The sequence below is a fragment of the Silene latifolia genome, chromosome 1 (assembly GCF_048544455.1).
Source record: "Silene latifolia isolate original U9 population chromosome 1, ASM4854445v1, whole genome shotgun sequence".
NCBI classification, from domain to species: Eukaryota; Viridiplantae; Streptophyta; class Magnoliopsida; order Caryophyllales; family Caryophyllaceae; genus Silene; species Silene latifolia.
The window spans coordinates 191,356,746-191,500,924 of NC_133526.1; the positions used below are offsets into that span (position 1 = coordinate 191,356,746).

General features: G+C 39.2%; 7 protein-coding genes and 1 long non-coding RNA gene across 12 annotated transcripts; 6 read left to right on the forward strand and 2 right to left on the reverse strand.

Annotated features, from left to right (window-relative positions):
- Positions 1 to 18,912: 18,912 nt before the first annotated feature.
- LOC141614241 (S-adenosylmethionine carrier 1, chloroplastic/mitochondrial-like) lies at positions 18,913 to 23,711 on the forward strand. Of its 5 annotated transcripts, none has more exons than XR_012529318.1 (8): positions 18,913 to 19,135; positions 19,737 to 19,802; positions 20,015 to 21,112; positions 21,417 to 21,535; positions 21,742 to 22,229; positions 22,357 to 22,416; positions 22,542 to 22,640; positions 23,476 to 23,711. XR_012529318.1 is itself a non-coding variant. In XM_074433007.1 (8 exons), the coding sequence occupies exons 2-5, from the start codon at positions 20,758 to 20,760 to the stop codon at positions 22,181 to 22,183; spliced, it is 579 nt and encodes a 192-aa protein (XP_074289108.1). In that variant the 5' UTR covers positions 18,913 to 19,135; positions 20,015 to 20,757; the 3' UTR covers positions 22,184 to 22,229; positions 22,357 to 22,416; positions 22,542 to 22,640; positions 23,476 to 23,710. The 5 variants fall into 5 exon arrangements, 4 of the variants coding, with proteins under 4 accessions (XP_074289108.1, XP_074289103.1, XP_074289115.1 ...); XM_074433007.1 differs by lacking the exon at positions 19,737 to 19,802 and having other exon boundaries at positions 21,742 to 21,840; positions 22,178 to 22,229; positions 23,476 to 23,710; XM_074433002.1 differs by lacking the exon at positions 19,737 to 19,802.
- Positions 23,712 to 39,832: 16,121 nt separating this feature from the next.
- Positions 39,833 to 54,496, forward strand: LOC141614296 (ABC transporter I family member 11, chloroplastic-like). The gene is made up of 11 exons (XM_074433058.1): positions 39,833 to 39,970; positions 40,982 to 41,042; positions 42,265 to 42,344; positions 42,857 to 42,908; positions 43,014 to 43,147; positions 43,974 to 44,088; positions 44,264 to 44,350; positions 44,440 to 44,488; positions 45,311 to 45,395; positions 45,478 to 45,602; positions 53,926 to 54,496. Exons 1-10 carry the CDS (start codon positions 39,879 to 39,881, stop codon positions 45,554 to 45,556), a joined length of 834 nt encoding a protein of 277 aa, XP_074289159.1. The 5' UTR covers positions 39,833 to 39,878; the 3' UTR covers positions 45,557 to 45,602; positions 53,926 to 54,496.
- A 214-nt stretch (positions 54,497 to 54,710) lies between these two features.
- Positions 54,711 to 55,008, forward strand: LOC141614310 (uncharacterized). Its single transcript, XR_012529321.1, has 2 exons — positions 54,711 to 54,801; positions 54,919 to 55,008. It is a non-coding gene; the product is annotated as an uncharacterized LOC141614310 (long non-coding RNA).
- A 590-nt stretch (positions 55,009 to 55,598) lies between these two features.
- Positions 55,599 to 57,898, reverse strand: LOC141614302 (uncharacterized). The gene is made up of 4 exons (XM_074433064.1): positions 57,559 to 57,898; positions 57,336 to 57,446; positions 56,549 to 56,629; positions 55,599 to 55,834 (listed from the first exon to the last, which is right to left on the reverse strand). The coding sequence occupies exons 1-4, from the start codon at positions 57,805 to 57,807 to the stop codon at positions 55,760 to 55,762; spliced, it is 516 nt and encodes a 171-aa protein (XP_074289165.1). The 5' UTR covers positions 57,808 to 57,898; the 3' UTR covers positions 55,599 to 55,759.
- Positions 57,899 to 61,343: 3,445 nt separating this feature from the next.
- LOC141614267 (histone deacetylase 9-like) lies at positions 61,344 to 66,816 on the forward strand. Its single transcript, XM_074433027.1, has 14 exons — positions 61,344 to 61,531; positions 61,629 to 61,741; positions 61,830 to 61,947; positions 63,049 to 63,123; positions 63,215 to 63,434; positions 64,207 to 64,270; positions 64,505 to 64,597; positions 64,687 to 64,795; positions 64,928 to 64,977; positions 65,068 to 65,158; positions 65,555 to 65,625; positions 65,817 to 65,915; positions 66,333 to 66,399; positions 66,495 to 66,816. The coding sequence occupies exons 1-14, from the start codon at positions 61,495 to 61,497 to the stop codon at positions 66,575 to 66,577; spliced, it is 1,290 nt and encodes a 429-aa protein (XP_074289128.1). The 5' UTR covers positions 61,344 to 61,494; the 3' UTR covers positions 66,578 to 66,816.
- A 1,153-nt stretch (positions 66,817 to 67,969) lies between these two features.
- On the forward strand, positions 67,970 to 73,428 carry LOC141614260 (neutral/alkaline invertase 3, chloroplastic). The gene is made up of 7 exons (XM_074433023.1): positions 67,970 to 68,278; positions 68,800 to 69,498; positions 70,603 to 70,768; positions 70,853 to 71,064; positions 71,476 to 71,969; positions 72,491 to 72,539; positions 72,630 to 73,428. The coding sequence occupies exons 2-7, from the start codon at positions 68,884 to 68,886 to the stop codon at positions 72,954 to 72,956; spliced, it is 1,863 nt and encodes a 620-aa protein (XP_074289124.1). The 5' UTR covers positions 67,970 to 68,278; positions 68,800 to 68,883; the 3' UTR covers positions 72,957 to 73,428.
- Positions 73,429 to 78,294: 4,866 nt separating this feature from the next.
- Positions 78,295 to 84,057, forward strand: LOC141614272 (protein kinase G11A). Its single transcript, XM_074433032.1, has 2 exons — positions 78,295 to 78,927; positions 83,123 to 84,057. The coding sequence occupies exons 1-2, from the start codon at positions 78,374 to 78,376 to the stop codon at positions 83,961 to 83,963; spliced, it is 1,395 nt and encodes a 464-aa protein (XP_074289133.1). The 5' UTR covers positions 78,295 to 78,373; the 3' UTR covers positions 83,964 to 84,057.
- A 41,234-nt stretch (positions 84,058 to 125,291) lies between these two features.
- Positions 125,292 to 126,692, reverse strand: LOC141590013 (uncharacterized). Its single transcript, XM_074410631.1, has one exon. It carries the CDS (start codon positions 126,690 to 126,692, stop codon positions 125,292 to 125,294), a length of 1,401 nt encoding a protein of 466 aa, XP_074266732.1.
- Between the last annotated feature and the right edge of the window lie 17,487 nt (positions 126,693 to 144,179).

The window sequence follows — 144,179 nt, forward strand, 5'->3', positions numbered from 1 at the left end:
AAATATCCATTTAAGAAAGCGGTTTTGACATCCATTTGGAAAAGTTTAATGCCTTTATGAGCCGCAAAAGCTATAAGTAATCGTATGGCCTCAAGTCTAGCTACCGGTGCATAGGTTTCATCGTAATCAATACCCTCTTGTTGGTTATAACCTTGCACCACTAGCCTAGCCTTGTTCCTTAAAATTTCTCCTGAGTCATCAAGCTTATTGCGAAAGACCCACCTAGTACCAATGACGGTACGATTAGGCGGTCTAGGGACTAAGTGTCATACCTTGTTTCTTTCGAATTGATTGAGTTCTTCTTGCATGGCAAGTAACCAGTCTGCATCAGTCAAGGCGACTGTTACATTTGAAGGTTCAATTTGAGAGAGGAAGGCATTGTGGGCACAATACTCATTGAGATGAGCGAGATTGTTGAGGGATGATCTTGTTTAAATTCCCGAGTTGAGATCACTTGTGAGATTAGTGAGTGGATGAGAGCTTTGATGTTTCCACTTCTTTGGAACAATGGTTTCTTGTTCTCCCTCAGCAGCATCAGTCACAGTGACTGTTTCTTTTGGCCTGGAGTGATCTTCATCATCACTGTTTTGAGTTACTTGATTACGGAGGTGGAGGCAACGATCGTTGGGTCTGTTGCTTCAGAGAAGAAAACGAGTAGCAGATGTGCTACGTGTTCCCCCCGAGTTCTTGATCTCCTTTGAAGGTGACAGTCTCGTGTCTGTTGCAAGTCGTCTTTGGGAGCTTCTTCATCCTCGAACACAAAGTCCTTTCGAACAAGACCAATCTCAAACTCATCGTCATCACTATCATCATCATCATTCACGTTTTGTACCTGTCCAAGCACACTAGATTCATCAAAAATGACATGAATGCTTTATTCAATTAACAAGGTTCGTTTATTGTAGACTTTATAGGCCTTGCTATGGTCGGAGTACCCAATAAATACACCTTCATCACTACGTGGATCGAACTTACCCAAGTTGTTTTTACCATTGTTATGAACAAAACATTTGCTTCCAAAACATCTAAAATATGAAATGTTGGGTTTTCTTCCACGTAGCGATTCATAGGGAGTTTTATTCAATATACTCCTTATCATGACACGATTATGAATGTAGCAAGCGGTATTTACCGCTTCGGCCCAAAAGTTCTTAGGCAACTTACTAGATAATAACATTGTTCTAGCCATTCCTTCAAGGGTTCTATTCATCCTTTCAACCACACCATTTTGTTGTGGGGTTCTAGGAGCCGAGAAGTTATGGTCTACACCATTGTCATCACAATAAGCACCAAATGATGAGTTTTCGAATTCGGTTCCGTGATCGGTTCTCATTGAAACAAGTTTTAAACCAAGTTTATTTTGAATCTTTCTTAACCAAATTAGAAACTCATCAAATGTCTCATCCTTAGAGCTTAGGAAGAGTGCCCAAACGAACCTAGAGTAATCATCAACAATGACACACACATAACGACTACCACCTCTACTTCTAGTTCTCATTGGTCCACACAAGTCGATATGTAAAAGTTGCAAAGGTTGAGATGTACTCATAATTCTTTTGGATTTAAAGGAACTTCTAACATGTTTGCCTCTAGCACATTCATCACATACTTTATCAAAATCAAACTTTATGTTGGGAATACCTTCAACTAAGTCAAGTCTTTTAAGAGTATTAAGAGTTTTTGTACTAACATGACCCAACCTTTTATGCCATAACCAATGATCATTGTTCATTACACTCATGCAAGACATGGTGTGACCGGATAGAGTGTTCAAATTAGTTAAGTATACGTCTTTGACACGTCTTCCTTCGAGTATTAGTTCATTAGTAGTGGCATCAAATATCCGACACATATTAGCACTAAATTCTACAATATTATCCTTATCACAAAGTTGAGAGATACTAAGGAGATTATGCTTCAAACCTTTGACAAGCCGCACGTTGTCGACACAAATTAATGATGACTTACCAACCTTTCCAATGCCAATTACTTCACCTTTCTTGTTGTCACCAAACCTTACCGTGCCACCATCATATGCTTTAAGTGAGAGGAATTGGCTTCTATCACCCGTCATGTGACGAGAGCATCCACTGTCCAAGTACCAATTGCGGCCGCCTCTCACCAAGCCCTACACAAGATTAGACTTTGAGTTTAGGAACCCAAACGAACTTGGGTCCCCTTTTGTGATCAACATATCTTATGGTGTCTTTCCTAATCCACATTTGCTTAATTATTTTGATGTTCTTGTTAATGTCATGAAATCTTTTTTCACAAGTGTTGAGGACATGACCATTCTTACCACAATAATTACAAATAATGTATTCGGGAAGACCAACATACTTTCTCCTTCTAAAATCAGTTTTGGGCTTCTGGATGTAACAGTCAGTCTGACTGTTCCATTTGAACCCCAAACCAGCAGTTTTGTTACATCTCTCGGTTTGATTCGTGAGGAAGTTTAAAACGGTTTGACTTCCTTCCCATTTTTCAGTGATGTTCTTAGCATTAACAAGTTCATTGGTCAAGTCATTGACACGTGAGAGGAGATGCAAATTCTTTTCTTTTTCTCTCTTGAGTTCATCATTGTTAACACTTTCAATAGACAATCTTTTCTCAACTATGAAGTCATGGGTGTGGTTGTTGAGTTTAGACACAAGATACATGATTCGTTCTTTAGACTCTTCATATTTAGATGTCATCTCATCAAGACGTTTGTTTAGATCAACGAATTCTTCGGATCTATGATGAGGAGAAGACCTAGAAGTGCTACATTCGGGCATACCTTTTTGAAAGAAACTAAGCCTATCATGAAGAGCTTCTATTTCATTCTTGAGACAAACAACCTCACCTTTTAGACACTTGTTTTCATTTTCCAAACGTTCAATCTTTTCTTTGGACTTGTCTAAATCTTTGTCAGAAGCAACAGTCTTAGACACTGTTTCTCTTAGGTCTACAACTTCAACTACAAAGTCATAGATCTCATTCTCAAGATCATCTTTGTCCTTCAAAAGATCATCACGTTCCTTGGTTAGTGAGGAAACTTGCATTACCAAGGTAGTGTTGACATTTTCAAGGTCAGAGACGTCCGTGGGGGTCAACCTAAGACGTTCTAGTTCTTTAGTCAAATGTTTATTTAACTTGTTGACTCTTTTAACCTCATCATAAGCCTCAGATGTGACAGTGACGCTGTCTGTTGCTTTTAGTTCATTTTTCAGATTAAAGTTCTCTTGAGCAATTTCCTCAATCTCATTTTGCATTACCTCAAGCTTATCATTTTGAAACCGACACTTATCAAAAAGTTGGTCAAGAAGCTTACATACTTTCTCTTTGGAGTAAGTTCTAGCCTTGGCCTTTAGATGATTTACCTCGTTGTCGGAATCGGAGTCGGAATCGTCGGGATTAGCCATGAGGCATCTTAAGTGTTCAAGTTTTGAGGTTTTTGAGACTTTTTCTTTACCATGATTAGTAAGACACATTTTAGCCTCTAGTTCCTCCTCGATGAGTTCCTCATCTTCCTCGGAGTCGGACATTCCCCAAATAGCACTCATGACTCTATGTTTATAGTCCTTTTTAACCTTTTCTCTTCTTTCCTTTGATTTGATTTCATCCCACTTGGGACATTCTTTAATTTGGTGAGTTTTATCACCACATTTAAAGCATCCCACGGTGGAGTTAGGTCGTTTCTTAGGAAAGCGTTTTTTCGAGTAATTATTAGTGAACCTTTTGTTTCCTTGGCCATTGACCAACCCGGCTAGATTCCTTGTGAACATAGCAAACTCGTCTTCCTCCTCATCTTCTCCATCACTTGGAGAGGATGTGAGGGCGAGACTCTTTCCCTTTGAAGACTCACTAGAATGCTTATCGAGATTAAACTCGTGAGCCATTAGTGATCCCATTAGTTCATGAAGAGATAGGGTTGACAAGTCTTTAGTTTCCTCTATGGCGGTGACTTTAGGTTTGTTGGGAAATGTGTCCTCAACAATAGTGCGATCATATGATTTAAATATCATTATTAAATCTCATTTTAAAAAATACAATTGGGAAGTATTTTTACTGTCAACTGGTCAACATATATCGGTAATGATTGGCTGACTATAGTTTGACATTCGTAGATGTGTGACGGTGGTGATCGATTGACCCCTAGATCATACCTATAGGGCAACACTCTTAATTGATCATTTAATTAATCGTATAATGTTACGAGTTAATTAAATTACTTGAAAATTGACGGACGATTTTGGAAGTAAAATTTACGTATCACATTGTAATGTGATTAAATGAGATACTGATGCGAGTAATCGAATTATATCATTGCTCGGATGAAATTATTGTTTAAGGAAACGATTAAATTTGAATGAATTATTATTAAATACGATTTATAAATTGGTAAAATATTTTGGCACAAGTAATTATGAATTACTAAGTCGATTTTTGTATATGACGTATTTTATTAATACGTTGATTTTTAATATGTTAAAAATACATAACAAATTTATGTTACATATGACATGTGACATATTGACAATTGACAAAAATAATATGGAACCCATGTTATCCATATGTCTTAGAAATAAGGAGGGAATTAGGCTAAATATTATGGTTGAATAAGTTAGTGGAAAACACCATCATTTGCATATAGCCTAGCCATGCAACCCTAGTTTGCATTGTGAAGGCAAACAAGGGCATGCATTGGGTCTTTTTTTCCCCCCCCTACCCGGTTTGACCATAGAGAAAGGCAAAAGAGTTTTTGTCTCATAATTTTTACATACTACATGCATGAGTGTGTAAATTAATTCATTCATTCTAACTTCTCAAATATTAAGATTTTAGAAAGAGAAAAATCCTCCATAATCCCTCTCTCCCAACCGGTTTTTGGGTGAGATACCAAATAATTTTTGGGTCATTTTTCTTATAAAATTAATATCATCTAGTATACATTATATTAATTTTATTAAGAGTAAGCCTTGGGTATAATTCCTTGGGAGAGATCCTACACTTGGATCTTTGTTCATCCAAAAGGAAAGCTCAAGAACAAAAGAAAAGGAGATTTCTTTTGTGCCCATTTGAACCGAAAATACAATGTAAGAATAATGTTTCTTCCTTATTTTGTTTTAATGTTTGCATGCATAAGACCTTTATTAATTTTATGACAAATTAATTTATAACATATATATGAATATGTTAGTATATAGATCTACTTTTCTTTCAATCGGTATCAAGAGCCATGGTTGTTTGCATGCAAATCGGTTAAAAGTTTTTCTGAGTTATAAGAATAACATATAAAACTTGTAAAATTTGTGTTATTATGATATATCACGAAATTAATTCATGCATGTTAATATTTCTGGTCCTAAAATGTTTTAGGATATTTTGATTATATTTACGGATTTTTATTGTTCATATTATACAATAATGACATTTAAATATGATTTTATGAGTAAAAATGTCATTTTCGGTCTAAAATTAGCTATACTTTGAATTTTCCAGTGATTTTTGGATATGTTGTCACATATATTATTTTGAGATAACCTGTAAATTTTCATAATTTTTGGACTTGTTATGCTCGAAAAATGGATTTTTCATTATTAAATTCGGATTTAGGTGAAAAAATAGGTTAATATGAGTTAAATTTCGAATCTAGTCATAGAAATTTAATATGTTGTCACATGAAATTTTACAAGATGTGTGTAAAATAATGGGCTATAGTGAAGTCTTTTTGCATAATTTATGGATTTTTGAAGAAAAATTGCATGAATAGTGACTTTATTAGTGAAATATTGATAAAACATACTCTATGACTTAGGAAAAACATCAAATGTTGCATTTTATTATCTTTTTCAGATCTAAAATTGAAAAGTTGATGAGAATAATTTTTCACATGTTTTTATGATTATTTTGTTAAAAACCGATAAACCGCAACATTGTTTTTCCGGAAAAATTTCGAAATTTTTGACCTAAAGTTTTGAACATTATGAGTGTCATGGTATTTTTCCAGAATGTTCATGAGTTTAAATTTCAAATTTTGAATTTATTTGAAATTTTGTGATTTATTTGAAGTTTATAGCTTATTTTTGTAATTTTTAGTCCATTAATGAACAATTTTATAAATATGAGTTAATTATGGTCAAATTATTAGTGAAGACTAAATTTTGAGTCCTAAGAGGTTAGGGTAATTAACTTATGCATAAATATGAATTTATGTAATTTTGTGATTGTAAAATGTTGAAATCACGCAAATCCGTAAAAACCGAGTAATATACGATATTGGCTAATTAAAGGCGATTTAGCATAAAATTGGACATGTTCATACATATTATAATGCTGCATTTTCTTTATGATTGTCATAATTTTAATTTATGTAATTTTTGAATTATGTAATTTTACTTAGTATGGCCTTAGATTTTAATTGGTATTTCCCGAAATGTATTGGAATATCGATTCGATTGTAATTTTATTGTGATCTCGTATCACCGTTTTGTAATTTAATAGATTTATTTTATTTTAGTTACAAATGTATAATAGGAAATTATGTAATTTATTATGAAATTTCATTCATTCCGGAGTTTCCAAAGACGGATTTCTTCAAGAATGGCGATACATAAAGACGGTGTTACCTCGAGATGCGTGCCACAACCGAAGTTCAAGGGACCAATGGAGTTGGTTTCCGAATATGTAATAGTTAAATAGTTTTTCTATTTTAGGAAAGGCCATACTAGGATTTATTTGTTTTTATGCTTGCATTTTATTTTATGTCGCATGCATCGCTAAATCGCCATAACTAAAACATGCATCATCTTCTTTTATCGAGTTTATCGACCGTGTCAATTAGAATTATCGTAGTTCACCGCTTTAGTTCACTTAAAACGTGATAGATAATAAATTGACATGACCTCTCGCTAAAACAATCAATTGAGACATAGCCTTACCAAATAGTAGAAACCATGAAAACCTATTTCGCGAGGGAGTACACTCGGCCCTACCGGGGTACAAAACTTGTTATGTAGGGGAAGTGGGTGATAAATGTCTATCCACCGAATTCATGTTGATAAGGGATGAATTGGCCCTACCGTGCCCAAGTTGATGTGGATTTGGATCATGGACACATTTATTCGAAATTTGGATTGAACTCAACAAAAGTTTCTGATAAGGGATGTATCGGCCGTACCGTGCCCTTGTCGGATGTGTTTTGGGCTATAGATAATTATTAGAGTAATTTTATCGACCAAGAGTTCTAAAAGTAGAATCGATTAAACGTTAATCCACCGAGTTATATTGATAAAGGATGTATCGGCCCTACCGTGCCTAAGTCGATATGAATTTGGGTCTTGGAATCATTTATTATAGTTGGGTAGAGGTCACTATATAAATGTTCATATCTTGTTAATTTGCAAGTATGATTTAAAAAGACAAATGTTAATATTTCCTTTTCCTCCATATTTGTAGTTCATTACAATGAATCCATCAAATGCTACCACACCGATAACCATTGAGTCTTACCACAATGTTTTTGACGACGTATGCTCCAACAATGATTTCGACACTACTAGAGAACTTCATTTTGGGATAGGTTCGGATGGAAACCTTAACTTCATCACCTCTTCTAAACCGCCCACTACTACTAGACCTCGTATGAGTCCGTCTCAGGAAGACTACCTCATGCAATCTATACGGTCTTTGTCTCTGGAAGATAAAGATGCCAAAGCTAGTGGGAGCTCAAGCAATCAAGTTCTTGCTTCAAATGGCAAGAGGTTCAAGAAGAAGGGAAAGAAAATCAAAAACTTCAAGCAAGTTAATGATGAGTGCCATTATTGCTATGACATGGGACATTGGCTTAGGAATTGTCCCGTATATTTGCGAAATATAAGGGAAGGAATCATTACTCCGAAAGGTAAAATTCCTAAGGAAATTTATGTTATTGATATAAATTATACTTCCACTACGACATGGGTACTAGATACCGGTTGTGGTTCTCACCTTTGTAACCATTTACAGGGTTTAAGAGATGTGGAGAGGCTTAGCAAGGGAGATGTGGATCTACGCCTTGGAAATGGAGCTCGAGTAGCGGCCGAATCAAAAGGAACTTATGTTCTAGCTTTGCCTAATGGATTTGAGTTGTATTTACATAATTGTTTTTATGTGCCTACACTCTCTAAAAACATTATTTCAATCGTCATGCTAGACATGGACGGTTTTTGTTTTGTCATTAAGAACAATCGTTGTACTATTTCTAGGAATGATTTGGTTATTGGCCAAGCTTCTTCCATTAATGGCATTTACATTTTAGAGACCTCAAATCCGACTAATGATATTTATAACATTCAATCAAAGAAACTCAAAACAAGTGACCCAAGTAAAGCGTTCATTTGGCATTGTCGATTAGGTCACATAAACGAGAATCGCATCAAAAGATTAATTTCGACTAATGTGATTACACCATTTGATTATCAATCATATGGTACATGTGAATATTGCCTACTTGGCAAGATGACTCGTAATCCTTTTAGTGGTAAAGGGACACGAGCTAGTGAACTATTGGGACTCATACACACCGATGTATGTGGACCAATGAGTATCACCGCTCGTGGAAATTATGACTACTTTATAACTTTCACCAACGACTTGAGTAGACATGGGTATGTCTATTTAATGAAGCATAAGAGTGAAGCGTTTGGGAAATTCAAAGAATTTCAAAACGAAGTAGAGAACCAATTGAACAAAAGGATTAAGGCACTACGATCCGATCGTGGTGGTGAATACCTTAGCCTTGAATTTGATTCACACTTGAAAGGTTGTGGTATTATATCACAACTTACTCCACCCGGAACACCACAACTCAATGGTGTTGCCGAAAGGAGGAATCGAACCCTACTTGATATGGTTCGATCCATGATGAGTCAAACCGAATTACCGAACTCGTTTTGGGGATTTGCGATACAAACCGCAATTCGATCTTTGAACAATAGTGTAACACCCCCATACTCCAAGTGCCTTACTAGGACCACTCAGGTATAGGGATGCCACCATCTCGGTTACCCGAGGCATGATAATCATAAGACAATGAAGAAACATACTTTATTAAATAAGTTTAAGTGATTACATTACAAAACCAACTGTAAGCAAAATACAACTGTTCTCAAACTATAAACCAACTGAAAGGAACTGTCCTAACAAACACAGCGGAAGACTAAAGACTCTGATATGTGATGACTCCATCCCCAGCTAGATCCCACGCGTATCCAAGATATACCTGTCAAGAAACTGCTCACCACCCCCGAATGGATCACCACAGTTTTTAAAACATTTAAACGGGGTCAGTACTAATCACACAATTTATATAATCCAACAACACAACAAACAACACAGCTCAAACGGTCACACAAACACAATCACACCCACTCCAATCAATCTCCGTCACCGACCGTCCCTTTGGACTGGACCACCGCCGATGGGGGACCGCAGCCGTTCCCACCTAAGCCCCGCTCATCATACCGAGCGATAACCCTGTCCCATTAATGTGCACATCCCCTTCCGTGGCGGGTTCCACGAAGGGCGAAACTATGGCGTGAAGCCACTCCCGCAAGTGACTCCACTCAGCCGAGAATGCATCTCGAGAACCATAGGCAACCAATCACAATCACAATATCAACAATCGTCTGAATCTATCAACGAGTGTACAATCACAATCACGGTAGTCACAATACAATTACTATATCAAACAATCAATCTTAACACATCAACAATCATCCCATTATGGGACTAATACCGAGTAGAAATCCTACCGGAAAGCAACACAATCATCGGACGATCTAGCAATTTGTCTCAAAACCTCTCCTTTACAAATCCTTCTCCTATCACATAATCACATAATCACAATCTAACCATAACAAATCATAAAAACCCCCAATCCCAAAATTAGGGTTTAACCAAATCAAAGGAAAGACAATAAAAAGGGTACATAGATCTTACCCTCGACGCAAGGAACTCAACGGTATAAACAACGACAAGAACTGACCGTCCGAACTCCGGGAATTGCTAAGAATGCGATTAAGAAGATGAACTGGTTGCTTTCTCTCTTAAACAGGGTTTTAGGTTTTGTAAAAGTGATTTAAAACAATGACGACTATGTTTAAATACCTTAATCGCATAATTAACAAAACCCGAGAAAACTCCCCGTAAAACCGGACACTCGATCGAGTACCCAAGGTACTCGATCGAGTACCCCCTTACTCGATCGAGTACCCCAGCTACTCGATCGAGTACCCAACAGGTCAGAAACTATTTTATTTCGCAACTTACCCTTACTCGACAGAGTAAGGGCTACACGATAGAGTACCCCAAGACTTACAAATACGGAGTATTACAGTCTTCCCTCCTTAAAAAGAACTTCGTCCCCGAAGTTCAACCCATACATGAAAACAAACATACTAACTCGATCAAGACACAACAACGTGACTAAGAACTCAAAACAAAACTCCAACCCAAACATGAACTCGTAACACCAACTCCACTAACTATTCCTACCTCCACAACATGGCTCACGATATCGTATCCACTCCATTATATCTCTCTCAACACTAACTCCATACACTACCAAAATACTCATAACATCAAACGGAATGTTACATTCTACCACCCTTAAAAGGAACTTCGTCCTCGAAGTTTACTCGGACTCATAACACCATCCTCCAATCGTCAACACTATATAAAATATTCCCACACTTCAAGCATCACACTACTACAAGTACGGCCATGGCCTTTTATAAGTATCATCCACAAAACAAATCCCTCCTTTACGCTACGCTAACACTCTACTTCCAATTATATTACAACGTGCACCACCATGAAACTCTCTTTTATCGCATCCTACTCCTCTTAAGACAAATGTTACGTCCTCGTAACTCACTAATACTAAATCCTAGCTATATCGTGTCATTATCCTCATCACCACCGCATGTCAAAGATAACCACTTATAATCTAAACACTCGCCATGCATATATCCAAGGCTCTCTTACTTAAACATTCCTCATACCTCAACTCATTCGTCACACCACCTAACCTATACCTCAAAATCTTTATCTTAACCCAAAACTTCAACTTTTCCACATTACCGCAACATGACATACCTCTCTATATAAAGCACCTATCTCCCAAACGCATAACTCACGATCCACACTCGTTACGTACACTCACACTAGATCCTCCAGTTCTTTCCTTCATTACCGCAAGACTCATACATAACCTAATATGACACTAATTCCCCCAACACCCTACACTCACTGTCCCAACAAAAGATTATGAACCACCTGCAGCTTTCAGATCATTACCACACATGTTCTACGGACCACTTGTCATTACCATGTCTACTAAAGCCTTATCTAGAACAAGATCAAAATTACTGTAACAACCTCTCACAACCGTGTCCCATCAATAGAACATCACTATACCATGACAACAACGAAAACATATACGACTCTATTTCATATCATATTATACCCTAATTCCCAACTTAACCTGGTAAAGAAAACATCAATAAACAAGACAACTGTCTATCTGCAGAAACTGAAACTCGCAGGGAGCAACATCAAACAAAACAACAAACTATGAATAACTGGTATGCACTTTCGAAACTCGAATCATAATCATCCCGCCTACTCCACCACAACCGGTGACGGCATCACAACACCGCCACCAACAGCCACACCGTAGTGCGAAAATACCCGCATCACAACATTATGTATCGTGCCCGGATCACCACCCGAGGCACCACAACCACACCGATAGACATCACAACTGCATACGATTCTCATAAACACCGATCGAGCATAACTTCTCGACAAGAAAACTTACTCAAATCCACTTTATTAAATCACCACGCGACATATTATATGGATAAACAGATAAGCATCTCATGAACATCATCTCTACCATTTCACGGAATACACATGTGTTATTAATACACATAAAATTATAACTAGCCATGTCAAATTAATCAAGTTATTACCTTTTTGGATATTATTCAATTAAATTACCGTGTCCAACCTATATATTACAGAACATTCATAAAACAACTTTATAATTATCACACCATACCACTTCTTGTGAGGTCAGAACCTCACACAAACATTTACACATATCATAGACCCGTAATCACAACCAACTAGTCAATCCCGACCACGTAAGTTACCACTCAACATAGGTTACTAGTCGCCCGAGCTTAACTCGTATACACCTCATAACATATTCTCCCTTTCGCATATCCATCACCCTCCGCCAAATGTAGCCACACCATTAATACTCAACTACTAACAACCGCCTCATATAACCACATCTTATACTCTTTCATAATCGTACTTATCAACTGGTCTCTGCAAAATCAACCTCTTTAGAATTGTTACCTTTCTAATATACCATTACCCTTAACCACTAGTCACAAACCATAACACTACCGCTGTCCGGGCATCAAACCTCTTACACTCATCTCTAAACATCACGATTTGTTTCCTATCTTTGGTTGACATCCCAAATAACGAACATCCAATCCATTAACAAAATTACCTCAACATTCTTCCCAATACTATCCTTAATTATATCATCATCTAACTCTCCACCAAAAATCTCGTATCGTGCAAATACTCCACCAACTTCATACTCCCTTAATTCCTCGAAACTCATGATTAATCATGTTGTCCCGAAACTTCTGTATAACTATTAACTTACTTACCCTTGATAGTATCATACATCTCGACGATTCCTTACTTTATGTCACATAACTCCGGTGAACTTTTTCTCAACTTACTTTTATCCTTCTTTTCTCGTTATACTCAAAAATACCATTAATAGCTCAGCTCTTTATTACTTCTATCTAACTCTTTAGTGCTCCGATTATCTTTTCATTGCTCCAAAACTCAAATCCCATTATTTCATATCGATATCATCTCACTCTTTCTTACCATAAATATTATCTTATTATGCCATTAATCACTCTTGCCTCTAGTTTATCCATAAAATCAACGTTCACTGTTCTAACAATTGCATCTCCTTTGTACCTCTCTAGAAATCAGAATTCCTTTTGTACCATTAATTGCCCAAGGAAATCACACAGTAGTTTCATCTCTTAATAAACCAAATCTCCCAAATCCACCTCGCGACATGTCTCCACAAAGTTCACTATATACTACTCTTCTCAACTCCTTTAAAACGCACTTTCACTACATATATCCTTACTCAACTCTATTTCTAACCATCTCCCTCCATAATTCTTTACACATCTCAAGCTGCCACTATCCGCATCCTTACTTTTCAATCTTTTTATTCTCACGTTCATTATACTCACATCATCCCTTGCCCATATTCTCTTACTTTTACATTACTCAACACACAATCATATCACTCATCCCGTCTCGCAAAACGTGCTCTATGCCTCAATAAACTATACCAATCTTCCTTTTCTTTTTTCCACCATCTATCATAATCACATATATCTCATGTCCTCCCCACCGAACTCACATTCATCATAAGTGTCACTCTTTACATCATAAGATTGGGTAACTTACGCTTCAGGACCAACACATACGTAAAACAATGCATAAAGAAGTAATACAACACCTTTGGATTACACGTAATATGCAACGAATGTCAAAAAAATAAACATATGACCCGAAACACGCATATGACTGCAGACCCCACTCGATCGAGTACGAGAACCTACTCGATCGAGTTGAGGCTACTCGATCGAGTGCCCAATCATGCTCGATCGAGTGCCCGACCTTAACCCAAACAGACTTCACGATCTCGACTTACTCGACCGAGTAGCCAGGCTACTCGATCGAGTGACCCCATACTCGATCGAGTGCCCGAGGTACTCGATCGAGTGCCCAAAAACACGATTCTGGTCAAAATAACGACAAATACCCACTCGATCGAATCATGTAGACTCGTGAATACTACCCGCATGTTATCTCACATACCTCCAACGTACTATGCATTCATTATTATTTCAACATTATGATTACAACTATGCATTCAAATCTGCGCGACTCCTCATACAATCAACATAATAATCTACTTCGTGTTATCAAGTGCCACGTTATAAATAACCATCATGCTTTTCATCCAATTTGTTATACAAAACACATATCATTGAACCTCTATTCTTCATGTTACTACTTACCAAAAGCCAAACATTACCATCTATCATGCTCATATAACATTCAACTTTCAATCATGTATTACCCGCATGTTTTTAATTTTCATAACTTTTCATGACACAAACCACACCCTTACACTACAAATCCTATTTCCATGTTGCTAATACAACATTACAAATCCACTTCATCACATAAACACTTCCATAATCAAGAAATTCATATCCTTACGAAATTGCCACTTCATCTTTTCCAATCAATTCATCTAGTTCAATCACATACTTGACTAACAAGCGCATATGATACGATAGTAGACAATTATACGAACTTAATATATAGCTTTACGCAAACAAAACTATGAAAACAAATCTTATCACACCCCCTATCCACATGTTATTAGGATTGCCTCATTATAAATCATTCATCCTACACATCATTATTCATCACATATAAACTATTTCCTTTTTCCACCACATCATTCGTCATTCTCACATACTTTTCCAACTATTCCAATCAACATGGTAAACCAAGTATCATCCAACATGCTTTCAACCAACAAAATACAAAATCACCCTTATACATGCCACACATCACCATATTGTTACACAATTCACAAAATAAACACATAGCGATCCCGACTCATATCCCATGGTGACCGGTTCAAAATCGTAGGGCGAGTTCGCGACTTTAGGACGTCTCCCAAGCCTTTGCATTAGCTCCTACAACCTTTACCCCGGGTTCATTTTAATTGACTCCCTAGATTCATTAGATTCATTGGTTACGGGTTTCAGGATCGTCGCTCTGATACCATTTGTAACACCCCATACTCCAAGTGCCTTACCAGGACCACTCGGGTATAGGGATGCCACCATCTCGGTTACATCCGAGGCATGATAATCATAAGACAATGAAGAAACATACTTTATTAAATAAGTTTAAGTGATTACATTACAAAACCAACTGTAAGCAAAATACAACTGTTCTCAAACTATAAACCAACTGAAAGGAACTGTCCTAACAAACACAGCGGAAGACTAAAGACTCTGATATGTGATGACTCCATCCCCAGCTAGATCCCACGCGTATCCAAGATATACCTGTCAAGAAACTGCTCACCACCCCCGAATGGATCACCACAGTTTTTAAAACATTTAAACGGGGTCAGTACTAATCACACAATTTATATAATCCAACAACACAACAAACAACACGGCTCAAACGGTCACACACACACAATCACACCACTCCCATCAATCTCCGTCACCGATCGTCCACTGGACAGCCGCCGATGGGGGACCGCAGCCGTTCCCACCTAAGCCCCGCTCATCATACCGAGCGATAACCTTGTCCCATTAATGTGCACATCCCCTTCCGTGGCGGGTTCCACGAAGGGCGAAACTAGGGCGTGAAGCCACTCCCGCAAGTGACTCCACTCAGCCGAGAACGCATCTCGAGAACCATAGGCAACCAATCACAATCACAATATCAACAATCGTCTGAATCTATCAACAATGTACAATCACAATCACGGCCGGTAGTCACAATACAATTACTATATCAAACAATCAATCTTAACACATCAACAATCATCCCATTATGGGACTAATACCGAGTAGAAATCCTACCCGGAAAGCAACACAATCATCGACGATCTAGCAAATTGTCTCAAAACCTCTCCTTTACAAATCCTTCTCCTATCACATAATCACATAATCACAATCTAACCATAACAAATCATAAAAACCCCAAATCCCAAAATTAGGGTTTAACCAAATCAAAGGAAAGACAATAAAAGGGTACATAGATCTTACCCTCGACGCAAGGAACTCAACGGTATAAACAACGACAAGAACTGACCGTCCGAACTCCGGGAATTGCTAAGAATGCGATTAAGAAGATGAACTGGTTGCTTTCTCTCTTAAACAGGGTTTTAGGTTTTGTAAAAGTGATTTAAAACAATGACGACTATGTTTAAATACCTTAATCGCATAATTAACAAAACCCGAGAAAACTCCCCGTAAAACCGGACACTCGATCGAGTACCCAAGGTACTCGATCGAGTACCCCCTTACTCGATCGAGTACCCCAGCTACTCGATCGAGTACCCAACAGGTCAGAAACTATTTTATTTCGCAACTTACCCTTACTCGACAGAGTAAGGGCTACACGATAGAGTACCCCAAGACTTATAAATACGGAGTATTACAGTCTTCCCTCCTTAAAAAGAACTTTGTCCCCGAAGTTCAACCCATACATGAAAACAAACATACTAACTCGATCAAGACACAACAACGTGACTAAGAACTCAAAACAAAACTCCAACCCAAACATGAACTCGTAACACCAACTCCACTAACTATTCCTACCTCCACAACATGGCTCACGATATCGTATCCACTCCATTATATCTCTCTCAACACTAACTCCATACACTACCAAAATACTCATAACATCAAACGGAATGTTACAAATAGTCCCACAAAGTCCACGAGAAGACTCCATGTGAGATGTGGACGGGAAAGATCCCAAATATATCCTATATGAAGATTTGGGGATGTGATGCTTACGTCAAAACTAAGAACGACAACAAGCTTGCCCCAAGATCCGAAAAATGCATCTTTGTAGGTTACCCCTCGACCTCTCGAGGATACTACTTCTACAAACCTCAAGATAACAAAGTGTTTGTGTCTTTGAGGTGTCTTCTTAGAAAGAGAATTTATTTCTAAGAGACAGAGTGGGAGAAATTTTGAACTTGATGAAGTTCAAGAGCCACAAACCGAGGTAGAGACGCAAGAAGAAGTTCCTTCGTCGTCTAACGTGGTTGTACCTCCTCCACTAAGAAGGACGGGTCGAGTAATTCGCCATCCCGATCGATATGTGGGACTTATCGAGGAAGATGGACCACTCTATGTGTTGCTCATGGAAAGTGACGAGCCCGCCACCTACAAGGCCGCAATCTCTAGTCCTAATTCTTCCTTATGGCTTGAAGCCATGAAATCCGAAATGGATTCTATGCTTGAAAACCAAGTTTGGGACTTGGTAGATTTGCCTAAAGGGGCAAGACCTCTTCAATGCAAATGGATATTCAAAGTCAAAAATGGCATAGAAGGACATGATGATGTCTACAAAGCTAGGCTAGTGGCAAAGGGTTTTACCCAAGTCCAAGGTCTCCATTATGATGAGACCTTCGCCTCCGTAGCCATGCTAAGATCCATACGGATTTTGTTAGCGATTGCCGCATTTCATGATTGATGCGTGTCTTTTATATGATGTTTTACATCCCATTTTGCACGCATTTCAGAGCTCATTCATGTAGTTTATGCTGCATTTCTCCCTATTTCCGTCCACTTTCATATTTTTGTACATTATTGCAGAAATGTGAAGAATCCAGCGGAAATCGAGCTAAATCCGTCCCCGAGTATCCTGCATTGCATGTGACGAGAAGTATTTGCTTAAGGAACAAGCTTGGTGCGTATTTCAAGACCCAAAAGACAAGTCCACGAGTTTATAGAAGTGAAGTAGCAGCTCAAGCAGTCGATCGACCACCTCCTTTAGTCGATCGACCAACTATCGGGTTACAGAAGCCACTGTTCACTGCCAAGCAGTCGATCGACCCCGCACATCAGTCGATCGACCACACTGCTATTCCAGACGTGAATTAAAAGACCGAGGAAGTTGAAGCCCATTAAGTTTAGGTTTTGGAATAATTGTTACGTATACTTTCTATATAACGTAACTGAGAATGCCTAGTTTAGAATCAAGTTTTATTATCAGAAATTTACATTGAGTTTTTAGAATATCACAGTTAGGGTTTGGGATTGTCGTGAGCATTGGATTTTCGGTTCTTAATAACTAATCTTTCCTCTGCAACTCGGAATTCCTCCTGTTTATTTTTAGTTCATCTTTATTTCATCAATAGTTCAGAATTGCTAGATAGATTCCCGAACCCATCCTTATTGTTGCATGTTAATTGTTTATTTTACCGCTTTAATTATGAATTCAACGCTTATACGCCCTAGTATTATTGTCGTTTTTATCAGTAGCATGAGTAGCTAAATAGTTTGTGCTAGGATGTAGGCGAATTTTAGCGTAGGCGGCAAAGTATTGAACATGGACTGATTCGCGTGTCAGTCGATCGACTGACATTATTGGTCGATCGACTGACCTCGTGAGGTTATCCTTCGTTTTAATTGATTTTAATGTTGTATTTAATGAATCGAATGCATGCGACCAATTAGATACCTAATTTGTGACTGGCCCATTAGATCGAAAGATAGGGGAAGTTGTTAGACCATCAATTAAATCGACTAAACTGTGCTGAGATCGAAAGATAGGTATAGTTTAGACCGTTAGTCACTTTTCAGGACGAGAGTCAGTATTAGTGATATTAGGGACCTATAGCGAGATCGAAAGATGTTATCTGTTAAGAGTGGACCGAGAGGACCTCTTATTTTCCGCCTCACTTGTGTTCGATTTAGACCTGTTTAATATGCTGCCGCCGAAGCTTTAATGAACCGATCATCCTAGTACCCCACTACTACAATTTTACTCAAAGAGGACGCCCCTTAGAGTACGGTTGGACACGGAACCGTCTTATATCAGTCAAAAATTTTGGCGCCATTAGTGAATACATACTTAGGACGGTTAAATAAGAACCAACCGTCGCCGTTGTAAAAATAATGAGGACGGTTGGTTAATTAAACCGTCTTCTTATTAAAATACAAGACGGTTATATTACTCGACCGTCTTCTTGTATTTTAATACTGATGATCGAAATTCCCAATCCTATAACCCCTGCTTATTCAAACAATACGATATACACAAAACCCTTGCTGTTTATACCCTAAAGAACATAAACCACCTCATCGCCTGTCGTTCAACTCTGACGCAACCACCAGCGCCTCGCAAACCACCGCCTCAACATTCTTCTTCATCATCGCCCTAAAGCAACAGCGTAGCACGATCACCGTCAGTCGTTCATCGCCTTATCGAGGTGTGTGTCAATCGTCATATTCTTCATTATATATCTGATATATCGTTTAGTTAGTACAAATAGATTTCGTGACTATCATAATTGAACAATGAAATCAATTCTATATATCATATTCTGCATTTAATTTCTGACAATTCGTTAATTCCTTGTGCTATATTGCTCCAATTTTTCGTTAATTTGCTTGTGCTTATCCCCAATTCCCTTACTCTGCTTGTGCTTATATGCTTAATTGTTGATTTTGCTGTATTTATCAATCTTTCTTACTGCAAGCTCTTTCGTATAAGACAGTTTTATAGTTAGATTATCATGAGACCGACCCTTATAATGAGAAATTGATTATCATTTGCCATAAAATTGGTGAATTATGGTAAACGATACACAGGCAACAATAGTTTTAGATTTTTCAATAAAGTTTAGTTCCTATTCTTCAACTATTAGTTTAGTTCCTATTCTTCAACTATTAGTTTACCTCTCCTTTCTCATTTCTCATCCATAATCCATTACTCTTTTACTTTAATTTGTCAATAAACTATTGTTTTCGTCCATTCAGTTTCATTGCTCTTAAATAATTGTATTCCTAAATATTTACTCCTTTTAACAGCCTCCTCCATCTCTTGAAAACTATGTTTGCCTTGAAACAAATCCAAATGCAGCAGCTAGGTATTAGGTACTCATACTTTTTTATTCTCAATTGGTGTTAATAAGCAGACATTGTTGCACAAGGGACGTGTGTCAGCTTATTCTAATACGGATTTCGTATACTTTTGGAATCATACACTACTGGGGATCACTAGATACGTGGGAGTTTTATTGGAGCAGGGGTAACTGTGGCGGTGTTGATGAAATACTGTTTACTATTTACTTGTGTTTTTTCCGCAGAGTTCTTCTCCAGCATAGTGGGATACCAAAACAATGGTGAAGCATAATCATTCCCCCATTCCCCATCAGCAATCTGGAAAATTCAAGGCCAAGCCATTGAAGGGACCTTGTTTTGAGCTTGCTGATTTAGGGAATGAAACTGACATACAAGTTTCATATACTGAAGAGAAACACACGAGGGACAAGTCCAATGCCCAATCTTCAGAAATTATGACCACAGCTCAGCTAATTTCAGCTGTGGGACAGGTATGGGATTGTGCTACTCGTTCCCTTGCGCATTTCCAACCCAGATCAGGTTCTAAATACTCGGACACCGTCCATCAAAAGGGTAATGATTTTTGTGTTTTGATTGAGAATGATACCATAGTTGCACGTGACGTATTCGACAGTGAATGCCTCCATGTCCATTTAAATTCCACCAGATACTTCCCTAGCATTGTGCAACAAAGTTTGGAATTCACGAGAATGACTCAGAAACTCCGTTATACGCCTTGCGAGGACACTTATGTTCAAGATATTTTTTCGGGAAATTGTGGTGATAGTTCTGGCATGAATAGTACATGGTCGAGGGAAAAGAGCCTTGCAGATGAAGGAATCAGATGTGGTCTCTTAGACAAGAATAGATGGCATCACATGTCCACATCTTTCGAGACAAAAAATCTCTGCCCATGCATTTATACATCCAACTTGAGCGATCAACTATCAAATGGAGGATCTGCAAACTTCAAAACTAGGAATTTGCCATGTCTCCATTGTATTCAAATTATTTACTTCAGGTTTTTCAGAATACACATCTTACAACTGGCATTGCAGCTAACCATCATCAAGGTCAGGCTGATGACTTGGTTAAACATGGAATGCCTCAATTTGAAGAATCAAATATCCAGGGTGAAGTACATAGCAAGAGCTCCTCAACTCTAATGAACAGGCCTCGTCCCTTACTAGCCGAACATGAGTATGCTGTTTCTGGAGCCTTGTCTGGCATAGTGGTTAGCTTATGCTTACATCCGGTAGATACAATTAAAACAGTGTTGCAGTCTTGTCAAGCTGGACAGAAGTCTCTTTGTTACATTGGGCAATCAATAATAACCGAGAGAGGTATGTTCTCGAAGCGGTATAACTAGCATCCTTTCTATTGGCAATGGTTTCTGCCATGCTAGGGTCAGTTGCTGAAAAATATTTTTTTTCTCATTTAAGAAGCTCACTTTATTGTGAAACAATAATCGTTTGATGAAATATTCGACATAATTGTCGTTAGGGTCATCTGCAAATAACCCCCCCTGTGTTGTTAATAAAGGGGTAAGCCCGCCTTTGACGGGAGCATTCAGGATTTATGTTTGGTGGTGGTGGTGTTGGTGGTGCATTTATGAAGCTGTTTTTTCATTTCTGGTACTGATTACAGGATTATCTGGTCTCTATCGTGGAATAAGTAGCAATATCACAACGTCTGCACCTATATCTGCCATCTACACTTTCACATATGAATCGGTGAAGGGATTTTTGCTTCCTTCTTTGGCTAAGGTTGTTACTTCTCTCTTTCCAATGTTGATTAAACATACAGTTGCTTTTTATCAATACACTTTTGGGTGGCCCTCAATTGATAATAGCATATGCAGATCTAGACAACATATCTAGTCCTTGCTAGTATTCAAATTTTACCTGTCAATATTACTTTAAATATTTCATCTTAATTTTCTCATGTAATTTTTTACGTTTTATTCTTGTAGGAGCATTGCTCTATTGCTCATTGCACGGCAGGTGCTTGCGCAAGCATTGCCACATCTTTCATCTTTACTCCTAGTGATCATATAAAGCAACAGATGCAAGTAAACTCAAATTAGGCGCTGTTCTTCAACTATTAGTTTTCTCAGTTTTAGATTCTTCAATAAAGTTTAGTTCCTATTCTTCAACTATTAGTTTACCATACGTCGTCACAAAGGCGCTGTTCCGACTCTGATCTTCTGTGTGAGTGAGTATGCCTCATTAGAACTGCAATCCTTAAACTGTAATCCACAACTGCATTAAAATCAAGAGTCCTGCAGAGAATGCTATGATAATTTACAGCACTTAGTTTTTATATGGCTTTTGTTACTTGTTAGCTAAATATACTCAAGTATACAAGTAAGGACTAACAAGGAATTGTCATACTCTGAAAAATTGCAGGATTAGTTAACAACAGACAATTGCATTTGAGCATGTTCTTGAGGCCCAACAGGTGAGTTTCAGTAGCTTCAAGTTGCTTTCTTGACAATAGCTCTAATGTTCTGCCTATTTGAACTCTTGGAATATATTGTCTTCAAAGAAAGGTTGTATTGAGAGATTTTATTGTTCTCCTTTTACAGTCCGAGGCTGAAAAAGATCTCAATTCATAATTACAGATGGGAAAACTTCACTACGTAATGGTAACATCCAAATTTTGTTCTTATTCTATTCTCTTTAATGGTTTAAAATATGTTGCTCTTATTCTATTCTCACAAATGGTACAGAGGAGGAACTAAATATGTATACTTTCCTTTCTAATTGTCAGGTGATTATTATTGGCTGCTCTCTTAGCTGCTATCTCACAGATATAACCCTCGTGCTTTTCAAGGAGATGATGAATTTGATATTGGTAGTGGAGGAAAAGGTATATATATCCTCATATGTCCCCATGATTGCATCGGTTTTCTTTTTCATTCATCATTTAGTTTGACGCAGTGGCCCTTCAGTTTATCTAATAAGGAATCTTCAATCTTCTATGCCTTCAGTTTCAACTTATTCAACATTGGGTGAGCCCTTCCGTCCACATCGCCAACTACTTGCAAGCATTTCAACTAACTAATCCCATTTATCAAATAAGGAAAACAAATAAAATCACCTCTCATTTAGTCATTTGCTAACTGCTAATTATAATTGAGGCTGCTATTGTTCAACTTTAGTACATCTCTTCCTTTTCCTTAACTCTTAAATTTCATACTTACTGGATTTCAAATTTTATTAATTAATAATTTGCTTGAAACCCATTTAGTATGATTACTTTTCAAGTTTTGGGTTATAAAGATTTCGATGTGTAACTACTTCATCAGCTAGAAAGTTGACGTCTTTTAACATATTAGACTAAAGATCTTGATTGTGTAATGCTGCTCAGTTGATGATATTGTTTTTTGGTTTTACAAGTGCTTCTTGTTTCTTCTATCTTGGATTATTCTTGGTATTTTAATGAACTAAATGAAGAGTGTTACATTATATTTTGTATATGCTTTTCTTAGTTTCATTTTAATTATATGCTGGTAAAGTTTGATTTACTTGCTATCGGGGTTCTTTTTTATTTTATATTTCAACAGAAACTACAATATGCAAGTATTTTTTGTGTTCTTTTTTTGTGCTCATTATGCAAGTATTTTTTATGTGGCCATTGTTTTTGCAGTTGACAAACACGACAATATGTAGCTTATTTTCCATTATTTGTGTGTTGAATGCAGAATTACTAGTAGGCGTGTGGTTGGCTAAGATGGCTAAGATGGAGATGCTGCTAGGCTTATGGTTGGCTGAGATATTGTTGCTCCTAGGTGCATCTAGAGTATTTAGTTAAACTTTTTGGGTTTTAGAGTATAATTGTAAGAATATTTGCTGGATTTTTGGAAATGTAGCCAGATATAATATTTAAGCTATACGACTATTGTCGTATACGGTATGAATAATGAAATAATTTTCTTTTCAAAAATCTGGTTGTGTGAAAGCGAATGGATGTGTGCCAATATTGTGCAGGGTATATTCGTAAATTGGCGTAAAATTGATTTGAAAAATTTGCGTGAATTTGATTTGAAAAATTGGCGCGAATATGATTTCAAAAATTGGAGCAAAAATGTGTAGATGACGGTTCCTTGACAAAGCGTCATAAAGTTGGCACAAAAATTGTGCGAGCCATATATCAAAAACAAGACGGTTCAGATTAGCAACCGTCCTCTTAGAAAATAAAAAGAAGACGGTTCAGATAAACAACCGTCCTGCTTTTATAAACGAAACAAGACGGTTTGACTTAGAGTTAACCGTCCTCTTAGGCAACGAGGACGGGTGAATTTAGGACGGTTGGATTAACAGTTAAGGACGGTTTTGAACCGTCCTCGTTGAGAATAATTGTAGTAGTGCCCCTTCTTTATCTGTTTAAGCCATCTTTTTAGTTTACTATTTTTACTCTTAGCTTTAGACCAAATCGATTCAACCCCCACAATTGTTACCTTAGACTGAATTTAGACAACTAGAATTACATCCGCCTCTATGTGGTTCGACCCGACTGCCACTTGCTATAAGTTGTAGTTGGAAATTATAAATCTTATTTTTGACACCTCACGACGGGTATCAATGATTATGAGATATGGCAAATGGATGTCAAAACCGCTTTTCTAAATGGGCATTTAGAAGAGGAGGTGTACATGATACAACCCGAAGGTTTTGTCGATTCTAAAAATCCTAACAAAGTGTGCAAGCTTAAGAGATCCATTTATGGTCTTAAGCAAGCATCTAGAAGTTGGAATCATCGATTCAATCATGTTATAAAGGAAAATGGTTTCACTCGAAGTGTTGAGGAACCATGTTTATACATGAAATTTAGTGGGAGCAATGTTGTGTTCCTAATTTTGTATGTCGATGACATACTACTCATTGGAAATGATATTCCAATGTTGTCTTCTGTTAAGAAGTGGTTAGGTAACCACTTCCAAATGAAGGATTTAGGAGAAGCACAACGCATATTAGGTATCCGGATCCATAGAGATAGATCCAAGAGGATATTGGCACTAAGTCAAGAGTCTTATGTTGATAAGATTCTTCGACGGTTCAGCATGGACAAATCCAAGAGGGGTTTGGTACCTATGGTAACCGGGACGACATTGAGCAAGACTCAATCTCCCTCCGAACCTCATGATGTTGAACGCATGAAATTGATCCCTTACGCTTCCGCTGTCGGATCAATCATGTACGCCATGATATGCACACGTCCTGATGTCTCGTATGCTTTGAGTATGACGAGTAGATATCAAGGAAACCCAGGTGAGAGTCACTGGATTGCCGTCAAGAACATCCTTAAGTACTTAAGAAGAACTAAGGACTCTATCCTAGTGTTTGGAGGAGATACTGAGTTGCGTGTTAATGGATACACGAACTCAAGTTTTCAAACAGATAGAGATGACATGAAATCACAAGCTGGTTTTGTTTTCATGCTCAATGGTGGTCTTGTTATGGAGAAGCTTCAAGGAAGTCAGAATCCGCGGATTCTACAACGGAGGCCGAGTACATTGCACAAGATCGAAGGTCGCTAAGGAAGCTGTTTGGATCGTGCAATTCACGGAAGGTCTAAAAGTAGTACCTACCGCCAATGATCCCATCACTATCTATTGTGATAATAGTGGGACGATCTTCCAAGCTAAGGAGCCAAAGTCTAGTAATAGATCTAGACATGTACTTAGAAAATATCATGTAATAAGAGATTTCATTGAAAGAAAGGAAATTGCGATTTGTAAGGTTGGGACGGATGACAACATAGCCGATCCGCTCACCAAGCCTTTATCGCAGGCTAAGCATGATGGACATGTTACGTCCATGGGACTTAAACGTGTACCAAGTTTTTGTTAGATTTTGAAATGAAATAAAATTGTTGTTTTTGTTCATGTTCATAATCACATTTGTCTTTTATCTTTAATTCATACATTGTTACATCCAAACGGGTTGTAGTGACAATTGAACCCCGTTAAAGTGAACATGGATTAACATTGTATTTGCCCATAGTTACTTGTATGAGGTGACGTCTCGAAGTGACTAGAGTGTGATGCGATTGATGGCAAGTTCAAGTGCCATAGAGTCATGTGAGATGACTAGTCGATCACATAGGGCATCGTTAGGAACTTTTTGTCGGGCCTAATGACCGCTTATAGAGTTCTGGCAAATTTATATAGCCTGGTCGTGGCGAGAGCTACTATAGTATTCAAATGAGTCGATTCTTTTGACTAAAGACTATTCGCCTAAGATGGCACAGTTTCAGATTAACTTTGATTTGTGTTACTACGACCTTCGTAAATGGGGTCAAATGGGCATATTTTGGGTTATGATGGTTGTGGCTAGTCGAAGGGAATGAGTGCGATAGGAATTTTCCACCCCTTGTCAGGGTTATAACAATATCTCAGGGCCACTCGAGGAGTAATGAACTGGAAATGCGTGGCCACGCTCGGAATGTATCCATGGTGGATAAATCCGGTCAATCAGTTATTCTCCAGATCGAGGAAACCACTCTCGATATGATCACTTGCAAGTACAACCTGAAAGACACCTTGCATTGAGTGGGAGATAGTAATAGGACAAGAGAATTGGTGACGCACACTTGTCGAGGACAAGTGGGAGATTGTTGGGAAATGTGTCCTCAACAATAGTGCGATCATATGATTTAAATATCATTATTAAATCTCATTTTAAAGAATACAATTGGGAAGTATTTTTACTGTCAACTGGTCAACATATATCGGTAATGATTGGCTGACTAGAGTTTGACATTACTGTCGTGCGACGGTGGTGATCAGTTGACCCCCTAGGTCATGCCTATAGGGCAACACTCTTAATTGATCATTTAATTAATCGTATAATGTTACGAGTTAATTAAATTTCTTGAAAATTGACGGACGATTTTGGAAGTAAAATTTACGTATCACATTGTAATGTGATTAAATGAGATACTGATGCGAGTAATCGAATTATATCATTGCTCAGATGAAATTATTGTTTAAGGAAACGATTAAATTTGAATGAATTATTATTAAATACGATTTATAAATTGGTAAAATATTTTGGCACAAGTAATTATGAATTACTAAGTCGATTTTTGTATATGACGTATTTTATTAATACGTTGATTTTTAATATGTTAAAAATACATAACAAATTTATGTTACATATGACATGTGACATATTGACAATTGACAAAAATAATATGGAACCCATGTTAATATGTTATCCATATGTGCCGAAATAAGGAGGGAATTAGGCTAAATATTCACTACAACAAATTGTCACTTGCGCCACGAATTATGCCACGGGAATTTATAATTCATGGCTAATGTTTGCTTAGCCACGGGAAAAACTTATTCATTATTTTGGAAAAAAATTTATGCCACGGGATAATTTTTCCCGTGGCAAAAAGTCACTTTCGCCACGAATTAGGCTACACCCGTGGCAAATAATTATTTTAGCCACGGGCTATGTCACACCCGTGGCGAAAGTTTATTTAGTCACGAATTGTTCCGTGGCAAATATTTTGTTAGCCACGAACTAACAAACACCCGTGGCGAGTATCTTTTCTGACTTAAATCTGAATGAAATTTAATCAAATATAATAATATGAAAATACATTTAAATATAAATTTTGAGAACCACTTTGATTAATTTAATTAATATTTTTATTGTTTTATGTACTTTAATAAGAAATTTTAAAATTTTATAAACTTATATGCAAGCAAAGAATTTGATCGCCTAAATTTTTTGATTTTTTTACAAATCACATTTATGTTTGGTAGGTTTTTTAAAACAATAATAATTTAAAAAAATTGTTTTAATATATAATTTTGTTTATTAAAGTCGTGAATTTCTTTTAATTTCTTTTTTTAAAATTAAACTTTATAATCTTGAATAACAATCTTAAATGATCGTATCACATTTAAAGATATAACATATCAAATTGAATAAAAACCTTATTTCCATCTATGTTAGAGAAATGTAAAATGAATATATTGTTAAACTATTTCATTCAAAATTTGATTTCCAATTATTTGTAGGATATTTTTAGAAAATTTTGAATTTGATATAAAATTTACGGAAATTTCCCGTGGTACCCTTGAACTTTGTCAGATTAGACATGACACCCCTTATTTTATGTTTCTACATATGGTGTCCTTGTGTTTACCTTTTTCATTACTAGAATACCCTTTGGCGAAAATTCGTCATAACGCCGTTACTCTTATAAGTAATTTGATGAATAATTAAGTATGTTATGTTGTTATTGTTATTGTTATATTATTTAGGTACTAAATGTTATTTTATTAGACAAAATAAGGATTTAGGTATTTGATGATGAATTGATAGTGCATTAGATAACAAAAAAAGGCGTCACAAGGCATATGGGTACCGGCGTTATGACGGAAGTTTGTCAACGAGTATTCTGGGACTGAAAAAGCTAAATATAGGGGTACCATATGTAAAAACTTAAAAAAAGGACACCATATGTAATCTGTCAAAATTCGAGGGTACCATGAACAATTTACATAAAATTTAACTCATTTGAGAAACAAAATTTCCAATTTTTTTCATTGAAAATAAGCGCATTATAGAGAGAAATATAGAAATTATAATAATTTACACTCACATTTCCAAATAATGTGAAATTTTGAGAAAAGAAAGGGTAAACGATAAAAAAGAGAAATCGGTTTAGGAAAATAAGCGATTCTTTTGTACAATAGTCTTTTTCGTGTTTTTTGGGTAAAAAAGTGACTACTTTTTTGTTAATACTGATCACTTTGGGGAAAAAAGACCTTTAGTTATAAAAAGCGGTCATTACTTTACCAAAAAATGGTCACATCAGGTACGACGGTTATACAATATAATTTGCATAGAAAAATATATGAAAAAATGAGTACATGAGAAATGAAAATAAGAATGTCGATAAAAAAAGAAATAAAAAAAATGTTAGGAAAACACAATTACGTTTACTTTTTGGAGAAAATGGTTTGCTGACTTTGGCAAAAAAATGACGTCAAAATCATTAGTCAGGAGGTTACTATCGAAAATTTAATTCTTTCGGCCAAAATAATGTTTTTCCCGCAAAAAATTTGTAAATCATGTAACATTTATGTAATTAAATAGTACTAAAGGTAAGATTTGAAAAAAAAATAAAGTTAAAAGGATTCAAAGTGCTAATTATATCAACAAAGTTAACATTTAATTTCGGTGGCACATCAAAAGAACTCCACAGTTAAGCGTGCTCAGGTGAGATTAGTGTTGGGATGGGTGACCTCCTGGGAAGCCTCTCCGATGCTCACAAATGCATGACCGGCGAAACCAAATAACGTTCAAATAAATCAAGTTAACTAGCGAAACAATTACCTTGATTGTCATGGTTCCATATATGAAAAAATACCAATTGTGAAAAATAAATAAATTATTTTACGTTTTATTTATTTAATTTTCATATATATTGTTTGCCACGGGAATTATTTTTTCGCCACGGGAAATTTCTTTGGCCACGGGAGTTATTAGCCACGAGAGAATCCGTGGCCAAAAATTCAATAATAGTCACGTTCTTGTTTTTCCCGTGGCTATGTCTTTGCCACGGCCACTTGCGCCACGGAAGGTATTCCCGTGGCAAAATGATATAGCCACGGAAATTTAGCACTTGCGCCACGAATTTAGCCGTGGCCCAAGTGCTAATCTGTAGTAGTGATTATGGTTGAATAAGTTAGTGGAAAACACCATCATTTGCATATAGCCTAGCCATGCAACCCTAGTTTGCATTGTGAAGGCAAACAAGGGCATGCATTGGGTCTTTTTCTTCCCCCCCCCCCCCCTCTTCCCTCCTACCCGGTTTGACCATAAAGAAAGGCAAAAGAGTTTTTGTCTCATAATTTTTACATACTACATGCATGAGTGTGTAAATTAATTCATTCATTCTAACTTCTCAAATATTAAGATTTTAGAAAGAGAAAAATCCTCCATAATCCCTCTCTCCCAACCGGTTTTTGGGTGAGATACCAAATAATTTTTGGGTCATTTTTCTTATAAAATTAATATCATCTAGTATACATTATATTAATTTTATTAAGAGTAAGCCTTGGGTATAATTCCTTGGGAGAGATCCTACACTTGGATCTTTGTTCATCCAAAAGGAAAGCTCAAGAACAAAAGAAAAGGAGATTTCTTTTGTGCCCAAATTAATGATGACTTACCAACCTTTCCAATGCCAATTACTTCACCTTTCTTGTTGTCACCAAACCTTACCGTGCCACCATCATATGCTTTAAGTGAGAGGAATTGGCTTCTATCACCCGTCATGTGACGAGAGCATCCACTGTCCAAATACCAATTGCGGCCGCCTCTCACCAAGCCCTACACAAGATTAGACTTTGAGTTTAGGAACCCAAACGAACTTGGGTCCCCTTTTTTGATCAACATATCTTATGGTGTCTTTCCTAATCCACATTTGCTTAATTATTTTGATGTTCTTGTTAATGTCATGAAATCTTTTTTCACAAGTGTTGAGGACATGACCATTCTTACCACAATAATTGCAAATAATGTATTCGGGAAGACCAACATACTTTCTCCTTCTAAAATCAGTTTTGGGCTTCTGGATGTAACAGTCAGTCTGACTGTTCCATTTGAACCCCAAACCAGCAGTTTTGTTACATCTCTCGGTTTGATTCGTGAGGAAGTTTAAAACGGTTTGACTTCCTTCCCATTTTTCAGTGATGTTCTTAGCATTAACAAGTTCATTGGTCAAGTCATTGACACGTGAGAGGAGATGCAAATTCTTTTCTTTTTCTCTCTTGAGTTCATCATTGTTAACACTTTCAATAGACAATCTTTTCTCAACTATGAAGTCATGGGTGTGGTTGTTGAGTTTAGACACAAGATACATGATTCATTCTTTAGACTCTTCATATTTAGATGTCATCTCATCAAGACGTTTGTTTAGATCAACGAATTCTTCGGATCTATGATGAGGAGAAGACCTAGAAGTGCTACATTCGGGCATACCTTTTTGAAAGAAACTAAGCCTATCATGAAGAGCTTCTATTTCATTCTTGAGACAAACAACCTCACCATTTAGACACTTGTTTTCATTTTCCAAACGTTCAATCTTTTCTTTAGACTTGTCTAAATCTTTGTCAGAAGCAACAGTCTTAGACACTGTTTCTCTTAGGTCTACAACTTCAACTACAAAGTCATAGATCTCATTCTCAAGAGCATCTTTGTCCTTCAAAAGATCATCACGTTCCTTGGTTAGTGAGGAAACTTGCATTACCAAGGTAGTGTTGACATTTTCAAGGTCAGAGACGTCCGTGGGGGTCAACCTAAGACGTTCTAGTTCTTTAGTCAAATGTTTATTTAACTTGTTAACTCTTTTAACCTCATCATAAGCCTCAGATGTGACAGTGACGCTGTCTGTTGCTTTTAGTTCATTTTTCAGATTAAAGTTCTCTTGAGCAATTTCCTCAATCTCATTTTGCATTACCTCAAGCTTATCATTTTGAAACCGACACTTATCAAAAAGTTGGTCAAGAAGCTTACATACTTTCTCTTTGGAGTAAGTTCTAGCCTTGGCCTTTAGATGATTTACCTCGTTGTCGGAATCGGAGTCGGAATCGTCGGGATTAGCCATGAGGCATCTTAAGTGTTCAAGTTTTGAGGTTTTTGAGACTTTTTCTTTACCATGATTAGTAAGACACATTTTAGCCTCTAGTTCCTCCTCGATGAGTTCCTCATCTTCCTCGGAGTCGGACATTCCCCAAATAGCACTCATGACTAGAGGTGGACAACATAGCGGGCCAGCCCGGCCCGGCCCGGCCAAAGATCACACGGGCGGACTTTAGCCGGCCGGCAAAGATGCCCGGCCACCCCGGCCGGCCAGACCCTACGGGCCGTGCCGTGTGTTGGGTTTTTTCATTGACCGGTTTTCAGCCGTTTTAAAAAAAAAAAAAAAAAAAAAAAAAAAAAAAAAAAATTGTAAACAGCCCGGCCCAGCCCGCCCCTATAGTGCCGTGCCCGGGCCTGACCAAAACCAGCCCAGCCCGGCCCGGCACAGCCCGGTTCTATATTAGTGCCGTGCCAGGGCCGCTCCACCCCAGACCAGCCCGTCCTTGGCCCGCACCAGCCCGGCCCAGCCCAGCCCAATGTCCACCTCTACTCATGACTCTATGTTTATAGTCCTTTTTAACCTTTTCTCTTCTTTCCTTTGATTTGATTTCATCCCACTTGGGACATTCTTTAATTTGGTGAGTTTTATCACCACATTTAAAGCATCCCACGGTGGAGTTAGGTCGTTTCTTAGGAAAGCGTTTTTTCGAGTAATTATTAGTGAACCTTTTGTTTCCTTGGCCATTGACCAACCCGGCTAGATTCCTTGTGAACATAGCAAACTCGTCTTCCTCCTCATCTTCTCCGTCACTTGGAGAGGATGTGAGGGCGAGACTCTTTCCCTTTGAAGACTCACTAGAATGCTTATCGAGATTAAACTCGTGAGCCATTAGTGATCCCATTAGTTCATGAAGAGATAGGGTTGACAAGTCTTTAGTTTCCTCTATGGCGGTGACTTTAGGTTTGTTGGGAAATGTGTCCTCAACAATAGTGCGATCATATGATTTAAATATCATTATTAAATCTCATTTTAAAGAATACAATTGGGAAGTATTTTTACTGTCAACTGGTCAACATATATCGGTAATGATTGGCTGACTAGAGTTTGACATTACTGTCGTGCGACGGTGGTGATCAGTTGACCCCCTAGGTCATACCTATAGGGCAACACTCTTAATTGATCATTTAATTAATCGTATAATGTTACGAGTTAATTAAATTACTTGAAAATTGACGGACGATTTTGGAAGTAAAATTTACGTATCACATTGTAATGTGATTAAATGAGATACGGTCTGAGTAATCGAATTATATCATTGCTCAGATGAAATTATTGTTTAAGAAAACGATTAAATTTGAATGAATTATTATTAAATACGATTTATAAATTGGTAAAATATTTTGGCACAAGTAATTATGAATTACTAAGTCGATTTTTGTATATGACGTATTTTATTAATACGTTGATTTTTAATATGTTAAAAATACATAACAAATTTATGTTACATATGACATGTGACATATTGACAATTGACAAAAATAATATGGAATCCATGTTATCCATATGTGCCGAAATAAGGAGGGAATTAGGCTAAATATTATGGTTGAATAAGTTAGTGGAAAACACCATCATTTGCATATAGCCTAGCCATGCAACCCTAGTTTGCATTATGAAGGCAAACAAGGGCATGCATTGGGTCTTTTTCTTCCCCCCACCCCTTCCCCTCTTCCCTCCTACCCGGTTTGACCATAGAGAAAGGCAAAAGAGTTTTTGTCTCATAATTTTTACATACTACATGCATGAGTGTGTAAATTAATTCATTCATTCTAACTTCTCAAATATTAAGATTTTAGAAAGAGAAAAATCCTCCATAATCCCTCTCTCCCAACCGGTTTTTGGGTGAGATACCAAATAATTTTTGGGTCATTTTTCTTATAAAATTAATATCATCTAGTATACATTATATTAATTTTATTAAGAGTAAGCCTTGGGTATAATTCCTTGGGAGAGATCCTACACTTGGATCTTTGTTCATCCAAAAGGAAAGCTCAAGAACAAAAGAAAAGGAGATTTCTTTTGTGCCCATTTGAACCGAAAATACAATGTAAGAATAATGTTTCTTCCTTATTTTGTTTTAATGTTTGCATGCATAAGACCTTTATTAATTTTATGACAAATTAATTTATAACATATATATATGAATATGTAAGTATATAGATCTACTTTTCTTTCAAGGTTGCCATTTAGGGGTTAGACTACGAAGGATTTTTCGAATGATGTCCTCGGACTCGAAATTCCTTCCTAGACTTTTAAGCTCATTAATAATACAAGAAAAACGTGAAGAGAAACTATTTAAGGACTCGTCTTTTGACATTCTAAACATCTCATATTGTTGCATGAGAAGGTCAATACGGTGTTTTCTTACTTGGGACGTCCCTTCATAGGCAAGTACAAAGGAATCCCAAATAGATTTTGCCGTAGTACATCCGGAGATCCGACTAACTTCCCCCTCACCAACACAATGTTGAAGAATCGACATTGCTTTGGAATTCTTTTCGGCGAGTTTGAAGTCATTTTCATTGTAATTTCTTTCCTCTTTAGTCTTGGTGAAACCGTTTAAGATATCGGTTTCCTCAATGGCAAGAGGTCCATTTTGGATGATGTTCCAACATTGATAATCGATACTTTTGATATAATGTTCGATTTTGAGTTTCCACCATCCAAAATTCGAACCGGTAAAGACCGGGATCTTGGAGTGTTTCTCGGAATCCATTACCCACGAATCAAACTCTAAGGCGATTAGCCTCGATCAAGAGCACGAGGCTCTGATACCAATTGTTGAGTTTATGGATTCAAGTACCTAAGAGGGGGAGGGGGTGAATTAGGTACTATTTTTTTTTTAAATTTAACTTCAACTTTATTGATTAAAGTGAGCTAAGAGAACAAAAGTGATGAGTGAATACTTCGAATAATATTTGCAAGATTAAACGAGTATAGAAATGAATGTTTGCTGAAGTATGAAAGTAACAACTGTTCTGACTGTAGCTATTTGTCTCAGTTTATGGAATACGAACTGCAGACCAAATGTGACAGTATGATGAACTGTTACTTCGAAGGTTAAGCAAAGCAAAACAAACAAACAAAATAAATTGCAGCGGAAATAAAGTAAGACAATAAACACGAGATTTTTGAATTGGTTCGGCAAGAAACTCAAGTGCCTACGTCCAACCTACTTTTTATTGCTTTCTTTTAGTGATCTACTCCGACAACTAAAAGACCCGTACAATAAAAGATACCAACCTACTCCGGTTGTAAAGCTAGTCCAAGAACTACTCTGTTCTTATGACAAGCCAACTCGCAACCTACTCCGGTTGCCAAGAGTTGAAGACTACTCCGTCCTAAACTCTACTAACACACTTAGAATGTTATAAGGATCAAGTTTCCACTAACATATTCTTAGCAAAGAATAGAGATGGACAACTTTTACAAGATCAACAATTCATAAGCAAGAGAGTTTGGTATAATAAAGTAACAGTAGCCACGACTGTAACAACTTGAAGACTTTTGAAAGTTTTGCAAAATAAACACTCGGTTTTTAAAGCTTTGAAAAACAATTTGCAAACTTGAATTAAATCTCAGAAAAAGTCTTGGGATTTTATGAGGGAGATGGCTCGCCTTTTATAGAGAGAATGGGTGAGGAGGTTGCTAGGGTTTTGAAGGGTCAAAGACCACACATGTGAAGAGCTTTAGCAACCACTCAAAACATTCACCAAAGAAGGCTCTTTTGCAAAGGCAAGAATAGAGAAAGAGTGTTTGAAAGATATCCTTAAAAGCTCATGCAAATTCAGAAAACAAAGAAGAAAAACAAGTCACATGATGACAAGTTTACACAAATATGGCAAAAAGCAATTCTTGTTTTCCAAAAGACCAAGGGGTTGAATTTCCACAAAGAGGAAACATTTTGAAATTAATAATTATTCAAACCACTCTTTATTGAAGACCAACTCCTAATAAAATCTGAGGTTTTATCTTTGAAAAATAAGAGACACGTGAAAAGATCTTTTGAAAGATAAAAAGGGCTTCAAGTATTACGAATTGTGGCAACAATCCAAGCAGTTGTTTACTAATGAAAGCAACAGTCGTCTTGACTGTTTCTATTACTCTAAGATACTCTACTTTCTCACTTGTACATTAGATGACACTAAGACTCAATACAAAGGGATGATTAACAACTTCAACACGTCTTAATCCATGCTTGATTTAATCATTAATCCTGAAAAGGTAAACTAAGATAGCACAAATCAAATGAGCATGTTATCATCAATATAAGGAACCCAACAAAGACTAATTGTTTCCAATGAAGTTCATTGGATATTTTCTTAATGAAGTTCATTGGATATTTGATTGGTGCATGTTCGGGTTTTCCAATGAATTTCATTGGATATTTTCTTAATCCATAAAACAACCTTAATACTGGAATTTCATTGAAAATATTTGCAGGTTGTTTTTCTTGATGAGCCTAATAATCAGGTCGGGACGAATCATCAAGATTTCAACTTTCTTTTACCGGTTGACATTAAATTTACTTACTCTTCTACTAAAAAATTGTATTTAGTTTTTTTGAATCATGCATTTCAGCATATGAGATTGGTCTATGCATATGAGATACTGATGAACTGCTTCTGAGAAAATGAACTGATTTTCTATTAAAGAATCCTATTTTATCAAGTCGATTGTTTAGCTTTTAAGTTTGATTTTTATGATAATCTAATTATCTACTACCTTTATCCCGATTAGTTAGTTAACATTTGTCTTTTAAGCTGTCACTATTATAATTATACGATCCGAGAAAAGTATGAAACTTTTTCTATGATAATTTTATTTTGATATGAATGGGTTGATTTGTGCGCAAGTATATTAAATTCGAAATTATAAAGAGTAATTCATTTGAAACCTACCATTTGTTCATCACAAATTCTTCATCACAAATTCATATTTAATGCATGTGTATCTATCTTAAGGTTAAGACGGGTTCAATAGTACGTGATGGGGCATATTCTGCACCCGCTGACCGAGTCAACATATTGAGCAAGGTCAAAGATATCCAAAGCAAGTCAACACCTTGGACAGCCTAGCCGACGCAGCCTGTCGGCCTGTCCCTTGGGTCTCGGCCATACAACTAGCCAGCCGGGACACACATCCGCGTACTCACATCTAAGACCCCTCGGCATGGAGTCAACAGGGCCCGCCGGCCTGCCATGGGTCCCTCGGCCGAGGGTAGAACAGTAGTTCCACCTGCTCTGCCACTTGGCCACTACGTGACAAAAGGTGAAAGTCTATAAATACTCCTCAACCCTCATTGAGGAAAGGATCCACAAATAATCAATTAAACATACTAATCTGGTATAAACTCCCTTATCTCTCTACAATATACATTGTGCCAAGTAACACACAACTTAATCCCTTTGAGTTTACTGACTTGAGCGTCGGAGTGAGTTCGCTCGGTACCAAGCCGAGCCCTCAGTTTGTTCATCGTTTCAGGAGAGGCCGAAAGGAAGAGTCAAGCAAAGTCATCATTCTACAAGCTTACGTGGTAACAAATCTGCTCTGGAACTACACCCGGAACAATTGGCGCCGTCTGTGTACAAACAACTTAATGCAGTCAATAACAATCAGTGTACCTCAGCAAGAGCACTACTAATTATTGACTCGCCAGAAGGGTGAAGGGTGATAAAGGGTGTCACCCTGTGACTTTGTTTTGTTTGAAGTCGGTCAGAGTACAAACGGAACTCAATTAAAGTTCTCTCTGATGCTAATAATTTAAACTGAAGTCGGTCAGTGTTTCTTTTTGCTCTATAAGGCTTATGTGTTGTACCACTGTTCTTTTACGACAGCGAAATTGCTTCGGTAAGCTGTAAGCATGCTGAAGTCAAATGGTGAAATGTGTAATATATGCCTTCTCAATTTTAGATGTTCTTTGAAAACTTTTTTTTTAACGCACTATGAGCATTATACGAGACAAGAGTTTAGTTATGCAAATATTATTTATGTTATTCTCCCTTCGTCCCCGTCATTTACCTTTAATTTGTTTTTGGCACAAAGCTTAAGGAAAGGTCGGGGAGAAGACTATTTACGGGTAGTGTTATTAGATTATAAGTGGACAATAATGAAATTGTAAGATCAAATAACCCTTTAGAGACATGCCTAACATAGAAGTGTAAACAAATAAATGATACATGTATCCTACATGAAAATGGTAAACAAAAAATGGTAAACAAATGACCAATGACGGGGTGGAGGGAGTATTATTGAATGTTATCAACATTTTATGTGCTCCTTGCTTAAGATGTTGAGTACTCAAACTAATACTCCCTCCTATTCCGAATAACTCTCCCAATCGGAGGGTGGCACGAAAATTAAAGGTGTTTGAATTAAATAAGCTAAAGTATTGTGGTAGAGTGAGGTAACTGGAGAGAGGGACGGTATTGTGAGGTATTATTGTGGGATGATGTGATTAAAATAAGTATTATTGTGGGGTGACTGGTGAGGTGGTTAAAATAAAATAAGGTATGGTATTGTGGGGTGAGCTGATTAAAATAAGTATAAAATTTTATTAAAAAAGGAAATGGGAGAGTATTGTAAATAGATGAATAAGGAGAGGGCCGGGGGAGAGTTATTTAGAATAGGATGGAGTAAAAGATTAAAAGATTATCTATAATTTATTTTAGGGTTATTTAATAGGAATACTCTGAACTATGGGGGTCCTTCTCAAAATACTCTGACCTATGAATTAACTATGAATATCACCAACTATTGGGTATACTCTCTGAAAATAGAATTAGATGACCTATTACCTGCTTAACAGGTTATCGATACAATTCCGTGTAATTCCCGTAGCATATTCTTTCAGTATGTTTGTTACCCTGAATTTCACAACGGTTCATCTCTATTCTATCATCCCTCATCTTCTTCTTTTTGTAATTTTAATGAGATTTAATTAACTAGAGTTAATTACACTAAAATCTCAATTAATCATCCTTTTACAATGGGAATAACGAAGGGTGAGATGGTAATTAAGGGGAGTATTGCCCCTTTAATTAACAATATAATCAAGAACCGAACCTCCATGGGAATCATCACCAGGGAAACCGTGAACCTCCATAATTCACTAATGGAATATTCATCAATCCATCTTCACCCTCGAACCATCATTACTACAAGCATCACTGCAAATTCGGCTCAGAACCGAACCCGACATCTCATGCACCACCACAGCTGTGACAATAACCAGGCAATCCCACACTCACCTCTGACCCGCCACCATGGCCCGACCCTCGCAACCTGATGCCACCCAGAACTGTCGGGCCACAATTCAACATAATCGATCCGAATATACAAAAAAAATTGAATGTTTGAAGAATTTATGATATGGGTTTTTTGTAATTCAATTTAAAAAGTTATACATATTGAAAAATTTAGGGTTTTATCAATTAAATTTCGGAAAATTATTGTAATTTTTGAATGTTCAGAGTATTTAGGGTTGATATTGATGAGGGTAAGAGACGAAAGATTGAGTTCAGTTGCAATGTAATTAGAATTAATGATGGGTTTATATGTGAATTGAGATAAAACATTGATTTAATTTGGAGATGGAATTAAATTGGATTTAGATTTGGAGAATCCAGATAAGTTATGAAAATTGGAAAAAGCTTTGATTTATGAAGGAATTTGAGTGATGGTTATAATTTATGAAGGAATTTAGAGAAAAGGAGATAGGTAAAATTGGGATTTTGTATAAGATAAAAAAAATAGAGAGGAGAAATAAGAGGTAGCCGTGTACAGAAAGAAAATGGAGCTGTGATGGGAAGGAGATGCAGTAAAAAAAAAAAAAAAAAAATGGGTCCCACATCAAAGGTTCACCACTTCACCTGTTGAATCCGGTCAAAATTAGGGGAATTCTATTACAAGGGAGAGGGTACATTAGTTGGTAATATTCTCAGTTAATTCATAGGCCAGAGTATTTTGAGAAGTACCCCCATACTTCAGAGTATTCCCATTAAATAACCCTTTATTTTATGAGGTTTGGAGAATGATACATAGAGTGGAGTACTACTCTTCACATTTACAACTTTATGATATTAGTTAACGACATTAATATTTTACGAGTATTATATAATTTTCTTTCCAATTTTTCTTTTCTCTAACCCGTGCAAAGTACTCTGCACGGGTTCTAAAGACCCCATATAAAAAAAAAAAAAACCAACCACCAATAGAAATCATTTAAAATCTTTTATATTCATGTAAGATCTTATTTGATTCATCTTTAAGAGTACACTAAAAATATCTAACTTTTATAATTTTTGCAAATACGTAACTAATAGCAAACCTATAAAATATAATGGGCTTGTGGAATTGAATGGAGGGAGTAGTATGTATATTTATCGACCCTTCAAAAAGAAGTCTCACTTGAGAGTTCAGAACTTGAGATTAACAATGGAGGTTTCCTCAGCTGCTTACTCGCCACCATTTCTAATCCCCAAATTAATCGGTATTCATAGCCTGTTTCCAATTTCTCCCCATTTCAGGTAATTCTTCTTCTACTCTTCCTCAAAATCGGTAATTCTTCCGTCCAAATTATTTGTTTACGTTTGATTAAAATTCACGAAAGTGGTAAATGACCCCTTAACATTGCCATGACTTGACCAATCGTTGGTTGGCGCAGTGGTAGCATGGGGCTGCCCTTGGTAGGGAGGTCTGCGGATCGATCTCTCACAATTGCGATTGGGAGGGGTTTAAATACCGTAATCGTTGGACACGCCCCGAAATCCGGATTAGTCGGCCAATGTGGTTCGGATTACCGGATGGTTTAGACCAAAAAAACATTGCCATGACTTGAGATTAAACCCTTAAGTTTACTTTGTAGCAAACACCCCTCTTAACTTTGCTCATAGGTGAAATCAAGCCTTTTTATTTTTCCGGTCAAAATCTCACCGGACTTTGAATTAAGACACTTATTAGTAGCACACTTTCAAACAATTATCAAGTCACTGTACGTTTAACAGGTAGGCTCGCGTTCGGGTTTAGGCCGTTGACGCACCACCAATCCCCTTGACAGGGTTTTCCCGATCAGTAAGTTGCTTGCTTCAAAAGAGTGCCGCCTGTGCTCTTGATCTGCTTTTCGATCTCCCTGCCATCCACCCAGCACCAACATTTGTGTTTCTAATTTTATTTTCTTATATCAAAGTTCGTCTGTTTTAGCGGCGTGTTGTTAATATTTAGTACGAGTAATTTTTTTTGCGCTTTGAAACGTATCAAAATTGAAGTAGAAAGGGTGAAATTTTATTAGCAATATGTGAGCAACATGAGATATTGGTGAGAAATTGACAATCCGGTGAGATTTTGACAGGAAAAATAGGAGGGGCTTTATTTCACCTGGGAGCAAAGTTGAGGGGTTGTTTGCTACAAAGTAAACTTAAGGGGTCTAATCTCACATCATAGCAAAGTTAAGGGGGTCGTTTACTACTTTCGCGCGATGAAAAATAAATAAACAATTGACTGAGATGGAGCTGTTTTTTGACTGTTTTTTTGTCTCTCAGATTGAAGACAAGAAGAAAGTTACAACCTTTGTCAGTTTTATGCCTTCATTGTTGTTTTGAAGTATGTCCCTTTTTTCTTTGATTATCTGATTGAAGTAGAATATCAGAAAGTTGCAATTTTTATGCAAATTTCCTTGTTTTTGTGCAATGGGTTGGTAATCTCTTGAATTGGGGATGATAATATTGTCGTAATTTGCAATTAGATCAAATTGAATTGCAATTTAATGCTTATTTTAGCCTAATTTTAGTCATTGTTACTTAATTGACTTGATTTATTCATGGAGATTGATAAAGATATTGGTAAATGGTTACTGGTGCTAGCTTATGTTTAACTTAAGTTTGATCATGTGTTTGGTTTCGGGTCTTTCAGATTCATGGATTGTTAGGGAACTAAGGAAGCAAGTTATGTTTCTTCGAAACTTCACTTTGGCTAGGTGACACATGTCTCACACGACTTTTTACATGATATGACTCCCCTTCCGACATGCCGCGACACAGATATTTCTTTTTAGGTCAAAACACGTCATTTTCAACAAAACAACAATGTCCGACAGTTCATACTTCATACGCACCCACATACGACACTTGCAGGAGTTGCAGCTGAGTCTGTCTAATGTAGCTGTCAAGTAAGCATGTCTTTCTGCTTGAGACTTTTAGGCACTTAGGTTACTCCAATGTTGCATCAATAAAGGGATGGTGAAGGAGATTCGACTTTTTTTAAGTTTCACCGTGTGGAAAAATTCAATGAGAAAGGAACTCTTGGTATAATTAATGAATTTTTCCAATCATAATTTAACCTATTGTAATGTTGTCCATGGGACTTGGACCAAATGGGTAACTTTATGTTCCTAAGAGAATTGTCATTGAGTTTCTTGTCATTTAGAGTAACCCTGAGCATTCTGAGGGAAATATTTGATTCAAACCAATCCATTTTCTCGTAGCTAACCCAAACGAAGTTCAATGAAGAGGGTAAAACGGGTGTTGATTATCCTTAAATATAATTTGGTCTTTTAGTGCAGGCTAACTTTGAGGGGCATGAATATTTGGTTGATCAACCAAATATAATCAGAAAGTGCTTTTAGTTGGTTGTGGCATTGTGCACTTCATGGTCGATAGAGGTAGTTTGCAGGTAGTGCAACTACTCTTCCAGAAATTTGAATAGATGGGTTGTTAATTTGTTATAACTTCAAACTGCATTTAATTCTCTGGCTTTGCGGAAGTTGGTATTTTTGTGGTTACTGTGGAGCTGTACATTCTGTAATAATTTCATCTTCTTTGGTAAGGTTAGGAATCTCAGCTATAAACCACCTGGGACTCAGATCAATCTTTTGGATGATATAAGCTTTTGCCTTCCACAGAAAAGGTACTCTGTTACGCCCGTGGAAATTTAGCTCACTAACACTAGAACTAGGGTCTGAATAGCCTGAGGACCAAGCTACTTTGTTTCTCTCTATTCTATTCTGATATTTCTGTCTATGTGTGTACTTCTGTTGTTTGTTCTATAGATGTTTCTTCCCGAATGTTTATTAATCTTAACATTCAAATTGTTTGATCTGCGCAAGAAAATGCTTGGTTGAGATACTTAAGAATCAAGGATGTACTAGTTTAGTGAGTTCTGTTAGTCTTATCCCTGTTGTGAAAACATAGAGAGACTGTTAGGATTACATATAATGTAAGTCGTGTCAAGAATTAGATCGAATGGCTGCCACTTTACATGATGTAAGAATGCAGACAATTTAGTGGGCCATTTTGCTATATTCCACTAGAATGCCTTAGTAAATCATTGGCTCCACTAGAAATGGAAACATCAAACATGAAGCTAGCTTGTAGCGAATAATTTGTTGACAACTGACCTCTTCTCATGGTTTGCTTCAGTTTTGGTTTAATATTTGGACGAAGTGGCAGTGGGAAAACAACACTATTGCAGGTTTGTTTTATTTTCTTTTCCCACATAAACAGTTCAACTTAAAAGAGTGACCTCTTTACTATCTTGTCCTTTTGATTTTTGTTTTGACATTTTATTTTTTAACAGCTGCTTGCTGGGCTAAACAAACCAACATCGGGCACCATTCTAGTCCAGAAATATGGGGAGGATGGACATCCAGATCAGCCTGCTCAGTTATTGCCACCAGAGAAAGTTGGTATCGTGTTCCAGTTCCCTGAGAGGTATACAATATCTGCTAGATAAGGTATACAATATGTGGAATTGTAGAAAATTTAGCTTATTATTTGGAGATAAGACTGTTCTGATAATGTAGCAGTCTAAGAAAAGGAAGTGAACAAAAGCTATGCTTTTTTGTTTTTCATCTAATACTCCGTAAGTTAAAGATACGATGGAATAATGCAAAATGGCTCACTAAACAGGCTGCCCTTTTTTTGGTGAATTAGCAGTCATTCTGTGTTGCTTTTGACGTAATTTTTACTTTGGTTCATTTTGAGAGAGCCTCTTTGTGTTGCTAGTGGGTAAGGCTGCGTATATATGACCCTCTCTTACCCCTCAATTTGCGGGAGCCCTGAGGTATTGTGGTGATGTTGTTGTACTCCGTAGTTAATGAGTTCCTTAGTATCCAGCCAATTGAGTTTCGCTTGGGTTAGGTTTCCCTAACACAACTCCAGCTCCTCATGGGTAGTTTTCTTGTTCCTGCTATTACCATTTTTAAAAAGAAAACATCATCATTGATTTGCATTGATGCTGTCCGATGTCTGCTGGCTGAATCCATATATTAAGTTATGATTCCGTTATGATTCCTGGCTCACTTCTGTTTGCTTCTTTATTGAAATGTTAGTGTCACGTCACCATCTTCTGACGGTGCTTATGTAGATTAGAGGTCCTCATTTTTTGTAAAAAAAAAAAAAGAAAAAAAAAGTGCAGTACAACTCATTCATCTTTTAACCTATACAAAAAATTAGGCAATGTTGTTCCTTATCCTCGTATTTATTTTGAGATTATTCTGACGTTCTAAGTTGTCTCACAGCTAATCATGTTTACCAGGTACTTCCTGGCTGATACTCTGGTGGAGGAGGTAACTTTTGGGTGGCCAAAGCAAAAGGGAAGTCTTCAACAAAGGGAACATCTTGCTTCAAATCTTGCAAGGGCTTTTAACTCGGTATTGTTCTTCTCTGTGAGAAGAAAAGTTCTTTCATTAGTATATAACATGAACCAATAACCAACCTCTCAAGCCGTATCAGTTTTCTTTTGTTTTGATCCAAATTTTGTAGATAATAACTATCCTTTATTTCTTCCGAACTTTGTTTTACTAAAGTTTCCCCCCTCATTATTAGGTTGGTCTAAATGGCGTACCCTTGGACAAAGATCCTCAGTCCTTGAGTGGGGGTTACAAGCGCCGGCTGGCTCTTGCCATTCAATTGGTAGGCACCGTTAATTAGTACAACTGGCTTTATATTTTGATATCTAAATGTAGCTTAGATTTTCGATAAATATCTTATTCTTGTTTCAGGTTCAAGCTCCTGAACTGTTGATTCTGGATGAGCCTCTTGCTGGTCTTGGTATGTAGCTGCATTTATGGTTTTGCAACCTCTTTTTTGTCATTGTTTATATTGTTCAGCTTTGAGAATTGAGATATAGTGGAATAAAGCAAAATTACTTACCGAACTCTTGATGCTTCTTTTATGGTGAAGTAATAGAGTTTCAGTGTATTTAAAGACACATTTTTTATTATGTCACCCGGAGATAGCCTCCCTGTGTCAAGTAACACAAGGATATTAACACAGGGATAAGATTGCGTACTGCAACCCCCTTAATCGACCATCTGTGGCACTGATGGAAAGTTGTAGTAGGATATATCTTCAGTTTCAGCATAACCAAATAAATGACATGATGGATACACTAGCATACCAAGTGCCAAGCTAGTTATGTATAGAACAGACAGCAAGTAGATAATTAGTGTTTTGAAGTGACCAGTTTGTCTAATGGCCCATCATTTTTCCTCTAGAAATCGTAAATTTCACAGTTATTAAACTACAATAAGCTGACTAATTTTTTTTTTCTCTTTTTTTTTTTTTAATTGTAGAGTAGCTTCTGTTTAATGCAATTCTATGCAATTTTCACTTTTAGTCATTTGGAAACAGCCTTTCTGTATTGTGTGCTCACAACTCAGGGCCTTAGGGGTAAAGGTTGCGATGTGAGTCCCTTCCTTAGCAGTTCTCACCCGCCATTTATGAGAATCCTTGAGGCAGTGGGTTATGTTTTTGTATTAAACCAGAGTTACTTAGCTATAGAAATTGATTTGTAAGACTTCATAATTCATGTGATCATCCAATTTATGAACATATGAGCTTAAGGTTCGATGAAATTCTCGATGCATATAGATTGGAAGGCACGCGCTGATGTAGCAAAACTACTAAAGCATTTGAAGAAAGAACTGACTTTACTTGTTGTCAGCCATGATCTCAAGTGAGCTTTTCGTAAGGGCTTTTATTTCTTTAGCCTACATTGTTTGGTCGTTTGGTTTGACCATGTTGTGTATCTACTACAGAGAGCTAGCTCCGCTTGTAGACCAATCGTGGAGAATGGAAGTTGGTGGGGTCCTGAAGGCAGAGCCTCTGCCATTGTGATACATATGATGAAGATTGCCGCTCCTTCAGAATTAAGCTGTTTGAGGTGTGTTGCGATATACTTCCTGTGTTGATGGCTGATTTGGAATTTCAAGATTGAGGGCTTTTAGAGGTTTATGTTATAAACAGTGCAATGAATATCAACGTCACTTTTTATTTTTTTCTCTAATTCAGTTGTCTGTTTCGGGATGAGAAAACATCAAACGGACCTGTGTTTCAAAGAAAAATACTCCACTTTCTATAATATGTTTAGCAAAATACATACTGAGAATTAGTAAAAGCTACTGCAATAATGGTGCGCCGTTTGTGCGCCGTTTTTTACTGCAATAATGGTGCGAGCTACTGCGTCCACCTCAAATTCTGCAAATAAATCTACACAAAACACCAAAAACATGTCTAAATCTTCATCTCCTGTCATAAATAATCAAAAGAAAACTGGTCCTTCTTCATCAACCGCTACTAAAACGAAGAATGTTAATGAAATTACTGGTTTGGCTCCTTTTGACCTTGAATCGGTTGAAATCAATGAAAGTGGTGAAGCATGGTTGGTTCAGGGTAAGAGAAAGAAAGCAACTTTAGCGACTATAGAGGAGGAACCTAAGGATTTGATGCAGGTTACCAGAGAGGATATTCAGGAAGAGCTTAATTTCTGGAAGCCCTCTGTTTACTGCTTCATCCTAGGTGCGAATCCCCCTTTGGATGTTGTTGAGGGGTTTATCAGGCGTATCTGGACGAACTATCCCATTGATAAGGTATCCTTCCTACCCAGTGGTATTTTCCTGGTGCGTTTTCAGTCTGTACAGAGTAAGGATGCTGTTCTCAGGCAAGGTCATTTTTTGTTTGATAATAAGCCCCTTATTGTGAGAAATTGGACTGAGAATGTTGAATTAACAAAGGATGATGTGAAAGTTGTTCTGTGTGGTTTAAACCGATGAACTTACCTTTAAAATTGGGGTAAGTGTCTCCCAAAAATGCAGGACTTTTGGGTAAGTACATACGTGATGATGTTTCTACTATGGAAAAAACTCGCCTTGTTTTTTGCCGTGTGTTACTTGAAGTACCCTTTGGTAAAAAGTTACCTACTTTTGTTAAATTTCTTGATGAAGATGGTAACATAGTTAAGATTGTGGTTGAGTGTGAATGGCAACCAATTTCATGCTCTGTGTGTGGGGGTATTAGTCATGAGAGTGAGAAATGCAGGAAACCTAAACCAATCAACTGAGAAACCTGTTCAACAACGGTGGATCCCAAAAAAGACCACCGCTCCTGTTGGATCGTTAACCCACCCATCGTCATTGTGCCCACTCCACAACCAGCCGGATCTGTGTCTCCGTAGTCATTCTACCGTGACCCTGCTGGGACTAGGACCCCGAGGAAGTCCAAAGATAAGTTGCAGGTTACTTGGTCTAAGGATGGTACTTACGGTCAAGTTCAAACTCGCAAAACCACCTATCACTATGAGCGGGCAGGAAATTATTAGAGCAGGGGAAAACCAATACTCACCGGTACCAATATACTTTCCAGGATGCTTTGAATAATGCAACTCCCAAGCCTGGGATTGGCACCGCTTTGATTCGGTAATACTAACGGGGTGGGGATTGGTACAATTGGTAGTGTGTTACTCCCTCCTGGGAGTAATGCATAATCTTGGTTTCTGGAACATTAGGGGCCTGAATAATCCATCTAAACAAAAACAAGTTAAATGGTTCCTACATTCTCATCAGGTGGGTTTATTTGGGCTCCTTGAGACAAAGGTAAAACCTTTGTCTCTAAATCTTTGTTAGAACTAATGTATGTGATGGTTGGTCTGTGTCTACTAACACTTCTTGTCACATTGGAGGAAGAGTCTGGGTGCTCTGGAATCCTAGCATTTTTCATGTTCACTTTGTCCATTATAGTGCTCAGCTCATTCATATGGAGATTACAGAGATCAGTACAAAATTCCATTTCTATTGTTCCATGATTTATGCCTTTAATGACACTGCTGGAAGGAAGGCTCTTTGGCATGATTTGAACCTTCTTTCAAGTGGAATTCATATTCCTTGGATTCTCTGTGGAGATTTTAATTGTGTATTGAGCCCTTCTGAAAGATTGGGGGTCAAACAATCGAAGAAGAAATGGTGGATTTCCAGGCTGTATTGATCATTGTCATCTAGTGGATAGCCCTGCTTTGTTGGTTCCTTTTACACTGGAATAACAAGCGGGACCCTCGGACGTAGAGTTTATTCAGTGGATAGAGTTCTTGTTAACAGTGAATGGCTTCAGTGGAGACCTTCTTCTCATGCTCATTTCTACAATGAAGGTCTTTTTGATCATACTCCCTGCATTATTCAGGATGCTAACAACCCAACAGCAGGGAGGAAAAGTTTTAAATATTACAATGTGGTGGAGTCGGGTTCGAATTCCATACTTGTGTGGCTCTTTCTTTGGAATAAAGTCCGGCGGGGGACTAGAATGTTTCAAGTTGTCATGAAATTGAAGAGTTTGAAATATCCTTTGAAAGCACTTAATAAGCATCTTTTTGGTGATATTGAGAAATAAGACTGTTCATGCCTGGAAAATTTTGTCTAACATTCAAGATCAACTAAGGATTTGCCTGCATTGATCATGATCTCATTACTCAAGAAAAGGAAGCTGCTACCATCTATAGAAACCTGCAGATTGCTTGTGACAGTTTCCTTATGCAGAAAACTAAAGCTACTTGGGTTAATCAAGGTGACAATAACACCAAGTATTTCCATAGTCTTTTGAAAAGTAAGAGTGCCAGGAATAAGATATTCCTTATTGAAGATATTAATGGTGTTGCACATTCTAATGGGAGTGATATCCAAAATGCTTTCCTGCAATACTATGAGGAGCTTCTTGGTAAAACTCGAACGTCATCACAAGATCTACTAGTGTTGTTGAATTGGGGCCTGTTTGCTCTCAAGAGCATATTGCCATTCTCTTGTCACCTGTTACTCGAAAAGAAATCAAGGAGGCCATTTTTTCCATTCCTACTCATAAGGCCCCAGGGCCTGATGGTTTTTCTAGTGCATTCTTTAAAGATGCATGGCCTATCCTTGGTGAGGAGGTATGTGATGCTATTTTGGATTTTTTTCACACTGGCAAGCTTTTGCAGCAAGTGAATCATACTTTCATCACTCTTATACCCAAAATTGAAATCCCCCAAAATGTCACTCAATTTAGACCCATCTCCTGCTGTAATATTCTTTATAAAGCTATTTCTAAGATTTTGTGTACTAGATTAGTCATTTGTGTTGCTCGACATCATTGATAAGAGTCGGGGTGGTTTTGTCAAAGGCAGGAGTATAGTTGAGAATATCTTAATTTGTCAAGACCTTGTAAGACTCTACAATAGAAAATCTATCTCCCTAGATGTCGATGAAAATTGATCTAAGGAAAGCATATGATTCTCGTGCATTGGGATTTTGTAGAACATATGCTCATTGCTTTTGCGGTTCCGACAAGTTTATTAAGCTTGTCATGGTTTGTATTAGATCCGCTTCCTCTCTCGGTTCTCAATGGAGAGAATTTTGGTTACTTTAAAGGAGCAAAAGGACTAAGGCGGGGTGATCCCATCTCCCCCTTCTTTAACATTTACTATTACAATGGAATATTTGAGTAGGATTCTTAAGCATGTGACCACTACTATGCCTTTCAAGTATCATCCTCTCTGCGATCACCTCAAAATTTCTCACCTAATGTTTTTTGATGATCTTTATTATTTTCCAAGGGTGATATAACTTCCATAATGATTCTCTTGAGGGCCTTTGCAACTTTCTCTGTGGCCATGGTGCAGATGAACACCATGAAGTCCAATATTTATTTTAATGGTGTTTCTCCTAGTGTCAAAGCTGATATTATGCAAGTTTTCGGATTTAGTGAAGGGTCTTTGCCATTTAAGTACTTGGGAGTACCTATTTCTATTTGGTAGAGTCCCTGTGAAAGATTATGCTTGCCTCGTTGAAAAAGTCAGCGATAGAATTCGAGGGTATCTTTGCTAAGAAGCTATCTTATTCAGCAAAGGCTAACTCGGTGAATCTTTGTCCTCACTACTCTTTATACCTATTGGGCAACAATCTTTATTATTCCCAAGGGAGTCTTGAAGAAGATTGATGCTCTATGTAGGAACTATCTGTGGGATGGTTCTACTGAATATATGAGAGTTCCCTTGGTTGGATGGGAGAAAGTTTGTGTCCCTAAAAGTGAAGGTGGTTTAGGGATTAGGAATAGTTATGCATGGAATCTTGCTGCTATTTGCAAGTTATCTTGGTGGATCTATACAAAGCCTGATAGCTTGTGGGTTCAGTGGGTTCATCATGTGTATATGAAAGGAGTTCACTGGCATGTTTATACTCCAAAATCGATACTTCTTGAGCCGGAAAACCATTTCTAGAGTTAGGCGGAAGTTTGAGTGGCTTTCTCCCCCCGGTCAATGGTTGCCTAGTTCTCATGATTACACACCTGCTAGTGGATATAATTGGATCAGGAAGAAGCAGCCTGTGGTCCATTGGGAGCATACTGTCTGGAATTCCTGGTCTGTTCCCAAGCACATGTTCATTAACTGGCTGATAGCTCGTGAAGCTTTACTGCTCAAGGATAGGCTCTTCCAACTTGGAGTCTCTCCGATGCAGATTGTTGTCGTGTGGTGTCTCATCGAGACTCATGCACACTTATTTAGTCAATGTGTGTATACACGAAGACTGATGCAATTACTGAGCAGCAAATTGAAGATTTCCCTGCCTGCTGTTAATGTTTTTGGATGGATTTCCTCCAAACCTTGGGCTAAGGTGAAGAAATGGGTAACTACTGCTTGGATCCATGCTGTTTTCTATACTGTCTGGATTCAGCGGAATTGTGCAAGACTCAATGGGTGTATTCTGCATCCTGATGTAGCCATTCAACATATTAGTAGCATTCTCAAGTTTCGTACTATGTATTGGCTCAAATGTACTAAAAGAGTTAGTGATGAAACTTGGATAAAATCAATTCAAATATGATTGATTTATCTTTGTTTTATGAATTGTAGTGTTTGTAATAGTTTGTTTATGAGCTTAATGAGAATTTCTAACCTTTCATCAAAAAAAAAAAAAAGAGAATTAGTAAAAGACTAACATAGACGACTTCAAGAAATATCTGAATATATAAACATTCTTAGAGTCTTTTTTTTTTTCGACAATAGTAAACTTTCATAAATAAAGAAGGTACTACAAACCGTTTATTTAAAATACAAATAAAGGGGGGTTAGATACCCCCGAGCTACCGAATATAACCGATGAAAAAGTACAAGAAGTCGTAACTGAAGAGAAAATACGAATCTTCTTAAAAGGTGGATGGTAGTGGGTGTCAAATTCGATGGACTGAACTTCCTTTCTCTTGGTCCTTGTAAGCATAGAGATAGAGCGAGCAGAACTGCAAAAAGAAGTTGAAACGTCGACGGAAACAGACGAGCGTTTTTTCGAAGTAGTAAAAACTAGACCTGTACGACCTTTGCCCTTGGAATGACCCGCATCGCAACTCCATTTGTTGTCAAAAGGATTCCTAACCGCTGCAAACTTAAACGTTGTCATTGATACTTTGCTAACATGGGAAGAATCAGAAGAGAGCCTTTTCTTCTTATCCGCTTGGAAAATAACGTCCTCTTGAACCAGCTCAGCACTTTCTTGCTTGACATGGAAGGTTGAATGAAGATTCTCCGACATAGGAGAAGAAATGGGAACCTCTGCTGGCCCTGAAATATCCTCCAGGGGAGTTCCCGTCTGGATAGTTTTAGAGATGAGGGGACGGACCCTCATGGTAGACAAGGATCTAGGGTGAAAGAACTCAAGATTGTTGCCCTGCATTAAATTCTCATAGTCCCGAGATGAAAGAGTTAGGCGATTATGTGGCTTCTTCTTGTGGGTAAAAACCGAATTGAGGCGATCTTGAGTGGTTGAATTGACGGTCTCATCCATGGCCTCGCAAGGCACAGGGCTACACTCGGAAGTCACCTCGGGTAAACTAGCAGGGGCACTATCATCAAATGAAGCCGAAGATAACAAGGGCTTCTTTCCTTTCCTTGTTGGTGTTTCCGCAAAGGAATGGAAGGTAGAGTCAGCACTCTTAGCTGTCATAGTACTCTCGTCTGACTGAAAAATAGTTTCGAAAACCATAGAATCTTGACCAGAAAGACAATCACTTATTTTACTTACTGCAGCGATCATTGGTACACTACTAGGGGAGGAGCTAGAAGAAGCTGTGACAGTCTTATCAACCAAATCAACATTAAGAAGAGTCCTCTTACCTTTGTCGACAGAGCCAACGGTCAAACGAAAGAGCAACCCGCTTACCATTAGGGTTAATGGCAAGTATGTCCACCAGAGCAATGAGTTCACGGCTAGCTTCAGAATTATGCGGATCAAGATGCAGAACATGCTCCAAGTCGTCTAAAGCTTCTTTGAGGAGATTCAACTGCTTATAAGCTAAGGCTCTACGATATAGGGCTTTGACATTGGAAGGGTCAAAATGTAAAACAAATTTGCAGTATCGACTAGCCAGATCATAATGAGTGAGTTTCAAAGCACAAGCTGCTAAATTAAGAACAAGAGATATGGCTAAGGAAGAGGGAGCATGTTGATCACAGGACGGCAGAAGGCCAACGAAGCACATAAAGTTTAAGGCTTGTTTATAAAGACTACCTGCGAGGGAGAAATTTCCGTTTTTGAAAAGAGAATTACCTCTATCCTTCATTAATTGAATAGAGGAGATAGACGGCTCTCCTAAACTCATAATCCACATAATCAAAACCTCGTCATTCACAGCATCGTCGTCAAAGATGAACAACTCGCTAAGACTGTAGATAAAGGACTGATAGTCCATTGTAAAGAAAAAGGGTGAAAAGGACAGGAAGACCAAAAGGAAATAAAAACTTAGAAGAGAAATCAAGACCTTAAAGCAGAAGTGAAAAGCAGGCTAAAAGAGAGTTAGACAACAAGAAAGCGGAAATCTACTACAACCAACCCATACAACACCAACCCAAACTAACCACCTCCGCCAAACACTCGACCATGGAGAAACAAGATACAAAAAAACCACCTCAGGACAACGGTGTCGATAACCTCAGACCACAGGCAAAGAAAGAGCAGACTGAAAGGAAAACATCTCCCACAGAAGACGATGAAAGGGATTGAAGCATATATATCAGGGAAATGAACATAAAAACGAGTAGGAGTTCTTCCAATAAAGACGGCAGAGCGGAACAGAAAGCAGAACAAGGTCCAAATTGGCTAAAAATTTGAAATGACAGTCTGACATACAATCAAGGTCATAAATGAACAAAACAATTAAACGGAAAGCAACATAGGAGCAAAAGTTCAGATGAAATAAAACTAGACTTGAAAGCAACCTGACGGAAATTTTCTGAGATAAGTATTAAGCATATAAGTTGTAAATGAAAACCATGGAACAAATAGGAGAGCTTGACCCCTGAAAGGATGAAGATACGATTTAAAGAAGGCCCAAATAGATTAAAGGATCAAACTAAGAACTCTAGCTCCTCAATTAGAACAGATAGAAGACAAAGGAGGTTTGGAGACCGACATATAGAAAGGAGATAGGACAAACCGACATATCAACAAAGGAGGCGGCTGAGGAATATGAGGAAAGATCTCCGATTGCGGACAGAAGAACGACAAAAACTAACAAATCATGGTCGAGCGATTGGAAACCGCCAGAGAGCAGCCATAGGATGGCCACATCTCCGGCGGCGTCGGAGGAGAGGTGGATAGGTTAGTGAGGATGGCGGTTGGAGCAGATCACAGGTTACTTAAGGAGGGAGGAAAGGTAGAGAGAAGGGAGAGAGCCTTTTCGCTCAAGCGGTGGAAGAGCTTTAAGTTCTCATTTGATAATTTTTTACATTCTTAGAGTCTGATAACGTGAAAATGAGAGCATATTAAATGAGAGGACTTTTTATTTTGTGGCTTTTAAAGTGTTGCTCACTTCTACTAATTTTTTTTTTTCAACCGAGGTCTCTGTCTTGCTATTGGATCATGTCTTGTTATTGGATCAATTCTGTATATGTGTTGTTATCTTCTACCGCATCACAAACATGTTCCTCATTTCCGTTCTGTGGAATTTCATTAAGATGTTTCCCTTTCTTTTTTTCGTCTATGTTTTGTGATTCTTATGTGACTTGCGACACCACTTTCTTTCCCTTCTTCAGTTTCCCTTCGCATATTACTATCTCTTGATTTTGTGCAAAATGAACGTGGAATATCTTTCCGAAGCAATGGGAGCAATTATTATTGTGACATTTTGTGTGAAGTTAAAGTTTTGTTGTGTTTGTGTTTGTGTTTGTGTAATTTTAGCCGCTACCTCTTTTGGAACAGATTATCAGAATTCGGAAATATGGCCAAGTAGGTTTTCCGCAGTTTGTCACATTGTAAATATAAGGGAGGTCATGGGATGAAGTCACGGAATGCCACGACCTCCAGGAATAGATGTCGAGTTTCCAGATTCAGTCAAGTGGCCAATGAATCACAGGTCATTTGCGTGTATCCATTTGTGATTCATTTGCCTATTGGGTTGCCCGAATTTGCGCACCAGTTCACTCCAGACCCGTGAGTCGATGGGATAGCCGATTCAGATTGTTGAAGAGCTAATAAACAAAGAATTGAAGAAAATAAGATAGTTATCAGCAATGATCGCTTTATGATTAGACTTTATTTTTGCTTAAGGCAAGTATTGTACTATCAAATAAGCCTCTTTAGAAGGAACCCGAGTAATAACAAGTTTTGTTATTACCCTTTGCTTCGATTCAAATACGAATTGAAACTTGCGTGTGTCAACCGTTGATAATCGAGATTAGGGAGGATTCTGACACACAGTCCGGTGGACCATTTCTTTTATTGATTTTAATCCCTTGGTAATTCAAGAAGGCTAATCCATTTAAGAGTTCAATTTGCTGAATAATTCTATGCTTTGCCAGTTTTTGATCGTCCACTTGACATCCATCAACTACACTCAGAAATGGCCACCTCCTCTTTCCTTGATCTTTGTGTCAAAAGTAAAGGTAATCAAAACTCAATGGTTTGACATTGTAAATGTATCACTCTAAGAATGATCATTAGAGTTATTTTCTATTGTTGTGAAAGGAACTAAGGAATACATATGGAAACCAGGAAGTTCTTATACGCTCATACTCGATTAAGCAAGTCTGGCAGAACAGACCAATTGAGGGTAGTCCAACTATCATGGCAGCCAATGTCAGGTATCTTAACGAAATCTTTTTTAATAACTCTCTACAAGGTTTTTTTGATCCGTTGTTTGTTTTACATACCTACATGTGCTAGCTAATGTCTGACATTTATTCATTGTGACAGCAGTGACATGGTATTTGTTTACCGAGGTTTTGTATCTGATGAGGAGTATTCCATTTAAGAGTTCGAAAAAAAACCATGATCATCTATAATATCATAAATGACTTGTTACATTATTAAATATCAATACTTGGTTCACTTTTAAGGTATTCCGGACCCTTCAATTTTACTTCGGTTTTCAAAATCGTTTTAATCTTTATTCTCGATTTAAATTCTAAATTTTTATAAAAGAAATTCATACTTCAATTTTAAAACTTATAAATATACATTGGCTTTTATATTATGTTTCACTCCTTTTTTGGTTTTCACTTTTCCTTTTCTATACTTTCGCATTTTGAGGTGTGTGTTCACCCATTGATGGTTCTAAAGGATGATTCATGTCAGCCGACCCCAAACTATTTTGAGATTAAAGCTCTGATGTTATTGTTGTTGTTGTTGTTGTTGTATCAGATATCAATCTATTTATGAAATTTTTCCACAATAATTGAGCTTTTTGAAAGAATTTGTGGGAAATAGAATAGAATCCACTATAAAGGGTATTTAATTTTTGCACAAAACTTGAGTATGTAATGGTGCAAACTTTAAGGCTATTGTATATTTGTATGCCATTTTGGTCTTTTTAACAAACATTTCGGATCATTTACATCCCTACTCCAAATCAGTGAAAAAAACATACAATAATAATTCCAATATAACACCAGACACAATGTAGAATTTACACAAACCAAACAAATTAATCTTAATAAATCACACTAGAAAAAATTCATCCCTTGATCATCCCCTGGTATTACATCAGACAGTCAATGATATATAATATATTGTTTTTACACAAATTAGACACAAGTTAGTGTAGAGATTCAATGTGCTTGCTGAGCTCCTCTAACTTCTTAAACCTCAGCTTCTCACTTTCACCCAGCATCTGTCCAATTAATTACCAAATTATATGTCTTACAAGTTACAACGTGACATTAATAACAATAGTAATAAATAAGTGTTTAACGAGCAAAAATAATCATCTCATATTGAGCAACTCTCAATGATTGATTAAAAGAACTTGCTTGCGATTTTTATAGAATTGTCAAGCAAGTTGTTTATCTCTCGAGTTTGAAAAAACAAACCTGATTTCTAGCAACACCGACTCTATTAAGCTACTAGTTTGAAATTAATTTGCTTATTTTTTATTGGATGATTGGGGGTGATGTAAGACCACTTTAACTACAATTTGTTTGTTGCTTACCATGAGAGAAGTACATAGTAGCTAGAAAGCCATGTAGCTTGAAAATTTGACATGGCAAGGTAAGCCACAAGGTAGTGTAACTTGGTGCAAGGTGGAGTCTAGTGATTAAAATTTGGGTGAAATTTTCAGGAGACTCGGGTTCAAACCTCCCCAAGAGCAATTTTGTGCAGTATTTATGGCCCAAGTCCATGCCTAATAGACTTCTAGCCTATCACTTTCGGGTGGCTTACCTGATTTATGGGGTTTGCAGGCTATCTCGTATACCGAGGATTTACCTAGTGCGCACCAAAAATAGCGGCCTAGCTTACCATTGTAGATGCTTTTCGATTTTATTGTATAGTTTGTTTTTTTCAGTTACATGAAAAATGCATCATTACATTTTATTTGTGTACATACCTCCATTAATTTGGCAACTAGTTGAGCTTTTTCTTTGCTCTTCTCATTGAATGCATCCAGGAATTCTTTGTATTCTCTTTGCTGTACAATATCAAATAATCATAAAATCATGAACATAGCCAACTTTTGCTTAGAGAAAAGCACTAAAGCAGTAAGTTGCATAATAGGATAGTCTTTATTCTTTGGGTATCAAATTAAAGGAATTCTTAATTTTTAACCCATCATCACACTTGTGGTGTCAAAATATCTCAGTAGCCGGCAAAAACTTAGGTATGACGGTCTTAAGATGAAGTAGTAATCGGACTTGAATCGTTAACATTATCGAAATTTCACAGAAATTTATAGTCCCGTCTTTTTTACGCAAAACCATTAGAAAAATGCGAAATCACTTGTGAAAAAAAAGTTATATGCTCATGTAATAATGATCAAAGGTTTAATTAAGAGCATACAATGTCTTGCAAGTGATGTCTCGAAAAACGTTCGGGGGTTTTAACTAAAAATTTCAAAATTCTCGTCTTTCAGAAGGGGATAGCTCTCATGCCAGCCCCCTTGCTCCACCACAGGACTCCAAAGCACCATTACTTGCAATAAAAGTGATGCCAAAAGCTCATTTGACACGGTCTTAAGCTTTGAACAGTGTTTTTCATTATAATGATCTAATATCATACTATATGATACTATTGTACTCTTAACACAGTTTTAAACAGGACTAACTAAAACGCCAAATCTGAAAGTATAAATGGTTATTATAAACTTATAACTACTTTATTATTAGCTAATAACATACCTTCTTTTGACATGTTATTCCAAGAGGCTTGAGCTCTTTATTGAGTGTGTCAATCCTCTTTCTCACTACTCCAACTTCTTTTCTCATTGGATCTTGTAGAGCTTCAAGTTCCTAATATAAATTTTTCAGAAAACTAATTAAAAATATTATTTCATGTTTTCGGCCTAAAATGAAGTGTCGGTACAATAAGGTCCAACACGCGTAATTGTTAAAATAATAATACCTCGCGAATTTCTCCAAGGCGCTTAGACTCGAGTTCAACACGGCCTAATTGAGCTTCAATACGCTCCTTAACCGCCATCTTCTTCTTCTCGATCTCTTCTTCCTTAGCTCTAAAAGTCGATAACACTGTCCGAGACAATTCTTCATCCTTGTCACTCATTGCAGGGCTTCCAATGAAACTCATAGCTCCTGAATTTTTCATTTGTGTTACTTGTTGTTGTTCCCATATGATCTGCTTTTCTGTTGTCATTGCTTAAATAAGTTTACCCCTAATGATATTTTGCTACAGTTTAGCTTTCAAGGCAATGAATAGATATGATATAAAATGAAACAAAAGCATAGGATTTGTGATATTTATAGATACATCATGTATTATACTCCCTCCTATTCATTCATTTTGTCCTCCTTCTATTTTGCACGAAATTAAGAAAATGATTTTGGACCACACAAAACACTCTATTCCACTCTACCCCACATGTAATTAAATTTGGACCACACAAAAGTTACCAAAAAAGGAAAGAGGGACAAAAATCCGACTAGCTTCGATAAGGAAAGAGGGACAAAATGAATGAATAGGAGGAAGTATAATATAGTAATTGACAAGGACAATGACTAGAATTCCTAACTTTGAAAAAGAAAAGTGAAATGTAAGAAATTTTCAACCTTTCTTAGGAGCAGGTTTTACTCTTAAGGCCCCCAATGAGCATTTTATTAAAGTTTAAATTTGTTGATGCCAAAGTATATTTGATCATTAGATGGACCTACAATATTAAATCTCGGTTTGAAATTTGATCTTGAATTAATGGTCATGGCTTAGTCTCAATCATTATTATATAAATGCGACTATATATACAGTACAGTTGCAGTAAACTCCAAAACTTTGATAACTCGATGATCACAAAGTGTCGTGGCTGGTATTTATTAAAACCTTAGATGGACATGCTTTGGTAGATTTGTTATTCTTTAAAGTAGGTGGATAAGTGGATTGCCTACTTCATCTAATCTAATTGTTATAATTTCCTTATATCTTCTCCCTATCCAAATATATATATGGATGATTGTTTAGCTTGAGATCTTATTGTGACTTTTTTTTTTTTTACTAAAATTATCTAATTTGAAATGAACTGAAACTGAGTCCGAAGAACACGCTTCTACTTTTTTTTACATATCAAACGAAACAAAAACCAATTATAAAGATGACTTTGATCCAAAATGATTTGAAACGGGCTAACATAAAAATATGATCTTATTATACACGGAGTAAAAAGGTTTTCATTATTTTAAAATCAGACAAAAAAGCAAATTTTGTTATATACCCTTCTGCAATTCTGTAGTGCAAGGGATACATGTTTCTGATTCCTTGTAAGAGAGGTGCTTGATGCAGAAGACTTCTTGAGGATTGGACAATAAAGAGTCATCTATACTACACTACATACCCTAGATAATGAAAAAAAATTATACTACATGGATAAAATGGTAAAGAAAAAAACTTAAGGACCAAGACAGGGTAGGAGAAGAGTTGTCTTGCCTTTTACAGGTATTTAGTCCCTAACTTTGCGCCTTTGTTAAAGAACATAGTACTTGGCTATGCATATTTTCTAAGGAGTAGTTTTTAATGTTAATCTTGCTACTTTAGGACCATATGATGCCATGATGGCAATACATTTTTGTATTAGGTAAGACAACAAGGTTCGTCTACTGATTAGTACCGAGACTCGATATCACCCTCTCACATGTCCTTATGTAGAGTCCATCATTTTAATGAACCCTACATAGTCCATGTAAGGGTGTTATCGAGATTGGTTACCATCTGGTAGCACTCTCTCTCATTTTTCATGCTAGTGGCAAGTGGGTTTCAAAACCCAACTCATAAATATCATATCTCGATAACTTTATGTATGCAAATGTTGTAATGTGACACCGTGTTAGCCGAAACTTGTTACTGCTTTTTGCATCGCGGCACAGTTGCCAAAGGTATACAGCATGCAAGTTATAATTTTTAGTTTACAGTAGAATGTAATCATCAAACATAGGAGCAACATAGATTGGTCAGTCAAGGGTTTTTAAAGATAGGTTAGAAAAGAAAAGGTTAGCATTGAGCTGGTTTGGTTGTCTAGTTTAAAGGTAACAGCAAGATTCTTATGATACCTCTTACTTTTGTTTGTTAGAAATGGATATTTATGACATTGAAGTATCAAATCCAGAAACAGATTACCAACATTAAGGTGTTTATGAACTGTATCATACCATGCACTTTAGTACATACTTTACTGCTTTACTTAGTAATCCGTACGAATATGCTCCTCCTATGTCTTAGGAACTTCTTTATCAATAGATTTTAGGAAAATGAGTTGCTGACACCCAATTTATGCGTCACCCTCTCAAATGCAATAAGTAGGGAGCCCTTTAATAAAGAATACATGTGAGAGGGTGACACCCAATCTCGACGTCACCCGGTGGCGCTCTATCCTTATGTGCAATGTGCTTTTAAGACAATGACAAACTAATGTAGTAAGGCTCTCTTTAGTAGTAAAATTAGCCGAAAAGCAGGGACGTTTAAGGCCTTGTGCAGCCAAGGTGGGGGAACGAGACCTTCAATTTTGGTCATCGAATTTACAATCTTTATTGATGAAATTCAATATAAACCTCAAAATATAGTACCCTTCTTGCGCATTCATATTGGGGCCTTATTTCTTCTGTGGTGCACTGACCCTCCGTTTATTTTAAGACATCCCTGCCGGAAAAGTAGTTGAAACCTGAAAAGTTAACTGAAACATGGAAATAAGGTAATTGATTATATAAAAAAATGTTTGACAAACTAGCTATAAAGATATGTGTGATACTCCCTCTGTGTCACAAAGACCTTCTCATTTGACGTTACACGGTAGCTGAAATTTTGGTCAAATAAACTACCTGAAATGCCTTGTTAAACATAGCCTAAGTCTTACAAGTTGCTACATAGTTAGAACTTAGAAGCAAAGGTTTTTATATAGAATAATGATAACGGTTAAACACAATCCGAAACATTTATAGCCGCTCTAATAAACGATTTCTGTCATTTGAAACAATTTGGCTTAGGTTTAGGGTTTTGTCGAACCAAACCGCACACAAATCGAATAAATTAGCTCGTCCAAGTGGGGGAAATGATGCAATAGGTAAGATAGGTAGGGTAATATTGATTAAATCGTTTCAAAATTATGAATGACCCGTTTCTCTAGTCTAATAAAAATGAATTTGAATTCTAAAAAAAGAATTCAGGGATCAAAGTTCAAAAAGTGAAACAAATACTCTAACAAAGATTTTAAGATGACAATTTAATAATGGTAGAAAATAACTTAGAATTCTTTTTTTATCTTGAGCCATGACACATTCTTGTTGCTGAAACGCCCTTGGCCGCCTTTTTTTATGGAAATCACGATATAATCTAATCTATACCTTCGTTCCTCAATTGGTCAGAAATGACAATCCTTATGCGAGATCGTTCCTCAGATTGTCCCTCGACAGTTGTGCTTTGATGAGGTTTGCTTTCCCTAGTTAACGAGACTTTGATTAGTCCTTGTCGATTAGGGAAAATGACCTAGTTACGACATTACTTCGCGGTTTTCCTCAATAGTAGTTATGAATACGATAAATTTTAAAAGTGTGTCCCTACTCCCGATTCAGTAGAAAACCGAAAACCCAACTATAGGTGGTGGCCTGGTGGGTAATGGACTAACGGAGTAACGGGTAGCATTATGACCCGGACTGAAATCAGTTTCCTCGGTAGAAAACCGAAAAATGAAACGCAAACAAGTCCGGTCGACGATTAAACGAGTCAGTCAATAGTCACAGTATCGCACCTCCACTTTGTACTGCTCCGTCAATGGTGATTTTCGCCTAATTTCCTAAATTTCGCTCAAATTTCACTCTCTATCTCTCTCCTCAAATATCTTCCAGTATGCGCTCCAAAGACAAGATTTCATACTTCTACGACGGTATCATCATCTTCTTCTCTCTCTCTCCAAAACCCTAATTTTTCCGATTTTTTCGTAAATTGATTGTTGCATAATCAATTTTATGAATGTGTTGCAGGAGATGTCGGAAACGTGTATTTCGGTCCAAATCATCCTATGAAGCCTCACCGTCTTTGTATGACTCATCATCTTGTGCTTTCTTACGAACTTCATCAGAAAATGGAAATTTATGTACGTTTAATTTGAGTTAATTCATTGATTTTGTGAATTTTAGTGTTCTTGTGGTGTATTTTGACGGATTTTGGTTAATACGGTGTAGAGACCGCATAAAGCGTATCCAACGGAGTTAGCACAGTTTCATTCTGCTGATTATGTGGAGTTTTTGCATCGTATTACGCCAGATAAGCAGGAGGAATTCATGTCTGAGATGGCGAAATGTACGCCTTCGTTGCTTTTGGCTTGCTTTCTTTGTGTGTTTTATTTTACTTGTATATGCGTTATGATGAATGCGGCCGAATCTTCGTTTGATAGCTGCTTGTCAGGGTTGCAAATGCGTAATTTTCTTTTTTTTTTTATGTAAGAAGGCTGGGAAGAAGGAAGTGGATTTGGTTACATAACTAATCTAGCTTATATCATTGTCAATCACTTGGTGATGCGTTGATACTCGTTAAATTAAGATAAATCATCGGTATATATGGTGTTGATAAAGAGTGGCGAATGTGTACTTATTTTGTTCTTAATATCAATTTTATTTTTCTGGCCTTGAGCTTTTCCTAGTCTTGTCGGACCAGTAGAATGTGCTCTTTAGTAGGTGAACAAGAATACATGATACTGTTTGTTATGGAGGCTGGGAGAGCGAGGGAGTGAAAGAAAGTGAGGATTGAAGTGTTTGAAGAAAGGGAAGGGAAGGCAAGGCGGAAGCAGAAAGAAAGAAAACATAGATTATGGTGTTGCTCAACTCTTTGAAAGGATTGAAAGTAATCTATTCTTGTATTTGTTATCGTTATAGTTGAACGAGGCTGTGAAGTTCTGATTGAACATCATCTCTAATTGAGGCATTAGTGTTGTTAGGATTAGGTATTATATCTGTTACTATACCAAATTTACAAAAGATTTGGACCTCCCCCATTGATTAGTAAACAAGACAGTCGTTTCAAACTTAGACGTGTTGCTAGCAAATCTGGTTTTATATTGATTGAATATTTGAACAAGGGTAAAAAAATAGGCGATGCTGAAAAAAAGAAGTAAGTCTTGAATACTAGGGATTCCATAAATGGCGGTGAACTTGATCTGATGATCATCCGTGTATTTTATTCACTGATGACAAGTGAGGTTCAAACTCATTCTAGTATAATCTATCATCCATAAATGATGGCAGTAATTACTAAATAGTTGTACATTCTGCCATTCATCAATGTAATGCTTGTGATACTCCTTAAAATTTCTTGATTTCTTTGTATATAATTCCTTTATAGCATACAGGTTTTCTTGATATGCGACTATAAGTTGGCTAACATAATGGTTATGCTTCCTTTCAGTTAATCTTGGAGGAGACTGCCCGGTTTTTGACAACTTGTTTGAATTTTGCCAAATTTATGCTGGCGGAACCATTGGTAATTTTGACTTTGGTTGCTGTATTTGAATGACTAATGCGCTTGCAATATTGTATTCTAAGTTGCTAATGATTGAGTTAACTGTGTGCAGATGCTGCCCGAAGGTTGAACAATAAACTTTGTGACATTGCTATAAACTGGGCTGGTGGATTGCATCACGCTAAGAAATGCGAGGCATCTGGATTTTGTTACATAAATGATTTGGTATTGGGAATTTTGGAGCTTTTGAAGTATCATGCACGTGTTCTTTACATTGATATAGATGTGCATCATGGTGATGGTGTTGAAGAGGCATTCTACTTCACTGACAGGTAATTTTAATTCTTAAATTAATTAGGTAAGACAAATAGGAGCGGAAGGGAAGGAATGGAGAGGGAGGTTGTCCCTCGGCTCCTATTCAACCTTACTAAACAGGGGAAGTCGTCCCTACCCTTTTCCCTCCAAATTCCTCTATCCAATCAAAGAGTAAATGATTGTTAAGATTAGATTATAGTTGAATATCATTTGAGGAGGGAAGGGGTAGAGACTAGAAAGGGAGAATGGAGTAAGGAGGTTTTAGTATGTCTTATGTTGGAGGGATTTTAATTTCTAGACGGAGGGAAAATGTATCCTTCAATCTTCCACTCTGTTTGTTTCCCTCTCATCCTAAATTGCATGCCTCACTTTCCATGCAAATCCCTTTATCCAAACATAGGCTACGGGTGTTGTGATATATTGTCATAATGTTTATGAATCAATGGACGTTCCACTCAATATAAAATACTTCTGTTGCACCTTTGCATTGATGTTCTGAAGTCAAAAGTTTCAAAACTAATATGTTGAGAAATAAAATATTAATAATATGATACTAAAATGATTACATCTCGAATAAAACCATGTATTCAACAAACAAGAAATATATGTCCAAGAAAAAAAAAACTGTTGGAAGTGTTTGGAAGAACAATTTTGAATAGAGGAAGTTATTTATGTTGCTTGGACGTTGACATCTGGTTTAGAGCCGAAGTCCTGTTTTGCTTCTAAATAAATAGAGGTGATAACATATGTTTGCTTGTGCTGTAAGTTCTCTCTTTCTTTCTGTTTCAGGGTTATGACTGTCAGTTTCCACAAGTATGGAAATATGTTCTTTCCTGGAACAGGAGATGTCAAGGTAAGACTTTCATTTTCCTACTCCTTGCATTGGGATTGGTTCTTATGTGGTTTTTAGTTTCTTGTTGTTCGCTGGTGCTAGTTGATCTGTATCTTTAATAAGTAATGAGGTAGAATTTTAAATTTTTACATTGTTAAAGAAGCTTGTTGATCTAAGAAAAGACTTGAGCTATATTTTCTTTTGCTTCTCCGCTTCTCTACATGTTGCGTAATTATTCGTTTGCCAATCTTGAAGGAAATTGGAGAGAAGGAAGGTAAATATTATGCCATAAATGTTCCGCTTAAGGATGGGATTGATGACAACAGCTTTACTAGACTATTCAAGACGGTAAGGTCTAATTTCCGGGGCCACCAGGTCTAATATGAGTCAATGAACATGTGCTTGAGAGCGATGACAAATCTCTTGTTTTCTCGCAGATTATTTCGAAGGTTGTTGAGTTCTATCAGCCAGGAGTTATTGTTTTACAATGTGGAGCTGATTCACTTGCAGGAGACCGATTAGGCTGCTTCAACCTCTCCATTGATGGTGCCGGTTTTTTGTAATTGACCACATTTATCTTATTGTTGGCTGGTAATTTTGTTGGAACGACATTTTGTAGCGGTCCTGGTTGCAAAGCAGATTTTAATCCTGTTCTTTATTTGCTCTGACTATTTACAGGACATGCAGAATGTGTGAGGTTTGTGAAGAAATTTAATCTGCCCTTGCTGGTAAGTTTGGGGAAATGAAGTGCATTGCTACATATTATGCTTTTGTCGTTTAAAGTCATATCGACTAACATGAGGGGATTTATTTATTAGGTTACTGGAGGAGGGGGATACACAAAGGAGAATGTTGCTCGATGTTGGGCAGTGGAAACAGGGGTTCTTTTAGATACAGATCTGCCAAATGGTATTCCTCTCCATCTCTTGTTAAGTTCTCGCATTTTTCTTTTACCAATATTTTTCTCGGTAACAATTTTTTCAAACATTTTTTTATTTTGCAAAATCACGTGAAATTTCACTTTAATGATTATTTTTCGCACTTCATCATGTTAAAAAGCGTCATTAATGTTCATGAAAGTTGACTATGTTATACCTTTGTTTGCCAAAATGAGAATTTCTAAACCTCATGTCACCATAATGGGAATTCCAAACCCTTGATCACCAAAGTGAAATTTGTGAAACCCCATTACACCAAATTGAAATTAGCTCAAATCTCCTAGCATCAAGATGGAAATAATCCTTCTTTTATTGGTCCTCGTATCAATAATTTTCTGATAAAAATGGGAAATGATTCTTCTTGCAGAAATTCCACACAATGACTACAGTGAATATTTTGGACCAGATTATTCCTTGAGGATACCTAGTGGATACATTGTATGTTTCTCCTTCTATGTTTTTCCTCCAAAATCAGTACATGGTTTTGGATAGCTACATTTTGATTTTGTATTATCAAGGTTCTTTGGTTATAAGTAATGTGGTTTAGGTAGTGTAAATAATATTTTGTACTGATATTGGAGGTTATAAATACTGTAATTTAAGACGGATCCCGTTTGGTTTCATTGCAGGAGAACATGAATAGTAAATCATACCTAACTTCAATCAAAATGCAAGTTATGGAGAATCTTCGTCGTATCCAACATGCTCCAAATGTACAAATGCATGAGGTTAGTTTTGTTACCATAATTTTAGCGATGACAATTATTTTACTTCCATCAGAAAGTGGCTTTTGTTTCAATTTTGGGTGCGTTTTAATTTCCTTAGGAAGGAAACTTCATTGGCAGTTTAGCCGCATGGATGTTTTGTGAAGTGTTCTTAGAGCCTCTTTATAGTAAAATAATCTTATAGGGAGTCAATGTTAATGTTTGCTATCACAAGGACTGATGATCCTTCGTTCACTATTATTTTATCGTATCATATTGTTTTTGTGAGAGCGTTTTTTATCGTGGTCCATCTTTGTAGTTTATATTTTATATACGCTGCCTTTAGTGCAATGATAATGTGTCCATTGCCTGCTAGGAAATGCTAGTTCTGAAACTTCCAATTAGTTCAAAACAGAGAATTTATATTATAGCTATTTGCAGGTTCCTCCAGATTTTTACATTCCGGATTTTGATGAAAATGAGGAAAACCCGGATGAGCGCATTAATCGTAAGTCTAATCAGACTAACATGTACTCCACATACATATTCCCATCTTGTTTATCAGAGTTTGTATCTTTCTTCTTACACGTGTAAAATCCTCAGAGCAAACACGGGACAAGCTTATTCAGCGGGATGATGAGTACTACAATGGCGACCGTGACAACGATAACAGGGACGATGTTTAGGTGTGATCCGACTGAAGATTTTGCACCACCTGCGTTTGGTCAAATTCAGTAAGTGTGGTGAGCTTAGACATTGTAAATGTACATAGGCTTTTACATCTAGTCGGTTCATTAAATTTTCAGCTTAGGCCTAGCTCAGCTGTATAATTGGATTGTAACTTTTGCGCTTCGTTTCCGATGAAGTTTATTGTGAAGCGTCATTCATTCGATGCGATTCTCAATACAATTTTCATTTTGGATCATACTTTAGGCAAGTAATGTTGAAATTTTGTCGTAATCGTGTTGCCGGTTGATGTGTTGTTGAATCTGGTCTCTGTGTCTTCCCCTTTAATAGGACGTGTAAAGAGAAAAAGAACTGCGAAAACTTGGGATTTCAAAACAATTTGGGGCACGTAAAGTAAATGCATACTCAGAGGACACATGCTCCTTGAGGTTGCGTGCTGGTGACTTCTCTTCCACAAGAATGGACGAGATCTTTAATGGTCTCCCAAACTGCCTAAAGATACTACTTTTCCTACTTGTAAACAATATCCAAACCACAAATGGAAAGTTTTAACAAAACTGTTGGGTTTATATCGACTCTGTTGCCGGGTTACTGTCGCTGCTCTAGTTAGCATTTAGCAACTTCAACATGTGAAATGGTACTATAAATCCGTCTCTAAGAGTGACGGCCATGTCTTTGAAGGATCGCCAAGTCCTCTGATGACTTCAGCCCTTCTCATCTCATAAACGACCTCAAAAACGAGATTTTGATTTTTTTTCTAAGGGAGGAATATTATTATTATTATTATTATTATTATTATTTTTTTTTTTTTTTTTTTTTTTTTGTTAAAACTAGATTGATCCTCTAAAGTAGGACCAACTTATCTCATCCTTTCGAATGATAGAGATAAGTTGAAGCCACCGACTTTCAAACCACCTCGAAAGAGTGTCCAATAGAAGCCATAAAGTCGGCAACTTTGTTGGTTTCACGAAAACAATGTTTAATTATCACTTTATTAAAGAACTGAAGATCTAATTTTACATCCTTGATAATACTAGAAATTTCTCAAGGAATTTGCCAAGTATTACGGATTGAGTTGATAACACATAAATTATCACCTTCTACAATTAACTTCGCGACTTTTAAGTATTTAGCTGTAAAATGCCTTCTTTTAAAGCGAGAGATTTAGCAACAAGAATACTATTAGATCCGCATTTTTTTTTGTTATGAATGGTTCTATTGTTCGCAATTTATTATTTCAATTCATGACTTCATGAGTAGTTTGAGTACCGTTTCACATAACATTATCAGCTAACTAGTAATATAAGGTACACTCAAAAACTTTGAAAATCTCAAACGCCAGAGGGGCGAGGGCCGCCGCTAGCCCTCCCTAACTCCACCACTAATGAAAAGGGATTGAACTCATGACCTCGTGATTAAGGGATTAGGTGAGCAAACCCACGGCAAACCCATTTGGTTGGAGTATTATTTTATGAAGAGAGCAAACTCGTGGCATCTTCCTAATCTCGCGTCTTCTCTTCTACTGCTGCGTATAACGAGTTAACCAACCATTGTCCATTTCTCCAATACTACATACTTCATACTTCAACCCTTCAAAATACCATCTTTTCCATATCAAATCTCATTAAAGATTGACAAGAAAAATTAAAAATAAAAATTCAGAAATTATCAACCCCCAATTTTCTTCCTTTCACTCACAGGTACACTTTACTTCTGAAATCGCTTTAGCTTTAGATTTTAATTACTCTTTCCGTCCCAATTATTTGTTTACCTTTTATATTCGTTACACAAGGAGTAATTTTAATTACAGATAAACAAATGGGAGGCGTATTGTATTATGGAATTGTGAATGTATAAATTCTCTTCACCCTTAAACCATTTCTCCATTTTGTATGAATTTCACTTAGAAATACTTATGCTTTTACATACAGCATGATTTTCTGATCATATGGTAAAAAAAATGATATAATTTGCTCCATTTTTTCGTTGTTTATTGTGTTGTATTGCTTTATTTATCTTAAAGTTTTAATCTTTGGAAAGTTCATCATATGGGCTGATGGAATTTTCTCAATTTTTGATATGATTGCCCTATTTTTGATGTTTTGTTAAATTGTATTGCTGTTTTTTAATTGTTATATTGTGTTGTATTGCTTAATTTGTCTTAAATTATTAATCTTTAGAAAGTTTATCATGTGGGTTGATGAGATTTTCTCATTTGTAGGCTCCATTTGGGTAATTGGATTGTTGGTGTTCATCTTCAGTTCCATTTTATTGGATTTTTGAGTAAAAAGAGATAATTAAGATCATGGAAATCGCTGCTTCGGAAGCATGTTTACATTTGTTGTCAGGGCCAGGAATTTGGTATCCTAGTCTTAAATCTTACCCATGTATTGGCATGGTCAAATTCGCTCCTTGTTCTAAATGGTTGAAGGATTCGAGGGTGAAATCGATTTCTCGTTATAGTAGTGGTGGTGGTGGTGGTGCTAGAAGGCTTGATTGTTTGAGTTGTAAATGCCTTAGAGATGAGAGGAATGTAGGGGTTCCTTCTAGTGGATTAGATGGAGCTTTTCGGGAGACTGAGAAGTCGAGTTTAGGTGCGACTAATGGGACTTTCAGTTCATCTGTTGATCAAGTTGTGTCCGGTGACACGTTGGCTTCTGCTGCAGCAAAGAGTGAGAGTGTGTCGAGGGGCAAAACAGATTCGATTGAGGATGAAGCATGGGAGCTACTGAAAGAATCTATTGTGAACTATTGTGGTAATCCTGTAGGGACAATTGCTGCTAATGAACCAAATTCCTCCAATTTACTGAACTATGATCAGGTTTTTATCCGTGACTTCATACCTTCTGGGATCGCGTTCCTTTTGAAGGGGGATTATGATATTGTGCGAAATTTCATCCTTCACACACTCCAACTTCAGGTAAAGTAATGCAGTACTTCAATAGATAGAATGTGTCTTGTTAGTGCATCTTAATTGAAATCTATTGTGAGACTTTGGCGTCCGTACCTTGAAAAAGGACATTAAGGCCTTGTTTGGATATCAAAATGGGAGGGAAAGGGAAGGGAAGGGAAGGGGAGGTGGAATTGATGGTGAGTTTTTTCCTCCAAATCTTTCCTTTGTTGGAGGGAAAATTATTTGCCTTGGAGGGAAATGGAGGGATCCGTTTTCCCTCCTCTCCAAATCCCTTTTACCCAAATTTGTGAACCAAACAAGGGAACCTGTCTCTCTCCTAACCCCTCCCTTCCCCTTCCCCCCAGTCCCCTTTATCTAAACAAAGGGTAAAGGTCATCATTTTGAATTTTGATTTGTGGCTGGTGCCAACTAAGGCAACCTAATGTCATGATGTATTGCAAGTTTGCAAGGTATGGGACTTGAGCTCTACATCAGTGATTTGGGACACATATGGGGGTGGGTGGGATTGATGTAGGGTTCATATAGGAGATCGGTATTCCTACACTTTTAGCTAGCTTTTAAAGCGGGTTCTCTCATTCTCTATTTCACTCGACGGCCACCCTTCTTCACCCTTAACGGTGAAGCTGGTTTTGCCATATTTACCCAATGCTAGAAAAATGTAGCGCAAAGCCTTTCGTTGATGTAGCCTTTTACGTGTGGGTGGAGCGTTGTGTAGTCTAATGATCCTTACAAGGTGTGGGGAGGAGTCCATAATGATCATATGTAAGCTTGATGTGAGATTTATGTAGAAATGTGTTTTTCCACCCACTGCACTAGCTTTGGAAGACATTATTGTACTGACTTTTGTTTACCTTTGTAGGTTCACTTTAGAGTGTCATAAATTTTCGAAATATAAAACGAGGGTGTGATATGCAAGGGAACATAGAATAGTTTGTTTCATAAAAATATGCTAAACATAGCAGTCCTTACCGTAGTATGCTTGGGATATACAAGAATTTTTTGTCATCTTTGTCAAATTGGTAAATTTCTGGTTAGGAGCTCTGTTCGCAAAATGAGATTCGTGTGCTGAGCTGAATGATATGAAGTTTATAAAACTTGTATTATTGGCAGAGTTGGGAGAAAACCATGGATTGCCACAGTCCAGGTCAAGGACTTATGCCTGCTAGTTTCAAAGTCCGGACTGTTGCCCTAGATGGTGATGATTCTCTCACTGAGGACATATTAGATCCCGACTTTGGCGAGGCAGCTATTGGTCGTGTTGCACCAGTGGATTCTGGTGAGTGTTTAACTTTACCTAAATTTACTTTATCTAATGTTCTATTATGTACTGTTTATCACCTTTTATGCTTCTTAAATACAGGTCTTTGGTGGATTATCCTTTTACGAGCATATGGAAAAGTCTCCGGAGACCTCTCAGTACAAGAAAGGATTGATGTACAAACTGGAATCAAAATGATTTTGAAGCTATGTCTTGCTGATGGATTTGACATGTTTCCTACTCTGCTAGTGACAGATGGATCTTGCATGATTGATCGACGTATGGGAATTCATGGCCATCCCCTTGAAATTCAGGTATATCTCCATTTTCTTCATTATATTGACATGCCTTATATTGTGTATTGCTCATTCTGCAATGCAACCTTTACACAGATACTTCGTCTATCATAAGCTTGATACAATTGCTTACTGCTATAAGCTCGGGGTAGTGTTGTAGTGCTTTTACAATTTTCGAAATCTTTGCCTTTGAATTACAAATAGGTTGTGCTTCTTTTTATTATCCGAAGCAATTTTGGACCGATTTTTTTTTTTATTATGGGTCGTCCGGAAACTACCTTTTTCCCTCGTTAGCACAAGGGTAATCTTCCCCTTATTTATCTGCTCTTGGGAGCAGATGGTTTGCTGCCGGTTTCTTGGAATATGGCCTTCCTATATTCTGTTACCAACATCTTTTAATTACCAATGCTGATGTATTCATTTTGGCAGTCACTATTTTATTCGGCGTTGCTATGTGCTCGTGAGATGCTTGCTTCTGACGATGGCTCAGCTGATCTCATAAGAGCACTGAATAGTCGGTTACTTGCACTGTCATTTCACATCAGGGAATACTATTGGGTCGATATGAAGAAACTCAATGAAATTTACCGCTACAAGACTGAGGAGTATTCATTTGATGCAGTCAACAAATTCAATATATATCCTGATCAGATACCACCCTGGCTAGTGGAATGGATGCCTGATACGGGCGGATATCTTATAGGAAACTTGCAGCCTGCTCATATGGATTTTAGATTTTTCTCGCTGGGAAACTTGTGGGCAATTGTAAGCAGCCTAGCTACATCAGGTCAATCACATGCCATATTGGATCTCGTTGAAGCTAAGTGGGCTGATCTAGTCGCAGACATGCCTTTCAAAATCTGTTACCCTGCCTTAGAAAACCAAGAGTGGCGGATTGTCACTGGAGGCGATCCAAAAAACACGTATGTCCTCGTCTGCTTCAATTATTCGCCCTGCGTAAGGCATAACTCAACTTCTCTTGACTTGGGATGGGTCTAAGCCGTCTAGCCCACAAAATCATTTAGATTCGTGTCAATTCATTACGAGTCAAGGTCATTTCAGGTGCAATTTTATTACAACAACATCAGAGCCTTAATCCCAAAATGATTTGGGGTCGGCTGACATGAATCATCCTTTAGAACCGTCCATGGGTGAACGCACACCTCAAAATGTGAAAATATAGAAAAGGAAAAGTGAAAAACAAAAAGGGAGTGAAACATAATACAAAAGCCAACCTAAACTTATAGGTTTTAAAATCGAAGTCCGGATTTCAGGTGCAATTTTATTATCGGAGTTAAATCAGGTTGGTGGTTATTGATCGGAATCATATCCAGGCCGCTTTGGGTCATTTCTTGAATTATAGGTGAATCAATTTTGCTAGGTTTACTAATGAGTCGAGGAAATCAAAGTAACATCTTCTTACTTCTTGTTTGTTCTCTTGCAGGCCTTGGTCATACCACAATGGAGGTTCATGGCCTACTTTGCTCTGGCAGGTTAGTCTAAAACCCTTATAACTGACTGCCTGCGATTCATCATGTTGGTTCAAAATGCTCTCATTGCTCACAAAAGTTCCTGTTTTTCAGCTTACGGTGGCTTGCATAAAGATGGATAGACCGGAGATTGCTGAAAGAGCTGTCAAAATCGCTGAGAAACGTTTATCCAAGGACAAATGGCCTGAATATTATGATACTAAAGGAGCAAGGTTCATTGGGAAGCAATCACGGTTGTTTCAGACATGGTCGATCGCTGGTTATCTTGTAGCCAAGCTCCTCCTTGCCAAACCCAAAACCGCAAAGATCTTAATTAATGAAGAGGACTCAGATATTGTTAATGCCTTCTCCGGTTTGCTCACTGCTAGCCCGCGAAGGAAACGTCCTAGGAAAGGAACCAAGCAATCATATATTGTTTGAGCTAGCAGTTATTCTCGCGTATTTTTTCTCCAACTTTGTCAAAGTATTAGACAGTCAAGGACTCAAGGCCAACTCATGTGCCAAGAATGAAGACTCGGATTCTCCACTGAAACGTATCACTTTTGCAAAATCATTGCTTGAAGAAGAGTTCATCTCATATCGATCGTGGTATGTGGCATTGTTGTGATCTTCATGGTTTCTGAACAAGTTTTGATGTATAGATCAGGTAGTAATCTTAATTTTATTGCAGTTAGTCTTGTGAGTTGCGACTTGTGAGGCGGTCTCATCTATAAGACAAAAATACTTGCTTGGTGTTCATTTACATATATAGCTGATGGGTTTGTCTCACATGTGAGACCGTTTCATATTAGTTTTTATTTGATTTTATTGAATATATATAAAACGCGTATTTTAACTATGTGAGTTAAAATCTTTAGTGTACTTCAGTGTTCGTAAATTTATGCATTCATTGCGTGTATATCTCTGTGTTCAATATTTCTTCTGAAATCTGCCATATACTCGGTAACCTGCTAACAAGAACACTGTAGTTCAATTGAGTATTCTCTGTGTGTTTTTTGCACACGGAAAAGCTAGTTCCCATCCTTAATGAGCTTTTAGCCTCGCGACTGATGGTTACTGATGTTCACATATATTAAATCTCGGTTTGGTCTTGATCCATATATCGGCTGTAAAAATGAGAAAGTGTGATTGTTATGGTATTCCAAAACTGCAAAAAATAAAATAAAAAATATTTCATTTAAAGATAAATACTGTAATGTGGATAGAAAGTCTTGAACTCCAATTTCTGGATTAAATTGCCTGTCAATTGTTTTATATATCTCTATATGATAATGGAGATTTTAAAAAGGTTATCCAATTTCAACTAATCAAACAAAAATCCTCTTGAATAATTCCAATTTTAATAAGTGCTATGTCTCAATGCCACAAATTAATAACACAAATGATCATATATGAATATGATTGAGATATTTTCCTATGGTCGTATAATAATCATAAAACCAATCAAGACGATAGGTAGTTAATAATTATGACCTATGAAAAGTATGTAGTTGATTAATGGGTAAATGCGTTCATTTTTCTTTTTACTTAAATGATGGACCAACATAACGCAAGATCATCACACGGTGCACAATAACTTAGTTTTTTCATTATCGAGTTAGTTTTTTGATAAATTTCCAAACACGATGAAGTAGCGGTCCAACCTCTTTATATTGCTAACAGTCTAACATAAGGGTAAGACTTTGTATATCTGATCTTCCCTTACCCCCGCAATCTTTAAAAGCCATTGAGATACTGGAGTAATATTATTGTCGTTGTATCTAGTTGCGACTCCGGTGTGTGATCTCCCCAAGAGGAGGTTTGATATAGAATTAAAAAGGGTTTGGGTTAGAAATGAAAGGGGAGCAAAAGGACCAAAAAGAAGAAAGGAGACAAGTTAAAGTGTAGGATTAAAGGGAAACAGTAAAATGGGGCTGGTTGTTGGCAACTTTATTGGTTTCTATGTCTTGTTCATAGTTTCAATGAATTAATATGCTAATTATATTTGTGATTTTGCATTTGCATGGTAGATGTTACACTAGTTGTTATCAAAGTGGTTGACTCTTTTGGTCTTACTCTCCACCACACATGAATGACATGATGATCACTTCTCATTTTTATGCCTTATAATTCAACCCATCAATTGAATCATTTGAGTCCATGTATATGTTTTCAATTAGGAGTATAACATTTCAATTGAGCAAGCTATTCATACATCACAAAATTTCATTATAGACGGCACATATCCGTCTATAACTAAAGACGGGCCAAATACAATACCATATTCCTAATAGACCAAGCAATAAGTGGGGTGGTGGGGGCAAAAAATGTCACCACTTTCAAGCTATTTGACCCGTCTTTAGCTATAGGCGGATATATCCGTCTATAGCGAGACTAGCTGTTCATACATATAGGGGTGCGATTAGCGTTGCCTGTATAAGTTATGCGAGATAATTAAAGAATCCATGCAAATTCGAAGTGTACCATCTCAAGCAAAAGTGTCATATGTTAATGTTGTCAACAATAAATCCAGGAACGACTCAAACCACATATCTAATCAAAATTTGTTTGTGTTTTATGATATCTTAGGCAGAATGGTTACACTTTAAGAACGATTCAACAACGTATCTAATCGAAATTTGTTTGTGTTTTATGGTATCTCAGGCAAAATGGTTACACTTTAGAAACGACTCAACCACATATCTAATCGCAATTTGTTTGTGTTTCATGGTATCTCAGGCAGAATGGTTGCACTTTAAGAACGATTCAACCACATATCTAATCGAAATTTGTTTGTGTTTTACGGTATCTCAGGCAAAATGGTTTTGCTTATGGCTATAAGAAACTTATTGTAAATTCGGAAGTGATTATATGTAACTATGTGTGCGAATTTGTTTCAAATGTGGATTATACAATTTAAATTTGGTTGTTTCACATCTCAAAGAATGTATAATAATGAATTTTCTATAAACACAGAAATTATATCTACCTCGGAACCAATTTTAATCACTTCATTTCTCTTTAAAACTTTAATGAACTAACAAATTTTCTTTCACTACAAAATGTCTTGACAAGAAAATTACTATCTTTAAAACTAAATAATCCTTTCACGAGAACTTGTGTAAATAGTTTTGTACTATAAAATTTACATAAACGGGCATATATTTTTAAATTTCACGTTTTAAGAAAGTTATGTGTTTGATCTTTCCCAAAATATTACGTCAATTTCAATCATACAAAGAATTTCCTTATAAAACAAAACAACAAGATCAATCGTAATCAAATAAAGATGAAGGAAAAGGAAATTCGTAAAAGAAGCACCACCAATCATTTTTCCAAATGATAGAAATTCAGTCTACTCCCATCACTCCACCGATCTCTAAAAACTCATACTCCTCAGTCCTCATTAATCACTAATCAGGCCTCTCTAGGCCATTGATCGGGTGGATCTCGCAAAACTCGATTCAAACCCAATTCACGTATTTATTGAATTATCGGTCCATATTTAAATATGATTATATCCAAAACCCTGAAATTCGTACTTGATCCATGTTTTTTTAAATCCATTCCTGATTCGTAAGATTATATTTTTTTTTTATTCGTAAGATTATATTAATCAAGAACCTATGCAAAACATATTCTAGTTTAATCAAGTCGAATTTCCAAGAAAAAAAAAATGATTGAATCGGGTTTTAGTTTGAGTCGATCAGTAGTAGATTGGTTCGCCTTTTTCTGATAGGTCATGTTTGTTACTCAACAGATTAATATTAGCAGAAGCAGATTGGTAAATCAGATTATAAATGCCAAATTGGATCGACAGGTTTGACTACCATATTTCAATTAGTAGATTTATGCCTCGTTTGGTTACCACATTAAAAACGGGGGAATTGGAAAATCCCATGAATTGGGAAAATGGAACTTGTTTGTTTACCCAAAATCCCATGAATTCTATTTTCCTAGGCATTTTCAACTTCCCCCATAATAAAGGAGTTTAATTACCTAGCCTCCCCTAGGTAGTTGGAAACTCCCGTGTCAATTGAACTCCCGGATGCCAACCAAATGTATTTTAGGCAATTCACATGAATTGTCCAATTCATGTGTTTTGTAAAACTATGGGAAATTAATTCCCATATGGCAACCAAACGAGACCTTAATAGTAGTGTTTGGTAATTAGCGGATTTCAATTGATTGTCATATTCATTTTTCACAATCTACTAATGTGAATATGCTGGAGAGGAGCATATTAAAAAACACTACTGTTTCAATATGTCATTTACCAAACACTCAAATTAGTAGATTGGTGAATCAAACATGTTAAAGGCCTTGAATATGCTGAATATTTACCAATCCGATGTCTATAAACACCCCGGAGGGGGTTAATTCTGGCGTTGGAGCTTGGGTTTACTCATCTTATCATTCAGACGGATTCTAAGGTGGTTAGAACCTTAATGGGGAAGGAGGTCGAGTTCACCACGGCTCATTCGCATATGATTCAGATATGTCAGGCTTTCATACGTGACAATCCATAGAGGTTGGAGATGCAGCATATTTATCGGGAAGCAAATGCGTGTTCCGACTGGTTGGCTAATCAAGGAGTGGTGCAAGGACAGCAATTGATCACCTATGATTACAACACGATTCCGGATTCTTTATTCCACCTGATGGAGCAGGACATTGGAGGCGTGTCGTGGCCGCGAGTGGTCCCTTTTTACTCGTCCTAGTCTCTGTTTTTATGGTTCAATAGTGTAGTGTGTCTTTTTTGTTTTGCTGTTCTTCTTTTGCTCTGTTTTGTTCTTTGTTTCCAAGGGTAATCACCTTGCTTTTCCACACCAAAAAAAAAATAGTGAATCCGACATAAATAAATTTTAAAAAGTTGAGCTTGGATATAATTTTTCACTTCGAGTTTACTCGTTTCGGTTCGGTTACAACCTCACTTTTCATGCCTAGCCTCTCCCCTTTTCATACGACTCCCTTCAACTCTAATTAAACGTTACGTGTTCATATTCAAAACAACAATTAATCCTAACCTTTACTCCCTCCATTCAACTCCACTTTACAAGTTTCTCTTTTGCACACTATTCACAAGCGGACATTCAACTTCAATTTTCTCTCGATACATAAGTTAAAATATATTCATGTGGGATCTTATTTGATTCGTCTTTAAAAGTACATTAAAAATATCTAATTTTTATAATTTTTGCAAATACGTAGCTAAAGATATTTACCGCGTAAAAGTCGCGTTGGCAAACGTGATAAAGCAAATATGTAAAATGGAGTTGAATGAAGGGAGTATTATCTTAACACTTTTTACAAATATATATATATACCTTCCCTTATTTGTACTCCGTAGAAGATCCAAATGTCAGCAACGCAAGGAGTGTTATGAACTTTCTCCTTTTTTACCTTCTCCTCTCACATAATAATAAAAACAAGTATTAAATCATCCATTTAATTATACTAAATTATTTTATTACATAAGACAATTAAAGATAAGATCGAAAAGACACAGTCCTTACCAACACAAAATCTCACCTTAGACGGACACTCTGTTCGTTTAAAGTTGTAGACGGGTTAAATATATAACCACTTACATAATAAAACAAACAACAAGTGAATGGTAAGGGTTACTTTTCATGCAAAAATGAAATTATTTAACCCGTCTACATCTTTAAACGGATATACCCATCTACAATGAGACTAATTACCTTAACAAAACTATTAATTAAGTAATACTAATAATTAGACTAGCATAATAAGTCCCCACCATCCCCCCACATTTCCTCCTTCAAAACACATTACCCCATTTCTCTCCCAAAATCCCTCTACATAATCTCCCCTTTCCCCCTTCACCCTTCACAATGGATCAACCCCAACTCCAACCCCAACCCCAACCCCAACCCGACTCGAAACCCGACTCGAAACCCGTATCGACACAAGACCTAACAGAAGATCTAGAAAGCATGAGTTTCAACAGCACAACAACCACCACCACAACCTTACCTCGAAGCACAACCTCCTCTTCTTCAACCACCACCACAACAACCACCTTCACCACCACCTCCTCCTCCTTCCACCACCCGCCCACCTCCATCTCCGACATCCACTTCATTTGTCGCCTCGGAGCCGGGGATATCGGGTCGGTCTACCTCGCTGAATTAAAGCAAAATGAAGGCGTTTATTTCGCTGCTAAAGTTATGGACAATGCCGAACTCGCGGCTCGCAATAAAGAAGGTCGCGCTACGGCTGAACGCGAGATTCTTCAGTTAGTTGATCATCCTTTTTTGCCTAAACTTTACGCTTCGGTTTCCGATCCTAAATGGAGTTGTTTATTGACCGAGTTTTGTAATGGTGGTGATCTTCATGTTCTTCGACAACGCCAACCTTTTAAACGTTTTAATGAATCCGCTGTCAGGTTTGTTTTACTCCCTCCGTCTCATTCATTTGTTTACTTTTTTTTTTTTTTTTTTTCCTGAGTTATTGAAAAACCGTCTCACACTAAATTAAATTAGAGTGTTATGTTATGATGTGACATGTTATTTACCGAGCAAATTTACTGAGAAACCGTCTCATACTAAATTAAATTAGGTAATTCGATGTAATACACAAGAAACAATGAATCTACCGATTATGTGAGATCGATGTATGGCAATAATATTATTACGAGACCGTCTAGAATAGGTAAATATTTTTTTTTTACCGTTAGGAAACGTAAATAAATGAAAGTATCAGGAGATTTGAAATCACGTAGTTTCCCATGTTGTGTCATTATTACACCTCGTGAGTTGTTTTCTTGTAAACAATGAATCTTGTCTCAAGTGATTTAATTAATTAATTTCGGAAGTTTGAGTTAGTCTTGCTTAAAATCGTAGTTATCTTTAATTTAATTAAATTAAATACGGAGTAGTAACATGGTTAAAGACGGTCTTTAATGAGATTATTTATTGTATGTTTTGATTCACTTAATTAAGATTAGTTTATACTCCGTATATTTTTTTTTTTTTTTGTGTGTGTGTGTGTTTTCAAAGCGATAAATAGGGGGGGTCGGATATGCGCAACTTTTTTCATAGGACAATGCAATAGTGGAGTTGGAGTGGAGTGGTCACAGTTTTTTATTAGTCGAAATTGGTGAAGATTGTAATTGTTAATGTACAAGGCGTGGGTTACTTGAAGTTGTATAATGTGTATAATTGATGCTTTTGATTGTTAAGAGTTAAATAATTCATAATTATGATGCTTTTGATTGTTAAATGATTTGCTTTTCCAGTTTTCTGTGTTGATTGAAAGTCCCAATTTAATCGGATGCAAATCATGCAATTAAGCTTTATAAAGGCTATAAGATGTTAACTAAATGACAGATTAATAGGTTGTACTAGTGATTAACTGTGGCGGATCTTGAAAAAAAAAAAAGAGTATGATTGATACGGAGTATTATACACTGATTGGATTCGAATATAGATTCACCCAATCAACTTTTTTGGTGTATACCAATATACCATCCAGTTTAGTTCGAATTTGGGCGGGGTAGGACTCTAAGGGTAGTAAAGCTCTTTCTCGTGAGTTTTAGCACTGATGTATTTCATGACTCGGACGTGAGATCCTCGATTAAGTTATATGCTTCACAATTTAGTTCAGATTTGAGCTGGATAGGACTGTCATGTGTTTTAGCAGTGCTCATTCTAGGATTCAAACTCGAGTCATGTGGTTTAGATAGAATATAACCCTACTTTTACCAGCTAATCTAAGTGCTCATGGATAAGTCGTAATAGATGTTCTAAGCCACATACGAACTTGCAAAGCCAGTAAAGGCGGCCCGCCTCACCCGGAAAGCCATGATCCACCATTTGTTGTATACTTGTATTGCTAGAACTTGTTGGGTTGTTGGGTAGGCTTTAAATGACATCTAAATGCAAAAAGTACAACAAAATTTAAAGGGATATTCCAAGTTTTAAGGCTCTGTTAGGATGAGATAGGATGTACAGTGAGTAAATTTAATTGGTGTTTGAAAGATCACCATTCACCATGTTTGAAAAATAGTGAGTGCATCTGTGCATGAAGATGAATAATGGGTCCCACAACCTGAAAGAAACAGGTGTATTCTGGTCAGAAAGTAGGGTCCATTATTTGCTGGTTGCTGTCATATAATTTGTGCAGCAGTAGTAGGAAGTAGTAGTAGAGAGTAGAGACCCTGAGTAAATATATTTTCAAACTTTTCTGGATGTTTTCAGATTGATTAATAAGTACTCACATCATGTGAGTGAGCTGTTTCTAGTTCTGGCCTTATTGGGAGAGTATATTAAGATTATTACCGGGTCTTGTTTAAGACCGTTTTAACTTAGACAGGCTTGACACCTGAATAAAGTAATAGTGGAAATAAAAGGAGGTTGTAAAAGGTTTTAAGTTAAGACGGTTCTGAACAAGATTAACAGAAAAAAATTGAGTGAGACGTAAATGACTTGATAATTATTGACATAATTATTGAAGGGGTACTAATGTACTATTATAAAAGTTTATTGAATATTCCTATGTGGACTATTTAAAAACCTCAGAAAAAAGGCATAAAGTTTTTTTTTATATATAGGACGGTCCAATATCCAAATTATCTTTTTCATAGGCATATCTTTAAAAACCCAATGTTGCACTAATAATACCAAGTACTCCCTCCTATTCTTCTTTTTCTTCCTCTTTGGTTGGGGCACAAATATTAAGGAGGATAATAAAATATGAATTGTGAGTTGGGTGGGGTTTGATGATAGGAGAGAAGAATGAATAAAATAAGGAATTGTGAGTTGGGTGGGGTTTGGTGATATGAGAGAGAAATGAATAATTAGGAATTAAATAAAGAATTGTGAGTTGGGTGGGGTTTGGTGATAGGAGAGAGGAATGAATAAAATAAGATTAAAAAGTTTCCAAAAAAGGAAAGGGGAAGAAAACCTGAATAATCCGTTTTAGGAAATAGGGAAGAAAATAGAGAATAGGAGGGAGTATATAAAAAATGCATATTTCCTTGTTATGTGCCCGGAACTTTGCCGGAATATGTGGGGTGTCTTTATGTAATTTCTAATTTTAGCATTCAAGAGGGTTTTTGGCCTCAAATCCCTCCATGTATGACTAAAGAATGATTAAATAGTATGATTATATCCTAATTAAACTCGACATCGTTGATTACTACTTGTTCAAAGCGGTCGCTATACTGTATTGTTGTCTGGATTTAATATAGTGATCACTAATATGACTAAAGAATGTTCTTCGGGATTATTAATATGACAGAATGCAAAGATAATTGCATTCTGATATAGACGCGACTTGGTTGAGTACCATTATCTCTAATAATGTCATTAGGGGGGTTTTGGCTTATATCGACATCTTTGATTACTACATGTACAAAGCGGTCACTATACCGTGAATGTTGTTGTCTTGATTTAATTGCGATTATTGTCACTAAAGAATGTCCTTCGGGACTATTAATGCGACATAATGAAATGATAAATACATCCCGATATAGACGGTACAAAGAAGTCATTGGTTGAGTGTCATTAATTGTTTCTTATTGCCTTAATCTCTAATAATGTCATTAGATGCACGTCGACAGTACCAAACCTTACGATAGTTGGACCTAATAGATGCGCAATGTACTAATATGGGGTCGATCAGTTTGGTATATATGTACTAATGTAGCCTTTAGTAACAACAAGAGCAATTACTTCCTTTTTAGTAGCATTAGTGCATTAGATTAGCTATTATTAGTAGCAGAAGTTTCTTAGTTCTCACTTCCTCAATAATTGTACCTTATAGTTGCTATAATTAAGCAATTGTCATTGCTTTTCTCTTAGTCACTGTCCCCGGAGCCTTAATAGGATTGCTCATACTATAGCTACTTCTGTAGTTTAGGCAATCTTTCTTTATCTGACAAAAAAAAAAAAAAAAAAAATTAAGCAATTGTCCATATTAAATTAGGCCCCCCCATCAACCAATATCTTCAACTAATTAGTCCCTTTATTCTCTCTAATTATTTCACTGTCCCACAAATTTTACTACTCAGAATTTGTGTCTATAAAGTACTTATAGAATCATAGTCTCGTTTACCGAGCCATAAAAGTAAATATGTTGATGACAGGATTCGAACCCAGGTCGTGATTACCAGCTAAGCTAGCTAACATCTGCATAATCTGGTTCATGTTGGTTTTTGTTGTACAGTTGCATTTCACTGGGAATTTGTGTCTATAAAGTTCTTAGACTTCTTACTTCTTATAGAATTATAGTCTCATTTAGGGACCTGTTGTTGACAGGATTTAAACCCAGGTCATGATTACCAGCTAAGCTAACTAACATCTGCATAATCTGGTTCATGTTGGTTTTTGTTGTACAGTTGTATAACACTGAGAATTTGTGTCTATAAAGTTCTTATAGAATTATAGTCTCGTTTAGGGACCAGTTTTTGACAGGATTCGAACCCAGGTCATGATTACCGGCTAAGCTAGCTGAAATCTGCATAATCTGTTTTATGCTGTACAGTTGCACTAACACTTTATGTTAGTCGATATTCAATCGTTTTATGTATGTATGTATGTTCGTCGTTGTTATTAATTATGGTCTAAAAATTTTTGCAGGTTTTATGCAGCAGAAGTGGTAGTGGCATTAGAGTACATTCACATGATGGGAATAGTATACCGTGATCTCAAGCCTGAGAATGTTTTAGTTAGGTCAGATGGTCATATCATGCTCACAGATTTTGACCTTTCTCTAAAATGTGATGAGCAATCTACTCCGACCCCGCAAATAATCACCTCTTCAAATCATAATTCCCAATCGGATAATCGTCCGAAGCTACTAGGTTCTGGTCCTGACCCAATAACGACCTCATCGTCTTGCATCATACCCAACTGTATGGTCCCTGCAGTATCCTGTTTCAATCCTACCATGAAGAGAAAGTGGAAAACGAAAAAGAAAACCGGGCGTAGGTTTGAACCCGAGTTTGTTGCCGAGCCTGTGGATGTCCGGTCTATGTCATTTGTCGGGACACACGAGTACTTAGCCCCAGAGATTGTCTCGGGAGAAGGACATGGGAGCGCGGTTGATTGGTGGACACTTGGTGTATTTATATTTGAGCTATTTCACGGTACCACCCCGTTTAAAGGTTCGGACAATGAGATGACATTAGCCAACATTGTGGCTCGGGCGTTGGAATTTCCTAAAGAGCCCTCGATCCCGAGTTCAGCAAAGGAATTGATATCTCAATTGCTAGCTAAAGATCCAACCCGAAGATTAGGTTCGTTAATGGGGGCAACGCCCGTAAAGCAACACCCGTTTTTTAACGGTGTTAATTGGGCTTTATTACGATGTATGAAACCACCCTTTGTACCACCACCGTTTAGTGTTAGTAGTAACGGTGGTAGTAAAGAAGCTGTTTCCGACGACAGTTGTCCTGATACACCTGTTGATTATTATTAGTAATAATAGATATTATGACTAATTGAAATGGTACAACTTTCATTGCTAGTTATAATATTTTTGAGTAAATGACAAGTTGGTACGTATAGTGGTAGATCGGAGTTGACCAATTATGGGACAGTCTCAATTTCAGGTCAAACTAAATTTTATACTTAATCTGTCTGTCCACCGAATAGTTTACATCTGTTTTATTTTATTGGGAGAAAATAAAATAAATGTAAATTGTCGATTGGTATAGAGTAAGTACTTTTATTCCGTCTTGTTAAACTATTACAAGTATATACTATATACATGTAGATAAACTTAGCACTAATCTAGGTGTTGGCAAACTTGATTACTTGGCAAGATATGTGAACATGTACAATGTTATTTGCAAGCTATTATTCGGGAATAATGATAGGGTGTTATCAAATGGACGGTATTAAATCTCAATATAACTATTTTACTTTTGTTTTATAAAAATCATTAAAATTAATAGATTTAACATTAAACATGTGAGAGGGTGGTATTAACAATTGCTCCCACTCGATGACTTGTTCCCTTTTACAAGCTAAGGCAGAGTACTACATAGTACATACTCATTACTCGACTATTTCACTTATATACGGAGTATATTACTATACGGAAAATGCAATTTATGCAATTACTTATATATCACAATAATCATCTTATTTTTTAAAATTTATCACAATTTAGGTGTGAAGACCGTTCTAAGTTAAGATGATTTGGAGAAATGAAAGATTATAGAGGTTTTGGCGTATGTCTCTTAAGTGGATAGTAGATACTAGTAGGGCAATCTATAATTGTAAGCCACATGCAAAGGCTGTCTTTCGTTGAATCTTAATCACAAACGAATAAGTTTGATGTAAATAGTTAGAGGATAGATTTCTACTTGAGAAAAAGACGTGGATAACTACAACTTAATTTCAATTGTCTATTACTCATTTGTTCTCACATGCATTTTGTAAGAGAATTATTGTTAATTGTAACATAGATCTCAAATTTAGTTGCTTTAGTAATTTGCTAAGCAATGCTTAAAAGTCAAAACTCTCTTAACCAATTACTCCTTCTCTTTGATAAATATACTCTTTGGTCCTCCTTCCTCGTTTTCAACTGGGTTAAAGGTAGCCGTTCTGAATGTTGGTACCGTTGCTTCAATTGGTAGGACGCGCCGGGAATCAGTAGACTAGGTGGAAGGGGTGTACCCGTTGCTTCTTTCTCCGTGGTCCGAAGGGACCACGGGACGCCGGTAGTTCATCGCCCACCTTCCCTTAAGATCTTCAACTGTCTTATTCAAACCGTTGAGGATTGTTTTGTTTTGCCTCACTCCGCCCGCCGTTGCTCTGTGGGTGGCAGACGGAGGAGTACGCAAACTTGATGCCAAGCTCTTCTAACCAGTTCATTATCAGGTCGCTCCAAAACTCTCTGCCGTGGTCAAATACCAAAACTTGGGGTAATCCGAAGCGAGTTATAACATTTTCCCAGATTACCTTTCTGACGGCTGCTTTGTGGTCTTGGCATCGCTGCTCTGATTCAACCCATTTGGTAAAGTAATCAACGGCGACGATTAAGAACTTCCTTCCTCCGGAGGCCGTTGGGAACGGCCCTAGCATGTCCATCCCCCACTGTGCGAAAGGAAGGGGACTAAGCACCGGTTGTAGGTCCCTGGAGGGAGCGTGTATCACCGGGGCATGCATCTGACAGTTTGTGCACTTCTTGGTCTTTGTTCTGGAATCTTGAAGCATGGTGGGCGTAAGTAGCCGGCTCGGAGAGCTTTGTGGGCTAGTGTTCTTGCCCCCATGTGATGTCCACAGATGCCTTCGTGAATCTCTGTCGATGCTCGATTCTACTGGACCGACACACTTCAAGAGTGGTCTTATTACGGATCTTCTGTACGGTTCCCCTTCGAACACCAAGTACCTAGCGGCGATCCTTTTTATTTTGGCCGAGGGATTGCGGCCCTCCGGCAATTCACCTGTAAGTTTGTATTTCATTATCGGAGTCATCCATGTTGTCTCGGTCTCTATGTTACCCACCATGCCGACGGTCTCAGTGATGCTTTTCGCATTCTCGATATCTACCAAAGACACGGTTGGTGACATTCTTGATGGTTGGTGGCGTTTGGAGAGAGCGTCGGCCCGGTTGTTCTCGGATCCGGGAACGCAATGGATTTGGAAAGATTTCAATTTTGCTATGTCGGCTTTTACCCTCTCTAGGTACCTTACCATTCCGTCGTCCCGAGCCTCAAACTCCCCTCTGATTTGGTTAGTAACCAACGGTGAGTCCTGTCTTCAACACAATGTGTTTCGCTCCGCACCCCCTAGCTAGCTCGACTCGGTTATCACCGCCTCGTATTCGGATTCGTTGTTCGAGGCCGAGAAGGTGAATTTCAAGGCGTACTCAAACTCGTCCCCGTTTGGGTTGATGATAAGGATGCCGGCTCGAGCCGTTCGTCGTGGAGGAGCGTCGGTGTAGACCTCCCATATGCCTGGGTTTGGCTCTTCCTGATATGTGCATTCGGCCAGGAAATCTGCAAGTGCTTGCCCCTTTATCGAAGGCCTTGGTTTGTACTGAATGCCGAAACCAGAGAGTTCCACTGCCCATTTGATGAGCCTGCCGGATTGTTCGAATTTTTCCAAAACTTTCTCCAATGGTCGATCGGTTAGGACCGTCACGGGGTGTGCGTCGAAGTAGGGTTTTAACTTCCTTGTGGCAACGACGACGGCGAAGGCTGCTTTTTCAATTAGTGGGTAATTTCTCTCGGCGGGCAACAGTGTATGGCTGACAAAGTAGATTGGGTGTTCTTTGTTTGTCTTCTTCCCCGACGATCACGGCGGCCGACCGTGGCCGAGGTAATCGCTATGTATAGGTATAGCATCTCCCCCATGATCGGCACGGACAGAGTTGGGAGAGTCCGAAGATGAGCTTTCGGTTGCTTGAAAGCCGTGCTCTGTTCCTCCCCATTTGAAGTCTTTATTTCCTTTTAACACTTTGAAGAATGGGGTGCTCTTGTCGGCTGACCGAGAGATGAAACGGGCGAGCGCCGCCATTCTCCCGGCCGCATCATAACCTCTTTTCGATTCCTTGGTTCAGCAGGTCTAGGATTGCTTGGACTTTGTCCGGATTTGCATCGATGCCTCTCGCGCACCGACAAGTACGCCGAGGAATTTACCTGCCCGGACACAAGTTGCATTTCATTGGGTTGAGCTTCATCTTGTATTTCCTTAGTGAACAAAATGTTTCGTGTAAATCGGCCGGATGCTCATTTGTCGGACTTGCTTTTCACAATAGCATCGTCGACGTAGGCCTCAATGTTTCGCCCTTTTTGATTTTGGAACACTTTGTCCACGACCTTGTATACGTTCATACGGCGTTTTCAAACCAAATGGCATCATTTTGTACATGTATGTGCCGTTAGCGGTGATGAATGCGCATTTAGGCATGTCTTCCTCAACCATGAATACCTGGTGATACCCCGAGAAGGCGTCTAGCCAGGCTCAAGCATGGTGTAGCTGCCGTGGCGTCGATTAAGCTATCTATCCGAGGCAAAGGGTAACAATCTTTGGGGCATGCTTTATTAAGGTTGGTAAAGTCTACACACATTCTCCATACCCCCGATGATTTCCTCACCATCACAACATTGGCTAACCACTCAGGATAGGTGCAAGGCGTAATAAAGCCCGCCGTAAGTAGTTTATCTACCTCGGCCTTGATGGCCTCATCTTTCTCGACTGAGGAGTTCCTCATCCTCTGCTTGACAGGACGAGCGGTGGGGAGTACGTTTAGTTTGTGAATAATTACTTCCCGGCTCACGCCTGGCATCTCGGCCGCCGAATAGGCGAAGACGTCCTTATTTTTCCTTAGCGGGTCCAGGAGTTCGGCCCTGAATTTTGGTTCCAGGTTGACACCGACGGTTACGGTGCGGCCTGGATCAATCTCCACCTCCTCTGTCTCTGCTCCTTCAACCATGCTGATGGTTCGGTCGTTCTCGGACCTGGGGGTGTGCTGTATCTGGAAGGATTTTAATTTTGAAGCGCCGGCTCTCACCCTTTCTAGATACCTTGTCGTCCTATAGTCCCGAGCCTTGTACTCTCCTTTGATCTGGTTGGTCAATAAGAGCGAATCTGTTTTCACCACGACATGCTCCGCCCCGACGGTTCTGGCTAGCTTGACTCCTGTTATCACTGCCTCGTACTTGGATTCGTTGTTTGAGGTCGAGGAGGTAAGCTTCAAGGCGTGCTCAAACACGTCTCCGTCCGGGCTAAAAATAATGATGCGTGCTCAAACCCAGGTTTTGTGATAGTCCTCTACCTTGATGGCTTGGTCAGCCATCTTCCTGGCGGCGTCCAAGCCCAGGCCTCCGCACTTGATGAGCTCATTTTTTAATTCTCTCCTTGGGAGGCCTTTCATCAGCGCGAAAGCTGCCAATTCGGGATTAATTTCTCGAATCTGCTGAACCTTTCCGTCGAACCTCTTCACATAGCTTCGTAGAGACTCGCCCCCCTCCTGTTTGATAGTTAGGAGGTCTGATGTCTCCACGGCCCTTCTCTTGTTGCAAGAGTACTGGGCTAGAAAGGCGTCCCTTAGGTCAGCGTAATAGTATACCGAGCCGTCGGGAAGCCCCTTGTACCAACTTTGAGCCATCCCATGCAGAGTTGTTGGGAAAACTCGGCACCAGACCTCATCGGGCTGCTCCCATACCGACATGTAAGACTCGAAAGCCTCAGCGTGGTCGGCTGGATCACTATCTCCCTTGTATGATAGAGGTGGCAACTTGAGCTTAGTTGGCACCTGGACTTCTAGGACGTAGGCGCTGAGGGGCTGTCTGACCACGTGTCGAACGACACGCGGCGATCGGCTCCTCGCATTCCTAATCCGGCTCCTCTCCTCGTAGCGGGAAGGACTCCTTCTTCGACTTGGACTTCTCCTCCAACTCTGCTGAGTCGGGCTCCTCTGGCTCCTTTGGGGTAAGTCTCGTTCGTGCTGCGGGGACGCTGTCCTCCCATGAGTGCGGGAAGGACTTAGGTCTACCGCGCCCACGTTGGGCTCCCCCGGCGACTTGACTGGGTCAGCTTCTCCTAGTGCTCCGTTCAAATTTCTCGGAGTCACGTTTTGGGCCCCTGGTCTCTGGACGGTTTCCGCCGCTCTTGTCGGCGTGACGGTGTGAGCGGGCGTATTGCCGATTAGGTCCAGGAGCATTTTCAGTTTTGCTACGTCAACCACATGTCCCATGATGGTGACCTGGTTGGCTGGCAGCGGCGTGTCGGGTATTGTTGGCATCCCGAACTCTGGTTGGATTACTCCGCCGGTGGAGGGCTGCACGACCCCAGAATTGTTGAAGGTATCATCTTGGTAGAAAGCGGTTTCGTCGGTCACGACTGCGTCTTGTTGTTTCGACATCTTCTTAGCTTTTTGGGTGGGTTTTTGTTGTGTTTTTTTTTTTTTTTTTTTTTTTTTTTTTTTTTTTTGGGAATGAATGTGACTAGCTTCTGGTGTCTTTTCCCACAGACGGCGCCAATTGTTCCGGGTGTAATTCCAGAGCAAGTATCGTTACCACCCGTGGCTTGTAGAATAATGTCTTGAGTTGAACCCTTCTTGTCTTTATCGTTCCTCTCGGCCTCTCCGCAACAATGAACGAAGGCGAGGGCTTGGCTTTGTGCCAAGCGTACTCACTCCGACGCTCAAGTCAGTAAACTTAAAGGATTAAGTTGTGTTACTTGGCTAGGTATGTATTGTAGAGAGATAAGGAAGATATTACCAGATGAATAGTGTATTTAGGTTAAGTTGTGGATCCTTTCCTCAATGAAGGTTGAGGAGTATTTATAGGCTTTCACCTTTTGTCACGTAGTGGCCAAGTGGCCAGCAGGTGGAAAGATTGATCTACCCCTCGGCCGAGGGACTTATGGCAGGCCGGCGGGCCATGTTGACTCACCGCCGAGGGGTCTTGGATATGAGTACGCGGGTATGTGTCCCGGCTGGGGTTGTCACGCCGAGACCCGGGCTAATAGGCCGATGGGCTGCATCGGCTAGGCTATCTAAGTCGTTGACTTGCTGTGGATATCTTTGACCTTGTTCAATATGTTGACTTGGTCAGCGGTGCAGAATATGCCCCATCAACCTGATTTATTCTGAACCGTAATTACTTCGATGATGAACTCTCATTTCTTTTAAGGAAACGGAGAGGATTCACAATTCTAAACCGTTAATTCGATGATGAACTCTCATTTCTTTTAAGAAATACAGAGGATTTACATTCATATGACACACATTACACATACTGATATACATGCTCTAATCAAAACAGAAAAGGTGGCATGGAAGAAATCTATAATATAATCTGGTGGAAAAAAAACACGTAAATTTACTCGGTTATTGTAGATTTGAGTTTGATAAAAAAAAAAACATAAAATAAATTGATGCGTACCTTAAACTATATTAAAAGTAACCTAAATATTCTATTTTTTTTTCTCAATGAAAGGCCTAATTTACTGCCTAAAAACAAATTATATCAATAATTTGTGAGAGAATGAATAAACACAATAATAACATAATATCAAGTCACATTAAATGGCCAACTTACAAGAATCCATAGAAAGCATCATAACAATAAAAGTACACATAAAAATCGACAATACATCCGTGTCGAAATCAGGAAGCCAGGACCCCCTTTGCCCTCTTAGAAATACACATAGGTGAAACATAAACAAAATAGATTAATAAAATATAAAACAAAATGAAACCTAAATAATTTATTTAGCGTGTGTAAACCATCTGTTATAATCTGGACTCTAGTCGGTTAAGATCGCTAGGATGATAAGACTCTTCTTTATGAGCTATAATACCGCTACATTTCCTGCAGGGTGTTAAGTTTCAACCCAGAATCTCTTATTAAGATAAAACAAATCATTACCAGTTCATCTAAGTGCTCATAGGTAGGGGTGGACATAATCCAGTCCGGACCGAAAAAATGGACCGGTCCGGACCGGAATCGAGTGTACCGGAACCGGAATTAAAAATTCCGATCCGGTCTCCGGTCCACCATTTTTCAAGATTCCGGTTTCCGGTCCGGTCCGGGCCGGTTTGGACCGAAATGCCCGAAATTATGGTTATTTTCATTTTTTTTCTTAAAATTGTATTTTTATTTCGGTCCAATCCGGTCCAACGGACCGGAATTGTTGGACCGGAATTTGAAAAAGTGGGTAATTCCGGTCCAACCGGTCCGGTCTTGGACCGGAATTTTTCCGTTCCGGTCCCGGACTGGAATTTTTGTAATCCGGTCTGTGAATTTTGCCGATTCCGGTTCCGGTCCAAACCGTTTCCGGTTCGGTTTTGGACCGGTGCCAGCCCTACTCATAGGTAATGGCATAACTGTATATAAATAGTGAAATTAGAAGATATTATTATGATTATGATTATTAGTAAAGTGACAATACCATATGGTTTAGTTGTAAGTTATTAACTTATTATAGAAGACAAATAGTAAGTTAGGGGGGTAGGGAACATAGGATCCCGACAAGGTGAGTATAAACATGCAAATCTTAATATAATCTCTAGTCTCATTCCAATGCTCACTTCCGTCTTAAATGGTCGTGAGCGGCGTGATCTAGTTTAATTAACTCCATTCACCAATGCCACTTATTTCGTGACTTTGCTATAGCACTATACTATAGTATGGGTTATTGATTTTGGAAGGTACTAATCCTCTATTTTTAAAAGAATAGGCGAATCTAAAAATTTTCCCGCTCAAATTAGTTCAGCTATTAGTTGGGCCTAATATGTTTAGTAGTTATTCTCACGTTTTGGGCTTAACATTTTTGCTCATTCTATATTCTATACAAATCTTGACCTACCTTATATATAATTCTTATTTGTGAATATTTATACAAAAATATATCTTAAATATTGTATTTATTTGTTGACTCTTAAAATAAAATTTAAAATTTAATTATCCCCTATTTACTGAAAGAATAGGAAAAGTTTCAAGTTTTTCCGCCTAAACCACATTTCCTATTTTGATAAAATCTCTTATTTACTTTCCTATTTTTGATATAATCCCTTATTTAAAATTTGTATCTAAGATTTTTGTGATAAGAAAATCGTTCTTTGTATGCTAAATCGTAACTAAATGATATGCTAATAAAAAAATTATAACAAATTTCATTAATTTTGTTTAAAAATATATACATTTCATGACATTACTCAATTTTTTGATTAGTTTTATAGTTAAATTTGTTTTTTCTAAAAATAAAAACTCTACAAATACCGCGCATTTATTGCGCGGGATCTAAACTAGTAATTATATATAGACTTTGTTAGTAGCGGTCCTTTGACGCAATTTTCATTTTTGATCGTTCGAAAACTTCTCTGTATTGCTAACACGTACATGCATACATGAGTAAGGTTACGTACATCCAATATCCGTTTATTCATAATTTACGAGACTCGTTGAGACACTAGGATAATGTTGTTGTTGTTGTTGTTGTTGTTGTTGTTGTTGCTGTTGTTGTTGTTGTTGTTTGAGTTTCGTTATATATTAGTTTCTGATTACCATTAAATTGGTTGATTTCATATTAGGGTTTGTATGGATGATCGGTTGTTGTCAAGACATTTCAAATATTGGTAAGTTTAGGTCAATTTAAACTTTCGGTGTTAAATTTTTAGTTGTTCTACTAATAAATTTAGGTATTATTTCGCATTTATTTGTCGCTAGCCAAGTACTAGTAGGTTGGACCAATTCGAATTTCAATTTAACTAGCTAGCCAACTACTCGTACCAGTTAGTAGTTACCCCGTAATACATTTGAGACATTTCAAATACCGGTTTATTTGAGATGGTTATTTAGGTTAGCTAGTTAGCCCAACTTCTATTACGATTGGATTATTTCGAATTTCTGATCATATTTACCTTGTTTTGTTCGATTCTAATTAATACCACCTCTAGTTCAAATCATTCTACTTGTTTGAGGTTGAACTCACAAGAAAACATTGAACTATATATTTATATGGAGGCCCATATTAAGAGACGGAAATTAAATTGCAATTAAATATGACTAGTGAATGCTTGATCTACTATACTACGAATTTGCAATTAATTTTATAAAAGGCCCCCATGGATAGTCATGTGATATGTTTATGGCAATGCATGCATGAAAGGACGTGGAACTAATATTATATAGTTTATATAGTAAACTCATGTGCATTAAGTCAAAATTTGACATATATATACGACATTATATAGAACTACTACTACGTATAGCTAGCTATAAATCTATAATAAGAGTAGTAGCATACGAGTGACCGAGTTGTAGCTTCTTTATTGCTTGCTTGTTGTCTTCTCCCATGCCAAAGAACGTTGTTGCATGCTTTGTTTAGGACAAATTAGCCTCTAAATCCCATTCTATTTCAATAATGATTGCGTAAGACTGTCTTGCCGTATGAGATAGTACTTTCACCTATAAATACAATCAAGTATTGATAATAATAATAATAATAATAATAATAATAATAATAATAATAATTTGTCCCTCGGCTCCCCACCAATTTCATGTAAACATTTTATTTTTATTTTAATGAAAGCTGCGCGCATCTTATAATAATAATAATAATAATAAAATAATAATAATAATAATAATAATAATTATAATAATAATTAGGTGTTTAATCAATCAAAGGACCATCTTACACGGTCTATAATTTATGCTTTTATTTAACCACTTAAAGATGTAATACCTAATTGAACTAAGTACTCCGTAAGTAAGTACGGAGAAATTGATCGATCCGAGCTCGAGTTGTTTGCGAGTTGTCTCGTCTCATTAATCCCCTTAGTACGCCTATTCATATATCGATCTTATATATGAAGATTTGTGATGATTAAAATGGATCACAATGGAACAAATATTAGGGTCTCTTCACTCTCTAGCAAATGATTTCCTCTTGAAAGCAAGATGGATAAGAAAAGCGAGATACTCCGTACAATTTATGGAGTGTAATTATGAACTTTTTTATTCATCCTTTTTTTTTCTAGGATTATTAATAAGTGTATAAGTAAACATCATAGAAATGAAGACACCGGCATGCCGACAAGCACGTAGTCTCTTATATGAAAATCACTTATAATGCCTAAATGCAATTTTATTAAATTTTATAATCAAGTCTAGCATTAGTCAAATTCTCAATTATAGAACGCACTCACTCTTGCACGTGTACAATTGTACAAACACTCCATACTACATTACTACATTGTTCTACAACTATAATTCAACCTATTGTTTGTCAATACATAAACATGATTAATCACTTTGTATGAGGTGGCCAATTGCACCGGTCGGCGCGGCTTGATTGTCCTCGATATGCATCCCGGATCGTCGAAAGGCCCCCCGCCCCCACACACACACACACACTTTTCCGTGCCAGTTTAGGATCCAAGATCCCTGACCCAGCTCAACACTGTGTATAAAAATAGGTCGATCATCATTTTTTGTTCATAATATGCTAATAATAAGTTATATTGGTCGATGATCGTCAAATAAATTTAAGTTGTAATGCTACATAAAATACAAGTATCACCATACACCGAGCCATCTCTTATTAGAGCCGTCTTATCATAAAAGTTAAAGACAGTCATATAAAAAAGTTATTCATAGTCAGATGTTGGGCTTACTTAAAAGATAAAGAAATGATGTTTTTACACCATTGTTTTTTTGGCTGATTAGAGTTGAACAAAATTTAATAAAGTTAAACTGAACTAAAATAAAAATTTGTTAAGGATTGGTCACAAAATAGGTCCAAGTTATGTCCAGGTCATAACCCAAAACTCCAATAAAGAAAAGGTCCTTTAAAAGCCAGACCTGAAACTGGGCTTATGATAACAGCCACGGCCCACTAATTTTCTTCGCAATTTGCCAATCATTCAACACAAATTGTTCTATAAGACCAATATTTAGGTAAGACTAACCCAATATCATAAGGCCCAATAAAATTACTTAATAAAAATATGAAATAATACTTTTATTTTAATAACCTAATATTTTAAATTAATAACTTACATATTTAAATATGTTAGTTTTCATTATAAAGTATAAAATTATCAAAATAAAATAAAAAACTTAATATATCAATGTTTTTGTTTGGGCTTTTATCCTATTGGACCAGTCCTATACTATAAGACGGTCCTATAGGAGAGTTGCTGTTCAAGAGCAATTGCTGTTCTTTTTCCTCACTAACTTCATGGTGTAACCGAAGGTATAAGGGCGATTTTAATGTAACGGAATTTGAACTAATATCATAAGTATCATCTCTCATAACTTTACCAATTAAGTTAGTTTTTCTTCTACACTGTGTAGGTTAATTGTGTGCACACAAGTACAAAAGTCCCATAGTTTAGAACCTTATGACTTATGTTGATTAGGGGAGTTAGGAGAGACAACTTTAAAAATTCACCAATAACGAACCAACTTTACGATTTCATCCGACGGGCAAAAATCCATTAAATGGGCTTGGACTACCTCCACTATGAAAAGAGGCCGCCCATCTCATAATTACAAACGAGGTTTCATCCCAATATCAATTGATGTGGATGAAATTTGGAGGACGGATATATGGGCCTAACCCACGCCCATTTAACAAAAAAGAGAAACCACTTTACTGGCCTAAGAAATAAGAAATCATCATATCATATCATATATTCTATTAAAGCAATAACCGGCCACTCTATCATATGCCACGTGTCACAACTCCTATAAATGCCACGTGTCATTCTTTTTTTTTTTTTTTAAAAAAAAAAAAAAAAAAATGAGATGTACAATCACATCTATAAACTAACCGAATAATATAGCGATTTGTTACCATATATCAAATCTACATAATCTTAACTTCATTAGGTTATTTGAGGAAAAAATTACTAAGAGAGTAATTTACTCATGATTCTAAGAACTGATTTTGGGGTAGGTTTTTCTAAACATATAAACGGAGTATAACAAATCATTCAACGTTTAATTTTGCGTGATCTTTGCCTTATTCCATTTCTACTTTCTGCTTTCCTAATTTCTCCAAATTGCATTTCCTTCTAAGGCTGTTTACGGTTAAATATATAAAAGTAATTAATTATTTTCCAAGAAGAGCCATATATATTCTATTAAAGCAATAACCGGCCACTCTATCATATGCCACGTGTCACAACTCCTATAAATGCCACGTGTCATTCTTTTTTTTTTTTTAAAAAAAAAAAAAAAAAAATGAGATGTACAATCACATCTATAAACTAACCGAATAATATAGCGATTTGTTACCATATATCAAATCTACATAATCTTAACTTCATTAGGTTATTTGAGGAAAAAATTACTAAGAGAGTAATTTACTCATGATTCTAAGAAACCGATTTTGGGGTAGGTTTTTCTAAACATATAAACGGAGTATAACAAATCATTCAACGTTTAATTTTGCGTGATCTTTGCCTTATTCCATTTCTACTTTCTGCTTTCCTAATTTCTCCAAATTGCATTTCCTTCTAAGGCTGTTTACGGTTAAATATATAAAAGTAATTAATTATTTTCCAAGAAGAGCCATATATATTATATTAAAGCAATAACCGGCCACTCTATCATATGCCACGTGTCACAACTCCTATAAATGCCACGTGTCATTCTTTTTTTTTTTTAAAAAAAAAAAAAAAAAAAAATGAGATGTACAATCACATCTATAAACTAACCGAATAATATAGCGATTTGTTACCATATATCAAATCTACATAATCTTAACTTCATTAGGTTATTTGAGGAAAAAATTACTAAGAGAGTAATTTACTCATGATTCTAAGAACTGATTTTGGGGTAGGTTTTTCTAAACATATAAACGGAGTATAACAAATCATTCAACGTTTAATTTTGCGTGATCTTTGCCTTATTCCATTTCTACTTTCTGCTTTCCTAATTTCTCCAAATTGCATTTCCTTCTAAGGCTGTTTACGGTTAAATATATAAAAGTAATTAATTATTTTCCAAGAAGAGCCATATAGTATGCCTCCGCCATCAAAACCGAGGTCATCAAGTACAAATGTTAAACGGGCAATCAATAAAATCTCTTCGAAAATCGAACGTCGAACGCCCGAGTTGTTGGCATCAACCCGGGAGATATGAAGTATGATTTCTTTAATTTTGGTAATCATTTAGTATCAATAACATACTCTTAAAGTAAAATAACTTTAGCCTTTTCAACTATGAAATTAGCACTCTGTATTATGTTTGTAAACAACCTTCAATCATTGGGGTTGAATTTGATTCATTGCCTATTTAACTATGAAATTAGTGCTTCGTAGTATGTTTATAACATGAGTATGTTTGTAAGTATTAGTCGTATGTATCGTTTTTTATATGATTTAACCATCAAAGCGACATTCATATCTTACTGGAATTCTGGAAAGTTGATGATTTAGGTGCTGTTTGGCCTAGTTTATGTGAAATAGCTTTTACTTTCTAGAATGAGTTTTTTCATAAACTACTTTTTGAAAAAGTTGCGGTTGTTTGGCCTAACTTTTGTAAAAGTAGTTTCTTAACAAATTGATGTGTTTGGCCTACTACTGCTTTTTTGTTTTTTTTTTTAGTTTCCATAATCCTAAGAGTTTTTGGGAGAAGTAGAAGCAGAAGCATCAATTTGGTGCTTCTGTTTCTAGTAGCTTTTTATTAACTTCTGACTTTTCAAAAGTAGTTTTTTATCTCCCTAAATTATAGTGTTTGGTCTAACTTCTACTTTTACAATTAGAAAAGTACTTAGAAAGCTTGGCCAAACACCCCCTTAATTTGTTATACTTTATTAGGAGTATTTGTGTAACTACAAATTACCACCATACCCTTTTAAGTTGGCGCAAACTTAAAAACATGAATTATCATTTCTGATTTTTATATTCTATTTTAAATTGGGTGTTATCGAACTTAGTAACACCCGGTGTCGCCCTAGCAGCTCCCATTTTTTTCCGGGTCTCTTATTTGGATGTAATTATCATATAACATCAAGTAGTAAGGCTGCATAAAATACATCAATAGGTCTTGGTATAGACGGGAGGGGCGGAAAGACGGGTAAAGACCTCTAATAAAATGAGTAGGGGGACAAGGTGGGGCACTCCCCATATGCTTTCTACTCTATGGCAAATGGATATTTTATGAGGGGAAATGGTATCCGTCTATACATATAGACGGATAGTATCCGTCTATAATGAGAATTTGTGAAAATACATATATCTCCGTATATTGGCTCTCTCTTATTAAAGTCGTCTTACCATCTCACCGGGAACTTATGTTTGCTATTAAATTTAGTTTTTCATATTTAAGTATTTATCGATCATGCAAGTGTATTAAGAGCTCAACATTGATTCTTGTTCTGAACCACAAAGATAACAATTAAGACGGTTGTATAGAAGACTTGTTCGTAGTCAGATTTTGGGTTTACATAAGAAACAAAGAAAACGATGATTACACCATTAATAAAGAAACCCAATAAAAGGGTTTGGGTCCTGCTATATATCGTCGATAATTTACTAATTATCGTCGACATTTAATGTAAATTTCCAAATTTGCCCTCCATAACATAACTCCATTTCCGTCTCACTAAAATGCAATTTCCGTCTCACTAAAACACAAGTCAATTTCCGTCTTACTAACGTCTCACTAAAATCTTTCAAACAAAAAAAAAAAAAGACGGTTTTTCAAAAAAAAAAAAAAAAAAAGCGGGATTTGTAATTAACAACATGAACGAGAACTTAGCGATTATCGATTACCGCACCAAAAATTAATCTAAGTCAGAAAATGATTTTTTTTTCAAAAAAAAAAAAAAAAAATTTCCGGACGAAAGACATTTTCGTCCAGACCAAGGTCCGGACAAAGAAAATTTTCGTCCAGACCATGGTCCAGACAAAAATATTTTTCGTCCAGACCCAGGTCCAGACGAAAAATTTTTTCGTCCGGATTTTTTTTTTTAAGAAAAAAATTTTATTTTTTTTTTAGAAGAAAAATTTAATTTAATTTTTTTTTTAAAAAAAAAAATTAATTTTTTTTTTTTAAAAAAATAATTTTTTTTTTAGACTTTTTTTTTTTTTTTTAAAAAAATTATTATTTTTTTTTTTCCGGACGAAAATATTTTTCGTCTGGACCTGGGTCTGGACGGAAAATATTTTTGTCTGGACCATGGTCTGGACGAAAATTTTCTTTGTCCGGACCTTGTTCTGGACGAAAAATTTCTTCATCCAGGCCCTTTTTCAATAATTTTTTTTTTTTAAAAAAAAAAATTATTAATTTCCGTCTTAAATTAGTTTTGGGTGCGTGGATCGATAATCGCTAATTAAAATAAGTTTCAATAAATTAAAAAATTAAAATAAAACGAACTATCCTCAAACGGGGTTTATTAGTAATTATTAATTATTTTTTTACGAAAACAAAACAAGACGGAAAAAATATAAGGGGGAGTGTGAGCCTGTGAGGGAGGGGTAGTTTTGGAAGTTCATTAAAATTATCGACGATAATTAGTAAATTGTCGACGATTTTTAGCAGGCACGTTGTTAATTGTTATAAAGGTCCAAGTTTTCTCCAAAACATAACCCAATAGTCCAATACAGAAAAGATCCTTTAAAACCCAGACCCCAAACTGGGCTTACAATAACGGCCACGGCCCACAAACTTTCCTCACAACTTGCCACTCTTTCAAGAACATTTGCTGTTCTTTTTCCTCCCTATTTTTATGGTCTTTTGTAAAGCGGGTTTTCACTAATATATTGTGTAAAACGAATTTATATAAATTACCCATAGATATATAAAGTTAATATAAAAAGTGATGGGACATATTGAGCAAGGTCAAAGATATCCACAAAGAAGTCAACGTATCGCAACTTAACCGACGCTTTGCTGCTGTCATTGTCTCTTGTGCCTCGGCCAGGACAACTAACAAAGGGGCACATATCCGCGTACTCATATCCAAGACCCCTCGGCATAGAGTCAACAGGGCCCGCCGGCCTGCTATGGGTCCCTCGGCCGAGGGTACATCAGTCTTTCCACCTGCTAGCCACTTGGCCACTACGTGACAAAAGGTGAAAGTCTATAAATACTCCTCAAACTCTCATTGAGGAAAGGATACACAATCTAACCTAAAACACCTCATAATCTGGTAATATCTTCCTTATCTCTCTACAACATATACTTCGCCAAGTAACACACAACTTATCTCTTTAAGTTCACTGACTTGAGCGTCGGAGTGAGTACGCTCGGCCAAAGCCGAGCCCTCAGTTCGTTCATTGTTTCAGGAGAGGCCGAAAGAAGGATTCAACCAAAGACGTCATTCTACAAGCCACGAGTGGTAACAAATAACTGCTTCGAAATTACACCCGGAACAATTGGCGCCGTCTGTGGGGAAACAGATACTAGAAGCTAGTCAAATCCCTTACAAAAAAATAAAATAAAAAAAAAAGAACAAAACCCACCCAACAAGCTAAGAAGATGTCGAAACAACCAGAAACGGTGCTCGTGGAAACTGAACTCTACCAAGATGACACATTCCACAACTCTGAAATCGGGCAGTCCCCCACCGGCCGTATCACTGATACGACGAACGGGATGCCAAAGGAACAAGATACACCGCTGACCGCCGACCAAGTCACTGTCATGGGACATGTGGTTGATGCAGCTAAACTGAAGCTACTCCTGGAACTAATGGGTAGCACGCCGACTCACACTATCACAACGACAAGAGCGGCGACACCCCCACAGGAGATCAGGGTCCCAAAAGTGACTCCGAGAAACTTGAACGAAGCATTGGAGGAAGCTGACCATGTCAAAACGCCGGGGGAGCCCAGAGTGCAAGTGGTAGACCTGAGTCCTTCCCGCACTCGCGGGAGGACAGTGTCGCCGCAGCACCGACGAGGCCTGCCCCAGAGGAGTGAAAGAAGTCCGACTCACCAGAGTCGGAGAAGAAGTCCGACTCACCAGAGTCGGAGAAGGAGTCCGACTCACCAGAGTCGGAGAAGAAGCCCTTCCCGCCACGGGGAGAGGAGCCGGACTAAGGATGCAAGGAGCCGATCGCCGCGTGTCATTCGACACGTGGTCAGACAGCCCCTTGATGCCTATGTCCTAGAGGTCCCGGTGCCGACTAAGCTAAAGTTGCCACCCATATCATACAAAGGAGAAGGCGACCCAACCGACCACGCCGAGGCTTTCGAGTCTTACATGTCGGTATGGGAGCAACCCGATGAGGTTTGGTGCCGAGTCTTCCCAACGACTCTGCATGGGATGGCACAAAGTTGGTATAAGGGGCTACCCGATGGGTCTGTATATTGTCATGCCGACCTAAGGGACACATTTTTGGCCCAGTATTCTTGCAATAAGAGGAGGGCCGTCGAGACATCGAATCTCCTGACTATCAGACATGAGGGAGGCGAGTCTCTCCGAAGTTATGTGAAGAGGTTCGACGCCAAGGTTCAGCAGATTCGTGAGCGAGCAATGAATCGGCGGCCTTCGATCGATGAAAGGCCTCCCGAGAGGAGACTTAAAAACGAGTTCATCAAGTGCGGAGGCTCGAACCTAGACTCCGCCAGAAGATGGCCGACCAAGCCATAAAGGTGGAGGACTACCACAAAACTGAGTAGGCCCAGCGAGGCCGGCAATCGAGAGAAAGAGCGCCGGGAGGACAACCGGATGAAGGACGCCGTGACAATAATAGGTCACGGTCTGACAAGTCCGCCAGAAATGTAACTCGGCGGGCGCCGGGGAGTTCAGGACCGTACTACCAAAAGCGGTTCAATGGTCACACCCCCTTGGTCGTATCTGCTGCCGAGGTCTTTGCCCTAAGCAAGAACGAGGGTCAGAAGTGGGAAAGGCCTCCCAAGGCGAGGGGGGACGGTGACACGAGCCAGTACTGTGAGTACCACGGCCACACCGGCCACTTAATCGACAAACCGCCGGCATCTGAAGAATGCCATTGAAGAGCTGATCCGGAAGGGGAGCCTCAACAAATATGTTGCCGGAGGTCAAAAGACTAATACCGGCGGCTCAAATAAAAAATCCGTCTTTGAACGGATAGGAGTAATTCATGTTGTCATCGGGGGCAACGAGAACGGTGGATCCGCTCATGGGCACAAACGGCACCTGAACGAGCTATATCAGGCCATCAATTTTGTGCCCAAAACAGCGATCCCCGCTTCCAACATCCCCGATATGACTATTGGGAAGAAGGACTACGAGGGAGTCATCGCCTCGCACAGCGACCCACTCGTAGTCCACTTGGACATAGCCAACCACCTGGTCAAGAGGTGCACGATTGACACAGCGCCTACACGAACATAATGTTCGGGAGTGCTTTCTCAACCTCGGGCCGAAGGTTGAGGACTTGAGCCCCCGCACCAATCCGTTGTACGGTTTTTCCGGGGCCGGCCTGGTACCCCGGGGTCAATCAGCCGACGGTGATGTTCGGCGAGGGGAATGCGGCTAAGAACGTCTGTCTCGAGTTCGTGGTCATTGACGGCTCGTCCGCCTACAACGTTCTCATAGGCCGAGTCACTCTGAGCGAGGCCGATGCAATAATGTCCATCCGGGCCCGACACGATGTATGTCTCGGACCGGGAAGCGCATAAGCTCGTCTCAAAGGACGAAAAGACGAAGTAGTCAACGTCCAGATATCCGCGGAGGGTGCAACATGCAATCCCTCAAAGTGGCGAAGAAGTCAGAGAAGGGGAAGAGCCCATCCCTACAACAGAAGGGCGATCTTATGGATGCAACCGTCGGCATGGTCGAAGGAGCCGAGACCGAAGAAGTAGAAATTGACCCAGGGCGCACCGTGACTGTCGGTGTCAACCTGGAGGCAAAATTCAGGGCCGCCTTCCTAGACCTGCTGAGGAAGAACAAAGACGTCTTCGCTTACTCAGCAGCCGATATGCCAGGCGTGAGCCGGGAGGTAATTGTTCACAAGCTGAACGTACTCTCCACCGCTCGCCCTGTCAAGCAGAAGATGAGGAACTTCTCAGCCGAGAAAGATGAAGCCATCAAAGCCGAGGTAGATAAATTACTAGCGGCGGGCTTTATCATGCCTTGTACTTGTCCTGGGTGGTTAGCTAATGTTGTAATGGTGAAGAAATCATCGGGGGCGTGGAGGATGTGTGTAGATTTTACCAATCTTAATAAAGCGTGCCCCAAAGATTGCTATCCCTTGCCTCGAATAGATAGTTTAATCGACGCCACGGCAGCTACACTATCCGAGAGCTGCTTGGACGCCTTCTCTCGGGGTATCATCGGTATTCATGGCCGAAGAAGACATGCCTAAATGCGCATTCATCACCGGTAACGGCACATACATGTATAAAATGATGCCGTTCGGTTTGAAGAACGCCGGCGCAACTTACACAAGACTGGTGGAGAAAGTGTTCCAGAATCAAAAAGGGCGAAACATTGAGGCTTACGTCGACGATGCTATTGTAAAAAGCAAGTCTGACAGCGAGCACCTAGCCGATTTACACGAGTGATGTGAACATTATTTGCGCACATTTAGTCCCCTAATTGAGCCTATTTTGCATACTATTATAGCATTTCATGGCCATTTTATCCGTCAAAACCTTCCTATTTGCTTTTCTATCGCATTTCATATGTTTTGTAGAAAAGGAGATAATAAGGCGGAAATTCCCGTCTTTCGTGCATATTTGGAAGCTAATTGATGATATTAGATGGACTAGTATGAACAGGAGGCAAGAATTATGACCAAGTATGTAGGAATAAAGTGTATATAGAAAGATCAAAGGGTTAGAAGCAAGGAGGAAAAGCAAGGAAGGCATTGCATGAAGAAATTGCTCGGAACCCAAACCAAGAGTTGCTCTTTTGGCTCTGAAAATATGCTAGATGGAACGGCGTCGAAAAAACAAGCGATCTAGGCTTTTGAATCACTCCAATAGGAGTCCGGATGAGAAAATGACGTCCGTTTTACAATCCGAGGTCAAACAAAGAAGCTGTTCAGGAATCCGCCCGTCTTCCCCCAAGACGCCCGTCTTCGCAGGAATCCGCCCGTCTTCCCCCAAGACGCCCGTCTTCTCTACAATCCGCCCGTCTTGTGGCTGGGAAAAACAAGAAATTCCGCTGGAAGACAATCCGCCCGGATTCCCTACAATCCGCCCGGATTCCCCCGCCACAATCCGCCCGGATTCCCTTAAATCCGCCCGTCTTCCACCCACGAGAATCCGCCCGTCTTCTCACCAATCCGCCCGGATTCCTTTACAGCACAATTTCGTTCTTCAAAGCTTCAAAGAAAGACTCCCTTCCTCCGAAAAATACCGGCTTCTCCCCTCGCTCAAATCTCAAAAGTGTAATTACTAGTTTAGCCCTTAGTTAACCTAATGCATCCCACCTAATTTCCACTATAAATACCCCATCTTTGTAATTAATCAAGCAAGAAGTTTTTAGTGTAGAAAATCCTTCTTTAGATTAGATTAGGAGTAGATTAGAATAGATTACTCTTTAATCTTTCCACAAATTACACATTAATCTCTCCTTAATTATTGTTCAAGTTTATTATTCAAGTTTATTATTGGGTAATTGAAGATTATTGGGTTATTATTGGGAGATTGACAACCTTCCATCAATTAATCAAGTTTCTTCTATTATTCTTTGCTTTATTATTTGGATCATCTCAAGTTGGTATAATTCCTTTCCTCTTTAATCTTTATTGTTTATTTCTTCATTCTATTATCATGTTTATACTTGTTGTGATGATTGACACCCTTATTAACATGTTAAACTTGATAATGAGTGAGTAGTTTCTTTAGCTAGGATTAATGGGTAATTAGGGGAAACCAACATGGGATTGATTCATGCTTAATCTAATATGTTCACATGATTAAATTGCTTGCTTGTTGTGATGTCAACTTTATGCACATGTTATGTTTGATGAAATGCCAAGCCTATGAATCCTTGTATTTACAACCATCTCTTATCTACTCAACTTGACTTGTAAGATATAAACCAACTCGAGTCTTGTTAGACCATGCATAGAAGTTGATTAGGAGGAAAGTAAGTCGACTTGTAGGTGTTGTACAATCTAATCGATTCGGCTCCGGGACCCAACTCTTCCTAAGAACCGTAAGATATAACCCAACTCGGTTCCTCCACAACATTAATTGCTTGCAACCTTGTAAACATGTTTGTATGATCAACACCATGAATCCCCTATGCCCCCATGATATCCTAGCACTTTTAATCATTTGTTTACATCTTTCCTTTTATTGTTTGCTTTACTTTATTGTTTGCATTAGTCTAGACACAACTACAAACCCAACCAAATTGTGACACTAGCATAAATTGAGATAGATAGACTTAGAACCCAAAGCACACCGTCTCATGGATCGACCTCGACTTACCGCTAACTAGTAGTTTGTTGAGTATTATAAATGTGTTTGATTGGTTGAGTGACGACATCGACCTGGTCAAAATGGCGCCGTTGCCGGGGACGGTGCTATGTGATTAAGTTCTTACTTGTTTGTCTATTTTGATTTTGCTTTCACCTTGAGGAACTTGTTCCTCAAGGATTGTTCTTACCATTTTTGTGTAGTTTCCATGCTTGTAGTTGTTTCCTTGTCTTAGCTATGATGGCTCAAGACTTTACATATGGAGTATGTGGTGGATATTTTGAGTATGATTATGGGTATGGGGAGTTTGAGAAGCAAGTCAACACAAACCTACCTTATTATTCGTACAATGAAAATCCTAACTACTACCCCAACTTTTCCCACCAAAATCACCACATCCAATACCAACAACAACAGTCCACCCAATACCCACTTCACAATGAATTTCAATTGCCACAATACAACCACTTTCACACTTACCCACAACAAAAAGATAAACCCATTCAAAATGTGATTCTCCAAATGATGGGAGATCAACAAAACTTCTTCAAACAAATGCTAGAGGAAAGCCAAAATAGGGACAATGTTCTTCAAGGCATTGTTACCCAAGTTGAGGAGTTGGAGATTCAAATTGCCCAAACAAAGGCAACCCAAGAAACCACCCAACCAACCACTCCCCACCAATCCTTGAGCATTGACCATGAATGTGAATTTGAGGTAATGACATTTGATGAAGAAGATGTGAAGTGGGAAGAGTCAATCTCCTTGAGCTTTTGTGAGTATGAAAGTGTGGTATTTGATGAGGAAAATATGAGGTTGAGTAAGCCAAATACTCTTAGCCTTTGTGAGTATGAGGGTGTGTCATTTGAAGTAGATGTTGAGGTGTTGGAGAATGAGTTGGTGAAGAAGGGTGAAGCCCCTATTTATGATTCATATGGAGAAAGCGATGATGATGCATCTATGGAAGAAGATGATGAGGGAAATATGGACTCAAATGATGAAGGGAGTTATGGGATTAGCTTTCTTGAGGAACCCATCCTTGAGAAGTTTGAAGATTGCTTCGATGAAGAGGAGGAATGCCTTCATGAGAACCTTTTTGCACCCACTATGGAGCCCATGATAGTTGGAGATGACATTATGGACCTTCTCACGAAAGTCAAATCGTCATACAAGAATTACTTAGTGGGGAAGCTCAAAGAAAAGGTTAAGAAGGAGTCTATATGTGGAAATTTGGCATCCACTATCCCAACTCCTAAGACATCCCATCATCAATGCCATGAAAGTTCGTCTTCTATTCTTGGAGAATTGACTAGTCCAAGCATTCGCATCATCAACTTTGGAAGAAATAGGAGCAACCGAAAAACCCCCTATGACAACAATCTCAATCTTGCTAGTTTCAAGAGCCTGGAAGGCCATCATCACAAAGCAAAGAAGAAGGGGAAGGAGTTCAAAGGGAGGTCCCTCATGGATTGGCCCTACTCTATTTTGCAATGGTTCAAGACTTATTCATGCTTACTTGAGGACCATTCACAAGCTTTTGACCAACTTTTGAGAGCATTGAGCTCCATGGACAGTGGGATTTGAACTAGTTTGGTGGAGTCCTATCTCAAACCACCATTTGTAAGATATCCTTTCCTTTGACTTTGCATTATATTTACACTTGCATTTAGTTATTTACATATACATTTAGCTTGCACTTGTATTATATTTCATATTGCATTTTTATATAGTATAGTTGCATTGTATATATCTCACATGATTCATGTAGATAGTTGCATATAGACTAGAATTCATGCATAATCACTAATGACCAATCCTATTCTTTTCTACACTAGAGATAGTGTTTAAATCGGTTTGGGGAGGTTTGATCATAGGTGACTCAAGCATTAATCATGCATCATATAGTATAGTTTAGATTGTATTCATTTGTTATATATGTCATATAGAATTGCATTTAGTTAGAGCATGCATTCATTCATACCATATCATTGCATTTGTACTTTATTTCAAAAAAATCAAAAATCCAAAAACATGTTTTCCTTTTTATTTCTACTCCTACATGTACATTGAGGACAATGTCCAAAATAAAGTGGGGGATGGGAATTTATATTCCAAAAATGCATAAAAATTGAAAAATTTCGAAAAATCCCAAAAATATGTTCTTTAATTTCATAAAATCAAAAACCATAAAAATTTGAAAAATTTAAAAATCCAAAAACATGTTCTTTTCCTTTGTAGTGTAGTCTTGTATATATTGTGTTTGTTCATCCTTTTTCACATTGATCGACTATGCCACATCCGAGACATGAGGATATAGAAGACCGCATGGTATGATCTTTCCAATCTCCTTTTTCCTCTTTATGTTAATGACTATGTGGCTTTATTTTGATTAATGCGGTATAACAATGTGAATTTAGGACTTGCATTTAGTTTATTTGGCATATTAGTTGGTAGAATCATTTGCATTAGGATGTATAAATGTTAGTTGCATCATGGCATGTAGTTGCATGTTAGAAAAATTTTTGTTAAACCGTCTACTTGGGAAGCTTGACAAGTGTATATAGGCCCTAGTAGATGCTTTTTGTTCTTAAGACTTTGCTTGTTAGAATGCTTGTAAAACACCCTAGGATGTGTCATGCTAGTATCCTTTGACCCATGGATTAAGGCCTAGTCAAGAGTACCTTGTGGTGTGTGATAGCTCCTTGGCTACCGTTTATTCCAAGGTGACCCTTGAAACCATGCATCCATCCATCCATCATCCATGTTCTACCACATCATTTTTGTCATCAAAGAGAATGGGCACAAAAAGAAAATTAATTTGAGTTTAAAGAAATGAAAAGAAAAGAAAAAGTTTGCAAAAATGCATCAAATGAAAAGAGGAGCAAAAAATAGAACTCCTAAAGCTTCAAATATAAGCCACCCTCACTACATATGGGGTGACTTTGAAAATGTTCAAAAGAAATGCAAAGAAAAGTTGAAAAGTTGTCAAGTGTTGAAATGCCAAAAATCAAAAAAAGAAATGGCAAGAAAGTGTTCTCAAATGTTATATGCCACATGAAATTGGGGGGAAAACAAAAACAAAAGCAAACTCCCAAATGAAACTCAAATACTATCGATCCCTTTATCCATCGTATCCATTTTTGTGCATGGTAGAGAGGGGACGACCCTTCTTCTTGTCTAGGCAAGAGGGGGCATTCCGCGATCCTCCAGTGTTTCTAACACCATAGGGAGTCTACTCTTGACAAAAGCATTTAACGATTGAGGACAAAGGTAACCTAGCTTGACACATTTTGGAGGTGATTTATTGGTATCCTTCTAGGCTTAGTAGTTTGAAGAAATTGTATCTATGAAGGATTGTGTACCCTTGAATTGCTTCCCTTGTAGATAATTTCCGCCACTTGATGAGGGAGTGGCTATTCTTTTTGTAGATGCATCCATTACTTGATTTTGTGTGCTTAATGATTGGATGTGTCGCCATTTTGGCAAGACCCACCTTGCCTTGCAAGAAGGCATCCTACCTCATGATTGTCTTGTTGTGAGTTGAAGGGGCGGAGTGAGACCCGCTAATTGTCTCATATCGGTTATGTTATTAGGTTAGTTTAAAATAAAGGTCTAGTTTTAGTCACCTCTTTACTCGGGACGAGTAAAGGTTCGGTTTGGGGATATTTGATGTGAACATTATTTGCGCACATTTAGTCCCCTAATTGAGCCTATTTTGCATACTATTATAGCATTTCATGGCCATTTTATCCGTCAAAACCTTCCTATTTGCTTTTCTATCGCATTTCATATGTTTTGTAGAAAAGGAGATAATAAGGCGGAAATTCCCGTCTTTCGTGCATATTTGGAAGCTAATTGATGATATTAGATGGACTAGTATGAAGAGGAGGCAAGAATGATGACCAAGTATGTAGGAATAAAGTGTATATAGAAAGATCAAAGGGTTAGAAGCAAGGAGGAAAAGCAAGGAAGGCATTGCATGAAGAAATTGCTCGGAACCCAAACCAAGAGTTGCTCTTTTAGCTCTGAAAATATGCTAGATGGAACGGCGTCGAAAAAACAAGCGATCTAGGCTTTTGAATCACTCCAATAGGAGTCCGGATGAGAAAATGACGTCCGTTTTACAATCCGAGGTCAAACAAAGAAGCTGTTCAGGAATCCGCCCGTCTTCCCCCAAGACGCCCGTCTTCGCAGGAATCCGCCCGTCTTCCCCCAAGACGCCCGTCTTCTCTACAATCCGCCCGTCTTGTGGCTGGGAAAAACAAGAAATTCCGCTGGAAGACAATCCGCCCGGATTCCCTACAATCCGCCCGGATTCCCCCGCCACAATCCGCCCGGATTCCCTTAAATCCGCCCGTCTTCCACCACCAGAATCCGCCCGTCTTCTCACCAATCCGCCCGGATTCCTTTACAGCACAATTTCGTTCTTCAAAGCTTCAAAGAAAGACTCCCTTCCTCCGAAAAATACCGGCTTCTCCCTGCTCAAATCTCAAAAGTGTAATTACTAGTTTAGCCCTTAGTTAACCTAATGCATCCCACCTAATTTCCACTATAAATACCCCATCTTTGTAATTAATCAAGCAAGAAGTTTTTAGTGTAGAAAATCCTTCTTTAGATTAGATTAGGAGTAGATTAGAATAGATTACTCTTTAATCTTTCCACAAATTACACATTAATCTCTCCTTAATTATTGTTCAAGTTTATTATTCAAGTTTATTATTGGGTAATTGAAGATTATTGGGTTATTATTGGGAGATTGACAACCTTCCATCAATTAATCAAGTTTCTTCTATTATTCTTTGCTTTATTATTTGGATCATCTCAAGTTGGTATAATTCCTTTCCTCTTTAATCTTTATTGTTTATTTCTTCATTCTATTATCATGTTTATACTTGTTGTGATGATTGACACCCTTATTAACATGTTAAACTTGATAATGAGTGAGTAGTTTCTTTAGCTAGGATTAATGGGTAATTAGGGGAAACCAACATGGGATTGATTCATGCTTAATCTAATATGTTCACATGATTAAATTGCTTGCTTGTTGTGATGTCAACTTTATGCACATGTTATGTTTGATGAAATGCCAAGCCTATGAATCCTTGCATTTACAACCATCTCTTATCTACTCAACTTGACTTGTAAGATATAAACCAACTCGAGTCTTGTTAGACCATGCATAGAAGTTGATTAGGAGGAAAGTAAGTCGACTTGTAGGTGTTGTACAATCTAATCGATTCGGCTCCGGGACCCAACTCTTCCTAAGAACCGTAAGATATAACCCAACTCGGTTCCTCCACAACATTAATTGCTTGCAACCTTGTAAACATGTTTGTATGATCAACACCATGAATCCCCTATGCCCCCATGATATCCTAGCACTTTTAATCATTTGTTTACATCTTTCCTTTTATTGTTTGCTTTACTTTATTGTTTGCATTAGTCTAGACACAACTACAAACCCAACCAAATTGTGACACTAGCATAAATTGAGATAGATAGACTTAGAACCCAAAGCACACCGTCTCATGGATCGACCTCGACTTACCGCTAACTAGTAGTTTGTTGAGTATTATAAATGTGTTTGATTGGTTGAGTGACGACATCGACCTGATCAAAATGGCGCCGTTGCCGGGGACGGTGCTATGTGATTAAGTTCTTACTTGTTTGTCTATTTTGATTTTGCTTTCACCTTGAGGAACTTGTTCCTCAAGGATTGTTCTTACCATTTTTGTGTAGTTTCCATGCTTGTAGTTGTTTCCTTGTCTTAGCTATGATGGCTCAAGACTTTACATATGGAGTATGTGGTGGATATTTTGAGTATGACTATGGGTATGGGGAGTTTGAGAAGCAAGTCAACACAAACCTACCTTATTATTCGTACAATGAAAATCCTAACTACTACCCCAACTTTTCCCACCAAAATCACCACATCCAATACCAACAACAACAGTCCACCCAATACCCACTTCACAATGAATTTCAATTGCCACAATACAACCACTTTCACACTTACCCACAACAAAAAGATAAACCCATTCAAAATGTGATTCTCCAAATGATGGGAGATCAACAAAACTTCTTCAAACAAATGCTAGAGGAAAGCCAAAATAGGGACAATGTTCTTCAAGGCATTGTTACCCAAGTTGAGGAGTTGGAGATTCAAATTGCCCAAACAAAGGCAACCCAAGAAACCACCCAACCAACCACTCCCCACCAATCCTTGAGCATTGACCATGAATGTGAATTTGAGGTAATGACATTTGATGAAGAAGATGTGAAGTGGGAAGAGTCAATCTCCTTGAGCTTTTGTGAGTATGAAAGTGTGGTATTTGATGAGGAAAATATGAGGTTGAGTAAGCCAAATACTCTTAGCCTTTGTGAGTATGAGGGTGTGTCATTTGAAGTAGATGTTGAGGTGTTGGAGAATGAGTTGGTGAAGAAGGGTGAAGCCCCTATTTATGATTCATATGGAGAAAGCGATGATGATGCATCTATGGAAGAAGATGATGAGGGAAATATGGACTCAAATGATGAAGGGAGTTATGGGATTAGCTTTCTTGAGGAACCCATCCTTGAGAAGTTTGAAGATTGCTTCGATGAAGAGGAGGAATGCCTTCATGAGAACCTTTTTGCACCCACTATGGAGCCCATGATAGTTGGAGATGACATTATGGACCTTCTCACGAAAGTCAAATCGTCATACAAGAATTACTTAGTGGGGAAGCTCAAAGAAAAGGTTAAGAAGGAGTCTATATGTGGAAATTTGGCATCCACTATCCCAACTCCTAAGACATCCCATCATCAATGCCATGAAAGTTCGTCTTCTATTCTTGGAGAATTGACTAGTCCAAGCATTCGCATCATCAACTTTGGAAGAAATAGGAGCAACCGAAAAACCCCCTATGACAACAATCTCAATCTTGCTAGTTTCAAGAGCCTGGAAGGCCATCATCACAAAGCAAAGAAGAAGGGGAAGGAGTTCAAAGGGAGGTCCCTCATGGATTGGCCCTACTCTATTTTGCAATGGTTCAAGACTTATTCATGCTTACTTGAGGACCATTCACAAGCTTTTGACCAACTTTTGAGAGCATTGAGCTCCATGGACAGTGGAATTTGAACTAGTTTGGTGGAGTCCTATCTCAAACCACCATTTGTAAGATATCCTTTCCTTTGACTTTGCATTATATTTACACTTGCATTTAGTTATTTACATATACATTTAGCTTGCACTTGTATTATATTTCATATTGCATTTTCATATAGTATAGTTGCATTGTATATATCTCACATGATTCATGTAGATAGTTGCATATAGACTAGAATTCATGCATAATCACTAATGACCAATCCTATTCTTTTCTACACTAGAGATAGTGTTTAAATCGGTTTGGGGAGGTTTGATCATAGATTCATAGGTGACTCAAGCATTAATCATGCATCATATAGTATAGTTTAGATTGTATTCATTTGTTATATATGTCATATAGAATTGCATTTAGTTAGAGCATGCATTCATTCATACCATATCATTGCATTTGTACTTTATTTCAAAAAAATCAAAAATCCAAAAACATGTTTTTCTTTTTATTCCTACTCCTACATGTACATTGAGGACAATGTCCAAAATAAAGTGGGGGATGGGAATTTATATTCCAAAAATGCATAAAAATTGAAAAATTTCGAAAAATCCCAAAAATATGTTCTTTAATTTCATAAAATCAAAAACCATAAAAATTTGAAAAATTTAAAAATCCAAAAACATGTTCTTTTCCTTTGTAGTGTAGTCTTGTATATATTGTGTTTGTTCATCCTTTTTCACATTGATCGACTATGCCACATCCGAGACATGAGGATATAGAAGACCGCATGGTATGATCTTTCCAATCTCCTTTTTCCTCTTTATGTTAATGACTATGTGGCTTTATTTTGATTAATGCGGTATAACAATGTGAATTTAGGACTTGCATTTAGTTTATTTGGCATATTAGTTGGTAGAATCATTTGCATTAGGATGTATAAATGTTAGTTGCATCATGGCATGTAGTTGCATGTTAGAAAATTTTTTGTTAAACCGTCTACTTGGGAAGCTTGACAAGTGTATATAGGCCCTAGTAGATGCTTTTTGTTCTTAAGACTTTGCTTGTTAGAATGCTTGTAAAACACCCTAGGATGTGTCATGCTAGTATCCTTTGACCCATGGATTAAGGCCTAGTCAAGAGTACCTTGTGGTGTGATAACTCCTTGGCTACCGTTTATTCCAAGGTGACCCTTGAAACCATGCATCCATCCATCCATCATCCATGTTCTACCACATCATTTTTGTCATCAAAGAGAATGGGCACAAAAAGAAAATTAATTTGAGTTTAAAGAAATGAAAAGAAAAGAAAAAGTTTGCAAAAATGCATCAAATGAAAAGAGGAGCAAAAAATAGAACTCCTAAAGCTTCAAATATAAGCCACCCTCACTACATATGGGGTGACTTTGAAAATGTTCAAAAGAAATGCAAAGAAAAGTTGAAAAGTTGTCAAGTGTTGAAATGCCAAAAATCAAAAAAAGAAATGGCAAGAAAGTGTTCTCAAATGTTATATGCCACATGAAATTGGGGGGAAAACAAAAACAAAAGCAAACTCCCAAATGAAACTCAAATACTATCGATCCCTTTATCCATCGTATCCATTTTTGTGCATGGTAGAGAGGGGACGACCCTTCTTCTTGTCTAGGCAAGAGGGGGCATTCCGCGATCCTCCAGTGTTTCTAACACCATAGGGAGTCTACTCTTGACAAAAGCATTTAATGATTGAGGACAAAGGTACCCTAGCTTGACACATTTTGGAGGTGATTTATTGGTATCCTTCTAGGCTTAGTAGTTTGAAGAAATTGTATCTATGAAGGATTGTGTACCCTTGAATTGCTTCCCTTGTAGATAATTTCCGCCACTTGATGAGGGAGTGGCTATTCTTTTTGTAGATGCATCCATTACTTGATTTTGTGTGCTTAATGATTGGATGTGTCGCCATTTTGGCAAGACCCACCTTGCCTTGCAAGAAGGCATCCTACCTCATGATTGTCTTGTTGTGAGTTGAAGGGGCGGAGTGAGACCCGCTAATTGTCTCATATCGGTTATGTTATTAGGTTAGTTTAAAATAAAGGTCTAGTTTTAGTCACCTCTTTACTCGGGACGAGTAAAGGTTCGGTTTGGGGATATTTGATGTGAACATTATTTGCGCACATTTAGTCCCCTAATTGAGCCTATTTTGCATACTATTATAGCATTTCATGGCCATTTTATCCGTCAAAACCTTCCTATTTGCTTTTCTATCGCATTTCATATGTTTTGTAGAAAAGGAGATAATAAGGCGGAAATTCCCGTCTTTCGTGCATATTTGGAAGCTAATTGATGATATTAGATGGACTAGTATGAAGAGGAGGCAAGAATGATGACCAAGTATGTAGGAATAAAGTGTATATAGAAAGATCAAAGGGTTAGAAGCAAGGAGGAAAAGCAAGGAAGGCATTGCATGAAGAAATTGCTCGGAACCCAAACCAAGAGTTGCTCTTTTGGCTCTGAAAATATGCTAGATGGAACGGCGTCGAAAAAACAAGCGATCTAGGCTTTTGAATCACTCCAATAGGAGTCCGGATGAGAAAATGACGTCCGTTTTACAATCCGAGGTCAAACAAAGAATTCGTTCAGAATCCGTCCGTCTTCGCAGAATCCGCCCGTCTTCCCCAAGACGCCCGTCTTCGCAGAATCCGCCCGTCTTCCCCAAGACGCCCGTCTTCTCTACAATCCGCCCGTCTTGTGGCTGGGAAAAACAAGAAATTCATTTGGAAGACAATCCGCCGGATTCCCTACAATCCGCCCGGATTCCCATACAATCCGCCCGGATTCCCTTAAATCCGCCCGTCTTCCACCACCAGAATCCGCCCGTCTTCTCACCAATCCGCCCGGATTCCTTTACAGCACAATTTCGTTCTTCAAAGCTTCAAAGAAAGACTCCCTTCCTCCGAAAAATACCGGCTTCTCCCTGCTCAAATCTCAAAAGTGTAATTACTAGTTTAGCCCTTAGTTAACCTAATGCATCCCACCTAATTTCCACTATAAATACCCCATCTTTGTAATTAATCAAGCAAGAAGTTTTTAGTGTAGAAAATCCTTCTTTAGATTAGATTAGGAGTAGATTAGAATAGATTACTCTTTAATCTTTCCACAAATTACACATTAATCTCTCCTTAATTATTGTTCAAGTTTATTATTCAAGTTTATTATTGGGTAATTGAAGATTATTGGGTTATTATTGGGAGATTGACAACCTTCCATCAATTAATCAAGTTTCTTCTATTATTCTTTGCTTTATTATTTGGATCATCTCAAGTTGGTATAATTCCTTTCCTCTTTAATCTTTATTGTTTATTTCTTCATTCTATTATCATGTTTATACTTGTTGTGATGATTGACACCCTTATTAACATGTTAAACTTGATAATGAGTGAGTAGTTTCTTTAGCTAGGATTAATGGGTAATTAGGGGAAACCAACATGGGATTGATTCATGCTTAATCTAATATGTTCACATGATTAAATTGCTTGCTTGTTGTGATGTCAACTTTATGCACATGTTATGTTTGATGAAATGCCAAGCCTATGAATCCTTGCATTTACAACCATCTCTTATCTACTCAACTTGACTTGTAAGATATAAACCAACTCGAGTCTTGTTAGACCATGCATAGAAGTTGATTAGGAGGAAAGTAAGTCGACTTGTAGGTGTTGTACAATCTAATCGATTCGGCTCCGGGACCCAACTCTTCCTAAGAACCGTAAGATATAACCCAACTCGGTTCCTCCACAACATTAATTGCTTGCAACCTTGTAAACATGTTTGTATGATCAACACCATGAATCCCCTATGCCCCCATGATATCCTAGCACTTTTAGCCATTTGTTTACATCTTTCCTTTTATTGTTTGTTTTACTATATTGCTTGCATTAGTTAAACACAACTACAAACCCAACCAAATTGTGACACTAGCATAAATTGAGATAGATAGATTTAGAACCCAAAGCACACCGTCCCATGGATCGACCTCGACTTACCGCTAACTAGTTGTTTGTTGAGTATTATAAATTGTGTTTGATTGGATGACCCGACGACATCACCCCATCAACGAGACATTTTGTTCACCGAGGAAATACAGGATGAAACTTAACCCAATGAAATGCAACTTCGGTGTCCGGTCAGGTAAGTTCCTCGGCGTGCTTGTCAGCGCCAGGGGAATTGATGTCAATCCAGAGAAAGTCCAAGCAATCCTGGACCTGCCGGAGCCGAGGAATCGAAAAGAGGTTATGATGTTGACCGGGAGAATGGCGGCTCTAGCCCGTTTTATCTCTCGGTCAGCCGACAAGAGCACCCCATTCTTCAAAGTGTTGAAGGAAAATAAGGACTTCGGTGGGGGGAGGAGCGAGCACGGCTTTCAAGCAATCGAAAGCTCATCTTCAAACTCTCCCAACCCTGTCCGGCCGATCTTTGGAGGAGACGCTATATCTATACATAGCGATTACCTCGGCCACGGTCGATGCCGTGATCATCGAGAAGAAGACAAACAAAGAACACCCAATCTACTTTGTCGGCCATACATTGTTGCCCGCCGAGAGAAATTACCCGCTAATTGAAAAAGCAGACTTTTCTTTGTCGTCGTTGCCGCAAGAAATCGAAGCCTTACTTCGACGCACATCCCGTGACGGTCTTAACCGACCAACCATTGGAGAAAGCATTGGAAAAATTTGAGCAATCCGGCAGGCTCATCAAATGGGCAGTAGAGCTATCCGGCTTCGGTATTCAATACAAGCCGAGGCCCTCAATAAAGGGACAGGCACTTGCAGATTTCCTGGCCGAGTGCACATATCAAGAAGAGCAAAACCCCGGAGTATAGGAAGTATACACCGACGGGTCCTCCACGGCGAACAGCTCAGGAGCCGGCATACTTATCATCAGCCCAAACGGGGTCGAGTTTGAGTACGCCTTGAAATTTACCTTCTCGGCCTCAAACAACGAATCCGAATACGAGGCGGTGATAATCGGGGTCGAGCTAGCTAGAGCTGCCGGGGCGGAACACATCATTTTGAAAACAGATTCACTTTTAGTGGCTAATCAAATTAGAGGAGAGTACGAGACTCGAGACGACGGGATGGTAAGATACCTGGAAAGGGTAAAAGCTGACACTTCAAAATTGAAATCTTTTCAGATACAATGCATTCCCAGGTCTGAGAACAACCGAGCCGACGCTCTCTCAAAGCTTGCCAGCTCAACCATCAAGAATGTCAGTCGAACCATGCTGGTGGACATCAGGAATGCCAAAAGCATCACTGAGACCGTCGGCATGGTGGGCGACATAGAGGCCGAGACGACGTGGATGACTCTGATAATGAAGTACAAACTGATGAATGAATTACCGGAGGACCGCAGTCTCTCACAGAAGATAAAGAGGATCGCAGCAAGGTACTTGGTGTTTGAAGGAGAATTATACAGGAGGTCCGTTATAAGGCCACTCTTGAAATGTGTCGGCCGGCCGACGCGAGAGCTATCTTGTGACGAAATTCACGAAGGCATCTGTGGTCATCACATAGGGGCAAGAACACTAGCCCACAAAGCTCTCCGAGCCGGCTACTTCTGGCCCACCATGCTTGAGGATTCCAGAGCCAGAACCAGAAAGTGCAACAACTGTCAAATGCATGCTCGGTGATACATGCACCTTCCCGAGACTGCAGTAGGTACTTAGTCCCCTTCCTTTTGCACGAGTGGGGGATGGATCTACTAGGGCCATTTCCAACGGCATCCGGAGGAAGAAAGTACTTGATTGTCGCCGTTGACTACTTCACCAAATGGGTTGAAGCTGTAGCGGTACCTGCCAAGACCACGGCGGCCGTAAGAAAGGTAATCTGGGAAAATGTCATAACTCGTTTTGGGTTACCCCAAGTCATGGTATTTGACCACGGCCGAGAGTTTTGGAGTGACACAATAATGAACTGGTTGGAGGAACTTGGTATCAAATTTGCATACTCCTCCGTCGCCACCCACAGGAAGCAACGGACAAAGCGGAGGCGGCCAATAAAACAATCCTCAACGGTTTGAAGAAGACAGTTGAAGACCTAAAGGGAAGATGGGCCGATGAACTACCCGGCGTCCTGTGGTCCCTGCGAACCACGGAGAAAGAAGCAACGGGGTACAGTCCATTCCACTTAGTCTACGGGTCCGAAGCAGTCCTGCCAATTGAAGCAACGGTGCCGACATTCAGAACGGCCACCTTTAACCCGGTTGAAAATGAGGAAGGTCTGAAAGCCTCCTTAGACCTGGTCGAAGAAAGCCGAGATACAGCACGCCTCAACTTGGCAGTATACCAAAACCGAATGAGAAGAGCCTACAACCGAAGAGTCCACAAAAGGGACTTAAAAGTAGGAGATCTAGCCCTAAGAAAGTCGGCCGCCACCAACAAAGGGAACATTCATGGTAAATTGACGGCTAACTGGGAAGGTCCCTACAAAGTGGTTGAAGAAATGAGGCCGGGTACATACCGGCTGACAGACATGGAGGGTGTGCCTTTGATGAGCCATTGGAACACTGACAATCTCAGAAAATACTTTGTATAGCGGCGGAGGTGTCCAAGACAATTGTTGGCACCCCGACGCGTGTTTATATCTAATAAAGAATCATCCAAGTTTTCCATCAAAGTGTTTATCCCCTCCGTAGTCATATCGAGGTAGACGCCACGGCCCAAGCCGGGCAGTCACCCCAAGAAGTAGACACCACAGCAGTCACTACCAGCGCAGTTGATACTCGCGAAAGTGACCAACATGCCTTAGGAACGTATAAGTACAGTTGAGACGCAATTCTAGCCGCCTCGGCCAACCGAAGGTCTGGCAGAGGAAGCGATCAATATGTCTACAGATACGAACGCTGTCGAGCCATAACCTCTAGCCGCCTCGGCCAACCGAAGGCCTGGCAGGGGACACAACGGTCGATACGCTAACATGTTCACAGCGGCGGTTGGAAAACGCAAATCGGACGCCTCGGCCAGACCGAGAGTGAAAGAGGAAGCGACCAACATGCCAACATGTTTAAAAAACGTTAAACACAGTTGAGATACGCATTCTAACTGCCTCGGCCAGGCCGAAGGTAAAAACGAAAAAGTGCTCAATTAATAACGTAAGAAGACAAGTGAAGGATTGTGATCAAACTTTACTGAAAATGATTACAAGGAGAATACAGACGACGGCCATCCCCATAGAGATAAGCCAAAACACAACCTACCAAAGTTTTACAAAATACAAAGAAAAGAAGAACAAAAGGTTACAGACATATCATTTGAAGCGCCAAAAGATGGGAGGGAGGAAAGGCTTAATAGTTGGCCCCCGAACAGCTGAAACTATCGGAGATGCCGGGTGAACCTGGTGACGACCGCCCGTCTCCCTATGCCTGTTGCTGCTTGCCATCAGCGACGTTAGCAGTATCGTCCTTGGTAGGCGACCCAGAAGCTGTCTTGGCAGCTTCAGCCTCAGCAGCCTCAGCTGCTCTCATTCTCTCAGCTTCCTCCTTGGCCGCCTTAGCCTTCTCAGCAAGGGCCGCCTTCTCCGCGGCCTCCTCTTCCTCCTTCTTCTTCCCTCGCCTCCTCGGCGGCCTTCGCCTCCGCGGCCTTCTCCTTAGCTTCAAGCTTGTCATCAGCGGCTCGTCAAATTTTTGCCACGGAAAGGAGCCATCAAGAGGAAAGAGCTCCCAATCACTTCCTGGCGGCTTCTTCGGCCAGGTCCCGTGTGGGCGCACATGTTAGGAAGAATCTCGCGTTGGAGCGTCTCAATGTCCTCCTCCCTCTGGGCGATGATATCATCCTTATTCCGGACCACCTTCCCCTGGGCCTGAAACATGACCTTCCATTCGTCCCTCTTCTTAGCGTTAAAGTCGGCGACTTTCTGAAGGTGGTCACGCCCCTCCAGCAGCTTAGCAGCTTCAGCTTCCGCAGCCTCAGCCTTGGCTCTCTCAGCGAGGACTGCCTTTTCAGCGTCCTCCCTAAGTTTTCTCTCGGCACGGACCGCCTCTTCGGCCTCAGCCTTGGCTCTCTCAGCTTCCTTCTCCGCAGCAGCGAGTTCAAGCCTGAGCCGCTCGAGCTGTGGGGCAGCTTCTGCAATGGCCTTCTCTTGCTCCACAATAAGAGCACCGGCCGTATCAGCCCACTTCGACAGCATCCTGGCCAAACTTAGGCCCTCCGACCTAATCTGGACGGGGGTAGGCTGAGGGAAGGAGGTGACGACGGCGGCATCTTGACCAGCCGTCTGCGCAGCTCGCTTGTCAGCACGCCGTTCAACAGTGTGTCCGGTAGAAGGCGGCGGTTGATCTACAAAAATTCAATCAAAGCATCCACGTCAACATTCATGGACATACCAGAGAGCCTGTCATCAGGAACGCCTAATGAACCGGCTAAGTCTGAGCCACATGATAGATCTGTACCAGTCTTGGCCTTCTTGGCCGGAGGACGCATTTCTTTGCCGGCCTCGGCAGCAGTAGCAGCAGTAGAAGCAGAAGCATCAGCGGCAGTGGTAGGCTCTTTCCTCTTGCGGAAGAGAGGAGATTCCACTGCCAAGGTGACCACCTCCTCGGCGGTAATATCAACGACCTCCACCGTCTCTTTCGGGACTGAAGGGATGGGAGGTGGGGCGATGTCGGCCGTCGCCGCCGAAGACTTTGTTTTCGCGTTCGGCGCGGCATGTTACCAGCAAGAACCTTCGCCCGGGCCGCCTTCACATCTAGGGCCTTCACTGCGATCCATGAGATCATTTGGCGGCGGTCTGCGATCACGGGTCTGAGCCTTAGGATGCAAATTAACAACTGTCTTGTCCTTGGCAAGTCCCATTCTCCTAAGGATATCTTCAGACAGATCCGGGCCGAAATGGTCTGCAAAGGAAACGAAGCAAGGGTTAAGTAGAAGAAATAAATCAAAATTCAAATAACAGAAACATTAAAAGTAGAGATGGGTCTCACACCGACCCCACTCACCCCGTTCGAGGGCCGGTATGAGGCCGACGTGGCAGAGCAGCTCATCCTGAAGAATGATCTGCGTCGGGGGCATCCATCCCTTCGGCATCCCATTCTTCTCAGCCTCAAACAGCCTCATCGCCCGCTTCTCATCCGCATTAAGAGAGACCCTGCTGGCGTCCATCTTAAGCTTACTCCGGGAGACCCATTTGTCATGCTCCACCTTACTCTCGCACCGCAAATTGACTTGGTGCTGGAAGGACCGGGGCAGTGGATAATCCTCCGGAACCTCAACGTACACCCACCGCGCCTTCCAGTCCTTGCAGGAAGAAAGCTTATCAATGGAGACGTAACCCGGCTCCGTCTGCACGCTGTACCACCCAACGCGACCAGGGGCTGACGACCAAAGGTGATGAAGCCGGCGGAATAAGTTAACCGTTGGGACCTCCCCCTTGAAAAAGCAAAGCCACACAAAGCCGACTATAGTCCTAATGGCCAACGGGTGCAGTTGGGCCACGGCGACGTTCATGGCTTTAATTATGGCCATAACGTGTTCATTCAGAGGAAACCGGAGCCCATACTCCAGGTGTCTGATATACACGCCGATACAGCCTGGAGGAGGGCAACAGACCGCCTGACCTTCCCCAGGAATAACAATACTATACTCCCTGCCGAAGGAGAAGTGACGTTCGAAAAAGTCAGGACCAGAACAACTGGCAAACTTGTGAGTCCAAGCGCGGTCAGGGCAGACCTTACAGGCGTCGCCGTGATCCATGATGTACGGCCTCACCTCATTAGGACGAGTCCTTTCAACATCATCACCGTCATCATCATCATCATCATCCTCCCAATCCTCCAGAGCTTTTGGATCAACTTCAGGAGAAGGAGACCTAGGGCCCCCAGACCTTATCGGGATGGCGGCCAGTGCCTCCTCCTCATCAAGGCGCGACGGGGAACCCCCCGGCGCAAGGTTACTAGGTCCGGTATCAGCAGAAGACATGTTCACAACAAAAACTTAACAATTAAAAGTTGGAAAATTTGTTTGTTTACCTTGAAGAAAAAGTGTTACGCCGAAGTAACGATTCTGAAGATTAGAAGAGAAAGAAACCCTTGAAAATCCAAGAAAGAATTTTTTTTTGAGAATTTGAACTTTGTGCGAAAATTAAGGGGCATACTACTCTATTTATAGAGCAAAGCCCACGAAGACGGACCAATCAGGGCAAAGTCCATGAAGCGTCAACCAATCAACAACGAGACACATGTCAAGCATGCAGCCATGGGATGTCAATCGACAAACAGTTACAAAACTTCTCCAACACGCTCCTTGACAGAATGCCAATGGACATATCTTCTTCAACATCGCCCCTTGGTATCTACTTGCCAAACGGACCGCTGATTCAACCAAGCTTGGCAGCACCGGCTGGGGGCAATCAAAAGCACATGGCACTCACAACCTCGGTCTCGGCCAGCGCCACTCTCTTTTCCACATCTGATGTCCATTACACATCCATGTGGAGGGGGGATATGATACGGTACGGCCTAAGCAGAACCAAGCCGAGGTAGAAGAAGCCGGAGCAGAAAATTTTTCCTTGCGCAGAATACGCTCAACACTCATCGAAGGTCCATACCACGGCATAGACTACGCTGGGGGCAAATTGATGGGGCATATTCTGCACCCGCTGACCGAGTCAACATATTGAGCAAGGTCAAAGATATCTGACAAGTCAACGTATCGATGACCTAACCGACGCAGCCTGTCGGCCTGTCTCTTGTGCCTCGGCCAGGACAACTAACCAGCCGGGGCACATATCCGCGTACTCATATCCAAGACCCCTCGGCATAGAGTCAACAGGGCCCGCCGGCCTGCTATGAGTCCCTCGGCTGAGGGTACATCAGTCTTTCCACCTGCTAGCCACTTGGCCACTTGGCCACTACGTGACAAAAGGTGAAAGTCTATAAATACTCCTCAAACTCTCATTGAGGAAAGGATACACAATCTAACCTAAAATACCTCATAATCTGGTAATATCTTCCTTATCTCTCTACAACATATACTTCGCCAAGTAACACACAACTTATCTCTTTAAGTTCACTGACTTGAGCGTCGGAGTGAGTACGCTCGGCCAAAGCCGAACCCTCAGTTCGTTCATTGTTTCAGGAGAGGCCGAAAGAAGGATTCAACCAAAGACGTCATTCTACAAGCCACGAGTGGTAACAAATAACTGCTTCGGAATTACACCCGGAACAAAAAGAATTTGTTTTACTGTATTTTTATAAGACTGTCTTACTCAACTATTAATTAGAAAGTTAATTTCTACTAACCAATCTTAAGCAATAGGCTAACCAGGCCATGGCCCGGGTGAGTTTTTCGGGGAAAAAAAAATACTCCCTCCTATTCTACATAATATTCCTCCTTTCCTTATTCATCTATTCACAATACCTTCCCCCTTTCCTTATTTAACCAACCTTTTTCATGTTAAATGACCATATTGTCCTGGTTACTTTTCTAATATTACAACCCAACCCACCCTTAACCCATCCCATTAAAACACTAACCTAGCCCACTAATCACCCAGTCCACTAATCTAACCCAGCCCAATCCTATTAACCCTAACAGCTCCCGCCTTATATGTCTCATCTTACCAGAAAACCCTAACTCCCTCTCTCTCTTCCGCCATTATTTCCTCTCTTTATCTCTCTTCCGTCGTTCTTCCTTCTCATAATCTTCATCTTCCAACCTTCGTCTTCATCTAAAAATAAAACATCTCTCCAGTAATTCATCTAAACATCATCAGTCTCTAAATTTTCTTCATTTAAAATCAAAAGCAATGATAAAATTCGAAAACTTTCCTGGTATTAACCTGCCTGAGATGGAGAAGAGGTATGAAGAGGCTGATCTGGGTGAGTTTGAGATAACAGATGACGATGTTGATGTTGGATCGTTTGATGTTGTTGCATGTGCTGTTGATCATGTCCATGTGGATGAGGAGAGCGAGAGGAGAAAAGTGGTTAAGTTGATGAAAGAAGATGATGAGAGGAAGGCTAAGAGGTGGATAGCCAGGCGTCCTAATCCAGAGAATAGAAGAGTGTTTATGGAGGAATTATGTAAATACTGGAGTGAGTTTGAAATTTTATTGGAGTTTGAGGTTGAGGAGAGTGCAAGGGAGAAGAGATCTGGTGTTGGTGCTTTGTCTGATGCTGCATGTGTTCCTGATGTTGCATGTTCCTCTGATGTTGCATGTGTTCCTAATGCTGCATGTTCTTCTGATCTTGTCTCTAATTCAGATGATGAATTAGATCCGGTTACCATAAGACGGAGCCCAGTGATTACAAGATGGTTTTTGGGGGAGCTTTCCAAATATTTGCCTGGTTTTGGTGCCACATAGGAAGATTAATCTTAAGGGAGGTTGATTTCTTGTCCTATTCTTTTTTATTTTTATTTTTTTTGTCTTTTTTATGGACTAGTGATGATAACCTGTGGTGTTTATTTGGATTTCTGGTTCATCTAATTGAATTGCCCAATGATCTATTACGTTGAGGGCATTTGATAGCCTTTAAAGTTGTTGTTCATGCACTATGCCACCACCATTTGTAGTGAAGAGGCTGTGTATGGACAACAATTTTGAGAGTAATGTTCCCTAATGCTGATTTCACTGAGTTGCTCATGTTTTTTGTTAATATCCTTCATACGCCAAAGACTGAATATTACAAAAGTAGTGCAAAGTTCAAAATGGAAAGCTAATACAGACTCTAGTTGTTGTTTTTCTTGTTTCTTCTGCATTGTTTGATCTTGTTGCTCCTGCCTTTATCTGCCAAAATGTAGAGTCATAAGCTGAAAGTGTCCAAATTTACAAAAGACGCAGTCTTTGATATGCTGAAAGTGTCCAAAATATTCATACTATCATCTACATGTCCCATCTGCATCTTCATTTTCCTGCAATTTAATCTAGATTAGACGCAGTAAGGTTACCAACAGGGGATAAGTCCCCTGTTGGGTCATTACTTCCATACACTTGTTCAGTAATGGTACCAACAGGTTCAATGTCCCCTGTTGGGTCATTACTGGAGCCACTGGTACTTGCAATATTCTCGGCAGCATTCTTTGTTAATATGCTAAGTGAATTCACCAATTCACTTATAGTACTTGCATCACCAACATTGTGAACATATTGTATGCATTCTTTCACTAAATCAATATTTGCATTAAGGTAATCAGGCAGTAAACCAGCTGCTGCTAGTTTAGACTTGTGCATATGTGGCACAGGATAATCAATGCCACCTTTTTTTTTCATTATTTCAAGCATACATGTCTGCAATGTTATCCACACATAGTTGAGTTTAAGAACATCTTGTTCTTCATATGCAGTGACTGTGTTATGGATTAGTTCATCCAACTTGATTGTTTTTTTTTTGTTGGAGAGATTGGATTGACCTAAAAAACCCAAATCCAAGACATTCAAGTCTGGTGAATTGGGTGTTTGATAAGCCAATTCAATTTTCCAGCCATCTGATGTTGCTGCTTTCCTGAATTCAGGATCATCATTTGTAAAATGTGGTCTAGCATTGTCTTGTTGGATGATTATATGTTTACTCAAATTAGGAGGCCATTTAGCCTTTATTGCTGGCAGCACACAGTTTATAACCATATCCCTAGTTACTTGCTTGTTTATAGACTCTATGCATTTGGTTTCTAATGTTTCTGCTTCTCTATTTTTTGAGTTTCTTTTTGCTGGTACTTGGCTAACAAACGGCCAAATACCTATCTTTCCATCGAAAATAACATCACCATTTGACCCATACTTGGGTCTTGCCACAGCACACATGAACATTACTTTCTCAATAAAACTCTTAGACTGCACACATCTATGAGGTTCAGTTTCACCCTTACTCAAATAAAACCTTGTAGAAACTTTTGTTTTTGAAAACCATTTCTCATCCATGTGAATGATATTGCTTTGATCTTTGAAAACCACTCGTTTAGTTATTTCATGATAGTCTAAATGTGCTAGACTGAAAAGTAATCTAGCAAGTTTGTTTTTTTCATTCAAACCTGGTTTGATTGCATTTGAATGTGATTTGATCTGCTTTGATGTCACCCATCTTGATATTGTTGACTGACTTACCCCCAAGTTTTCGGCAAGTGAGCGTTGGGTGGTCCTTTTGAGTAGCTCAATAGACTCCAGCTTTGCAATATCTAACACGACCCTCCCAATTTTCTTGCTTCCTTTCTTTTTGCTGTTGACATTCACTAGTATGCATCGTCTCCTTTGTGCCTGTGCTACATTCCACAAGTAAGTTATTGTCTTCCTGCAAACTGAATACCTTGATGCCAGTGACAACATTATCCCATAGTTTGGTTTTCCATTATGTGTAGACACCTCGTTTCTGCACCCCTCGCAAACCACCCGGTGATGATTGGGCCGCATGTTTGATTCGCGGAACGATTTGTGACAGTTCGTAAGATTATCGTCAAGTGATTGCTCAAATATTAATGTCAACCTCTTAGTTGTCATCTACGTGCCGATACGGTCGTTTTGGCAGTAATTAGAGTACATTCGGAGTCCGGGTCAAAAACCGTCTCCATTTTCTGATAATTGTTAAATCCGAGTCGAGAATGTTCGGAATGTTCCGGATATTTCTATTCCATATTTCTCAAATTTTATCTTTTGGCAAATAATATCCCGTAATATTTACATAAGATATTAAAGATAATCGAATTAATTCCGTCCTACCATAACTTAAACACGGAAATCTTTCTTAAACGGAGGAAACCTCACGGGAATAGACGCAGCAGTCTTTGCGCCTCTTCCAGAGAGACGCGATGGGCTGCCTGCGCCTCTTCCCGAGCCCTTCTTTGCATGATTTACGTATCTTTTTTATATCTTTCCGAGATTCACTTCCAAAGAGTCTCAGAAACCCTATTCCTTCACGTGATTAGTATAAATAGGAGCCTTCGTTCCTCATATTTCTCACGCGAGTGTCCGCCCTTCTCTTCTCCCTTTGCATTCTAGACTTCGTTCTTACTAATTGGCGCCTACGTGCTTGAACATTCGACCACGTAAGCTCGGATCTTTCCGGGTACCAGCCTCTCCGTTGCATGACCGACCAATTTGACCACTACACTCAATCAATCTAATTAATCAATTTGTTAAATCGTTTTCCTCTTACGAGGGCACTCTTTCCTTGCATTCGCGTCGAGCATCACTAATCGATCTTCTTAGTTCTTCTCGTTCCGTCAACATGTAAGTCTGAGGGTGTAAATCTCTCTTTTATTTATTGTATTTTATTTATTGTATAATCAATTGTAAGGTTTATGTCGAAAACACTGTTAAAACCGATTTCTAAAACCGTCTTTAAAACCTTTTTTGCGGATTTCCAGTAGACAGACGTCGAGAAAAGACGCAGCAACCGCTGCGCCTCTTGAAGGAGGAGCGCGGCACACTCTGCGCCTCTTCGTGAGGGGCCGCCAGATTCTCGCTTCTTTTTCTTCTTCCTCCGTCCTCTCGTAATTCGTATCAAATTTATTGTTTTGTTTTCTGTTAATTCGTTCATCATAATAGTTTAATAATTCATATGTATATTAACCGTCATCATTAACATGTTTAAATCGTCATAAATCCGACTTAAATCCCTTATAATTCATATTTGCGGGTTTTTCGTCATTAAATTCAATTCGAGTTTTAGAGATTCAATTCGTTCATGTTGAGTTTCTGGGATTCGTTGTTGATATATTTTCACCTGTTTAGTCATTAATCCGTCGTCCTTCATCATGTTTAGTTAATAATTCGTTTAGTTAGTTTAGTTAATCATTCATTAACATCGACCCTTCACATAATTAATTCGTTTGCATCCGTATTATTCATGTTTATTGCTTTTATGACTTTAATCACATGTAAATAATCCATTAATCACTTTCATCCGAGTCAAATAATTTAATCAATCCTTAAATTTAACAATTAACATTAACGATTTGCAGTTCCGGCTTCACAGCCAGAACTCACCCTTGGAACAGACGCAGCAACTGCTGCGCCTCTTCCAAAGGGCGCAGTGCCTGCTGCGCCTGTTCCAGGTTGAGTTCTGTCTCTGAACTCCTTTTCTGCCTTGACCTAGTTTAATTAGCTACGTATTAATCAGCTAATATTCGTATTATCACCTTGTGATCTGTCGTAATTCCTTCTTATTTCTTTTTCTCAACTTATCCGTTTTAAAGGTATTTTCGACATAAATCGCCTATTCAAATGTAATCGTTGTAATTATTGTAATTTTCGTTATTGTAATTTATAATTATTGTATTTCTTTTACCGTTTGTATGTTTTCACATGTAAATGAGCATTAAATTCCTATTTCGACCCAATTGTTTGCTAACTAGTTGTTCACCGACTTAGTTAATTCTCACATGTTAAGGTTAATCTATGGATGTTGCATTGCATGCATATAGCCGACAATATATCGAGTATAGACAACTTCCCTAATCATTAGTAGAGGCCGCTATCGAGGCGGGCGGGATTAGGTGTTCGATCAAAAGAGTTTCCTAATACGTACCCTCACCCCTTACTCCAGATCTCCGTGAGCACCCGTGTTCATTGGCATCCGCGAGAGTCATTCTAGACATAGAATGCTAAGGGTAACGATTGCTTAGTGTTCATGTCACTACTTTGTGTCTTGACATGACACGAGGTATTCGAACGGTTCCAATTTCCCATAAAAATTGGTGGCGACTCCTTACAAAATGCAAACGCTTGTTTTTTCGAGCCCCTTCACCAAGCGCCCCCGTGGGCGGCCCTGTCCACGTTTGGCGACTCATTGGGATTATACACTTACGTGTAGCTAGGGTGAAACTTGAACAAGGTTAGGGAATAAGTTTGTACAAGACAATTGTCGGTTTTCATAACTCGGTCTTCCTAGACCGTTTTAATCGGCCTTCCTAGGCCCAACCCAACCGATTCGACCAATCGTCCCGTCTAAACGGTCCTAATTCTTATTTGGGCCTAAGGATGGATAGCGATTGACGTCATCCATACCATGATGCTTACTCTTGTTTGTATCAAGGGCCTTCACTACTTGAGGAAATGGACTAGGAATCGGCCTTACTCTTGTTTGGCACGAGCCTCTCCACAGACTTCGGGTTTGATGGTTCGGTATGGCAACCCACCCTTTAAACCAAAACCCTTCTAAATGCACTCAGCATCCCGTTATAATGCTTGTATAAATATGTGAACCTTACGTGATCACCATTTCAAAACAAATCATGACAAATTTTCAAAAAATCAAAACCCAATTTTAATCAAAAATTTCGAAAAAAAGGGCCTTTAATTAGCACAAAATCCGGTCAAAACTCTGTCCGTTTGTCGTGTCAAAATTCGGGCCACAAGCCCATTTCAAACCTCACCTCGAGTCCACTCCTACAACTACACTACAGTTGGCTAGGACACACATTTTCAAAGACCTTGTCTTTCTTCAAAACTCACTCAACACAAGTGGCACACACCCACTTCACGAGTCAAAACTTTTCCTCTTTTAGCAAGTGTGATAGAATGGTCGATCGTGTTTTGATTCGTCGCCGATCTCTTATCCAGTTTCCAAGATGCCCGGGTCAAGTGATGATACGAACCTCCAGCAAATTCAAGAGAGTAATGATCGAATCCTAGCCGCGATAGCCCAAATGCAAATCACTCAAGAACAAACCTATGACCGCCTTGAGCTTATCGAAGGCCGTATCTTTGATGTAGAGGGAAAGTTGCCTCCCATTAAAGGTGAAGTACTACAATTTTCCGATGACGAGTCTAAGGATGAAAATCCAATCATGGGAACAACCGCAGCTGAGAAAAGACTCCAATACCTAGAGGAGCAATTGATGTACCTTAAGGGGGATGACATTTACAGGGAGAACAATCGCAAGTATGAAGCCGTCAATTCCAAATTGCCGACTAACTTTAGCATGACGGATATCCCTAAGTTCAAGGGACATGATCAGAACCCTTTGAACCACATCCGCGCCTTCAAGGATTACATGTCTATCAAAGGCATCAAACCCGAGATGTTCTTAAGGATCTTTCCTTCATCTCTTGACACCATCCCAAAGCAATGGTTCTACACTTTAGATCACAAAAAGGTCGCTACTTGGGAGGACGCCGCCATCGAGTTCTCAAAACAATACGCGGATAATGCCGAGATCCAAGTCAATATGCGCACTCTAGAGGTTCTTACCCAAAATGACAAGGAAGGATTCACCGACTTTCTAAGTAGGTGGAGGAAAACTAGTACCCAACTAGTTGAACGCCCGGATGAGGCTACTCTTGTGGAAAAGTTTGTGGATAATCTCAAGCCCATATATGCCAACCATTTGAGATATCAAAACATCAAGACCTTCAAGGACTTAACTGTACTAGGGACACGAATTGAAGACGACATCCGTAAAGGACTCTTGTCCAAAACGGTAGGTCGAGGATACCAAGGGTCCACAAGTCGTTCATACGGCTCTACTAGCAAGACCGACGAAGTTAACCTTCTCGAGCCATCCAAGAAAACTAGCCCACCAAGGAAGTTCACAAACCTTGGGGACACATACTCTAACGCTCTAAAAAGGCTAATGAAGCAAGGCAAACTCCAACCCATTGGACCTACTCCCGAACCTGAAAGGAAGTCCAAATTCTGGGATGAAAATTCCTACTGTGAATACCATAGGGGCAAGGGGCATGACACAGAAAAATGCTACAAGTTGAAACACGTGCTTCAGGATATGATTGAAGATGGTCGACTTCCAATTCCACCGGGAGGTAAGCCCAACAACACTCAGAATCCTCTTGGAGTTCTAGTGATTACAAGTGACGAATCTACCTTAGATTGCTCACATCTCATTTCTCCCACCGAAAATGAAATTCATGCAATTGAGAAAGAAAGACTCTACTCTACCATCTCCCCTACCATTTCCGACTTCATCGCATGGGCAAGGAGTGTAGATAGACAAGTGTGGGAACTAGAAAACATGGTAACGATCTTGCGCAATCCCGATGCAACACCTAAAGAGCGCGTACCATTGATCTTCTCTCAAAATGCCACTATGCAAGAAGTAGTCGCCGTGGTCGACAAGCTAGTCGATCAAATCATACAACTAGAAAGTGACATCATGAGGATGAAGGAACTAGCTGCAATCAATGGAGTTTGGGCCGATGACGACGAGGACGAGTATCTCATCGAAAACTCCTTAGTCAAAGAAATAGTCCAAAATGGCGAAGACCAAGATGTGGATCACCTAACTCGTTCGGGTCGCCCATATCAAAGCACCACTCAAAACGGTCCAACCAATGTCATCACACCAAATGACAACGAAGACGACCCCACTGATCATTTGCTCAAGCAATTACAGAAAACCAAGGTGATCTTTCATCGGCAACTAGTGGCAAGCTCATTTCCGCATCGCCAAGCTTTACTGCAAGCTTTGGCTAAATTGAATGTAGCACATAACTCTACTCCCGAAGATGTAGTCAACTTGGTCTTCCAAGAATCACCCAAGCTAAGTAATCCTATTACTTTCTCAGACGAAGACTTGCCACCTTTCGGCGCCAGTCACAACCTTGCTCTATACATCACCGTCATTTGTCTAAAGAAGAATGTGCCGATGACCTTGGTAGATGATGGCTCCGCGGTCAACGTCATACCCCTCAAAACGGCATACAAACTAGGCATGAAAGAGTCGGATTGGGCCCCTACAAATCAAGGTGTACGTGCATATGACGGTACACGACGAAAGGTGGTTGGACTCGCTAGCCTAACCATAACCACGGGACCAATCGAACGAAAGGTCAACTTCCAAATAGTGGACATCGAAGCTTCATTCAACATACTTCTGGGAAGGCCTTGGATTCATGCTTCCAAAGCAGTAACATCCACCCTTCATCAAAAGATCAAGATCCCACTAAATGGCAAAGTTGTGACGATCACTTCGTCACCCATCAAGGCCATAATGGAGAAGCAATCAAACAATCAAGTCCTTGCGGATCCCATATACGAACTTGGGGGCTTCCAAAGTGTAAATGTCATAGAAAGCGAGTTGGCACCCTTGTACTATAATCCCTACTCTAACTTGGTGGTCAACCACATACTCAAAAATCAGGGATATTTCCCTGGAATGCCTTTGAACCCGATTCGGAAGAACACCTTCGCGCCATACAAGAAAGGCAACTCATCGAGAATACCACTTGGACTAGGGTACAAACCCACAACAGAAGAAGTTCTCGAAATGCTTGCCCAAGTCCAAAATCGCAAGTATGTAGGAGTCCAAATGAGGCCATATCTACCCACCTTAAATGGATACTTCGTTCAAGAAGGAAGTTCGGAACTCTTTCACGGGTTTCCCGAACCTTGGCATTACCTTGAGAGGAAGTTAGCCGGAATCGAGATCTTTCACGATTGCTACTTCATCCCTCCAGAAACGGTTCCTACCGTCAAAACCCGTCAAGCACCTTGCTTAGACGAACAAGCTGTTAGCCTCTTGTTTGGAGAGGACCGATTTGTTAGGGCCGCGCAGGATGAGATCATTACTACGATACTTCAAGACGATCGCTTCAACCCCACCGCTTTGATCACAGAAATCGACACAAAGCAGCAGAAAGGATGGAGAAAATCAATCAAATGGACCAACAATCAAGGAAGACTCTTCAAGCTCAAGATTGGAGAAGGAGAGATGTTCAAAGAAGAACCAGAAGACGACGAGTTCGAATCGGAGTCGGAGTCGGAGTCGAGTCGAGTCTAGAGAAGTCGTTAGAGAGTCTACTCTGTCGTCATCCCCACTCCCTTCGTTTCTCCTAGCCTAGCATCGAGTAGTCACGGTAGTTCGGGAAATGCCCCACCATCGTTCCTTTGCCGTCATCCGACCATGGATCAGTTGGCTTCTTTGTTTCAACTTTACTCGAATCTTAATATGAATAAATCAGGTTCTGCTTACTCTTTGCGTTATCTTGAGTGCAATTCTGTTTATGATGATACTGAGGATGACCAAGACCCAGACTTGACCGAAATACCTCCCTACGTAGCCAAAGAAATACTACAGGAAGGGGAAGGGGGACCAGTAATTGAGGACACCGAACCCATCAATGTAGGAACTGAACTAGAACCCAAAGAACTTAGGATAGGGACTACCTTGAGCTCTACCGAACGGGCCGATTTCATAGACCTCCTAAATGAATTCAAAGACGTCTTCACTTGGTCCTACAAAGATATGCCAGGGATCGACAGGGATATTGCCGAACATAGAATTCCGATTAAGCCAGGCTTCAAACCTGTGAAGCAGAAGCTTCGACGAATGAGAACAGAGTGGGCTCTAAAGATTAAGGAAGAAGTTGACAAACAATTCAAAGTCGGGTTCATCAAAGTTTCCGAGTATTCTGACTGGGTAGCTAACATAGTACCCGTACCCAAAAAGGATGGGAGAATCCGAGTTTGTGTTGACTTTAGGGATTTGAACAAAGCGAGTCCAAAAGATGACTTCCCTCTGCCTCACATCGACATATTAGTAGACAATACTGCAGACCACGCATTACTATCCTTCATGGATGGATATGCGGGTTATAACCAAATCAAAATGGCCATGGAAGACATGCATAAGACCGCGTTCGTCACCCAATGGGGAACCTATTGCTATATCTGATAATGCCGTTCGGATTGATCAACGCCGGAGCTACATACCAACGCACCGCAACTACCCTCCTACATGACATGATGCACAAAGAAGTTGAGGTATATGTAGATGACATGATCGTCAAATCCAAGGAGAAAGAGGGACATATTGCGAACCTTCGCAAGTTCTTCGCAAGGCTACGGAAGTACAACATGAGACACAATCCTCAGAAATGCACATTTGGGGTAACATCCGGAAAACTCCTGGGATACGTCGTTAGCCAACGAGGTATAGAAATAGATCCTTCCAAAATCAAAGCTCTGATTGAAATGCCACAACCTCAAACAGAAAAAGAAGTCAGGGGATTCCTGGGAAAAGTTCAATACATAAGTCGATTCATATCGAAACTTACGATGATTTGCGAGCCTATCTTCAAGAAACTCAAGAAAACAGACCACACCATGTGGGATGATGATTGTCAAAAGGCGTTCGACCGAATCAAGGAGATATTGGCTAAACCACCAGTGCTCATGCCACCACAACAAGATCAACCTCTTGGTTTGTATCTCACGGTAACCGAAACCGCCATGGGTGCCATGCTAGCTCAAACCGTAGGAAGTGAAGAAAGAGCTATTTACTATCTAAGTAAGAAGTTCTTGGAATACGAGTGCAAATACTCACAACTCGAAAAGACATGCCTCGCTCTTGTGTGGGCAACAAAGAAGCTACGTCACTACATGCTTAGTTACTCCGTCAAGATATTCTCCAAAATGGATCCAGTCAAATACCTATTCGAGAAACCCGTCCTCAAACGGACGTCTGGCGAGATGGACCATGATGCTCTCGGAATTTGACCTCAAATACGTGCCACTGAAAGTAATAAAGGGTCGCGCCGTCGCCGAATTCTTCGCAGAAAATCCCATCAACGACGCACAAACCATAGATACTTGGTCATTTCCCGACGAGGATATACTTCAAACAGATGTAGACTCCTGGGACCTATACTTTGATGGAGCATCAAACCTAAGAGGATTTGGGATAGGAGTGTTGCTCATTTCTCCTGAAGGTGAGCATACACCGATTGCTGTCAAACTCGACTTCGAGGTGACAAACAACGCCGCAGAGTATGAGGATTGTCTAATTGGACTACAAGCGGCAGTAAGCTTAGGCATCAAAAACCTCCGAGTGCATGGAGATTCGTCACTAATCATCAACCAAATTACGGGATCCTGGAAAATCCGAAGTGAAAGCCTAGCACCCTATCAGGCTAGGATAGACCAAGTCGCTCAATTCTTTGATCACGTAACCTACTTACACCTACCTCGAGAATAAAATCAATTTGCAGACGCTCTTGCGAAACTTGCATCTTTGATAAACATGCCAGATTACATGATGGAAATGCCTTTGTGTATCGAACGACGGTCGGAGCCGGCTTATGTCCACCAAATTACCGATGAAGAAGAAATCGCACAGGAACCCTGGTTCCAAGCAATTCTGAACTTCAAGCTTAATGGTACCTATCCACCAGATATGGACAAGAGGGGACAACGAGCTATACGCCTATTGTCTTCACAATACGTCCTCATGCAAGGAGAATTATACAAAAGAACACCTCTTGGTGTAGTCCTACGTTGCCTTGATCATTCACAGGCACGAAAGGTGATGGAAGAAGTCCACGACGGAGAATGCGGTCCTCATATGAGTGGACCTATGATGGCAAAGAAAATCACACGTCTAGGGTACTATTGGACCACAATGGAATCCGATTGCATCAAATATGTGAGACATTGCCACAATTGCCAAATTTTCGGGAATGTACAACATGTCCCTCCTTCGTTGCTCTATACGATGACATCTCCTTGGCCATTCTCCGCATGGGGAATTGACATAATTGGGAAAATAACCCCAGCAGGAACAGGAGGTCACTGTTTCATCCTAGTAGCAATTGACTACTTCACCAAGTGGGTAGAAGCGGCTTCCTACACCGCTCTTACGGCCAAAAATGTAGCCAAATTCATACAAAATAACATCATCTGTCGATATGGTTGCCCACATGAGATCATCAGCGATAATGGGTCCCACTTCCAAGCCGAAACCGAGCAATTGCTAGCCAAGTACAAGATCAAGCATCATCACTCATCGCCCTATAGACCACAGACTAACGGCGCGGTAGAAGCGGCTAACAAAAATGTCGTCACAATCCTCAAGAAAATGACTGATAATTACAGAGATTGGCCAAGCAAAATACCCTTCGCTTTGTGGGGGTATCGAACATCCGTCAGGACGTCCACTGGGGCTACTCCTTTCTATTTGACTTACGGCATGGAAGCCGTACAACCAGTCGAGCTAGAAATACCATCCTTGCGTATTCTACTCGAAAGTCAAATCCCTGAGGCCGATTGGAAGAAAGATAGATACGAAGAACTAATCCTCCTGGATGAACGTAGGCTTCGTGCCTTACATAATGTCCAAACATATCAAGCACGTATCAAACGAGCTTTCAACAAAAGGGTTAGGCCAAGAAACATCAAAGAAGGAGATTTAGTTCTCAAATCGGTCAGAGCTCTTTTACCTGTCGACCCAAGGGGAAAATTCAAACCTAACTGGGCCGGACCATATCTAGTCAAATCAATACTCCCAGGGGGTGCGGTTAGAATCACGGACCTAGACGGGAATGAGTTCTCAAACCCCACAAATCTCGACCAATTGAAACGATACTATGCCTAGAACAGGAACAAAAACGCGCCTCGCGTAAACCCACGTGTCGCTCTTGTGGCACTAAATAAAAGGCCCCTGGCCCATTTGAATGTCACTATGCTCTTGCATCTTGGCAAACTTGTCATCCTCATATCATCAAACAAACTAAATTCGCACCTCCCGAGTAAGCAAAAGCTCATGCTTATTTTCTATGTTCATTACAAGCTCTTGCTTCGAACAATTATTCTTTTACATTTACTCGAACTACGCGCAAGGGTTTGATTTCGCTTTTTTTAAGTGAATACGTAGGCAATCCTTCACGGGATTCAACCCACCATTATATTTAAAATGTAAATAGAAGGACATTTGCATTGCATTTGAAATTCGACAAGAATAATTAAAGAAAATCACAACGGTTTCATAACCACTTAACCTTTTTATTTCATTCAATTTCTAATAATAATAATACGGCAAATAATAAAAATAGGCTAGGCTAGGATTCTAAAAATCCCTCCTTATTACAACAATAGATAATAATAATCAAATAATAAATAAGACTTGGGCTATTCCTCTATCTTTCCCTTGCCCTTGTCGTTCTTGTCATATTTCTTGTCACGAACTCGAGCCGAGCGCTCTTGCACCACTTCAGACCTAATCACCAACGGTCTTTCTCGAGGCCTGACTCTTCCATTCTTGCCAACCACCATCTCTGCGACAGGAGTAGTCTTCGATTTCTTCGAAGGATGAATGACTTGGAACCCGGCTTCTTCTTCTCCTTCTGTCAGATGCTTCTCCTTCTCTTTCTCTCCCTCGCGCACCTTGTAATCAACAGGCTCGCGCTTCCTCAGTCTTTCGCGCTCTTCCGAAGTTGCAGCCTTTCTCCACCTCAGATAAGAGTCCGACACCCACAAGGCATTAGAAGAGAAATTCAAGAACCACATGTTTCTTTGGGCCCACTTCATAGCCCACTCTCTTCGGCTCTCTGTAGTAAGCGCCATAGCAGTCTGCGGAACGGTGTCAAGCCTAGGGATCATCTGTTTCAACCCGACTTGCCTCATCAATCTCTCAGGGAAGATGCATACCATAAACTCCAATCCAGGAATGCGCACGGACCTAGTAGGATCCAAAGAAGACACTCCAGTGACAGACTTGAGGTGCCACCACGGAACGATCCACCTGATCAGCGGGCCATCATCATTCTTCAGCTTGTTCTTCCAATAATCGCAGACCGGGTGAAGTCCACCATGTACAGCCGTGTCCTCATCGAAATCATACGGGCATGATAGGAAAGTGCATGAACTGGGGGCTCGAGCAATCGGAGCCGTTCCATAAGCCAAACCTACCAAAAAAAAAAAAACAGGTATTAGACACCCGCAAACAAAAAAGAAAAGAAAAAAAAAACGAAAAAAAAAAAAAAAAAAAAAAAAAAAAAAAAAAAAAAAAAAAAAAAAAAACGAAAAAGAAAGAAAGAAAAAAGAGAAAGAAGGGTGTCTTTTACCTGTAGGATAACGGGACTCCCCAAAAATGGAAGATCGCGGTTGGATTTCCTATTGTCCAAGCCCAAGATAATCTCCCCTAAGCATAGACAAGTGGGCTCTGCGCGACTCCATTTGCTCAACAAGACCCAATAGACGGGGATCACCTCTCAAATCTTCATCAACATGTCCCTGAAAGACATAAACATGAAGCAAACAGAAGCCAAATGCTCTCCTCCTAGCAACATAAGAGAGAGGGTCGGTATTTTGTTGATGAATCGGCCTATAAAATCTAGCATCCTCACGCCCTTCGGAGTAACGAGACGATCTACCTCAAGTCTAGTAAGTCTAAGCAAATCTCTAAACTTGCTCTTATACCCTTGAGCAGTAGAAGGGATGGCAGGTAAATGTTCGGGGTCCCACCCGCCAATAGCAGCAATTTCCTCCGGAAAAGGACAAATATCACCTCCTGGGAACGCAAAAACATGATAATTTGGGTCCCAATAATCAAGGCAAGCATCCAAGAACGGTTTTACAACCTTAATGAGTTTCAAACTCAACAAAGACCCAAGGTTGTAAGCACCCATGTCATGTTTCTCAATGTTCGAAAACTCGTTAGTCCATTCCTTCAAGCGAATCTCTAAGGTATTCATGATGATAATTTTCTCTTGAAAATTTATTGGGAGTTTTTATGTGTGAATCGACGAAGAGGAGACGGAAGAATTATATGATTTAAAGCTTCGTCGACGCTTCTATTTATACTAATTGCTGTTTCCAAAAATCCGTCGAACCGACTGCTTGGGAACAGCGCGGCACTGCCGCGCTCTTCAAAGGGACGCAGCTCATGCTGCGCCTCTTCCCCAGCCTCACTTCTGTGAATTCCGCGTTTGGATCTTTCCTAATCCTATAAACGAATAATTTCCTATTCCTACGGGATTTTATTTTGGTAAATCCGAGAAATTTACCATGCTTCAGGTTTCCTTAATCCGCGAACGCGCATTTCGAGGCGACATCGACATTTTCCGCCATTTTTCTCACACTTTTATATTTAGTTTTCATTTTAATTCTTTTTATTTCAACTTTTACTTAGTCATTTCATTTTCTTAATTTCTATTTTTTTCCATTTTTTTAACTTATAGATTTCTCTTTTTCTTTTTTTTCGAGGGTAACCCTCCCTACCGTCCGGTCATTTCCGACAAAATTTTTGCATTTTCACGTCCTTTTCGAGTCTCATTTTGCACTAATTAAAGGCCTTATGTGTATATAAAAATGTAAATGTACGTGATTTTCTATGTAAATTTCGGCAGCATGACGGTGCAAACCGTTGTCTACCAAACCTGTTCAAAAGCTAACCTGCAGGTACAAATAACACAACCCAGCAGCAAAAGGCACTCAGGCCGTCGTATATACAACAAAAAGCAAATATACAAGCAAACTGGGGGCTTCGCCCCAAACAAGTCCAGATGTGCAACTGGGGGCTTCGCCCCAAACAAGTCCAAAAAAACTGGGGGCTTGCGCCCCAAACAAATCCAAAGACGTTCAAAATCAAGTCTACAAAACCACGCAGACTACTGCTGGGCACCCTCCAGCTCGGCAACCCTCGCCATAAGAGCGGCAATCTCGGCGTCCCGAAACTCGAGCTCCCTCGACAAACGAGCCGTCTCCTCCCGAGACTGGGTCAACTCTCGCTCCAGCTCACGATCGGCCTGTAAACAACAAGAAATTGGCTCATGTCAATCAATTCAAACAAAACTGAAAAACCAAAAATCAAAAGAGATCAAATGAGGTTCATACCTGACGACCTCGACCGCCGACGAGTGCCTCGATGGCCGTAGCTCGTAGCCGGTTGGCCACCCTCCATAGTGCCACAAACCGAGATGGCGCGACCTGCATTTCAAAAGAGTTCTCAGTAAACTGAACAAGTTCAATCAAATGTGTTCTTACACGAAGAGAAAAGCTGGAGGCTCACCCTCCGAATCAGATGCTGCCAGTCATCTAAGCCAGCATCCGTCACAGCCACGTCAAAGTCACGCAGCTCGGAGATCGTCGTCCTCCCGGTCGCGTCAGTGTACTCGAGAGTCTCGGGATACACTGGGGGCTCGATGCCCGCCGCCTCAACCTCCTGCAAAGACAAATAAGCTCTCATTAATCGATGATCTTTCATCATAATTCCCGAAGTCAATCAAAGAGAATAAAAGGATACTCACCACTACTGGCCAGTACGCCAACCTCCCGTAAAGGAACGCCGAGTAGTCCTCACCAGGCAGAAGAAGGTCGTCGCCACTCGCACCAGCCAAGTCTGCCTCCCTCTCAGCCTCAGAAGGCTCCCTGAACATCGTCCTCGGAGGGTCAATGGGAACCGTCAATGCGCCCCGAGAACACTGACGAGCCAAACGCTCGCCTAAGTACCACACAGGACCCATCGACGTCCACAACAACAGCCGACTCGGGCTCCTAGGTCGAAGGACCTCAGCGACAAAAGGAGGCGCCTCGGCGTACTCCGCCCAAGGTCTGGGCACCCACTGCGACAAGATAAAGGCAAAGATCATTCCTATGATCAGATGAAGGAAAAGAAGTATAAATGCATACAAATAGGATACTCACGCTGCTCAGCTGAAGAGCGTTCACATCCCGCCGGTAGACATTGTGAGAAGAACGCTTGCTCTTCGTCCGGCACATGACCCAATCCCTCACCACGGGATAGGCCCTCTCCAGCGGCTCCGTCCTCTTGGGCGCGAGGCCCGGAAACTAAGAGTACACCCACGCCTGTAAAACAGGATAGTCAACGACGATCTTTCGATCTTTGATAAAAGAAAGGAATTTACTTTGGTCTAAAGGAAGGTTCATACCTCCAACAGTAGCCCAGGTCCGACGGCACCAGGAGAAGTCCCCTTCTCCATCAACTCCGGACGAACCATGGCCCTCATAAAGCGGATGAGGACCGCAAACCAAGAAATGACCCGGTCCCCAACGCCCCTAGGGAGCTCAGGTCAGCAAGAAAGGGGAGAAGCTTCGTCGACAGCCTCTCACCCTTGTCTCCAAGGTAAATCGAAGACAAGAACCACCAAAGCCACAGACGAGCCCTCTGCTCAGCTGTACAAGGAGGAGGAGCCGTCTCCCTCCCATCGATCACCACCGATGCCGGGGTCTTCCCCGCAAAGTAATCTCGAACGTAGGAACTGGGTACCAAACCCGGCACCGCAACAGTCTTCGGTGACAGGTTCCAGCCGATCAACCTCCTCGCCTCGGCCGAATCCGCTCTCATGCCGGTCTCCGGCCACACCATCTCCTCAGCCCCACACGGCAGACCAGAAATCATGCCGTAGTCCTCCAAGGTGACTCCCACCTCACCAAAAGGCAGGTGAAACGTGGAAGTCGTATCCCAAAATCGATCCAAGAAAGCGCGGACCAGGCTAAGGTTGGCCCGCAACTTCCTCTTCACGATATCCCTCCAAACCTGAACCAGAGGACCGAACGCTCCACGCTCGATCATGGCTCTCTCCTCCGCCGACAGCCGCTCGTAGTGCTCCATCGCCGTCGTGTACCCCGAGAACGATCGGATGTTCCCGGCCTCCTATTATGATTCGAAATAAAGCTATCTTTAGTTTTTAGTAAATTTGAAAGGAAATTTGAACAAAAATAGAAAGGGATAGGCAATGAGTTAGGAAATTCCTATTTACCAAGCTCTTCTTTCGTCGTCTCTGTAGGACAAGTGACCCTCTGCAGCCCACACAAGGTGCCTACTCTCCCAGGTCTCAGCCCACGCGGGAGCTCCTCTCAGCTGACGACCCCCTCGTCCGAGGTGGGCCCGTCTCGGAATCTCCTCCTCATCAGCAGCCTCCTCCTCGGGAACCTCGTCCGCAGCAGCCATCACCGCAGCGTTGAAGGCCTGCTCCAAAGCCTCCTCCACAACAGCAGCGTCTACATCCATGGGAGTCCTCCCAGAAGTAGAAGCATCGTCACCTGCAACATTAAAGCAAATACAGGCCGCGTCATGTGACGGCGAGTCTTTGTTAAGGAGTTTTCGAGCCTCCGGAGCCCTGGAAGCTATCCTTTCTGGCCATCTTTGGTCATATTCCCGCCAACCCAATCACTCATGTGACAAATTGGGTCAAGTCAAGTCTAAGTCAAAGCCTAGTTCCGGGTTCAAGTCGAAAATTCGGCAGCATTTCGCTATAATGGCGGTTATGCCCTAGAAAGGTGTCCTGAAAAAGTTGTCACAAACCGAAATTCCGAAATGACAGAAAGTTACCCATCATCCAAGGGTCCCAAATATCAAATTTTATCGCCAATGGGCAATCCTAAGGCCATTTTCGAAGCAATTTACGGTTCAGCTGTAAAACCGTCTCAAAATTCGCTCAAGGGCTCAAAACTCGATGAAAATTCAAAGCAAATGCATGGTTATGTTCCTAACATCACCTATTATCCTCTTCTAGCATCAATTTGGAACGATAAATCCATTTGGGGGATAAGCCCCAAGTTTTCGATTAAAAGGGTCGAAAACCCTAATGTTCGCGGCTCAAAATTCGACAAATATGGATGATTAATGCAAAATTAAGACACATACCTCGATTAGTCATATTTTAAGCAAGCTTTTGAATCCAACCTCGACGAAAATGGTGAAGATTTGAGAGAGAATGGAGTGATTTATGTTTCGAATAAAATGAACATAAACCTTCTGATTTCGCGTTTTTACGCGGAAACTGCCAAATTGGGGAAAAGACGCAGCAGGCGCTGCGCCTCTTCCAAGAGACGCAACTCTTGCTGCGCCTCTTCCTTTTGTTCCCTCCATACGCATTTTCAAAAATTCGTTATGAGTTCGTTATTTGTGGGCCCATCTTTGGTGCGCCTCTTCTTCGACGCTATTATATCATTTTGGTCCGTTTCGACGATTTTTCCGTTCCGGCCCACGTTTTATCCAGCGCGACAATATTTTGCAGTATTGTCCAAATTCATTTTGTCCCGCGCAGCAGTATTTCGCAGTATTGCTCAGTTTGTTTTGCCCAGCGCAGTAGTATTTTGCAGTACTGCTCACGCAAGACTTCTCCCCGACGATCAAGATGTTCCTAGTCGTCAATATGTTCTCCAACAAGAGTTCCCTTGAGACCGACGCAAGCGGGTTCCCCCAGCAGTTTCTACCGACGTCCTGCTGTTTTCAATATTTCTTGTTTCCCCGCGGGGTGCGACAGGGTGTCGTTCTCCAGAAGTTCCTATACCCAAAACTTAGTTACCCTTAGGTCGAAACTCATATTTGGCCTCCTTCCCGTCAATGCTTTCCTTTAGGGTCCCACACCCTAGCACCAATCCTCATATATCTTTTAGGTCTTACCCTTAGCTCCCAAGCTCAAACCTTAGCTCCTACGCAACTCCGAAAGCATCTCGAGAAGAAGTCTCAGGTATGGTCTCTTCTTATGGCTGGCGAGCCTCCTTACGTAGTCTAATGGACTTAAAACGACCCTCCCCGATAGTCGACAGACTCTAAAATGTTCCCGACGACAGGTCCTTGGCTCAGACCCCTTGAGCCGCCTCGCGTCGCCATAGTCGTCAGGTTGTAATCTTCGATTGACCTGATGGCTATACTTTGACTTTCGCCTTGTCCAAGCCTCAGTCAAAGTGGGGGCTCAGAGACACCTCGTTTCGCACCCTCGCAAACCACCCGGTGATGATTGGGCCGCATGTTTGATTCGCGGAACGATTTGTGACAGTTCGTAAGATTATCGTCAAGTGATTGCTCAAATATTAATGTCAACCTCTTAGTTGTCATCTACGTGCCGATACGGTCGTTTTGGCGAAGAATTAGAGTACATTCGGAGTCGGGTCAAAAACCGTCTCCATTTTTCGATAATGTTAAATCCCGAGTCGAATGTTCTCGGAATGTTCCGGATATTTCTATTCCATATTTCTCAAATTTTATCTTTTGGCAAATAATATCCCGTAATATTTACATAAGATATTAAAGATAATCGAATTAATTCCGTCCTACCATAACTTAAACACGGAAATCTTTCTTAAACAGAGGAAACCTCCGGGAATAGACGCAG

Coding starts and splice junctions, on each gene's coding strand:
- LOC141590013 (XM_074410631.1), bottom strand. CDS start 126,692: ATGTTGTCACTGGCATCAAGGTATTCAGTTTGCAGGAAGACAATAACT.
- LOC141614260 (XM_074433023.1), top strand. CDS start 68,884: ATGGAAATCGCTGCTTCGGAAGCATGTTTACATTTGTTGTCAGGGCCA. Junction 71,970..72,490: donor GGAGGCGATCCAAAAAACAC/GTATGTCCTCGT, acceptor GTTCTCTTGCAG/GCCTTGGTCATACCACAATG. Junction 72,540..72,629: donor GGCCTACTTTGCTCTGGCAG/GTTAGTCTAAAA, acceptor CCTGTTTTTCAG/CTTACGGTGGCTTGCATAAA.
- LOC141614296 (XM_074433058.1), top strand. CDS start 39,879: ATGGAGGTTTCCTCAGCTGCTTACTCGCCACCATTTCTAATCCCCAAA. Junction 42,909..43,013: donor GGAAAACAACACTATTGCAG/GTTTGTTTTATT, acceptor ATTTTTTAACAG/CTGCTTGCTGGGCTAAACAA. Junction 43,148..43,973: donor GTGTTCCAGTTCCCTGAGAG/GTATACAATATC, acceptor CATGTTTACCAG/GTACTTCCTGGCTGATACTC.
- LOC141614302 (XM_074433064.1), bottom strand. CDS start 57,807: ATGACAACAGAAAAGCAGATCATATGGGAACAACAACAAGTAACACAA. Junction 56,630..57,335: donor GAATAACATGTCAAAAGAAG/GTATGTTATTAG, acceptor GATATTGTACAG/CAAAGAGAATACAAAGAATT. Junction 55,835..56,548: donor TAGTTGCCAAATTAATGGAG/GTATGTACACAA, acceptor TTAATTGGACAG/ATGCTGGGTGAAAGTGAGAA.
- LOC141614267 (XM_074433027.1), top strand. CDS start 61,495: ATGCGCTCCAAAGACAAGATTTCATACTTCTACGACG. Junction 61,948..63,048: donor CATGTCTGAGATGGCGAAAT/GTACGCCTTCGT, acceptor GCTTCCTTTCAG/TTAATCTTGGAGGAGACTGC. Junction 65,626..65,816: donor GGATACCTAGTGGATACATT/GTATGTTTCTCC, acceptor GTTTCATTGCAG/GAGAACATGAATAGTAAATC.
- LOC141614241 (XM_074433002.1), top strand. CDS start 20,758: ATGTCTCCATTGTATTCAAATTATTTACTTCAGGTTTTTCAGAATACA. Junction 21,113..21,416: donor ATCAATAATAACCGAGAGAG/GTATGTTCTCGA, acceptor TACTGATTACAG/GATTATCTGGTCTCTATCGT. Junction 21,536..21,741: donor TGCTTCCTTCTTTGGCTAAG/GTTGTTACTTCT, acceptor TTATTCTTGTAG/GAGCATTGCTCTATTGCTCA.
- LOC141614272 (XM_074433032.1), top strand. CDS start 78,374: ATGGATCAACCCCAACTCCAACCCCAACCCCAACCCCAACCCGACTCG. Junction 78,928..83,122: donor TTTAATGAATCCGCTGTCAG/GTTTGTTTTACT, acceptor AAATTTTTGCAG/GTTTTATGCAGCAGAAGTGG.